At 39.8% G+C, this 130,224-nt stretch overlaps 1 protein-coding gene across 5 annotated transcripts; it reads right to left on the bottom strand.

Annotated features, from left to right (window-relative positions):
• Positions 1-25,394: 25,394 nt before the first annotated feature.
• Positions 25,395-46,739, bottom strand: sema6d (semaphorin 6D). Of its 5 annotated transcripts, XM_088413277.1 has the most exons (21): positions 46,517-46,739; positions 45,726-46,031; positions 40,005-40,176; positions 39,328-39,439; positions 38,232-38,292; positions 37,992-38,054; positions 37,793-37,894; positions 37,184-37,274; positions 36,828-36,947; positions 36,459-36,547; positions 34,702-34,919; positions 34,470-34,601; positions 33,732-33,887; positions 32,640-32,813; positions 32,198-32,338; positions 31,891-31,968; positions 31,751-31,809; positions 31,155-31,211; positions 30,526-30,708; positions 29,505-29,746; positions 25,395-28,894 (listed from the first exon to the last, which is right to left on the bottom strand). In XM_088413277.1, the coding sequence occupies exons 3-21, from the start codon at positions 40,129-40,131 to the stop codon at positions 27,770-27,772; spliced, it is 3,330 nt and encodes a 1,109-aa protein (XP_088269403.1). In that variant the 5' UTR covers positions 40,132-40,176; positions 45,726-46,031; positions 46,517-46,739; the 3' UTR covers positions 25,395-27,769. The 5 variants fall into 5 exon arrangements, with proteins under 5 accessions (XP_088269403.1, XP_088269402.1, XP_088269405.1 ...); XM_088413276.1 differs by lacking the exon at positions 45,726-46,031; XM_088413279.1 differs by lacking the exons at positions 30,526-30,708; positions 45,726-46,031.
• Between the last annotated feature and the right edge of the window lie 83,485 nt (positions 46,740-130,224).

Genomic DNA, 130,224 nt, shown 5'->3' with positions numbered 1-130,224 from the left:
ACAGGCCTTTTACTAACATTAAAATGCAAAACGGTGTCAATAAAGACACGGATGAGGTTGGTGTGTATTCTCTCTTGCACAGGCGGTAGGGGGAAGTGTAGGGAAGGTACCGATTGCGCCTGTCATCATAAACGCAATCCAAGCCGTTTTCACATGCTTGGGCGGAGCCAGCCGAGAGCACAGAATAGGCAAGGAATGATTAGAAATGCATCAATGAAGTGAAAAGAACACTTTGGGAGTGTTTAGAGTGCAAAATCAACAGTGGAACACGGTTAAACGCTCCAAAAAGTTCTATTAATGTTTTGGTCCCTTTTAAAGACAAAGTCACAAGATTCCAACGCTCGTTTCAGAGCCTTTGAACCTTGTTACTTTGACTCTTCTGCTGGGGGAATCAATATATACCACAGTATAGTCGTATACAGTATTAGATACTGGTTTGTTAGAAATCACTATTGTACCATTTGAAACCCTGTCAAACTACAATTTTATTAAGCATATTGTTCAATTGATATGACAGTTTCACTTTTACCTAGTCTTTATTATTTATTTATTTTTTTGTAAAGGCAGAATTCTTGACTCAAAATAAATTAGTGATCCGTTAGTCTGTGCGGGTGTACCAAATAAAGTGAATGAGTGTGCGGTTGGTGTCAAGGTGTACTGTATGTATCGTATCCCATTGAGAAAGCGGTCGAGTAAGGCTTGGGCTGCTTCAGGGTCCAGCATGCACTTGATTTCAGGCCAATGCTGTGATCTCAGCATTCACAGGTCAAATGTTATTGCGGCATCACAGTGAGACAGAGAATCAATACTGATCTAACTAGGCTGGCCGGGAACGGCTGGCAAGCCTGAGTTTAGAGGCACACTCTGCTCACTGGTGGCATACCTCTGATTTATTGCAGTTGTTACTGTGAAAATTGACTCAGAGGATTTTCATTTAACGGCATACTATACAGTCTGTGGCTGTACACTTGAAACTGCATTCGACCTTCAATCCCAGATAGAGATCAAAAAGCGGAATAAAGCAAGAGTCATTTGATTTGACTCCGGACAAACCCTGAAAATAGTAAAATTGGCATGTATTGAGGGCAAAAGTAGACGTTATTTAAGTGAGGAAACCCTGTACAGTGTTCTTCCTGAATGATTTGTCCTTTACCACCATCTGCTGGACAATAGCTTCTCTAGTCTAGGCCAGCCTTTAGCTGAGTGTGTAACGATTGTAAAATAAAGTTCTAATGAACTCGGTGCACAAATACTTAATCTTTTTTTTGTTTGTAAATAACAGAAAAACAAATGATGCGTCCGCATTGTGCTGAAGAGGAGCAGTACTTTGCTGTCATTATGTTGAGCACACAACTTGATTGAACCTCTTTTCGAGTTGCAGCTGTGTTTCCATCACCTCAGTGAACATTACATCCTCTGACATTTTCTCGGATCTGGAACCTCACTTATTACTTACTGTAAACTGCTGTTTTTCCCACCCCGACCAGCTCTCAACTACATCATCATTGTCACTCAAACACACCCTTCCATCTACTGCTGTGTGATGCCTCGGCTCGGTGAAAGAGGCCTTTAGAATGAAATTACTGCAGTTGGTCTTGTTAGAGGCTCTCTTGTACCAGACTGCCTGCGTAATTATCCTAATGAAGGAGGAAAATTGAATTACAAAAGTGCAGCAAGAAACAAATGAATCCATTTAGCGATTACGTGCAACATCAAACATTGTTTCCTCCCCCCTCAGATGATTACTTCAGAAAGCACAACATTCTCACTGTGTGAGTTACTGATTTCATTGATGAAACACAAACACAGAGTCCGTTGTGGCATAATTATTGCCTAGCTTATTGTCAGCGAGCGTGGATTCGTGAGGCTGATATATTGGGGGGGGGCTCTTGGGAGTAAAAAAAAAAAAAAACATATATAAATATATATACATATATATAATTTTAGTTGTTTGACATGTAAATCATTGCAATTTTTCTGTGGAGTATATGCTCCTCGCTGGGATGATTGACAGCAAATGGACATATTAGTGCGTACATTGGTGCTGAATAATCAGATGAAATACAAGAACAAAAACAATCATATATTCAAAGGTAATGATTATTATGTTGACGGTAAACTGAATCCAATGATCCACAATTAATACTGCTCTCTAGTGGACAGCTAGTGTCAATACACCTTTTAACATGCACCAAAAGTCAAGCGGTCTAAAATGTTATATGCTGTGATATGGAGCAGTAGGGTCAAGCGAATGTCTCATTAATGTTTCCCATAGGCCTTGAGCGGTAATAGCAATATTATTTCTAGCAGATTCAATAATAATGATGTTAACAACAATTATTGTAAAAAAACAAAACAAAAAAAACAACAACAATCTATACCAACAGTTCTAAAATCGGGGTACGTGAAGGCACTTCTTGGGATATATGAAATTTTCACAGGATTCCTGCAGGTGTTGTCAAACTAATTTAAAGCGTTTTAATGCCGTGACAGGAACAGTAACATTTCTTTTCTGATTAAGAGTCAATTTATTGGAACATGAAGCATCTTATTGCTGTTGGTTGAACATCATTGACAAAAAAGTTGAGTCACTCATTCATTGGAATAATAGACTTTGATATATTTAGTAACCATTCTTTGTAATACCAGCAAAACAATGCAATTGTGCTGTATAGTATGATTGTATATGAGAAGGGTATGTTCAGATCTCCTCTATTATGACTATTTAATTGATAATGTGTTTTTAAAGGAGAAAGGGACTCAGAAATTCTGTTGTCTCAGTATTGAGTAAGCACATCCCCCGGAGAAGCCTTATACCCATCAAACCAATTTCCCCAAGATAAATCTTGGTTATAGGACTCCTGTGCGGGTTTCCCCTTCAACAAACCTCTTTGTTTCTGTTTCATCAAAATGGTATGTCAGCACTCTTCTGTCTTCAAGATTGAGTTTTGTGCAGCCATATTCCAGAAAAACATTCCGGCGCCCCGCTATGAATGTTGATGACACAAGGCTTGGCTGTAACCAAAGTGTCCTCTAAGAAAAAAGTGCCTCTCAGCACACTTTGACGGCTACAATCAATGATCAAGCCCCTGCTGTTGTCTGTGATGTTATTCAAGTCATTGTCATAATGGCCCTCTCACTCTCTTTTTAAATGCCTCTCTTAAAACGGCCATATGTTTGGGGATATGCATTGCATCCAGGAAGTACACTAGTGCCTCATAAGTGACCCAACTTAATATAAGTGGGGCATTTTTTTTTCTTTTTGTCTTGAGTTCCAAGCACAAATTTCCACCCATCCGTTTTCTAGAGCCGCTTATTCTTACCAGGATTGCAGGCTTGCTGGTGCCTATCCCAGCTGACTTTGGGCAGTAAGCGGGGGACACCCTGAACTGGTTGGCTGCCAATTGCAGTGCACACAGAGACGAACAACCATTCACGCACCCAATCACACCTAAGGACGGTTTAGTATGTCCACAAACACAAATTTGAGTTATGTATTTAAAGCTATGTAACTTGGGTCTGCTCTCTTAATTCTCACACTTAATGCAAAAAAATATAGATGGGCTAACAAAAAGCATAATTGCTGCAGTAATTGGTGCAGCAGCACACGTAGACAGATGATAACACAATACTCATAGGCATACATTCTTTATCCTCTGTGAATAATAATAGCTATTACTGAAGCTCACCGGACTAGAAGAGATTGCCTCTGTGCATTCATTGTAGTTAGGATTCTAACTTGACATGCCCTGTGGCATGTGAACTTTTGAACACAAATATGTTTCATAATTCAAGACTAGTTGGCAGGAATGCATTTGTGGTCATAATGTTACATACCCCTGGCATATGTAAAGCAATGAGCACAACTGTACCCCTATGGCATTTAAACTCAAGAACACAATTGTATGTGTTATGCTGTACTGACCCATGATTGGCATGGCGCACGAGAAGCACCAGGAGCACAATATTAATGGGCATTGAAGCATGAAATGGTCATGCACAATCTTCTATAACATTTTAAACGTTGATTATTTATGGTTACTGCATGTTTCTTTAATGAAGAAAAATTTTCTACAATGAAACACAATACAGACGTTTTCTATTCAATACATTTGACATTTCAATGGTGAAAAATGCTTTCAAATTCAATCAAATGAATAAACATCAATTTCAAACCTGGAATATACCGGCTCTGAATGCTTTCCGGATGCTCTGTGTCTGTCTGTCATAAGTACTGTTTTTGAAGCAGGCCATCTCTTCAGCCTTATTAACTCCTGGTGTGTCCTGTTGCCTCCGGCCGTCATTAATAAATGACCCATTTGCTTAATTGCAAAGAGCTTGCAGGATAAAGGAGAGAAAGAAAAAAAAACGAAGAAAAATAACCCCCTTAGGTCTTTAGTACTGTTCCCTCCTGAGCCTGAGAGAACAGGTAAGATGGGTGGCCAAAATGAAATGAATATACATAGCAGTAAGAGGCCACAATGTTAGCAGCAAACAGTCTCGGGGCACCCGTGTCGCATTGAATTTCTCTATGACTCGTTTTTGCGGGCATGTGCATTGCTGGCTCGCATCTAATACGAGTGTGACACAACAGAAGCTTCGGGTTGTTGTCTCTGTCTCATTGTGCTGAACAAGGTCCCCAAAAGTCATTCAGTCGCAGTGACCATCTGTCATGGCCGCCGTTTGTCCACAAGCTGTGGCTGCCATTTGCTTCCTACTAAATGTCACATGGTGGTTTGTCCTAATTATTGTACACCAAGGAGGGTCGCCGCTAGGACATCTACAGTGATAGTTGACTCAAAGGACACGAAGATTGTATTTGCTGGTATTTCAATTCTTTGCATGATGTAATTATCTCCAAAGATATACAGTGTAGTCAGAGATTCGAATTGTGAAATTGAATGGCAAGTCAATTTTATCTTTTTGTCTATGCCGATATAGATAGAAGCGATTGTAACCTCATGTATGAAACACAACATTGGTTTTTGTTGTCCTATCTCAAATAATAATAATATAAAGAAGGAACTGAAAAACTATTGTTTTTTGTTTTGCTGTAGAGTTACATTCACTTTAATTGCGCTACTTAAAATTTCGTCACGTTTTACAACTGTATTTATGGTAGTTTGTTTGAGGGTTGTTTTGAATTCTTCTGTTTGGTTTTTGGTGTCTCGTGAAAGTTTGCAATAGAATATTTAATGGCAGTCTAAACTTCTAAACTCGATGGGGAAAAAAAATAGAAAAACAGGCATGGCAGAAGTAGGCACTGCAAAAGTATTAAGTCTAAAAGTATCGTTTTAGTTACGCGTTAGTCAATGAAGGTTGAAGTAATTTTTGTGCTACGAGTGATAAAGTGTGACATTAATACTTTTGTATAGCATACTTGCATAACTTGCTGTAAAAGGTGCCTCTGAACCGTTTAGGAGATAATTATGCAATAATTTAAAAACAAAAAAAAAAGGGCCTGACATATGTATTTTTTAAGCCCCCCAAAAATACATTTCCACTAACCAAATAATTGATCACTTAAAAAAAAAGTATAATAAATAAAATAATTTCCTTTTTGGTCTCTTAAAGCTTACAACCACAAAAATATGAATTGTAGGCAGAAGATTGAATGGTTTTACAACAGTTTGTTTTTTTAGTATTTATTAGATTGTAGACTCAACAACAGAGAGACGTTTTCATGTAGAAAAACATGCAAAAAAATGAACTGACTTACTTACTTACTGACTTACTGCCTTTACTTTAGATTTAGGGCCATATGTGTGTGCACTACAAAAGTGATATAATGAGTTACCTTATATGCTCTTTAAAATAAACTTTCAACTCCTCAAATAGTTTGTTTGCCAAAAAAAACAAAAAACGGTTTGATGCACATACTCTGTAGCATTTTAATTTTTAAAAAAAGATATGTTATTAGAATGTAACTCACAAGTACATTGAAATGAGTTTGACAGTCAAAAATGTACCCTCCACATGGGCAGCTCCACACTTCAGTGCAAGTAGGATTTTCATGCCTTATGTTTTTAATTTCAAGCAGAACTCTGAAGGTTTGGTGCTGACATCAACTGGTGTTTATAACTATTCATAAATCCTTACATTGCACGACGTCCGAGGCTCCAATTTGAGCTTTATAGTTGGAATGGTGTTTGTTTGGTGATGTGCAATAATTATGTGCCTGCCACTACCATTTTGAAATTACGGCCAAAAGGTTTAGTTTCATCATGCCGGAAGACATTTCCTTGCATATCTTTGTGACATTCAAGGTGAGTGCATGCATTAACTCAAGAAGGTGAAATGTTGAATAATAATGTTGTTCGGAATTTCAAAAAAAGATCGATGAGACTTCGATGTCCCAGAGCCGTCACAAATTGCTAGTAAATTACTGTATCCTATTTTATGGTAGAGGACAAAAAGGTGTTGTTATTAGTGTAGAATAGCAGGCTTTGTCTCCACTTTCTATACGTGCAGGCCTGAGTTACATCCCAATTGTTCCCCCTTTGTCTGGGTATGGAGAAGAGCTGGTGTGTGTGGCTGAGCAGAGGCCTATATGAGGGAGGGAGCGAAGGAGATGTGGTGCTAAGAAATAGATATGACTATGGCTTCAGGTGGTGTCACCGACAACCCCACGTGACACACACACAAAAAAAAAAAACAGAGGAACTTGGCCTTGGGGCAAGGGATTGCGACACCAAGACAGACAGAAAAACAGAACCACTTGGCAAGAGTTTTGTTTTGTACAACATACCTCATACCTGGTTCTTTGTGTGAGTTTTCCGAGAGCTCCAGAATGTATCGGGATTCGTGGTGGATGTAAGATTAGGATGCCACTCGGGAATAGCGCTAAACCTCTCCACAGGCCTTAAGCTCAATTATTGTAATTTACATCTAAAGTCATATTCATGAAAAAAATTACAACTGTTTTATTTTAAAGATAAGAAAAGTTAAGTACAGTGTGTAATGGGGGATATGTTCAAGACCCACTTACGTTAACAAAAAAATATTATAATCTTACCCTTCCCGGGTAGTTTTAACGCATTTAAAATGAACACAACTATTGTAAACTTCTGAAAACGCTGTTAGGTATTCCCTAGCACATGTTTCCACTTATCTGCTATCAAGAAATGGGCGACCACTTTCCCACTATCAAGAAATGGGCAACTACCATACAACTTCAATGAGGCGATTCTTGCTTCTGTAGTCCTGTTCATTTGTCACTCCAAATTAACCCGTGGGTGTCTATTTGATGCAATTTGGCCCTTTGAGCTTGATACATCAAAGACAAAGCATTCAAAGAAAAACAAAAAACAGGCAGACGTTCGAAACGGCACCATGCGTTCGTTTCTAAACGCTTGCAAATGGGAGCTGGAGATTTATACTGGGGCCCTGTACAATCATCGACACCAGCTGGTTAAAGTGACCCGCAAAACAAAAGAGAACATTGAATATCATAACTAAGGTTTGCTAGCCTGATACTACCGTACAATGAGGAATACAATAATCCGCCATCATTTTTGGGGGCTTATGTTCTGAAAACTGATGCGGCTGCAAAATGATAATAATGATAATAATAATAAAAACAATAAAAGAAACCTGCAAATTCCAAACCCCTTATCCATTGTTTACTTATTTGTTCATTGTTTTTTTTTTTTTCTCTGAGGTACATCACTCGGTTGAACAGATAAAAAAAAAAAAAAGTCCAAAATGTTATGCCTTCCTCTTTGTCTATTTCTGTTTTTTCCAAAGTCCAAGCGATTTTGACCACCAACATACTGCAGTCTGCATTTCTTGGAAAAGTTCCTTACAAATCTTCCCTCTGGTCACATGAAACAAAGACACATTTCTTAAGCGGGAATGTTTGGCATTTTTGCTTTTGAGAAACATCTTATTTGTCTCCAAATGCACAAAGTCTATGAGGCGTTTGCCAACAAATCAGTTGACCCCTCATGATTTCATCTCTCCTAAACCGATGTTTCCATGAGCTATTAGAGCAAAAGTAATCCCCACCAAGCGCTTAGAAGAAAGCGATAGCATCTTGGTTTGACCACACACACCAGTGATGAACCACCCACACAAACACATTTCCCTCCCTCTCTTGACCCTCCTGCGTGAATAAAAGTAATTTACTGCCCCTGAACACAATGGTGCCTCGCAGTTTCTGCACGGCAAGTTCAACTTAATCAGCGCCGAAAGCCCGCTTGTGACAGCAGCTTGATCACAGAGGAGCAGCGTGGAATACGAGATTGGAAAAATGTCACAGCACAGTGGGAGGAGAGGGACACGCTCCTTTTCGACGACGCTTGAATACACACGCGGGACGTTTCGTTCAAGTCACACATTCACACGCGCGTTGAAAAAGTGCTCATGGATCTGCATAGCATTTCATTGCTTAGCTCAGATCCCAGCAGGCCAGGGGTAATATTGTTCGGCGCCGAATGGCAAACAAAGCTTCCACTCACACTATTTGTCTACCTTCGATCATTTCTTGTTTTCATATGTTCTTATATGTCTGCATTAACATACGGCATGTGTGCTCATTTTACATTTGTGGTATGGAAAACCTTCCCCCGAGGGACTCATCTATAACGTGCGTGCGTGTCAGTGGCTCGCGATAAATGAGCCAGTGTGCATGAGCGCTCCTGTGATGTGATGTGTGAGACCGGTAACTGCGGGCTCTGATGGGATGTTTTCCTTGCGATTTGGCCGACACGTCATCCGCCTCTGGTTTATGTTGCCTTTCCCTTACAGTCGTATTTGTTGATGTGTATGTGTTGCGCGAGGGTTGAAATGAGCCTGTCACAAGTGAATGATCTGACTAATCAGGTGGAGCACTGCAGAGGCCAGAGAGAAAGCCCAAATATAGTCATGGTCAGCACTATTGCCCATTCTAGTGTGTTTGTGTGTGTGTGCTATACACACTAAAAATGTGCTTTTCCTTAACCGCTTCTGGGTTACTGCGGATTTTGAGCAGGTTTGCTTAATTATTTTTGAGTCAGCAGTTGGGATCAAAGATTCTGTTTGGGCTGAAGAGCCATGACCATTTTGGCAGTTTTGTTGTGTGCTGGGAAGTTATGTTGTGTACTGAAGTTCAAGTAAATCTTATGCAGCAGTCTTAAAAACCTGTTGGTGGCTGAGTAACATCACTGATGTTGGACATTGGGGTTAAATTCGGGTGACATACCCTCGGAAATTGGGCGGGTTGTGTCAGGAAGGGTGTGTGATGCTAAACATATCATGTGAGTGACTTGCTATAGGGACCCCTGACAGAGGAGAGTTTCTTCTATTCAGAATAAATCTTTCTAAGAACAACTACTGTATACTAATAACCTGTTCAGGTTTTTCTTGATAACTTTAACTCATCAGTGTGTCTAGTTTTACCCCAAGTTACATCATAATCAAGACCTGAAGTGCTTGGTGAAATCCTCTGCTGTTGCTGTCTCAATCAAACCTTTTTAAATGTGATTAATCCAATGGATAATCTCCAATTATAATCATTGTTTTTTTTTAAAGAAGAAACTAGGCTAAACTTCATCAGGAAATTCATTTATTTTTTTATAATCTACTAAAGTTTAAAATAAGTTGAATTGAGGCGTAAAAACTTATTATTTATTATCTTCTATCCATATGCATTTTAGACCCCAACAATATTTGCCAAGGCTGACTGGTTAGAATATGGCGATAAGCATTAGCGCACTACTCCTATTTAGTTCACAAACACGTAATGTTACATACGGAGCCCCTAAAGGGATGCAGAAATTGTATTCTAATGTGAGATCTCACAATAGTATTGGGAGTGCAATACCTATTGCGAGATCTCACAAAAATTATTGCGGGATCCCCCAATACTTATTTCCTACATTAGTGAACCGTAAGTTAAACAAACACAGCGAAGGAGAAGCCTGAGCCTACACATCATGCGTGGAAGAAGTTTATTCATTTTTATTTTAGTATTTTTCTAACCTTTAAAAACATAAAATCCGTTCTTGCACGTAGACATGGCTCTGACATAATTGAGAGACATTTGAAAAGAATATTTAGGGTGAGGGGGCTTTCTCATTGTAATGGCTACTTAAGTAAAGTTAGCAAGACAGTGGCAGATTGTCTGAACACCAATGATGGCTTTACCCCTCATGAATAACACAGACTACTTGCTACAATGTCCAAAAAAGACATTTGTAAAATATTGAAACCGTCACTTTCACTAAAAAGACACCTTTGATCCTTATGCGCGGCAGTGGCTGGGCAAGTGCGCAGGGACCGTCTGCAAATTGCTAGATGAAGGGTAAAAAATCCCAACAAAGCCACAATGTGTGAACTATTAAAGAGCTCTCCATGATTATATCACAACAGCGCTTTTAGATATGAAAGCTTTTATTTTGGGGCATGTTTTCTTTTTAACAATCATTAATAAACTCACTATTAATCAATAGCTCCAATATTGCTAAATATAAAGACTCCAAAATCTCTGCGCACATGGACCCAGCAGTTTTTCGAGTATGTTCTTGTGATGTCCCATGACAGGCCGTTTTTAGCCTTCTGTTGCCTCATGCTGCTTGGATAAGAAATAAAATCCATCACTTAAGTGCTATTGTGAGGCACACAAAAACAAGCACCTCTCTCAAGCAATGTTACCAGCTGTCCTTAATAGTATGTAGGAGTTGTCCCCGAATTGGCTCTGACAACTTGTTTTTATTCTATTCCAAATCCACCCTCCTGACATAATGAAGCCCAAACAGACAAAACTTGTGAAGGTTAGGCGACAGCCCACTTACAAATCCTCCATCCATCCGCTTTGTGATCCAATTACTGATAAATGCGCTTTGTCGCACTCATTCCCTTTGGTAAATATTGATGTTGCTTTGGTTCACAATAATGTTGGGTTGGAAACAGCCAAGGAAATTAGTAGTGCTCTTGTTCATTATCGTCCGCTAATGTTTGTTTACCTAATTTGATTGGACCATCACCTTCACAAAGGCACAACATGCCCCCATCCCCTCCTCCTCTTCTGCTATATTGATGTGAGTGCAAAGTGTTGAAAGAGTGCAAGGTAATTGACCTGAAAGGTGAATATGCACGGTGAAAGTTGTTCTCTTATTTCTTATTTGTCTGGATCGTCATCAAATATTCGATATGACATATGATTTCCTTCACAATGACGTGGTCACAAGTAATGAGACACTACTGTCATAATGAAATAGGGTTTGATTAGGAATCTTCCATTCATCCCTCAGTTTTCTTGTGCTTGGCCTGGCGTATTTTGGAGAGGTTAACTCTGTTAGTTAAAAGATTTTAGAAAATTCAACTATTTTGAGTTTTATTGCATTACCGTGGTTTCAACTTCTGGCGACAGTCAAGAGGTATTGCAGCCTAGGTCATTTGTATGTTCTGCAATTACTCTGTGTTTCTATATAGATTGTGCTAGCCATTCCTTTTGTCGGATACTGTTTTGTCTGGAATCATGATTTTGCTCACTTGCTGGTGCGTTTTGGGTCATTGTCTTGTTGAAACATACATTGACTGTCCACTTCAGGCTCTGATTGACCTTTGTTTTTCAATCCCCCAACATCCAAGGACAAGAAGTAAAATGCATAAAAACGGATATAATCAATGTCTAGAAAGCATAATGTTAGCTATTAAAAAATGCATTGTGCTAAAAGAAGATCATTTTAACTCTGACTGAAATTAATTACACTTAATCTGTTAATCTGACATGGCACCTAATAATATTTATTGATTAATTTGATAGATTTCTTGGCAATTACTTGTTGAACCTCTAAAAGTCAGTTAAGATTACACATTAAAAGAGCAAGGTTTTTTTTTTTTAAACAAGGCATAGATTCATTTGAAAGGATACTCAACTTTTCACCATCGTGCTTACCACGTTCTACAAAACATTTTTTTTTTAAATAACATTTTTTGTGGATGGCTCACTCACCTGACTGATGGGAGTATGAGTATAGCCTGTCTTTTGACTCCTACATGACAGTTAATACAATAGATAGATGTCTTTTCCCATGGACAGCCGAAGAGCTGTAGTCAAATCCCCATTTTTACTTTTCCCCAAGTTCATTTTTTTTTTCCTTTTCCTTCAATGACTATTATTTCCTCACTTGTCTCCTCCTCACGAGTCCTCCTGGTAGCTCGAGTCGAATCGGTCGCTCTCCTCCTCCTCTAGGGCCCGCTCTAATTGAACATGGGGTCGGTGGTCGTACAGAATCTTCCAGCTGAGAAGAGGAGAAAGACTTTAATTCCAGCTCTCAGGATGGGACGGTGACACACAATGGCCTCGCCATCCTCTATGCCCCCCATAGATTCCCTGCTGAAAGCCCTCTCCTCAGGCAGCTTTTTAATAGGCCTTCTCTAACCCCACGTGCACTTGCGCACACACGCGCACGTAAACACACATGTATCAACGCGCAAATACACGTGCACCTTTGCAACTAAACACATGTACTAACCGCATCACGCACGCGTACACATACACACACGCACGCACACACGCACATTCAAGCCTTTGACCCCCCTGTGTGTATCTGTCACTTGTACTGCAGCTCACACTGCGTTGGGTTGTTTGAAGTGCTCCTAAGGCCAGATGACAGCCTTTTAACTTTCCATATCATGCAGAGGTGGAGCCGCTAAGCAAAGGCTACTTCTCTCACAAGCCACAATCGTAAGAAAAGTACTTCAAAATAGACTTCATGCAAGGTTCTTGGCAATTTCCTCCCCAGTATTTTAAACTTTCTTGATGCACGCTGTTTCACAGGAAAAAAAGAATTAGGACAGAAGAGTGCTGTTCGGATTTGCTTTTTGATTTTCATTTCTTTATAAAAGTACATTTTAGTACAAATTGCACTGGTTAAATTCTTAACTTTTGCAAGGTTTTTACAGATCTAGTTTAAATCCCCCTAACCCACCCCCATGAATTTCAGGAGAATATCCAAGATTGATCATGACGCCTTCTGGGATGCTAGTAGAATCTCATATTTGGCCACTGAAAATAATGGCATATGTTGACTGTTGTCGACATATTGATGTTTTAACATCTTTACTATCTTTTTATAAAACCAAAAAGTCTGCTATGCTACGTCATGCTACGTATATAGCACATGGAAACGGATCACACGCAGTCATTCATGAGTGAACCATGCGGAAAAATGCACACGCGCACACACGCACACACGAACGCATGCACTCCATTACATCAGTTAACCACAGTGTCACACTGGGCAATGTGAGTCTTTCTGATGTACACACAACAACAACCGCAAAAATAATAATTTTCTTTTTCTTCCTTTTTTTTTTAACTTTTTGATGGTCTCAATCAAAAGTGAGCAATGTTATCATTGAAAATGTACAGTTAATTTCATGCTGGCTGTGCACATCCATTTATACAAAGTAAGCCTACGGTATGATTTTATGTGCAATCATAATTAAACAACCTTTTTTTTTCGCTTTGGCCATCCTGCAGGGTAATTGATAGTGTTTTCTACAATTATTTTCAGGCATATCCTAAATTTAGTTGTGGCTATAACCTCTTTGAATGTGTCAGTGAAAACTGAGCCATGCTGTAATTATACTCAGTCACAGGGCCTCTGGCCAAATTGGGGCTCCAAGCAAAAATTTATATGGAGGCACTGCACCCCACCTCTCCCATAACAAATGTGTCATTGATACAAAATGACCGAACCTAAAACATGCCAATTTGACAACTTTTATTAACTGTCAAAATAATAATAATAATAATAATCCAATCCACTTTATTTATATAGCATAATCTTAACAAACACAAGTGCTGAATCCAAAGTGCTGTGCAGGAAAAATAAAACAATGAATAGGTAACACAATAAAATCACAACAAAACAGTCAAATCAAGTAAAATAAATAAAATAAGATCAAATAAAATCAAAATCAACTCTCTGCCAGGTGTCGAAAGCCATGAAAAAAAGGTGGGTTTTAAGAAGAGTTTTAAAAAGTGGGAGGCCTGTCTAACATGCAGCGGCAATTCATTCCACAGTTTTGCAGCTGCGACAGTGAATGCTTGATCGCCTCTGAGCTTAAGTCTAGCTTTAGGCACTCCCAGGAGCAGCTGATCAGATGACCTGAGAGAATGGCTAGCTCAGATAGATAAGATGGGGCAAGGTCATTCAAGACTTTAAAAGCAAATAAGATCATTTTAAAACAAATTCTAAAATGGACAGGCAGCCAGTGAAGTGAAGCTAAAATCTGTGAAATGCTCATATTTACTTTCGCTAGTTAAAAGCCTGTTTGAGCAGCTGATCAGATGACCTGAGAGAATGGCTAGCTCAGATAGATAAGATGGGGCAAGGTCATTCAAGACTTTAAAAGCAAATAAGATCATTTTAAAACAAATTCTAAAATGGACAGGCAGCCTGTGAAGTGAAGCTAAAATCTGTGAAATGCTCATATTTACTTTCGCCAGTTAAAAGCCTGTTTGAGAAAAACAGGTGTAATAATTAAAACAACCTGAGACCACCAATCAATCATGTCAAAATGATCAACAGGAAAATGTGTATCCGCAACTGGGCCTTTTACAGAGGAACACACAGAACCATCTTTAATGCAGTCATCGACAAGATCACTATGACAAAACCTACTTTGTGTAAATGGATGTGCATTGCCAGCATTGAAATTAACTGCGCATTTTCAAGTCATTAATTTATTAGTGGTTCATTATTACTGCCATTATTGCTCTCTTATGGATTTTGTTGTTGCTGTTTTTTGTTTTATTGCCTACCTTATTATTTGCTCAATTATGGAATGTAGTGCTCTTGTGTTTGATGTGTTTAGATCTGGAGCCAGAAAATGTATATCATTACACACAAAAACAACAACACACACAAAAAAAAAACTCACAAGAGGGTTTTTTTTTTATTATTACATATTTTTAAATTTTTCATCTATGTTTGTTTGTTTTTGTTTTGTTTTTTAATGTGCTGAAATTTTTTAAGTTCAAATTGCTCACATGTAACCAGTAATGCAAATGGATGCACCCCATTTTGTGCTACAAAACAAACTAACTTGAAACAAACTTCTTCCCACTCCTTTTCAGACTTGGGGAGAGGACTTGTGGTTTCCTTTTTTTCCTTTTTACTCATTTTGATGGAGTCTGCTTTGCAACTGCATGTATTTTTGTTCTTTTATTTGTGTGTTCATGTGTACTTTTTCCCACTTGTTTGAAATAAATAAATAAACTAAACTAACATTCTTCCCAATCAGACAACATTGCCAAAAATAAGTCGTCTTCATATTTGTGCTTTAATTCATAACACTCTGTTGTGATTTCCACAGCAGGCTTGGCAGGCGGCTAAAGCTAGCATCGATTTACAGCTGACTGGCGAACAAACAAACAAGCTCTGTCTTTACTCAAATTGTGGCCAGGGCATGACTAATTTTGGACTCATATTGTTTTTTTTGTTTTTTTATAAGCTTGGCTTTTGCTGTGTGAAAAGTGCACATAAGTTGTCAAGTGGAACTGTGAATGAAACTATAACTAAAAATGAAGATAACCAGCTTCCGAAAAAGTATTTCTCTGCATGTTTTGAATCACTAAGGAGCTACAGGCAATGTCTCTCAAAATTGAGGACACCACTCACATCTGTGTAAATATTTGATTTGAACTTTACATGAGGAGACTGTAATTTGCATTTACGGCTCAGACCTTTTAACACTAACAGTTCATTTAACACTGGGGAGCAAACGACCGGTTGAGCGCAATTTTTACATTTTCATCTAATAGATGTACAGTACTCTGTTTTCTTGTCAGCAGGTTGTTTTGGTTGCTACCCCAGTAAACTACATGTACATCTGTTTTGATTTTGCATTGAATCAATGTTAGGAATCAGTATTGATTCAACCATATTCTAAATAGTAATATGCATGTACATTTTTCACCAATGAGTTTCTGCTCATAGGTTATGAATGTTATGAGGTAAATCTATCTTTACAAATTTCATCATTTAATATCAGTAGGCTATATTGAACACACAACGTTGTTAGCTGACCGAGTGAATTAGATTGTTAAAAATTTTACTTTACCATTAGTCAATACCATATAATAGTGAAGCTGCATTTCCAATCACTTTAAAAAATATTAACAAGGAACAGACATGTTTTATGAAAATAGATTTACTGTAAGTCAAGGTAACATGATTTTTTTTTTCCTCCCCACACAGTTGTTTCTGTCATGTTCTGTTGGGATTTGTTGTTTTATTTTTCGTCTTGTGTTGTGGAACAATAATGGGGTTTTCTGATCTTTTCTGTTTGTGGGTTTTTGTTCCAAGTTCATGTTTCTGTTCCCCTTGCCAGTGTCTCGTCAGCGTCATTATGTCCACCTGTCCTTGTTAACCTGCCCCCCTCCCCCACATGTGTAGTTTTGCTGTTTCGTGTTGTCTCGTTGGTTGTGAGTGTATTTAGTTTCCAGTCTCCTTTCAGTTTTTGTGAGGTTGTTGTCTTGGAAATGTGGTCTTAGAGTTGTTTGTCTCTATGATTTTCATTCCCGTTTTTTCCATTTGAGACAGTTCAGGTATTTCTTTGGTAGTACAGTCGTTGATTTCTGTGTTTTTGGTTGTTACTTTGTATGCCGTTTTGTCTGTGGTTGTTTCCCACCATCTTTTGGTTGGATATTAATCCATGCGTCTTGGGTCCACTTCCACACCCGGCAATGGCAGAACGTGACAGTTTCTATTTATCCATAGTTTTCTTGACCTGGAAATGCACTAAATCAAACTCTTATTTTTCCATACTTATGTATGAACCCTATTCATACATTACTAATATGCGACTTTGCGCTGCTGGCAGCAGTGTCGGTGTGCTCTATTCACTCAAGCTATTGGATCGTCGCTGATGTTTTTGCCCTGAATAATAATTCTGCCTGCTGGAAAGAGTGCAGGTTGTAGCGCAGCATCTTGGCATTCATCTCTTTCCTTCTTTTCGTGCCGTCGTCTCTCCTCCTTCACCCTGTGGCTTCGCCCTTCCATTTCCTTCCAGCCATCGTCCTCTAATCTCCGTGGACCAAACATGCGCCTCAGTGACATAAAGAGACAGTTTATAGTCAGGATGAGAAGCAAGAGAGACAGCTTATCCGCTCAGTGTGACACCTATTTGCCATTGATTTGGACAGTGTGAAGGCCAGCAAGGCCACCTTTTTGTTTGGGATATAGTGAGAAGAAAAACAGGGAAACAAGAGTTTGTTGCTTTTGCTATTGGCCTCAGCATGCTTATCTGATTGATAAACAAGGTCGTTTCGAGGATGCTACAGTGGCAGAAAACGAAGTGGCTGATGCAGCAGGCTGCTTGTAAAGCGCCACTATGTGCCAATGTGTATAGGGCATGAGACCATTGATCTGCAGGGAGAACTAATTTGCTATGGCACTAAAGCAGGGGGGAGCTAACTTTATGTTGTTAGCCGGTGTCACATCCAGGCAGCGTTCAATATTCTTGCTAACCGAGACAAAAAAAAGAGCAGAGCACTGACAACCGTGCAGTATAATGTGAGTGGTGTGCTTACCTGCAAACAGCTATGGGCAGTAATTCAGAACTTTTTCAACAGGAAAAACATTAACATTCTACATGGTGAGAGTTTAGAAAACTTTGGTTGCCGTCCACGTTTTAAGGATTTGACTATTCACTTGTTTTGTGCTCTTTCTATATCACCCTCAATTTCCCAAAATGGCACGAAACCCACAGCTAACTAGAAAGGTAGCAAATGACACACCAGGAACTGTTCATAATGCATTTACCGCTAGTCAATCTGGTGACTGATGGTTGTGTTATTATATGAACTAATGCAATCTTGGATGTTTGGGCGCATTTGTAATGTGCTAAACTGGTCAATGCACTCACCATTATCCAACTTTTTTTGCTTGGTCCCAGTGGTGTGACAGTGTAGTAACATTTATATTTCCTCCCACTGCAACTTGAGTTAACCTGCTGTTGTCTTTTTTATTTTGGTTTGTCAAATGAATAATAAAATGTTTCCATGTACCCCTGGCAATGTGCTCACAGACCAGTCATTGCCGATATATTGAATTTGTATTTTTATTGACATTTTATATGTGTGTGTATAAAAAAAAAAAAATATATATATATATATATATATATATATATATATATATATATATATATATATATATATATATATATGATATTGATGAATGCGAGCATATTAATTAATTACTTTATTTATTTATTTTGGGTGACAACTTGTACATAACACCAAAAATCAATTGGCACACCACACCTTGCTGTCCCACACTTGGAACTCGACGCCAGACAGCTGGACTCCCTGTGGTCTGACTTTGTTTCCCATGATTTGACGCCACAGCAGCAGGACATAGTTCTCGTTTGGGTGTGCCGTGAATGTGTTAGTCAGCAGATTAAATTCATTTTTGATTGGTTTATTGTCTGAAATGCTACAGTACCATTTTGTGTGCCTTATTTTGGTCAGTTTTACACAAATGTGCATTGTCATTAGTGAATATTCTCTGGCAGACAAGCCAGAAATAAACACGTGATGCTACTTGAGCTAGCTTCTGGAATTGCTGAGTCAAATACTACTAGAGATATCGCTACAAATGTAGTTCCAAACTTCAGACATGGATGGCGCAGCACTCAATTTTAAATCTTTGTTTTATTGTTTTCTCCCAAAAATGGTTTGTGTTGGTTTGGGGGCACTTGGCTGAAAAAAAGATTTCACATGGTGTACATTGTTGAAAAAAAAAGGTTGAGAGTCACTGTGCTATTTTGTACCCAGATGGTTTGGTGCTACCCAAGTTTCCCCTTGTCGTGTTTACAGTCCAGGAAAAAAAAAAGCGGTTTCACTGCAACATAATATGTATTACCTGCAGCTTTGACGCAGGGGGAGTTGTTCAAGTTGTGCATTCTCCCCAACACATTAAGACAGTCTACACATCACAGCAAGATATGTAAAAACAAGCCATGTTGTTGTTGTTGTTGTTTTCAACCACTTTGTGAATTTTCTATCAGCAGGCTTTCTTTTCATTTGACCCACTTTATTTACATAGAAAATCATGACATTCATTGTTAGAGATTCACACCAATGTAAGATGTCAACTTTTTTTTTTTGATTCACAATGACTAAAGTAGCTGCAGTCCTTGTGTAAATGTACATTGTATGTGTGTTTTTAAGAGATTTGAAAGATGAATATTTTTGCGCAGATGGTCCTGATGAAATAATGAATACACTCATGCATACAAGAACCACTTGAAACCAATAGAATAGATCAGCCAGTGAACTGAATGCTACTGTAAAACCAGCTATTTTTCTCAAATATCATTTACTTGGCTAAGAAACGGAAGATGAATATATGAATATAGCTGAAATATCCATCAAGTGAGCAGAACCAAAAGTCATAGACATTATGATGAATGGAGATGAATAGTTAAACAGGAATGAATAACCCGAATGGATTTGTCGTCATCTCAATATGATGTGGAGTTTTCAATGTTTCTGTGAAGCTTATAATACTCTGTTATGCATTTGGAATTGTTGCATAATTTAACAATTTACAGGTGTCTTAATTATGCCATCTGCAAAAAAAAAAAAAAAATCTAACTTGTTCATTATTGCAAGCTGGGCAGCCAAGAGAATGGCAATGAAATGAATATAATAGACTATTAAAATTAAATTGATACAATTTAATTTAAGTCATGTAGGTCAGTGCTTGTGAGAGTAGGCTCTGACTGCTCGCCACTGTAGAAGGGACAATGTGGATATTCCAGTGGCTAGTTCTATGTATTGAATTAAATGGGGCAAAACCCTCTTTGAAGGGGTGCATACATTGATGACTATAAACATGATCTAATCGGTAAATAATTACATTTCTTTGACAAGTATTAGTAGTATTTTTTTTATAGAGCATGTGGCCTCTTTTGTAGTTTCAGTGAATTGTATAATTCACCCTGAGGTGTAATTAACCAGGTCTTGTGAAGACTATTGCTCTTAGTGATGAAATCTTTCTATCATTATTACAGAGTTGCACTCATCCTGCCACAGTGTTTTCCCCGAAGTGACTGATGTGTGTATGTTTGTGTTTGACAAGAAGGGGCTCTCCCAAGCTCCACGCCCTGCAGGTAATGAGGACCCGTCTGCTGTGCGTATGCGTGTGTGTGCGTGTATAAGGGTGTGACCCAGCCTGCTTGTCTGCGTAGATGTGATTTCACAGTGACAAAGCACTATAATAGCAGGCTAGGCTTTAGCCATGAAGGACTAGGGATTATCCATCGGTTAACCAACAAAGCTCCCAGAACACCCACTTTTGAAAGGTTCTAAAGGCTTCACACTGGGTGAGAATGGAATGGATAGGAACAGATTTGAAGAGAATAACGTTGTTTTTTCCTCCATTCTAATTGGAGTACTTTCAGAATAACAGAATTCATAGTACTTTAGGGTGTTTCTTCTTGCACCAACTTCATGCTCATCCGCCCCGAAAGACCCTCTTTCTGGCAAATGAAATCTTGGTGATAAAGGTCTTTGCTTGCTGGCGTTGGAGCCGTGGCTCTGCATCTTAAAGAACCAGCTTGGCCAGATAGTCATCTCACTTTCTTCTGCTGATGCTTTATCAGGATCTCTCACACTGGTCCGTCTTTGGCGGGACTGATGCTGTGCATGGTAATGTTGGATGACAGCCAGTACATTTCCAAATATATTGACCCATCTCCCTCCTGCATGTTAATGTGCGATTTGGTCCCACTGATAGGAGCGCCAACAGCCTACATTTTTGCAAAATGCTGGCAATGGAATCTGAGTCAATCTTTTATGGTAGTAGATAAAATACAACCTGCGAATTGAGTCTCCTAAGTTTGATATGTAGCAGACATTTTGGCATGAAACATATTCATTGTTTTGCTAAGGCTTGATGGGTTTCAAACACACAGGCGCACACACTGTGCGTAGAGTTTACATGCTCCCCCCATGCCTGCGTGGCTTTAAACTGCCCCCCCCCCATTATAACCTGAATGTTTACTATTTGAGCAGTTAGCTATGACCATCTGGTCCTCTATGATAGAATAAAAAAGAACATGAACATTTATATATTTCAAATGGTTCACAATGTGTTTGCCGCGGAAACGAAACATTACACCACCTGGCCTTGAATCCTCCATATAATATTAATCTCTGGACCACACTGTAGAATATTATGAACTATATAATTTTCTCTATACCAGTTCAATAATAATAATAATAATGTCCTGTTAAAATGAAGGTGCAGGTAAAGGCATATATGCAGTGGTCTTGTTATTTTCTACAGGTTATCTGGGAGCATTGACTGTAGGGGGAGTTATAAACATTAGGTTTTATAATAAAGCAATGAATTTAAATTTACTACCTGGATTTCCCCACTGTGTTGCCTTTTTTTTTTTTTTTTTTTTTGCAAGAACCTGTCTGATTGCAGAGCCTGCTGAGGTTCAATAAATTGAACGGGTTGCAAAATGTCCCTGGATGTGTTGTGTTACTTTATTCCATGAAGCACTTTTGTTTATAGTTTATCCAATACACAAATGTACAGTACACCTGCTCACGAAGCCACACCTGTCCCTTCATTCCCTTGAATAGAAACAAATAGTCTCTTGGCACAAAAGTTAAATTCAGAAGCACTTTCATTCTAAAAGAAAAAATATTTACATACACACACGCATATATATATATATATATATATATATATTTTTTTTTTTTTTTTTTTTTTTTTTTTTTTTCCTCTGCAATGGCTTGTTCCATTTCCCAGCTGACACCCTGAGTTTGCTGAGCACATGAAGGCACTCTTGTGAACTTTTTTTTTTTTAATCATCCCAAGCTCCTGCTTGTCATTTAATTATTCTGTCAAATGAACCATCGTCTGGACACTGTCAAGCTTTAATGCATCAGAATGAGCACATGCATTTACTCTCTAAGCACCTCTCCAAGAGTGAGTGTGTGTAATTGCCAGTTTCACTCCCGGGTCTTTAGGGAAAAGAGGACAGGAAGAAGTACGGATAGATAGCTATTAGTTTAATAACCGTTCTTACATTTCTGAAGATAAACGGTGGTGAAAGTTAATAAACAGAAATGGACCAGATACCTCCCAGTGTGTTTGCATGTTATACGTTTGGTGTGCTTTTCGTGTGCTGCATTTGACTGGCAGCCAGTGTAAAACACACAGACACTCACAGCCGCTTTGCAGCTCACCAGTGACCCCAACATGGGCAGGTTCTGTACAGACAGAATGGGAAAGAATTGAAGTGTTTTTGTTTGGGATTATGAATTTCATTCTTGCACAAGTTGTGTGCACATGTTTTTTTGTTTTTTTTCAGCTTCAATTAATTTTTCCATTTTGATTATCCAGATGAATAACCACAATAGTAAGAGGAGTGTGGGAATTCCATATTGGTTCAGAAGATGTATATCCCTAATTTTTATTTCAATAATACTCTATGCGGCTTCTGTGGGCTCAGCACAGTATTATGATTAGTATTCCCTAACTGGAATAGTGGCAACATGTACCCGTTTTCTTCCATCACATGTGCAGCCATTTTCCCACTTGCTGTTGACTGAAAATGACATCACAGTTGCTCAAAAAATGACCAATCATGGCTGAACTTGCGAATGTCTCATGGCCAAACTTTGACATCACGTGAGCTGTGATTGGTCGTTGAATTATCTTCAACATATGCAATATTAATCACAATGCTATGTTTAGACAAGTGAAGGTGCGTAAAACATTGAAAAGAAAATTTGTGACTTGACTTCCCCTTCAAAACAGTCACTATGACTTAAAGTGAGAAAAAAATATAAAATATAAAAATATATTTTGGACCCCTTTGCGCTGAATATGGACCAAGCCTGACTCAGAATTGCAAAATTAATGAATTATGAATGAATTCTTAGTATTATTAGTATGAATTATAAATATTGTGTCATTGCATAGTCTTTTCTTTTTCTGTTTCATATAACCACGTTCCTTTCTCCCTGATCTTGGATTATAACTTTGTTTTGAGACAAAGAAAATTGTCTGTGGTTGTTTGCGCCATTTGCATGAGAGAGATAATTGTGTGTTTATTTTTAGAGATGGGACCTTGCCTAAAGAGAAATTGATAAATACTGTAATTCTTAGACCAGCCATCAGGTTGTATTCAAACTTTATCCTTGCAGGTTTTTATTTTACTGGAATTCCCTTTTTTTTTTTTTTTTCAAAATTACTTGTCCTGTCTCTTGTCTACTTTAGAGTTGGCATATTTCCTATGACAACATCCACTTCAATTACCCCATGAGATGTCGAAAAAACACATATGCACACTGACCCCGAGTTCACCTCCATGTCCGAATGACAACAAACGTATGCCTTTATTTGGGCAGGGCAGCCTGTGCCGGTAATGAGACCAAGTGTGGCCAGGCGGCTGAACAAATGAATGAAGCTGCTACAGAATCAGTGGCTGTGTTTGATTTGCCTTCACTAATTGAAAGGGACCATCTGATAAATTGAGAGGATGGGATGTACATCAGAATAGCAAGAGGCACCTCTTTGTTGTTCCCCATTGCCAAGCAAATCACACCCCAGCCTGTGTTGGAACACCCAGAGGGGAGTGTGTTTCCTATGTGTGTGTGTCAGAGAGAGAAGGGGGTGAGGGAGGGAGAGCTGGGTTGCTAGGATGTGTGCGCAAGCGGCCCCGCTGAAAGCAAATGAAGGAGCACTTGTGTCAGCATTCTAGCGGGAGCGATGAGCCAAAAGCTACAATGCCACCCTTTTCTTTCTGTGCAGATTAGTGAGAGCACACCCTTTCTCTTTCCACGTATTTGACTTAACACACACAGCTCCTGCGATAGCGGGTGTGATACCATAGGAGAGGTGTCAAGAAAGGGCCAAAAACAATTCAAACCACAAGTAAAGAGACTGAAATGGTTTGGGTGTACAATAAAGGGGTAGAAATGACTCGTCGAAGGACACAAGGCTTATCGGGATTCTAGCAAAGAAAGCTGCATTTTCATTAGACGTATTGGAGACTTTTTTTTTTCTTTAAAATTGTAAATAGCAGCAACCAAAATGAATTCACCTACATGCAAAACACCATGGAAATGGCTTAGAACAACAATAACGACAATGATATAATGACATTTTCTCTATAACTGAAACAAAATGACTAAATTTGAGTTGCTTTGTCTACAAGCCTGCCTGGTTTGAGTGATTAAATGAGTCGCCAATTATATAAAATGAGGCTTCTAAGTCATGAAAAACCAAGCCGTTTTCTCGGCTCTCAAAAGCCAAGGTCATGTCTGCTGAATGGACTGAAACCATGCCCAGGTCTCACCGTCACTCAAATATCCTTACCGTGACCTGGAAAAATTGGAGCTACTACAGCTAGCATGTTTCTTGACTCCTAGACACATTTTCTACTAATTTAAACCACAAGTTTATATCCACTTTGAACATGCCAATGGGTGACCGCAGAACTTTTGCATGGCACAACAAGGCACTCTGACGTGACCGTGTCAGTGGACAGTGGACAATTCCAAGGAATGATGCATTTTCCGCTAGCTAATTTCATTTCAAAGTTGTGTGTTAATGCAAATAATGGTTCTCAATTTCTATAGGAAGATTTTTTTTTTTTTAGTAAATTCAACCTCCACATTACTTTCTTTCACTTGTAGTGTATGTAACAGATGAAATTGCCACATTTATTGAACCCCACATCTTCACAGTTAATTGGCAAACGTGAATTTATCAATTTCACACATATATGTATAAGACAGTCGTTGTTTTTTTTGTGCTTCAGAATTACAGTTGCGTTAAAGTACTGTATATAGTCGATCTTATCTTTAGGAGCAGGGCATATGATGTTTATCACTTCCAATTTCCCACACTAACACACTTGAGATTTTGATTCCATTATCCCCCTTTTCTCATTTGTTGTTAACATCTTATCTTTCCATATCTGTAGTCTCACCTTAGTTTTCGGTTTTCTCGATGTTTATGCCGAACACATTTAAATGAATGCATCTGCTGGTGTGTATGCATTCCTCCACAGCTCATTAGTGGCTTAGATCTTTCGCTCTGAGCGGTAGTTAGTCCAGATGTTTAGTGTCTACAGGAACATTCTATTTTGGAAACTTTCCCACATGCTTTCTGGTGTGGTTAAGCCTGTGCTTGCCCCACACTTCAAAACAACCTTGCTCTAAAAATAGTCCCAAAGTGAGTCGTAATCATTCTAAGGACTCTTGATTGCCCTGATGGGGCAACGTGCATTTAGGACTTGCATTAAGCCGCTGTTACTCCCTGCATAGAGTCAGGCAAGGTCTTTCATACATTCAAAACCCCAACCTCAGAACTTTTAGGCAGTGCTGCTAACCAATCAAACCAAAAATGATCAAACCACTCCTTGCATTTCACTTCTGTGCAGTAATGTTTTATTTCAACTATACATGCCGTGTTAAAAAAAAAAAAATGAAACAAAGACCATTATTATTTACACTTTCACAGTACATCTTTAAAACATTATCTACACACTCAAATACTCTGGAGATCCAATATATACACCTGGCCTTGCATCGGTTGCACAGCATTTAAATCTAAATGACATGAACGTAACAGTTTTTTTCTGCACATAAAAAGAGCTTAGACTGAATTTTAAAGGCTTCAATTTAGATTGCAACTGAAGAAAGAATCCATATTGCAATGTACAAGGCAGTTAAGCAATGTATGTTGAACATATGTCTGTGTATGTCAGATTGCAAATGTCGAATGGGTTGGGTCAAATACTGGTTAGATGACAGGCAGAAAGAAGTCTTTACATACAATCATTACTTGTAAACAAAATGTGGCTTTGGGCTAAACAGGCAGCTGATACTTAAGTTAGGTTTCATCCATGTAGATCGTGAAGTGAAATCATTCCTTGTGTTATCCCGACAGGCCAATAAAAACTGAATTCTATTTGACATTTTGCATAACCTCAACCAACTCTAACGGTTCTGGTTTTCCATGCACACCGTGTTAATACAATGGTTGTGGGCAGGTTGTGCTGGATTGAGCTGACTGGTCCACAGTGCAAGGTCTAAACAGCCTACATCCCATTGTCAAAAATACATTCACTGCATGGCACATCTGTGTCAACATCAGCAATGCCTGTCCTTTTAAAACTGTTGTGTATGACCATAAGTGGAATGCGTGTCACTTATGATTAGATTTTTTTTTAACACTTTTTGGCCTATTTATTTGTATGGTAAATGACAATAACACATGAAGAACCATTGACATTGCCAATATTATACTGTACTGTGGTCAATAATTGTGAGAATAAGGCACACAATGCACAGATTCATGTTCACTTGCCTAAAAATATGCGTACTCATTATTTATAGTATTTAAGTATATACACAATCTTGTCATTCCCAGCATGACTTATCTGGACACATTGGTAAATGTTGTGTTGATTGTACACTGGCCACATACAGGGAAGCTGTACTGATAACAAGGGCTGGGACCAACATAGAGGTAAAATGAGCTCTAAAGTCACATTTTTTTTTCTAAGTCAGTCTAATAATGTAATCAGCATAAACGTCCGAAAGCATTTTCTAGGGTGGGGAAAGCTTGTCCAATTCATACTCAAAAGGGATCATCAGTGTTACAAATTCCTTTGAAAAATTATGCATTCCTGCTACATATTAAGAAACCTTTTCTGCAGTATGGTTCCAGCAAATAGAGGTTTGAAGTCAGGTTATTAATCAGTCTTAACAGTGTGTTTTGTTGTTGAAATGGTACCTGTTGGCTACTCTTTGCTTCAAAAAAAAAAAAAAAAAAAGATGTGCATACCCATATTAGGGTCATCCCACTCTGGTACACTACTATATGCATCAAACACACACACCTGTCTAAAACCAATAGCAGCAAAAAGTATTGAGGATATCCCAGTGAGTTAAGAGTCCCTGTCCCAGTATACAACCCAGTGTGACCATTTTAAAAGTAGCCCAAACCTCTCACCTTGAAACACTGTAAAAATGACACAAAAATGCTTTAGGCTTAGTTTAAGATAGGTCAAACAAGACCAAAGCAACTCATTTCAGCCTAAGACAGTGACTTAGGTCTTCGATGGATTTTTAAGGTGCGTCGTTTGCATGGCACCGCTCCTGAAGTGCGAAGGCCTTACGCTTGTTCTACCGCCACATGACCCTTCAATCCCCTCAGCCTACACAGATGCAAACATACACGGTCAAAACACAGATCGTCGTTTACACTCTTTTGAATTCTTGCTGCCTTTGTAATCGTTGAATTTTGAACCTGCATTAGGTTTATTCTCCTCTGCCTTGTGCCAGCTTCCAAGCAAAAGCATGGCCTACCTCTCTGTTCAGTTCACATTAGTGGGAAGACAGTGCTCAAAGGCAGTGAAAAATGAAAGTCATTCTTCAAGTATTCCACTGTTTCCAACCCGGTACCTCACACACAAACAGACGCTGCGTTAACTGGTGTCCCGATCCGTGTACCCACATGTGAAAACACCAAAGCACAGCTGTCTGCCGTATGACAAAAGCAGGATGGAAATCAAGGTCATGAAAAACATCGGAGGAATATCTTTGGCCACACATTTGATTTGTTTTTCCCTTTTAACTGAAGTGTGAGTCAATGTGCATATCACTTAAAGGGGCGCACACCTCAGGTTGGTACACAAATACACACTGGGGTCAACCCGATCCATGGCCGAGCCATCCGGGCTCAAAGCTGGAACTGTCAAGGCAAAGAGCTCATGTCCAAGTGTTGTTGCTCTTCTAATAACTGTACTTATTGACCACTCGCATCTGTGGAGTCTGTGGTGAAAAGCCGTTTGGTTTTGGGGGCACATCTGGCTTTAGGGATGGGGTCCTTTTGAGTCCCGTACGCGGGAGTGAGCCATGCCCGCTGTAGCTGCTTTGCCGGGATAAAGAGGGGGGGTTGGGCGAGTGCATTCCGGCCCCCATCATTCCAACATGGGAATCTAGTCTGGAGGGAGGCGTCGGGGGCATGTATCCCCCTCTGTTCATACTGTGTTGGCGGGACACAGATACCCCCATAGTCACCCCATTGGTTGAGGTGGACAAGGAGTGCCTATGAGAAGCACTCCGTTGAAGCTGATAGCCTCCTCTTGGCCTCTCCAAGGTTCCCCCCATGCTTAGGCTGCCCGTTGGTGTGGTGGGAGTGGTGGACAAGGGGACGTCAACCCTCTTGGTCGGGCTGTGCCTTGGCAGGGAGGAGGAAGGCGAGTACAAGGAGGCCTCGCGACTCGGGACCCGAGGAGGTAGTTCTGTCAGTTCCTCCATGGGCTCCAGTGTGAGGTGTTGTCGAGAGCGGGGCCCCGGTCCTTCATGAAGAATAGCCTTAGGGTTGGCCACCGAGTCATTGAGATGTTTTAAAAGGTCATTGAGTGTATTCCTCGCATCCACTGACCGCTTCTGATCTTTCCTACTTGCTTTTGTTTCCGGGTTTTTCAGTTTCTTCTCAGAGGGGTGTGGCAGAGTATCATCTCCATTGTCGAGATAGGGGTGGTCATGGGTGGCGTTGGGCAGGACGACGGCACTGGGGATGTGAGAATGTCCCAGGGCCAGGTGAGGGTGGTGGGAGTTGGATTTGGGAGGACCAGGCGAAGGAAGGAGAAACTGAGGACTCTTTGCCGTTGAGTTGCTTTCTTTGCGGGGGCCGCTGATCTTCCTGTGATCCCTCTCCCACTGGTTTTTGATGGGCTGCAAGCCTTTCTGCTGAAGAACAGGAGTGGACTCGGGTGTTGGCAGTGCGGCCAATTCGGGGGGCGGACAACCATCCCGCAGGATCATTGTCTTGGTGTCGCCGTTGGGTGTTTTCAGGTCCTTGCTCAACAGGTTGGTGTACAGCTTAGGAGAATCCACATTGGTCTGGTATTCCTGTGCACAAGAACAATCAAACGGTCAGGATATTTTTGAAGTGTTTTAATACCTCTATTAACAGTAATGCCTTGAGATAGGAGTTGAATTGATTCCATGACCATACGAGCTAGTTAACCAAAAACATTCAAATCTTCTTACCTTAATGAAATGAATGAAACTGCCTTTTATATGTTTCAGCCTTTCCTCCGAAAGATAGCAATAGTTTATGTAATGTGTATTTTAAGGGAACAGAGCACTAATTTAAAACATACAATAACGACAGAATTAAATTGTAAGTTGGTGAAATGTTTAGACAGACTGTCAGATTTCCTATACATGTCACTTCCTGCTCAAAGGGTAAAGAATATATAACTAGGTACTGTTACATTGTCTGTCTACATGCGTTGCTGCGCAACATAGGTGCTACGTAGCATTACAGATGATCTGACAGTAAACCCAACTGGAAGTGGCAATAAAAAGCTGTTTTTTGAAGATGTATTCATTGTTGGCCAATCTGCGGCTTGTCGTGATGATATGTTGAGTTTAAAAAAAAACAATAAAATAAAGTAAAAAAAAAAATTGCAGGTCTGTCATACCTCAAGGCAGCGCTTTATCTAAACAGTTGTACCTTTACGGGGCTGTCAAAAAGGCCGTTGAGCTTAACAAAGCTTCCGGCAGAATCCGAGCAGGAGGGAGCAGATTCTGCATCCTTGTGGACACGCCGTTGCTTTCGCATGAACGATTCCCGATTGCAGAAGACAATCAGGCCGGCGAGTAGGGCGCCCATGAGAAAAGCACCAAACACGCAGGTGATGAGGATGTTCATGTGGACCATTTGACTGGTTTCGCTCGCTTGGATATCCCACACACCTGCAAACAAACAATAAGGACGAGTTAACCTCCCGCGGAGATAAGTCAAGTAGCCAGTGAAGCGTTCGCCTCAACCCCCATCCCCTCCCAATTCACCAGCGGACATGTGCATGTTTGTGCTCAAACACAACTGTGCATGAGTTTCTTTTTTCAGATCTCCCCTCAGACAATGTACCCGGTCATTTGCAAAACACATCAGGAAAAAAAGACTTGATTTTTGGTAGAGATAGAAGGGCATCCATATACATTCCACCATCCCTATTGGAGTTTTGTTAATTCAAGAAAGGTGTCCTGGATCCATGCGCGCCAAAGGGTTAGATCATCTGAAAGCCAAAATTAACCGTTTTGACCAAGAAATCAAGTTGGTCAGAGGAACAATAGGAGCAATGTTTTTGTTCCACTGGCCGAATCAGTCGATGCTCTACAGGAGATTTGTTAGTACCCACAGACATTGAAAGAGTTAGTTCACCCACTGTGCGGCCAACATTGGGTTGTGGCGGTGCAGGCCCAGCCAATCATCTACCAGCCAGGGTAAACTATTACTAGAGCTAAGGTTAGCTGGACGTGAAAGGATCATTTTCAGAAAAGAAGAAAGGCTTGGAAAATAGTGAAATATAATCGAAAGAAGATGAAACATGAAGGTTGCGCTTGAATCTATTCTAGATAGCTGCCACAGTGCGGATGTGAGAGTTTGCACATGTGAGCCTCGGCGTGCGTTGTCAGCGGTGGGCAGCTATCAGATCAATGCGGCATGCTGGCTGGCTCCCTGCGGGCCTTACCCTCTTGCCCCCCAGGGAGAGAGTCTAAAGAATGAGAGGTGGCTGGGTCATCCTGCAGCACAAAACCCGAGCCGTAGAGCTCTGGAGCGGGCCCAGAACTGGGGCTCTGAGTGGGAATGAGTACTGGGGGAGGTATGGGCCCACTGGGCGGGACAGTGACCGGTGCTGATGAAAACTCCATGTCTGTGGTGACAAACAAATTGTTAACAAATGGTTTGTGAATCATTCTGTCATCATCCCTGTTAGCAGGCATGGGCGATGAGAATTTGAAAAGTAGTTAGAGTAAATCATGAAAAGGCTTCAACATTTTTGCGACAAAATTTTGGTAGGGACAAAAGAGAGGATACAGAGTTTCAAAGAGGAGTCGGTCGAGAACAGTACGGATGCATTGGTGGGTGAGCATGCCGGGGGAAGTGATCGCAACAAGAAGTGATGAGTGACAAGTGAGGCAGTCATGTGACCTGGCAAATGGGTTTGGTTTGTGGCTGTTAAAATGAAGCGGGTGACTTTCGCATTCACGGGAGGTGTTTTGTTGGTAAAACATGACAATGAATGAGTGGTGCCAAGACAGGGCTAAAGATGCTGAACTCAAGGGAAAATCAACCATTTGAGTAAAAGATCAAACTAACCAGAGGTAGGGTCGCCAAATGATTTGTAATCTGGCGCTGTTGTAGTGCCCAAAAATGCTAAAAGAATTCAAAAGCACAATACATTATTATTAGGGAATTCAGAAGTTTAAAATAAAATCCCTCTGAGTGCTACTGAAGAAAATACATGAAGCACTCACTGAGTGTCATTCATTAGCTTTCTGAAGAAGGTCCTCTGGTTCTGATCAATACTGAGGTTCAGCTTGGGTCATGGTCAGTTGGTACATTTGAGAAGGTAGGTATTTAAAAAACACGTAATGGTGGCCTTTTTGGCCATCACTTTTTATAACTAAGACCTCTACCATTTGGGCCAGCTGAGCATGACCCTTGAATGTATACGTCCATGTTTGCGGCATTAGTTACAAGTAGCCATGTACTCGCTTGTATGTAGATGTGTGTGTTAATACCAAACATAGACTTACAAGTATGTATGGACAAGTTACTGGAGTGAATACTGGTGTGGGTGTGCAGATGAGGTTGTATTGTTTGCTCGGGTGTGTGTGTGTGTGTGTGTGTGTCTGTCTGTACTGAATATATGTGTCAGAGGATAGATGAAGTGGTATGAAGATGACTCTTACCCTGACAGTCTCCCAAATGGCCTGTGTTTCCTAAATCAATATCCTGCTCATAGCCCGTCCTGAAAACGAGACAAATGAGAATATCTATCACCTCGCCTTTAATTAAGGCATCTTGTGATAAATTTGGTGCTTGAACTCACAAAAGACCAGGCTGTATCCTCTCGCACGTTCCTTGAGGCCTCCATCCACAATAGGGATCACGTAATGCAATGCAAGACCTGATCCAAAACACACACACACACACAAATCAGGGAAACGTTTAATCATTCTAGGAAGAACACAGCAATCGGGTGTGGTTTGCTAAACATTAATTCCCTTATAGAGGGCAAAGTTATTATCCTTGCATTTATGACATTCACTGGACAAAACACAACAGTAAAGATGCAAAACTGCAGAATGCACTGCTACAAAAAGCACATTTTCAGTGTGCGTTTGGGCATCACTTACTTGTGGCAGGAAGAATGCCTTTCACAGCGACTCAAGGGGATTCGGATGACGCAGCTTGAAAAGGCAACGTACAAGCTGTGCGCGTCTTTGTCCACATGCAGTGACAGGACACGCTTATCATCATCGTGGTTAGACAGGCACCTGTAAGAGGAAATCAAAAGTGCATCAGATTAGTGCCTGCTCTTTCAGTAAAGATTTAATCACAAGGTGGATACGCATTTCTCTCACGGCTTAACGGGCCTTTAACATGTGACATTTGCAAACGATGATGTGCAAATACAGAAATAAACGGAAAATAACTGAAGTCGGCCAGACACCGCCATCAGCAGAAGGAAGCTCCGCTTAATAGTTGCTGACTCCTCAGCCATGAGGCAGATGGAAAAAGTAAAGAGAGAACAAAACAAAAGAAGACAGAGTGGGTGAAAAGTGCACGAGGCCTTACTTGGCCTTGTTGAAGACGTCTATCTCCTCCAGAAGCAGACTGTCATTCAGGGACGTGGACGAGGTCTTTGCCAAAACCTTGAGGACTACTCCTGACTCGGAACCTATAAAAACCACTGTGTAGTTCTTGTGCGGTCCTGCTTCATTGTCCACAGCCAGTGCAGTCAGCCTGTACCTAAAACACATTCCATCCATGTATTTTTCACAAAACAAATAAATAATCTGTAAAATCTCTCGATAGCGAATGCGCCGACACGAGAGTATTTTTGGATTACAAACAATATGATGAAACAATAAGTGATCTATTCTGTTAGTGTTGTAATGGTAAGTATAAAATATTATGTTTGCTTTACTCAAAGTTTGTACAGTTTGTTGAGTAGTTTAAGTTGAGTATTTTCCTGTGAACACAGCATTACTTTGAGTTTTAACATGTATTTTCATTGTTATTACAGTAGATAAGAGGTAGTGATAGGCATTCTGTCCAGAAAATAAAACTTTTTAAAAGTCATTCTGAATAAAAAAACATTTTTAATTGAATAATCCCAACATACACTTCTTAAAAGTTTGATTTAAAAAAAAATAATAATTTTGTGGAAAACATTCAAAAACAACATATGCTGACTTCAAATCATCTCTAAATGTAACATTCATAGCTATTGCAAAAAATAGCTATTCACAACTTGTGTAAAAGGCCACAATGAAGTCGTTAGTAACTACTGCAAAGACTTCTCGCAAACCGCCCATCCAGCATGTGTAAAACCCCGATTCTTTCACTATTTAGCTAATTATAAAATGATCCATTTTAAAAATGATGAATTAATCAAATTAATTCCATATATTGCACGCTCTAATGTGAACATTGTCATTTGCTCTAAAAATGCTAAGGAGCTAAAATTACATAATTCTAGGACCACAGTGTTCGTATGATAAAATTGTTAAACATTAACTAAAACAGTCATCATAAATATAACTTAAACCGTCTAAATCAATGCACAGTTCTCTGTCTTATTTGGGTCGTGCTGATAACGATTATCAGTATGACCCAAGTAAGACCATGATTAAAGTGCACAAGTCTGATATTTAGGATCTTTACCTGACACGCGTCTTGGTGTACCAGGGCTCATCCCCGATGGAAGGCACAGCTGTGTCCATTAGAGGGTGGGACTTGATGAACTGCAGGGTTTCATCCGGGAACTCGATGGAGCTCTTAAAGGATGCAGCTGGACCGTAACCTGCACAGCCCCCGGGTCTAAAATGGAGGGTTCACATGCACAGAGGGCAAAAGGTCAAAAAGCAGCTCATGTGATCATTGCACACTAGGGGGATGATCATCATGTGCCGTGAAGTGGATGGAAAGTGAAATGAAAGGGTTGGGGAGCAGGTGCTTATTAGATCACAAAAAAAAAAAGGCCTCTGCTGGAAACATTAACTATGCATAATATGCATGGTTATACGCCATTAATGATTCACCAGGAAAATGAGGTGCTTTGTGGATTTTTTTTTTTTTTTTGTCCTGGACACAGGGCATGCCCAGAAATAGCGTACTGTACACTTGATAAACAGGTTTAAACTGCATTATGGTATAATCATGTCACGTTAATTATTTAATCATCAGCAGATGGTGAGTGTGTGTATGCTGGCTCGCGACTAATACCCCGGTCTTTCACTAGGATAACATATTTGATTTCACCAGACCAAAAGAAGAATGGGTTGAGAAAAAGAGCGGCTGATTAGCAGCTGCCGAGTCAAACGCCACAGAAAGGTTACAATCATTGTTTATTCCAGCCCGTTTTCAACGCTGATATTTTCGGAGGGTTGCCAAGATCCTTACCGAGGTTTGGGTAGCTTCTCCTCAGGAAACGGCGTCCAAATTGAGTCAGCTGTCTTCTGCTCTTTAAAACGACCATGGAAGACTTTCTCTATGTCGACCATGGAAAAAGCGCACACTGCCGACCCTGGAATACTGCAGAGAAGAAGCAAAGTGATTAAATGTCCATACTTCACCTTGATCCTGCCATCTTTGAAATGAGTTCATCCGTCAACCAAAAAGACTCATTGCCCACCTGTTCATCTGGGTAGTGAACACACCCACAACGGACGGGACGCCATTGACGTTGATGATGTCAGTGATGGATTGAAGCACGTCAAAGTAGAAGAAAGAGTCTCCTGGGACGGAGCAGTTCAGTCTGGCCTTAACGAAAGATGTCCAGTGTTTCTCCAGAACGCGCTGTGACCCGCCAATGTCGTTTTTGCAGATCCGGGCCACGCGAGAGTAGACCACCTAAAAGGAGCGAGAGTTTAAGCGAGGATAGAGGCAGGAGGAAGTGAAATTCGGCCGAGTGAATGTTGCTAAAAACACTTTGGGTGCACTAAATAATGCAGCTCTCCATTCTGTTGCAGCTCAATTTGGACAGCCAGAATATACACTTTTATTTAGGCCTTACAATTTTGTATGGAAACTGCTCACCCTGACTGAGGCCACGGATTAAAAAGCACATCAAATAGCTGGCCTAATGGAAGCAAGTGTTGTGTGCTCAATTGCGTGAATGCAGAGAGGAAGCTAGCGGATGGCATTCCAGCACTTTCTTCCATCAAGCTATTCTGCTGTGCTATAACAAAAAATGTTATAAAAAAAGCTGGCACAGCAGTGGCGATAAATAGTATCTCAAAACACATAAGGTTACTCAGATTTGTTCCCTTTACAGTGAAACCTCAGTTTTCCCTAGAATCAATGTGCTTTCATTACAAGTATTTTGGAAGTGTGTATGAAGAGTTCCAAAAAACAGCGAGGTGAATTCCAAATTGTGACTTTATATTAATAATTCATAACTCTCCAGTACTGCTCAGCAACACTTGGCCAACATCGGTGTCATAACATATCCAGTCAAATCAAACCTTCAAAATAAATCCATGCAGTATAAAAACAGTTTCGCCACATTTTCTTTAGTTTCCCCCTACATTTTGTTCTTGTGGTGGGTTATTTAGTAGCCACACACAATCAACAAGCAAAAAACAGTGCGATCACAGAGCCACAGAAATTGTAAGTTTGTAGTTATCATACTGGTGTGGTTTTATTTTGAAGGCCTGGTTTTTGACAGGAAGTGCGACACCAATGTTGCCCCAAAATGTCAGAGTGTTGTCAAGCGGACAAGGAGGATTGTTATTGCCTTGAATTTATAATAGCATGCAGTTTGAAATACATCCTGTCGTCTATTGAACCCTTTTGATGCAATATGACAGAAAGTTGTGAATTCCAGCTAATTAAAAAAAAAAGCCAAGAAACACAATAGAATTGATTAAAGAGTTAAATCCTTTCTCTCATCCTCACCATTTTTCATCGTGACACGATATTAGCAACTTATCAGGAAATTGTGATGATTTGATAACCCCCATCAAAGTTTAAGTGTTTTCCAGAACAAATACAATTGAAATCTTTTATCAAGCGTAAAATGATGTCGGCCTCCAGGCTAGCTCAGCCAGATCAGCTCGGGATGGGCCGGGGTGAAATCTAACGCTGGCATCGAACATGGAACATCCTAATGCCCGTGCATTAGCATGGAGAGAGAGGCAGATACGGACTGCGCATTCTCTGAGAGACAAATCCTCCGACTGTGTAATGGTTTTACATCAGGCAAACATTTCCAGCAAACCCAGACTGTTGAGAATTCAGCTGTATTCTAATGCAGTGGAGTGTAATCGCATGAACGGGCACTGCCACTCGGGCCATTTGTGTCAGAAATGAATGCAATTGAGGAGCTTTCAGCCTTTTTTGGATTCAGCATCTGCGCACAGTAAAACGAAGCCTTTAGACTGTTCTTACCTTGCCCAGATTGCTGTGCTCAACCGCAATCTCTCGGTAGAAAAAGTACACATAATTCCCATACTCGGCTGCGTGCAGGAAATGAGGCTCTAAGGAAGAAACAGAAGCTGAGAGTTGAGAGAGTATTTTTGCATCGTCACCACCAGTGTGCATGTTGAATATTTCAGGGATTTGTACAAGGCTGTATATGACTGAGGGTGACCTAGATTGCCTGAGCGGGAGCAGACCATATCCCCCCCCCCCAGGAGTTTGGCAAGACAAGGGAGTTCTCTATCGCAAACTCCCAACGACTCTGACGCACACCATGCCATGCCGTGGTATCGCCAGGAAGCAGTTGACTCAAGATGTAGTGTGAGGGCGCCCGCTTACCTTTAAGCCACTTGGAGTCGTATTTGATGGTCCTCAAGGCGGATCCATCACCCATACTGCGATAAATGACAGAATCGCTGGCCTGAAAGTCAGCCACCGTGGCGGAATACAGTTTCCCCTCTACAAAACAAGACAAACAAGAAACACCATCAACAAAACCTGGCCTACAAAACCTTTTTGCTGTCTTTTTTTCCCACTCATTTAAAAGCTTTAATTGGCCCAACTTCCTTCGCCTGCATGCATATTAGTACCGCAGCAAAAACACGGGGGTAATATTAAGAGTGTAAGTAGGAACATATTAGCACAGAAAGACGCTCATGTTCTTGCGAGTAGGCGGTTGTGCATTTGACCCTCACCTGCAAAAAGGGCAACGTTGGTTTGCTTGGAGTCAAATGGGCACCGCGCCAGCCCGTTGATCTCCTCACCATCCAGCTCGAGGTTATCCAGCTGAAGGAAGGTACAAGCGCACACGTTCAATAAAGACGGAGGAGCAGATATGGAAAAGAAAATGTACAAACAGTCCAGTCAAATGCAGCAATAACCCACATTACACCGGTACTGTCTCATGGTGATTTTAACATTCTGTTGCGAGCCAACTTTTAAAAAAAAAAAGTTACGGAAAAGACGAAATGTATCACTCTGCATAACATTTTATTCATAATATAATATTAAATAATCAGTAATTTGAAGAACACAATATGGTATAGTGATTTTTTCCAAAGACCGTCGATGTCTTAGCATTACTGTAGCTCAAGGCTAGTGGACTGAAAGGCTTAGCTATGAGGTTGTTTTAAGGTTGTTTTAAACACACAATGTGCACTTTTTTTTAAGGTGGGCATGGTAATAAACATCTTGAAACCTATTGCAATACAAACCAAAACATCGTCTGAAGGACAGCTCGTCACGAAAAACTCAAGCTACACGTATCACAAGGCATCACCAAAAATATTAACATGTGTACTGACCCTGTAGTATCTGCACATTGGGTTAAAGCCATTGGTGCCACAGATGAAGACCAGATCGTCATTTCTGGGAACCAGCACTTTGATGAAGTTATGGCACTCATCCTTTAAAAACACCAAGAGTGTGTTGTTGTTGTTGCTCTTTAAAGAATTGCCTAGCACAAAATGAACCGTTTTGGGGCAGAATTAGAGTTGCACTTACTCTGTGTTTTCCCTTGACCGCACACATTTCTCTATCTGCCTGACCTGATCGCCATGTCAGCTTCTATGGACCAAAAAGTGAAGCATTAACACACTAAATGCATGTGCCCTAACAGGAACGCATACACTCACACCTCTTTCCATTCAACTCTCATATTAATACCAGCCAAGTTAGTGATGAATGGCTGCATGTGTGTGCGCGTTTGTGGTATAAATGAGTAGCTTGTGGCAAGAATCTTACCCGGTAAGGGATGATCTCATTCCTGTAGGATTCTCTCAAACTTACGAGGTACACCTGATCTCTGTGGACAACAACATAACACACACAATTTCAGTGATACATGAGTACAAAGGATATTTATATAAGGTGACCAAAATTGAAATACAAATCTTGTAGTAAACCTGGGTTGATATTTAGTCTTAAATAACTTAGAAACTAATACCCTGCGCAAAATATACTAGTACAAGGAGTGCCAAAGTCTATTCTGCTTTTTCATTTAGCACAATTGCAGGGACACTGATGCAAGCTCACCTGCATTATTTTCCTGGTTGTGTTTTTTGTTTAGAGTTGAGCTCATCCTTGGAAAATCACATCTGTGATTGATTCGAATACAAATTGCTTACTTTGCCTCCCAAAACACAACTTTTGGTTTTGTGGTAACATGAGATTCTGTTAAGCAGCCCTCTTCAATGGGCGATGAGGAAAATTCTCTCGTTGCTTGTCTTTCAAGAAAACAAACTGAGAATTCACCCTTGGTGAAAACAATTTTTGTAGGGCTGTAAAACCGTAATGTCTTTGGTACTTTGCATGACATCACACCTTATTTTGAAGATGTGCCAGGTATGACACGTGTGGAACACCCAGCTGGGAACAAAAATAGCCTTCCCTTTCAGCCAACATATGTGAACACCAGCAACTGGCAGTTTGATTTACAGAACCTGACCCCAGTAATACATATGGTTGAGATTACAGTAGTGTGTGCGCGGGGGTGGAGAGAGGCGGGGGGGGTTCATCCTATATTTGTCAAGTTGATTTCTTGCTACAATACTAGTGGCCAGTAGTAAGATTAATCTCACTGCTCATAAATACTAAAATGACATGTAGAGATGCCAAGAAATCCCTGACAGAGCATCAGGCTAACTTGATAGATGCTTTTGCTGGATCAATAGCTACCGTATACATCAGATGGTGGCCTACAAGCCACAGATCCAATAACACTAAGAGGAGCCCCCACCCACCCCCCGGCCTTCCGTGCCACTGTTTACCTGCCAAGATGCGCGTTAGTGAATTGGTGCAGGGAGATGTGTGAAGGAGAATCTGCGCGTGTTCAGTATACCTGCCAGCGATGAAGAGCGTGTCTTGTATCTTGGTCATCAGCTGAAAGTCAAGGCGATGCTGCGACTCGTTACCAGAGGGCCTGCCTCTGAACACGGGATATCTCCGTGAAACTGCAAACGCAACCGCGCACATGTATTGTTTGTTACTGTATATTAAATGGAAAATCTGATATAGGCATGTTGTGCGTGCACAGTTTAATCTCATGTGACTCACTGATTTGGATGGTATTGGGCCATGGACCAAGGAAGATTTTTATCACTTTATCTCATTTTGAAGTAGAAACGCATGAACCTTAATGATAGCGACAATGAGATTGCTCAACCTTGATGGAGCGCTGCACTACGTTGAGTGCCACATATTGCACTTACTGTGAATTAAATTCAATTTGAGGAATGTTATTATTCAGAGTGCTAGAATCTTTAGTCATTAATTGTTTGAGCAGTAAGTCACTCTACATTATAACTTAATTGAAACGAACCGAAAATACTTAATGCTGCATATGTGTGTGTATATTCTTATCCTGAATAAAAGAAAGGCACCATGCAGCAATGTCAGGTACAAAACAATGAGGGGGTCATTCTGATGTCGCATTTTTAGTGACGACGCTGTCATTGTAATCGTGACCCATCTCTGCTGAGATTGAGCGTGTGTGCGTGCGTGTGCGCATGAACTCACAGTGTGCGTCAACGACATCCAGGGGTGCAATGTCCTCGGGGAAGCTGACTGCAAGGAGAGTGCGTGAGGCTGTTAGCAGCAGCAGCAGCAGCAGCTCACTGAGCAGAAGTACGGCTCTGTGGCCCATGGCTGCTCACATACACTTCCTGTTTCACACAAGTGGAGATGTTACCTGGAGACATGCACAAAAAAACATTCTTTTGTTACTCAAAGGAGACATACAGCATGTACACCATCTACGCTTAGTAAAAAAAGTAAAGCAGCACTAAATTGTCTTTTAGTGTAAAACATTTTTCTTCTATCAAAATATTACAAACCATCCTCTGATGACAGTGTAGCTTACTACCATAGCAATGACAGGCGGTGGGATATGAATTATACAGCAAAATCAGCAAATATTTATCCATCTCAATGGGCAGCCCTTTTGCCACTTGACATTGATTAAAAATGACATCACTGTTGCTCAGGGTTCCAATAGAAAACCACACTTAGCACTTACGTATACCCCCCATGGTACAGAAAGGCACTCCAGGGCATACAAGAGATTATTTATTTGAGTGTTTTTGAGCGGCTTTTTATCAATGCGACAGAACCAATACATTTTTCTTTTCAAATTAAGAGCAAAATAATTGGAAGATGAAGCAACTTATTGCCAAATTGTTTTATTGACTTCTTAGCAAAATGTATCCTTTTATTTTGGTACTTTTTATGTAGATGTGAATTGTATCATCACTAAAGTGCTCAATTGGCTTATATTAGGTACGCATTAGTCAAGCGTGTCAGCTGCCCTCCATAAAAAAACAAACATATGACAAAAAATTCATGATTTATTATGTTATTACCATTTCAAAAGATGGCACTGAAAGAGTTGAGTGATCTCTCAATGAACTAGGCCTTGAGAGACCACTACAAATGTAGTTCCAAAAGTTTAATAAATCAGACATGTATGGCACAGCACTCTGTCTTAAGCTAGCTGGAGCCTATTCCTAGCTGGCTGGTATTCAAACACAAGTTAAGCATGATTATATTTTAATAGTAAAGCATGATTATATTTTAATAGTGACGACAATCTCTGACTGATTTGAACATGTTAAAACTAGTACAGCACCTATATGATGTGGCCAGTGACTGACAATGCATGAAACGCACATTGCCCTCTCTTGAGCATTAGTAGGTGGCCGAGCGAGGACATTTCCCATTCTAGCTCTCCCTGCATCTGCTAACTAACAGAAGGTCAGCCAAAAGTCCGGCGTGGTGTCTCAGTGTGCATTTGGTGAAACGGAAGTCCGCTCGGTAGAAGCGCGGTTGGCCCTGCTGCCTCTGTACATCTATGCTCTGATTGGTCTTTCTGAGGCCAAGCTCAACGCCGATCAGATCATTGCAACTTCATCACCATCACCAGCGCGCCATCTCATGTGACCTTAGCTGACTTCTATTAGCGCTCTGTTAGCTCTTACTGCTGCAGTCTCTCCTTAGGGCCAAAGCGCTTTATTGCACTGCAGTGATTCACTCCATCTTTGTATTATGAGGACAAAGCCATGCTCGCTTGTTTTGACATTGGAGTAATTATGGTGGGTGCACTTTTTTCTCTCCCCACCACTACCATCCTAATGTAGATATAATACTTCCGATGATATTATCAATTGTAGGTAGAATTCGTGTGTACGAAGTGTGTGCAGGAGGCCTTTAGCGGCAGGCTGTGGCTCTAAATGATTGGTGTACATTTCAAATATTTATAAGGCAAACAAATTATTCATGTGGGCAAAGGCTGAACGGATATAAACAATTTACTGGAAGACGTCACACAGGCTAAGGCATAGATTAGCTGGGAGCATGCTGGGATCCGCCCACTGGGAGCACATACATCATCATGCTTACACATAATGTATCTCAAAGACCCGACGCATGTGCTCACACACAAACAGTAATGATTCATTTTTCTATTAGCCCCAAAGCACACCTGCTCCAGTCTGTCAGAGCCAGGCCATTAGTGCTTTGATTGATCCGCACAGGAAGCGGGGCAGACCATACCACTGTTTTGCTACAGTCATGCGGAAACCTCCCTAAATTTGCCCACTTTATGTTTGCAGTACATTCGGCGCCCAAGTGACAAATCAGAGTAACACTAGACCAACTCTAACAAAACATCAGCATGCCAGATTTTTCCTCTTCGCGTATGGCCCGTGTTTGAGTCATCTCATCTCACCCAACTGGCTCAAATACGCCATGGTGATATTAAGTGACCACATTTTTCCAAGCACTTATAATCCAATTTCAGTTCGTTAACTTAGTGTGTCACCCAGGAGAGATTCAAGTGAGGTTGAACTGGTCTACAAGTGTGTTTTAGTCATTCACAATGTGGCAATCGCGTGTTCAGTGGGACGCTATGGCATTCCAAACAGCAAAGTCATTATGAGAAATGTTAGACCTGCAACAGTGAAATGAGGAGTTTGATGTTTTTGTCAAGCTAGAAAGATTGTTTTGGGTCAAAGAGGTTAGTGTAGGTCCAACAGATGATTCTGGAGCATTTCCTTTAACTACAGACACCATCAAGTCTCCAAGTCTGGCAGAACAACAGAAATGAAGCAACCTAATCGAAATGTGAAGTGATGATTGACCTCCCTTAGAGCATTAGCATCAGTGCTCCTTAAAAGCATCTGGTGTACTTTTTATTACCTCATAGATATCGTTCATCAACAAATACACTCACGCCAATACAGAGACGGGATTAGATACCAAATGCACAACAACAGGAAGCGGAGATATTGTACTAAATGTAACTAAAGTGAGATATTGAGTACATCAATTCTGTGCTGCTATTATACAGGCAGTAGAATTTGTATCGGAGCCAAGCTTAGATGCGCTCAAAGGTAACAGAAGACATACTTTCTCCAGTCTTGCGAAAAACGCAATCAAACAGGAAAAGAACTATAAGACAGTGCCATTATAGCTTCGCTGTACTATGCAAAGGCTTTTCTTAATGTAAAACAGAAACCGAAGACACCCAGAGGTCAGCGATCTAAAATTACTTCTAAATCTCCAGCGAGCCCAGAATGTTTTCTATTGACTATTTCTTTGCACTCTCTGGTCCGTGCCCTCCAGTTAGTGTGTGTGGTGTGCATGTACGTATAGGCCTCAGACAAGCCCAGAGATGCTGGGCTTGTCACGCAACTCGCTGCCATTCGGCCTTGCTGCGCTCTACCTCTGTTATTACAGGCTTTTCAAATGTCCCACAACCACACACTTCCCCGCTGATATTGTTGGCTCAAACTCATAGTGTTTAACATGAGAGCAGAGGGGGTGGGGCTTGGGTGGATTTGGTCTAAGGGGTCTCCAGCCCAATTCTGGTAGTTAAAGCTGAGGATTTAGTGTTACGAGCCTAAAATGACAGATTAACACATATTCTCTCCGTGAGCCGCACTTTCGCTGGCATATGTCAGCCGCCACCTCCCTTCGACCGTGCCGCTGGATGCAGTTTTACCGGGAAGTCCAATTTGGTCCTCATCTAGAGAAGTGGCAAATAACAGCAGCGTGTGACATTTCGTGTCTCAATTTGAAATACAATGAATGGATATTAACACAGCATGAAGGGAAATAGTACGCTTTTGAGTCCAGTTTACATCAATGAAAACATCTAGAAAATGAAATCATCCAAGGTCTTCAAAATACAGCCCGGCATAAAAAAATCAAGTACAAACCGGGGACACCTGGTGTCTGCTTCTATTATACCAGAATTGACCACAAGCTCCGGCATTGGATATTTCCCTAACGATTTTCAAAACTTCAGAGTAAATTGCAGTTACCCATGTGGCGCAGTGACAGTATCCAAGCTAGAAATTAAAATATAAATCAGTCAACCAAATGTAACGCTGTACATCTGTAGCAGCATCCGAAGTTGGTTTCCTATTGGCTGAGTGCTTTGCCACAAGCACTTAAATCCCAAAGAGTCTTTACTTGCGGCAGCGTAAGAATGCGTCACTTTGTTGAGGTTTATTGTCTACTTCAAACATCACCAACTGACCGAGGGAAACATCTTGGCTGAAAGCTTGGATGTGCAGATACTGCAAGACGCTGGATTTATTGGGTGGGGGCAGGGGATGGGGATGTACAGCTACAAACAGCAGAAATAAGGGTGTCCAGATCTAACCTCATACAGAAATTAGCCGTATGATCACATTACTGCCCCAGGAGTGATTATTTTCACAGTATATATTCACTCCAGCCCAAACAACCCTAACCTGATTTGTACTACACCCTGGATTCACTCTTGATAGGTTTGGGTATGCAAGTTTGAAGGAGCACGCTAACATTAATAACCCCAACCCTTTTCTCGTGAACCTTGGCAAGAGGAAGAGTGAACCAGGCGAAATGTTGCACACAGCAGTAGTTTGCACAAAATGGCCTAGCTGCAGGTGTGACCAGAAAACAAAGGGGGGCTTTGCGCCACACCAATACAATGATGCCCCACCCCCGATCGCGGTCCCTATCTGTGCTCAGGAGAGCACGTTTGGGGGTGACCAAAAGGGTCTTTGAAGGAACAAAGCAAACCATATAAACATGTTGACTGGTGCAACTTTCATTCAGTCCTTTAACCAGTGAATGATTCTGATTTCAAGCTGCAGTTCAGCGCGTCTATGAGGACCCTCAGGTTTAATGGTGGTTGTTCCGGGTTACAGCTGGTTGTAGCGGAGGTTAAATGTGCACGTTCTGGTTGCTGAATTCTGACCCGGCGGCCAGCGAGCCGAGTTGAGGTATAGTAACAAGCTAAGCTGTCAGCCAACCCACAACTGGTTCTGATCTTCCACCCCAGTAAGGTTTTGGCCAAAATCAAGTTCGTAGTTGTCAAAACTGTGGTATTTTTTTCTCTCACATGGAAATACTGTAACAGGAAAAAATACGGTAGTCCTGTGAATGCTTGAATCTTTTCAGCATTTTGAATGCTCACATCGAATTAGAATAAGCAGTTTGCTCGCTCTTTTGGCTCATATCCCTAGACATAATTCTTGCAAATGGCAGATTTTCAGATATTTTAGCACACCACACCGATCCTTCACTCAGCTACAAATGAACGACTGTATAAACCTGTTAAACAAACACGGCCAACATTTTCTATTTCCTTTCTGAGTTAATTAATTTGATCATTTTATGAGTGGCAAAGCGCCTAGTTTTTTTCTATTACTTTTACACACAATCCATGCATCTCTGCAGCCACAAACGCTTGCATTGTCCAGGCTGGGGTGTAAAGGCATTCAAAGTTCCATCCGTGGTAAATCTTTTCACAAGCCCTTAGTGTCCACATGCGGGACTGGGTACAAAAGACAACAAAGAGGAGGGGACACAAGAGGAGAGGGAACAGTGATGGAGCTTTTCTATTATCTGGCAGAGAAATAGAAGTGTAATATGTTCAATTCAAGACACCATAAAGAGAAATAAACGAGGCAGAAATAAAAGCAACACGACCAGCCATAGGGTGCCAATATTTAATTAGGTCACCTTCATTATTTAATATGAAAATAAGAAACAAGTAAAGACGAATGAATATGATACTGTGAGATTGTTAAACAATCTTCCAATCTCTTTAAAGACATAATGACGTAGGCGTACTTTTTCAAAGAGAAGTAATAGATAAAAGGGAGCCAATTTTGAGGTTAATTTTCTATATAGAGACTATTATGAGAGGAAAAACGGCAAAGGTTTGGTTTAAATCGCAAAGTAACCTACCTTACACACGTGAACGGAGCAATCCGCACGAATGTCCAAATATTCCTCTGGTAATCCGTTTAAGGGGGAAAATAGACCCAGTGTGTATGATTCTTCTTATGTTACGCTCCATTCGGACTCACTTTATCGTGTTAAATCCAGTTCGCGTCATCTAAACAATTTCGGGACTCTTAGTCCTGGTTCCAGGGCCCCTTTGGATGCGCCGACTGATGCTCAAAGCAGATCCACGATCACCTCACTCTTCTGGGGAAGTAACTAGACTGTGGTCCCCTCCCTCAAACACCCACGCAGCAGCACCTCCAGTAACTTTGGACACATTTACACAATGATTATGATAGAACAACGACATCAAAGAGGTTTAACGCTCTAATACAACAACGACATCAAAGAGGTTTAACGCTCTAACTCACCGGTGTTCAGAAAAGCAACACCAGCGAAGCCACTTACAACTCCCGAGTGATCATTTAGTGTCATAAATACTCGTAATTGGCCCAGCCCTTTAAAAATGACAAAATCAGTGACATGCAAATACAAAGAGTCAAATAAGTTAATACTGTATTCCTTGCAAAGAAAGCGCGTCCAAACGAAACCGAGCGGTTGCAGTCCAAAGCCTGCCGTTCAAAAAAAAGCAATTTGAGACCCGCCACAATATATATCCGTACATAAACGCAATTGTTTGCGCACAGAGAAATGTTTTCACCTCCAGTCTCCCCTGTTCAGATTCGACTTTCACTTGGCGATAAAGTGAAGAAATATGCGCATGCATTTATGAAATTAAAAAAAAAACTCACCTCATCTGAAAGCCTTTTTATTGTTTATCCATATGCAGTAATCCCAGAAAAAAAAGAGGCGAAGATACCGCGCGTAGCTCCAACTTCTCCTGGTTGAGAGAAAAACAAACCAAGAATACACGGCAAATGGTGTAATTTGACCCGAGCTCGATCAATCCACATAGGGAGAGATCCACGGGCCGCCAATAAGGAGCGCTCTTGCTCCAGTCCCTCCCCCACCATCCAGCTCTCCTCCTCTCTCGCTTTTGGACCTCTCTGCCTCGCTCCTGGCTTCCTTCCTCTCTTTCCAAGAGCCACAGAGGCAGCGAGTGAGAGAGAGAGAGCGAGAGAGGAAAAAAAATACCCCTCCTCCCTCTTGTGTGACCCCTTATTGCACCCCTTGTGTTAAAGCCCCCCACCCCCCATCCCCCAAACTTCAAGTCAGCAACCGCTCCTAGTTAAAACTCATTTCAGCCTATTTGAGGCTCAAGCAAGCTGCTGCTGCTTAGTTAAAACATATTTTAGCAATGTTTGGATTTGGAGAGATAGGGGTAATCCCTTACTGTATTTAGCAAAGCACCATGAAAGTGGCGAAAGTATACTTTCAAAGTCTTGTGGAAAAGTTTGGTGCAAAATGAAGATGACAACCATTACGATAAAGATGTAATATGAATAATGCTTTAACTTTATTTGACCACATGCAAATAGCGATAGTCGTGGGAAGTAATTAAATATATATTTTTGTTCTTGCACATTTGAAAGTATTTGTACATTTCTCTTTTAATCCCATTAACTGAAAAAAACGGTTTCTATACTCTGTACTCCTTAGCTTGTTTGTTACTTTATCAACTTCTTCACAGAGCGCATAAAACAAACAAAAACAAACATATAAGTAGATAGGTTAAGTCAAATGCAGCTGAGGTATTGACAGATGGAGAACTTAGAAAAACAATAACAGGCAGATCAACAAACCCGGGCAACATCGGCAACGTATTCGGAGAAGCAAGTTATTTTTTATATTAGTAACAACAATAACAAACACGTATGTCTCATGCGAGCCTTATTAAAATATCACAAGTGTTGAACAATTTGTGATTTTTCTTCCATAAAAAAAGATGTGTTTTTTCTTTCAAATGTTTGCAAAATTGTCCTTTTTTTCCTAGACACTACGTTTGCGAAGCTACGGGAACATGTTATGTTGAAAAAACAAGACATGCAACGTGTATTTTTGTCATTTCAGTATGAATGATATCTTCACCTTTTTGTTTTACTTAATGACAGTTTAATTAGCACCTTGTTTTTCACAAGTATTGTTGTTGTAGTGCTGTAGATTCAATAAGTGCTCAATGCTGAGGTGTTTTTCTGTTTTAGCCTTCTTGTTGTCCCCAAAAAATTGAAGCAGTGGTATATTTATTTGAGCTGAGTATCTATTTGTTATTTCTAAAGTGCTTGCCATTGTAACGACTGTACTTGAGCATCTACAACATAAACTGTGTTCACCAGTTACCAAGCATAAATTTTATGACACTACAGTGAAATGACAATTTAGGTACGTGTACCACTAGTCAAAACGTTTGGTCATTTGCATGCAGGTACGGAACTATGTGGTGGCCAGGGGTGGCAGTGGCTCTCACTCTAGCCACTCCCGTACCTAGGGGAAAATTTTTACTTGGTGTGTTAATGGCACGTGCATACACGGCCACCCCTCACTGAAGTGTTGTTGTAATCCGCCCAAAACACTGAAAAATGTCTGGCCGTTCTCCTGTTTAAAGGCATATAAATAAGGAAGTAGCGGCTCTATGACAAATGTGTGAACAATGATCTTGAAAGTGTTTGAATGTCCTTTTATAAAGGACAATAGCACTGCAGAGCATGACAATCAACACATTGCTATAATGTCAACATTGTAATGTTGAATATTCTCTTGTCTGCTACATTTACATAGTCATCAGGCGACATGCATGCAAATGACAGTAAATTAGGTGCGCCTATGTGTGTGAGGTTATCACTGGAGGTGTTGGGTCACTCCAGCCGTCTGCCTGGTGGCACAATGGAGGCCTATTTGCACCCCACTAGAGATGCAGCTTTGCAAATGTGTTAGAATCTCTTTTGCGTACCCCATCGTCCTCACCCACTCGCAAGTAGTGCACACACACTCCCACACTCCGGACGGCCTCCATTGTAAGATGTAAAAGTTGCATCTGCATCTGAATGCTTGCAGAGGAAACACAACTTTGCAATGGTGATCCCCGCCCCCCGATCCTAGTTTGACACTTTTGCATGTCTTTGTCCCCCACACGTTCCACCCCCTTCCTCTTTTTATTCAATACGATTGTCGAGTTCTCAGTTCTGTCTCCCACTTGTATTGAATCATATCAGCCACTGGCACTGTGTGTTGTATTCCTGTGACTTTTACTCCCTTTTCTGTCGATGTTCCTCTCACTCTGAGGTTATTTCTGTGTCATCGCTGTACCCTTGCTGAGTACTGAATCAGCATGAAGCTCCATGAGTGGGAGAGGGTGGTGATGGTGGATCAATCAATGTGTCATGGTGGGCGAATAGATATATGGATTGATGGCTGTCCCGTGATTGATGGCTGTATTGAGTGGCCCCTTTTCCAATGAATTGGCACTTTTACTGGGGATGTAATGGCAACGTGACAGAATATCAGTGGGTTCCAATGAGTAACGCCAGTGTTTTTTTTTCTCCCTACTTTAACAGCTGAGTTCTAATATCAAAACAACCAGCCATTATATTTTCTTGTTAGATTACAATACAGTGTTTGATTTAACCCCTGCAGTTACTACTATGACAGACAGGTTAAAGTGTTTGACACCAGTTGGTTAATTTCTTCATGTTAGACTTGGTGGGAAGGTTGGTGGATAAACGGAGGCGGGAGAGTAAAGTGGTGTGATTGCAGCATAGTGGTGGAAGTGAGGGGGCTAGAGATAAAGAACAGAAGGCTCCTGCTAACACCAGTGCCTCATGTTTCCCTTGGGAACTAGCAGTGTGTCGGTGAACCCCAAGGGGTGTGCAAGGGTGCGCCTTTGGTTGTAGAGGAGAATGCAAAGGGCTTGGCCTTAGCTTAGGCCGGCCTGTGCAGCACTCCCTTATTTACTGCCAGAAATGCCAGTGCAGATGGCCATGTGTCAAGGATGGGGGTTAGACGCTTGAGGCCAGTGCACCTCAGGGCGAGAGGTTTTATTGCAACTATTTCCCAACAGATAATCATAGTACATGGCAGGTTAAGGGTGCTCTCATTTGTAATGAAATGCTTTGGGAATAAAATGACTGGTGACAGTAACTCATCTGTAAGAAATTGTTAGAAAGATGCTTGTCTGCCTTTACTGATGGGTTGCCCCGAACAAGGCACTGAATCACCCTCATTTAACACAATGCCTCTGGATGTAAAGAAATGTTCGCTACACCCTTCATTGTGCATATAATCAGACTTACTTTGTGGTGCGCACCGAAAATTATACCGTACAGTCAAACCTGGATTTAATGGACTGGAACCAACAGACTCCAGATTTAAGCGTTCAGTCCACTTAAAATGTCCCTTATGTACATTACCTGACCAAGTCTGTCAGTTCCAGAATTAGCTGCAAATGGCCTCAGTGCCAGGGAACAGCACTGCGCTGCAATCAACAAACATTAGTAGCACGTATTTGTGGTTTGTGCTGTTCTTGCCACAGATATTCAGTCGAGGCAGCTTACAACTGTGGCTCTGTGGCAGCCATGTTGGCAGGGGCAACTTTCCCTTAAAACACAATGCATGGGAATATTGTATGTGGTGGCCATGTTAGCAGGGGCGACAGTCCCATCAACGGTAATGGAATCAGTGGACATTAGCTTGTATCACTGGAGCATGTCATATCAGCCTTTTCATATCCATCGGTGTTTAGTGAAGCAAGTTATTATCATGTACTACTGTGTACATAGCTCTTGAACATTTTTTGATTAACCCTAATCATAATGGAATTAAGTGTAAGAACATTGCGACAAGTCGCATGCCAATATCAGTATTGTGTGACTAGAAGAGGTAAGCATTTTAGAAAGGTGCCAATCCAAACTGTAATTGTCAGTCCCTACTTTTATTCTACCCACACTGACATCATTGTTTCGTCACCACCACACTTAACCGTACCATTTGGTGGAAAAGTGACTAATGACAGTTGCAGAAGCAGTGGTAGACCAACTCAAAGAAAAGATTGTACACCATGCTTTGGCATTGAGTGTTCCATCAGATGGCTAGCTCCCAGGGTGGGAGCAGCCTGGGCTGAGCCCCCCGAGTGACCTCTGATTGATTAAGAGGCCATTTCTGGCTCTTGGCTGGCCTCAGGCGCCATTTGTCACCTGACTGCGCTATCCTGTTGAGCGGCTCCTTGTGCTCCAGTCTACATGCAGACCTTTCTTTAAATCCTTAACTTGGTCTGATCCGTAGGGGCCACCCATGTCAAAAATCTGGCCATTCACTCACTTTGCTCTCAGCCTTCTGGATTACTGTAAACCCATATGGTTTGTTTAAACAGCGCGTAATGCTACACAGTGAGACACTTTCTTAACTGTGATTTCTTCTCGTTCGTCAGTGAAGAAAGATAATGCTTTACATTTGTAATTAAATAAATTGTTTACATTACAATAATAGACAATAAAGCCTAACAGTGCTGAGACACAATCTTTATGATACTGATTGGGATATAGAAATTGAAAACACTACGACTTGCCTTGCAGAGACATGGCAGAGTGGAGCTCATAATAACATCTAATGGAACTGTGCCTTGTTTCTGTTTGAATAACTTCCTGTGCGTGTCACAGTAAACGACACATTGTAAATTGTCCACAATCTTCTTGCAAAAGGGCAGCTGCGCAGAATGACTGTCAAGCTGTCACAATAACATTTAGCTTGCATATTCTACAATTGGCTGAATATCCACTTTAAGAAAAATATGATTATCAGCAGAGGTCATAGAAAGGTGACACATTTCTTTGCTGCCACTGTGATAAACTCATTGGACATATTTACTATATTTAGTAGTAAAATGGCCTGTGCTCTGCCTGCTGTCATTGCAGTTCCCACCTCCTTTTTTTGATGAGACCATTTTGCTGATAAGGGGAGGGGAGAATCTACTCAGTCATACAGTAACATGTTTTCTGGCCCAAATTTAAGGAAATGACAAAATCTATATTACTTTGATGCAATCCTGCTGACTGTCACATTCACTCAAGGCCATGCATGGAAATGTACGAAATAAATTGTGCAGTAATGTAATTTTATTTATAGGGTATTTCTCTGTGAAAATGAGAAAGCTAATCTTATTCATGGCTAGTGCTGTGAGTAATTTGCGCCCAGCGATAAGCGGCCACATCAACATGAACTGCTGATGATGAAGTGACACACGTGACATTTCCAACTCATTATTTATTGATCCCTTTTCATCTGCCGTCTAAATGTTTTAATCTACTTGGCCATCGCAGTCCACACATCAAAGAATGAAAGAGCAATGCTCCAGGATCGAACTGACGGTGATACCGTTGCCATCTGTCTTAAAAATGGGAATGGATAACGATGTGCTCATAATGCAGTGCCATCTTGACCCCATTATAACAATGTTTATACCAATTTAGACTATCACTTCAGGCTGTGGTTTAAAACTGATGTTCACTTAAAGTAAAAATAAATGCCTCCCGAATTTGACACAAAATATAGAAGGGTGTTAAAAACCTTACCAAACTTGAATTTAAAAAAAAAAAAAAAAAAACTCACTCACGATATAAAAAACGAGGCTTGAGAAATGTCAGACTCTTGCGTCTTTGGTCTTAATGGCTTTGAATGTGTCAACGGATTTTGTGAAACCACACCCTGTCAAAATATGGAGGCTACCTTGTGGAGCTCTTTATGTACACACACTCCTGTAAACTTTGAGTCACAAAAAAATTCTGATTGGAGCTTTTAGTGCCTAGTGTTTGTCCCACCAAATTGTCAAGGGGCTTGTTGCATTGCAACAGAAGGTGCTGGTTAGAAGCTAGCTTGCAAGCTTGATAGGAATTAAATAACAACAATGTTAGAGATGTTCTGTAAATTGTGGCATACATTTAAAAATGCATTGCAATGCAACAAAAGGCATTTTCTGAACGTAGGCATAGATCACTGGATGATACAGTTGTAACAGTGGGTCTTGGGGAAATCATATGCCTACACGTGGTAGTGCTGAAAATATCATTATGTCCTGTGCTCAGTCTGATTTTTTTTTTTTTTCTTAAATCCTCTTCTCACTGCCTTTCTCTCCGTGATGTGCATGCACTCACGGCCAACAACAAGGCACTCTGAAGCAGTAAAGCCAGCGGGCCATCGAAAGGTAAGCTGTATTTTAGGGGTGTAGGTAAAAATGAATAAATGTATCCTTAGAAGTCATCTTTAGAAGTAATTTTAATATTATCGTGGGTGGCTCGGTGGCGCTGTGAATACCACGTCTGCCTCACAGTTACACGGACCCGGGTTAAAATCCACCTCACTCCAGCCTTCCTGTGTGGAGTTTGCATGTTCTCCCTGAGCCCGCATGGGTAATAAATAAATAAATTGCCCTGTGTGCAGAGAAGCTTCCTGAGAATAAAAAAACACAAACAAAACAAACAAACATAAAATAAAAACACACAAATCGGTATTTATCAATGTTCTCTTTTCAATAGATGAGCTGTGGTTCTCATTGACAATCAAATTACATTTTGGAGTGTTTTGTTTCTAGTTATTTGTTTATGATGGGATCTTTACATATGCCTACATTGGAATAAACATATTTTTTTTACTCATTGTGTTTCCCTCAATTTCTGTTAAAAACATTCCCTCGGTGATTGAATATTTCCGGTTACAAATGGCATCACATAATCAAACAAGTTCATAACTTGATGTTCCATTGTGCTCCACTGAAACAAATCTCTGAATTCAGTGTCTTTTTACAGCGCTTTTTACAGCTTGTTGTTCACAAGGCTAACTTGACAACAAATAATTCCCCATTTTCTCTGCCTTTCATTACAATATCAATCCCATAATATATCTGTTTAAACCATCGTTGCAGCTCCGTAAAAGAGCACTTGAGACTGGAGCAGATTATACACATCACACTGCCAGAGATGAAGCTAATGAACTGACAGAGTAGTTGGCGTTTTCGGGAAGGAAGGATATGACTTGGTGGAGGGTGGAGAAGGATATGCAGGGGGTTGAAGTGTCACCAGGAAAGGAAACGGCGCAAAGGTTGCTCCGTTCACACGCTCTCACGTTTGGTCTATTCCGGTGTATCATGGCGCTGGCACACACATGACATGCGTAGACACAAAAACACATGCAAACAGGTGTGGTGTGTGCCGGTGACAGTATGGTGAGCAGCTGTGTGGCTAGGAGCTTGTCGCACAGGGTGGCGGCGCTAGCATTCTCTGACCTTGCCACCGGATGCCACGTTTGACGCACACACAAATGCAAAAGTCTGATTGCAGCTGTGTGGTGCCAGTCACAGGGGCCCCCCAACAGGCAACTGCACAATAACTCACCAAATGTACTGTCTCTGACATGATATTTAATCTTTACAGCAAGCCTGGCCAGCACAGCTCATTCCAAAGCCGAGGGAATTTGTTACTGCTCGGCCCTCGTGCTGACTCCAAATGGTCTCATAGCCTGCCAAGGGGAGCACACTTATACCTCGACTGCTGACCCAAATATTTACTTACCCCTTTCGCCAACCTCAAGCTCAAAATAAAAGAAGATCCCACCTCCCATGCAGGCTCCCGGTTGCCAGTTAAGTCTTCCTTGGAGTTGGGAGGCTATCTGGGATTTAAGGGAAAAGCCCTTTATCCAGGGACTTTTGTACAAGCTGGGGCCAGCAAATGTCTCATGCCAGCAAAACACATTAAATGCTACAAATGGCATCTTTTCTACTCCACGGGGATGGCCAACAAACTTTTGAGGGGGAAAAAAAGGCCACAAATGTCTAACTACCCATTTGCAGGCCTTATTAGTTTGGGTCCTTTTGTTCTTTTGTTGATGAGCTTTAGTTATTCAGTGATTTTATCATATTTATGTGTATGGGTGTATGTGTAGGCATCATGCTTAAACTTTAGTTTGATTGCATAGTACAGTGTTTCTTCTTTTTTAGTAGTAACCACTTAAAACAATACTTTGCTCTCAATTATTAGAACAGTGTATTTGATAATATTTTATTCCGCCGTAGCATTATGCATGTTGTGAACATCAAATATGCAATCTAATACAGGAAAAGGTATGCGTAATGATTCAATTAAAGCTTATTAAAAAAGCTTAAAAAACAAAAAACAAACAGCTCTCAAAACTTAAATGTATACAATTGAATTGTACTTACACAGCAATGTGTAAAGACTGATCCAAGCACTAATATAGTCGTATCTGTGGAATTATAGACCCTGTAAAATTATTATTGACATACGTGTTTGAAGATAATTACTGTACTGAAAATGTGCAAATACAAAATAGGCTAAAAAAATGTATATATATATATATATATATATATATATATATATATATATATATATATATATGGCAGACGTGACTGGGCATAGCTGGTTAGAGTGCCCCATTGTGCCACCAGGGTAACCCTTGATATTTACCAAGTACTAGAGGTCTTCAGCGCATGTATTTTCATGCCTCAAACATGTACTGTTGGTAAATGTCTGCATGAGGGATATATTTTCATCATCCATTCTTGTGAAGTGTGGAGCTGATTTTTTTGGAGTGTCATTTTATATACTTGGCAATTTTTAAAACTCATTCGAATTCGGCAGGGTTTTGTTAACACAGTCCCTTCTGTGGTGTGTCAAATTTACAAGACATATTTATCTGCACTTTTACAAGGACTTCTAGCCTCCAACCATAAGAAACGTCACTGTCTTCTAGAGTTAGACCAGGTGTCCACACACATCTAAATGGGAGAAAGGATGTGTGAGAGAGAAAATAACAAGTTTGGCCATGTATGCATGTCAGTACCAAATGTTGGGTTGTAAAGGCAGACCAGCATGGTGGAATTCACTGGAGCATCTTTAGTAGTTATCACACCCACATCAGTCGCTCATCTGCATGCAGATGCTTTCAATTGTGGGGGAGTTTTTATGCACACACCCACACCTTGCCTGCTCACAGAAGACACACAAGCCCTAAACCATGGACCCACTGCTCTTGCATTTTACACACAGACCAATTCTATACATCAGCTTAATTTTATAAGCATCAAAATGTATATTTTCGTGGCTGTTGTAAATCCTGAATGGTGTATATCTGCACAGAGGAGAGTTGTTAATTTTGTCAACATGGTACTTTGGAATTGGCGGCATGGTGGCAGACCGCTTAGCATGTTCGCCTCATATGTGGAGGTTGTAGGGTTAGTTTCCGACTCGTCCCAGTCCAGCGCGGGTTTTCTCTGGGCGCTCCAGTTTCCTCCCATATTCCATAACAAGCATGGCAGGTAAATTGGAGACCCTAAATTGTTCATAGATGAGTTTTGTGAGAGTCAGTGTTTGTCTTTGTATGCCCAACGATTGGCTGGCAATCAGTTCTGCGTATACCCTGCTGGGACTGGCTCCATCACACCCGCAATCTCAGCAAGGATAAACAATCAAAATAATGGATGGATGGATGGCTAGATTTTGGTATCTATGACAGGTGACCACCATCTGGTGACCGCAGTGAAGACTTATGGACACCGTGGTTTCGAAAAGCTGTTTCGTCGGTCCATCCCTTTTCCTACCACTGCTGTAGGAGTGGTCACATTCAACTTCAATGCTGGCCCATCTAAGCTCCTCCTTTCATTTCTTTACTCTAGGCAAAAGTGACGTGGCAAAAGTGGACATGAAGACATGGACATGAAGTGGACACCCCCATTCGTGATTGTTGTGGTTCCCCCCACCTACCAAGACCATACCCCCACTCCCCCTCCTCCAACAGCTGTGCCCTCCAGTGAGATGATTTAAATGTTACAAAGCAATGATTTAAAGGCTTTTATGCCTGTTGTTCATGATATTGAATGAAATATGTTGATAGACCAGCTGTCTATCCTGCACCATCTACTTAGAAATAAGCAAGATAACAATTACATCAACTTTCTGCCTCCAAATTGCCAGTGCTTTTTCTTTCAAAAACCCTAATTCAGCTAGCAAATGAAAACCTATCGAGACAGAGGTTCCCTTTCAATTGTGATCTGGTCCAAAACGCGTAGTACAGGGGTGTCCAAAGTCGGTCCTCGAAGGCCGCTGTCCTACATGTTTTCCAGGTTTCTTTTTCTGTCACACCTGATTCAAATGATCAGCTCATCAGCAAGCCCAGCAGAAACCTGATAACGATCCTGATCATTTGAATCAGGTGTGTCAGGAAAAGAAACCTGGAAAACATGCAGGACAGCGGCCCTCGAGGACCGACTTTGGACACCCCTAGTGTAGTATATTAACAAACACATTACATTACACATCACACAAACTTTTTTTCCCAGCATGATACAGGTTTTCCATCAGATATCTTTGGACTGCCCAGGTAAATCTAATGTTAAGACTGGGGAGTGTGTGCCGGCGTGTAATAGGTTTAGTTTTCTTCCTGTGTTAGATTTATGTGACATCTGTTCTTTGTCCATCTGGTTGCGAAACACTATTATCGTCGCAGAAGCCCAGTAGCAGAAAAAGAGATCCACCCTGTGCCACCTGTCCATTAATAGGGATGCATCAGGAGAGGCAATATGGAGGAGAGCAGCTGGAGAAGGTAATCCTGTCTCTCCAGGTCAGCCGTCAGACAAGCTCTAGCAGGCCCTACTTACTCTGCCCTAATTAGCACTCGTCAACAGGGAAATCTCTCCCTCTCACACCCAGTGCACACCTAGTTTTGCAACCAGACATCACAGGGTTAATTCTTTCTTGACTTCAAGCTGAACATTTTGATGAGCTCAAAAATGCTTACACTGCAACTTTGGTGTCACTTAGAGAGGATAAGGGAGCTGATAAGAAGTAGTTGGGATTGAAAATTTCGTTTTGGACATAAACACAATGGGTTAAATTACTAGAAGGCAATAATAATGTGATCGGTGGAAACATTAGCAAGTTTTGATTTTGGAGAGGGGAATTTGGCATACCGTGCTGTGCCGTGTTGAGTGTTCCAGCAGACTGAGGATGCTTTCTTTTATACAACTTCAGCACCCCTGACAATTTAGTGACAGAAAGTAGAACAGCTAGGTGTAGTAGAATAAGGACATGCACCTTAAGATAGATAATTTTATTTTCACATTTGTGTGTTGTTGACATTTAATATTGACATTTCATTATGAGGAAGAAGAACATGTTTCCACAGTTAAGACGAAGAAATAAGAGATTTGATTTGTTTTAAGTCTTTTGATCCTTACAATTTAGACGATGCGAAGAGTGCAGGCGTATACTTGAACAGCAATGTGTGTTTCTTTGTCTTGCCACAACAATTCAGTTGTGACACTTGATATAATAATACCATTTTGTGCAATATGGTGCAGTTTTTGGAAGTGTTGAAATGGATTAATGGCATTGCAATTCATTTTCACGGTCAAGTCAAAGTACCACTGTGTGTTTTACTAATGCCTTTATCAGTGACCAGGCACACACACAGTGCGTCACTGGAGACAGTCCTGTGGTGGCGGGACAGATGTGCAATCCTGGTGTCTGACCCCTCGCATAGTCCTTCAAAACAGCTCCATTTACCAGCCCCCTCCCACACATGCAGCTCTTCTAGTGTGTCTCCAACTAAATGGTGGAAGGGGGGGCGTCAGTGTATCAAGTGTCTTGAAAAAAATAAAAAGCAGTTGTCAGGACTGACTGAAAATGGAGCATGACTTTATTCAGTCTAAATTGTATCCTGGTGAAAACAGTGTGGCCTCTCAATGCGCTCTCTACTTTGAAGTGGGTATTTGTGTTTGGCTGAGAGAGCTAATTCAATAGAACTTTATTAAGGGTTATGTTTTTAGTTGGATTGATTTTTTTTTTCCACCCCTGCTGTGACAGAAATTAATATTCCAATACACTTATGTCCTCCAGCTGTCATTGAGTAGTTAATAACATCATATGTGTCCCACAGAGGTTGGAGGTTTTCTTCGACATCATACAAGTCAGTCTCCTGATAGTACATATGTCCATTTTAGCTTCACATACACATTAGTGCATCAGACACACATGAACATACTCACACAGCTGGTAGGGATTAGAAGAGAGGAAGCTGAGTGAACACACAGTGTTTCAGAGACAAAACAGCGCCGTTGGACTTGACCTATGACCTTGAGGGATAACATCAGTATACACAGTATAAGGTGTTAGCCTGACAGACCAGAGACAAATTTTAGCTTTCATAAAGTTCTCTCATCTCCCCCCCCCCTTTTTTTTTTTTTTTTTAATACTTTAGTGATTCCAGCAAAGTATGAGGGTGTATAATAATTAATAGCTTCCATTGGAGGGAAAATCCCTCTCTCTGCAATTTTACCGCTGGATGAAGTGCTGAAGTGGCTCAGCTCTTTGGTTCCGTCCTACCTGAGGCTATAGACAAGTGCTATCTTGCATGTTAAATAAAGTTTCACCCCTACTGAGCCTCTCCTCTGTGACAATTTCTCAAGATTAATGAATTTCTCCCTTGCACTTCACGTTTATGCGCCATCCCCTCTCCCTGTCACTTTTTCACGTGTCATTTCCCCCTTATCTTTGTTTAGTAAGGTGATAAAATTGGAAAAAAATGTCTCAGACTAAGACAAATCACTTACAGCCATCAAGTATGTTCTACTGTATGCATGTGTGTGTGAGTGTGCGTGTGCGCGTGTGTGTGCATGCGTGCACACATTTGGAAGAGACACTTCTGAAGGCATGCCTGCTCAGGCTGTTCCTATCCTGCTGCTATCGTGGAATAAGTAGGGTCATTTAGCTGCAGCCTCAGATACCAGCAGGTGATAAGTCACACCAATGAGCCTTGCACTTGGAAATTATGCTTTTTTCCCTCTCGCTGCTTCACCCAGTTTCTCCTTCAATATCACTTTGTACTCTTCCAAACTTTTATAGTATTTTAATTTTCACTATTTAATTGAATAGTTGCTCAATAAAAGAGAACTGCCAAAGTCTTACCATTGGTGGATATGTAAAATAACAATTCATGGAATGCTGATTGACATTTAATGTTTTGAATTGCCGCATGAAGAAGTGAAATCAGACAAAATGTAAGTACAGTGTTTATCTTCAACCAGCAGAGGCGCTGTTGATTTAGTTTGTAGCAGTTATCAGACAAAAAGCGATGTGGATAACGGGCTAATAAAATTGGCTTAAAGCATTGTGACTTATGAATTTATTTTGTTCAGTGACCAATCTTGTGACTATATTTACAAGTATAGCAATTTTGTGCATATTTTAAAAGAGTAATCAATAAACTGCACGTTCTTTCTTATTTTCGTAATCCTTCCATGTAATGTGAAGACGTTCAGCTAGGCCTCAAGTGCATCTGTCTTTCCTTCTGCTGTTCTGGCTTGTTACAAAACATTTATTGCTCAAGGATTACAATGCACAAAGGAAAAAAAAACACAGTATTATTGCATTTTAATCGAGAAATAAATAAGCGCCCTAAAAAGAACACAATTAACAAAATGTCCCCTTAAAACTGCCGGGTAATCCAGATTGCACAAAATGGTGCTTGATCCAGCATCGTTTTACTGTTCTGGCTGCACTTAAGAAGCCTCGGTGATGACCGATGAGCGTCAGGTGTGCGGCCGGCGACTCCGCCCCCTCATCAAGGAGACTCCCGGCTTCTAGGCAAAACAGATGCAGCCATGAGTCATAGACATACCAGATGTCTTCACCCTGTCCAGGATTTAAAGGGCCAAAATCATGGTATTTTAAACTGTCCGTAGTTAAATGTATGCATGTAAGTAATGCAGTCTTACATTTTGCACATTGGCAAATTAATTTCTAATGAAATGAGGTTTTTTTTTTGTATTTGCAATTCTAACCAGGACGTAAAATGTCTCATTGACTGAAGCCATACCTCTTTCTGGCTACTGCGCACCCTCATCACAACCGCCACAGCGAAAAAACAATATCAAAAACCTTAATGAGAGTCAGAGGTGCAGTGAATGAACAAACCAAAAATGGGCATTTTATTGATATTGAAATGAACTGGAGTTGCCAACAAAGCAAAAGACATGTCAATAGAGAACACAATGTAACACCCATTCCTCCTATTAAATTGGTCCCCTCAGGAAAACACTTCTTATAACAACAGTTCCGCCTCCTGGGGAATTATGTTTTACAACCGATGTCAAGCTGCATGCTCCCAAACATACATTTTTGCCATTTTTTCCAGTAAAACTTTGTAATTAATAAATGAAAAGACGCTGTTTACTTGGCCGACTTGGTACAAAATTTCTTCTCCCCAACACCAGAATGAAAGCAAAGTAAAAAACGTGATAAGGATAAGGTGGACGTCAACTTACTCTTGCATGGGCAGTACGGCGGCGATGTAGAGGCGGTACAAGGACCTGTTATCTTTATTATCCCTCTTGCAAGCCATTTATATCTGCTGAGGGTGGGCCGGTGTTGAGAGCCCAAAATAAGCAAGGAATTCTTAGAAATGTATCTGCTTGGTCAAAATAATTCACCCTACATTTGGCAGGAGTAACCCAAAATTGTAAAAAATCAGAGCTTCCCAGCAAACGGTTTAGGATAATATCTCAGCATTTTTAGTCTGCATATCACCATTACAAGGGAAGGTCATTTTTTCAATTGCCGTTATTACTAGCCCCGTTGGTATTACATCATCAAATAACATCCATCACTATGGCGGCATGAAAACAGGGCAACAGTGATTCTCCAAATAATTACTTTTAATTTATCGGCCGGATGGGACAAGGCCGGCATCGAATGCCCTGAGCCGTCTCCTTTCTTAACGAATTAAAAGTTGCTGACATTCCACTTTCTAGCAGCAGCATTGACCTTACCAAGAAAACTGAATGGAAGCCAGTCCTTGACTTTACTGTACAACAAAGTAGCAACAGATAGTGCGTGACAAGAGAATTTATTGTGGGTTAAGAAGAAGCCCTACAGCTGAGAATAGCGTGAGGATGGCAGACAAGTAGGTGTTTACAGTTAACCATCCAAATTTGTCTCAACCCATAAATCTATAATTTGTTCATTTTTTGACAAAGGAATGCCAAGTATGCCTTCCAAGATATACGCAGTTGACAAAACTAGCAAATTATGCCTCTCGTAATAGATTTATCTCATGGAAATTGTTTTTGTCTTGCTCCGTTTTCTTCTTTCTTCAAATCTCCAGTCCAAAATAATAAGATAGATGATTTCGGAAAAGACAAAGAAATAACTATTGTGAGAAGCTATTTCTTTTTTGTTTCTGGGCATCCTGTACAGTAGCTGGTGTGTTGCACTTCCAAATTGGCAGAGCTTTCTACGATCCAAATTGAAGAACTTCATTTTATGTGAAAGCCTGCCAACTTTTATTTCAGGATATGTGATCTTGAGGTCAAAGTTTTGAAGAAATAAATACTGCGTTCTATAAAATACCCATATTTTATCTTAGTGAACATTACCAAAAAGAGGTAAGAGCCTGCCTCAGAGCCCTGGAGTATTCGTCAAAGGCTTGCGGGCCTCCCAACGCATCACACGGATACACGTTGCTGGCTCACGTGAGCGTGGAGTCATCAACAAATCTATGATTGCTGCCTTCTCTTGTGTGTCTGTTTTTTTTTTCTTCCCTCTGTTTCATCTGCCAGTGGGAGCCTGTATGTACATGCAAAGCTGTGACTGATGTGCAGCCAAGCCTTACGCTGACGAAGACACATGTACAGTAGGAGACAAATAAACACCCTAATGAGTACCTCGGGCATGTGTATGCGAAATATCCTGACCATATACTTGCGAATCTTGCCTGAGGGCGCCTGGGCTGCGGTTTGAGGCTTTTGAACACAAAGAGTGATTAGACACAAGACTGACTGCGCTGGGTGTCGCTGGCATGAGTAGTCTCAGACAACTGAAGACGGAATGAGTGCTCCAGGGTCGCTGGAGTTCCCCTTGATCGTGTGCGTACAGTATTTTAGATGAAACACCTGTCGGCTTACTGTATGGACATCAAGGTTTATCCATGGTTACAAGGCGCCTCTTAATATATAGGTTGTTTCATCAACAAGAATGGCTCTGTGTTGCTTATTTTGGGAGTTGATTCTTCATTCAAGACTCTCCTTTGTTTTAATAGGGGTAAAATATAAAAGAGGGGGTTGTTATAGTATATTTTAAGGATTTTATTATTGTTATTTTTCTCTTTTTTTATTTATTATTACCAGTCCCAAAACCTTGAGCCACGCTAGTGCACAGATCTGCTGAAATAATAATAATAATGATAATAATAATAATGATAATAATAATAATAATAATAATAATAGAGATGAAGTCGAGGGTGACATGAGTGACGCTTTTCATCATAAACATATGAGTATTAAAGCTATTCAAATCGTAAAGAATGTTAAATGTCGATTAAAGTTAGTGTCAAAATAGCTAACAGAAAGGGAATCGTCACTTCTTTGACTAATCAAAAACGAACCCTCATTCAATATTTTGATCACTTTTGGGTCATTTTCTTTCATATCATTCTCACAGTATTTTAGCCAAGGAATTGCACATTCGTAATGGTGCAATAACGAAAGTGGTTGTGCCATGTTGAACTTTGACATGTTGTCACCATCTGTGCCAAACACATGGCCACTTCGACAGTATGAACAAAAATTATAGTAAAAGATAGAGACATGGGTGTTTGGATAATGTGGGCGTGTTTTTAATCTGCACTGGCAATATGGGGGCGCTGTAGAGGCGGTATGAGGGCCTTAAAGTGCTGACTGCGGGTGAGGTGCCGGTAGTAAGAGCGCAGCAGCGGGCGGTAATTTTGAGAAATGGGTCAAGGAAGTAAAATAACACTTTTGGGGTGTTTAGTGTGGGTAATTACCATTGTAAAATGGTTAAATGCTCCCAAAAGTTGAATTTTCATGAAATGCCATTTAAAATAATAACAGTACTGTGAAATAGAATCATTTTATTTCCATGCAAGGTGACATCCCATTGATGAATCTCTGTTAATCTATGGCCTGTCACAAATGTTCCAGAACGGCACCTTTCTGGTAGGCACAGTTGTGATTTTCCTTTAAATAGTTTGGAAGTTGAGAGTTTAGGAATGAGATGCTGAATCAATTTCTGGGCCATGTTGACCACACGGACAGCTATTTAATCGGATTTAAAGTGTTTATCTTTAACCGTAAACAAGGGATCGTCATACAGCTGTATCACTAAACTCCCACATTGGAAAGATACCAAAACTGTGTAGCATGCTATGCGTGGTTATTTTTTAGTTCCCTTTAAAACTGTGACAATGAAAATAATCGCATCTTGTATTGAAGTGAACTGGCTTAGGAGGACAAAAGCCGGTATTGCTGCCTGAGCATGTCACAGCTTCAGGTTGCAACACACCTGTTTCTGCTGAACAGTCCACAAGTGAGGGAGACGTGTTTGGGTTGAACTCAAATTATTTTTCCCTGCTTTGTTTACTCTCCTTAAGCAGGCCTCCCCCTCTTGCTAAGTCATCAGTGCCGCACCTCGGGTTGTACGGTGTTTTCATGTCAAGTCTCTTTGAGCAGAGATCCGGTCTCCCCGTTCTCTGTTTATATCCCAGCAGAATGTCAAAAAACATTTTGGTGCACAAGACTATTTGTGTAGGTCAATAAGGGGGTGTGGCTTCTTTGAGTGGAAAGAAAAATAGCACTCTATAATGTTGTATAGTATTGAAAAAAAGAGTAAAAAAAAAAAGAATAAAATAAGTAAAAGACAGTAAAGAAACAGTTTGCTCATGATGATTTATTGCTGTAATTCATGTAATAGTGCTTTGCCGTCTGCTGGGCCGTGTGCTTGGCTACCAGGAGGTAGTGTAATTAGCATTAAGATAAGATGTTTTTGAGGTAACTTTTTTTTAAAACATTTTTTTTTGTACTTTTATTTTCCAGAGACAGGATCGACAACTCATTATGTATGGACAGGTATTATGACATGTTAGTAAAGCATTTTGAGTGTTTCAAATATCCCCAAAAACACACACACACACACACACACACACACACAGGTTAATGCATGCAAGATTTAATTTTCTTTATTGTGACAGTGAACGTAAACTAGGATTAGCATTTAAAGAATTTAAAGCATATGGTCCTAATTTCAAGTAATTGTCTAGTGTGAGTGGATTTGAAATCAAAACTTTCAAGTTGGATCACTCTTCTGAAGGCACAACAATGTGACACTGCAGTTTACACTGCCATGAAAGTTAGCCTTGTTTCCATCCTCAAACCTAAGATGCAGCACTTGCGTTATCCTTTTTGTTCCCTTGAGAGGCTAATCGTGTCGGAATTCCTTTTTTTGTCTGAACGTAACCATTTCACCTCACGAATCATTTGGAACTGTTTTGTTTCCTTTTTTTTTTATTATTTGCCACCTCTGTGTATAATGTAGGAAATGTAAGAGATGTTTGTCTTTTCACCCGGGTTCCGTTGTCTTTTGTGTGTCTCTCTTGTCTCAAACAGCATGTCAGCCAGGCAGGGTGGCTCTGGGAGGATGTGTGTGTGAGAAAAAGTGTGCGCGCTGAATGCAACATAAAAAAAAAAAAAAAAAATGGTACGCCTGCCTGCACGCACACACACAACAGCCTTTGGCCTAATGGGAGCTGACACTCTGACAGGCTCTCTGAGCTCTTTATCTGGGCCTCTTGCCTTCGATTTGGTGTGTGTAGGCCCGGGTAGTTGTGTGTTGCGGTTCACATGCGTGTGCGTGTGACCCCAGTGGGGGTAGTCGCCAGGCCCCTAGAGAGTTTTTTAACCCCCAGCCAGAGTCAGCCTCATTTACATTGAAATGGAAGAGTGGCAGGGCCTCTTTATGGACTGTTTGCTTTTGCTCTATAGAAAAGCCTCAACCCCACCCTTCTCACATGCGTGCACACATGCACGCTAGATACATGGGAATGCCCGGCTGCAGCCCACATTTTGCCAAACGGCTTGGCGGTTGTGCCCTCTTTAAGAACGTGTGTTTGCATGTGTGTGTGCGTGCATGTGGGAGTTGCATGAGTTATGGGGGCGTGGGTCAAAGAGGGCTGCTGGATCAGGTCTGTGTTACGGAGGCCACAAGGCTGCTAAGTGTTTTTCCAACTCCCGCGCTCTCACTCCTCATGTACCTTCCTAATGACTGCGGGCCGATCGCTGATGCGGAGTCTCCTGGGCACCCCCTCGGCTCGCAGGTTCCACGCACCGCCAGATAAACGCCACCCGAGGCACACATTGCTGGATCGGAACTTGCTCTTTCAAGAACTTCATCGTCCTCCAGAGGGGAAGTCTAAATCTGGCCCCAGATCAGTGTGCAGACAGAAAGGGCTCCCAAAGTCAGTGAAGGCTGCCAGAAACCACACGTCTAATTATAGCATGCAGGAAGCGAGTGGGAAGGAACCCTAGGCCCATACAATTATGTTTCTGTCAGGGAAACATTGGAGCAGAGTCAAGAGCACCAGTCTTCTTTCTTCTTTAATCTAGTTTGCGGCCGTAAAGAAAAAATAAATATGTCCTCTTGTCCAGGTTAATGTATTACAGTATTTCTCCAGTCTCCTCGCTTATCTTGCCGTTGAAGTTCTCGATAAAAAGTAGAGCGGGGTGTGGCACCTTGAAGTTAAGTGCACAAGGAGTACATAAAGTTAATATTGCCACACTCTTTTGGTCAGTATTTTTCCTGATAAAGTTGCAAGTAAAATATCTGCGAGTATTATGAAAGACAAGGTTTGGTAATTTAGAAGCAAAATGGATTGCACATCGACTGTAAATGTGAATAATTCAAATCCAAAAGCTGACATCTCTATTTTGGGTTTATTTAGTATTCATTTAATAATTTAATATGCTTATTTAATTTCATGATTTTGTATGCGTATGGTACATATTATTTTATGGTACTCTACATTAATATAAACCAAGCAACAACAATGGGTTTTTTTTGTATTGTTTTCAGGACTATGGTCTGTTTGTGTATTTGTGGTACAGAATTGTTTATTGAAAGCAAGATGGCAAAAACAAAAGCTTCATTGCCACTTAATAAATTGAGTTCTCTGTAGAGTACACAAAGCGAGTAAAATTCAAACGCCATCATTTTGGAGCAAGGAGGAATATGATTACTTTATTATTGTAGTGATTGACATGACTATAACATATTTTATTAACAGTAAGAAGCGTAAATTATGTCTATTTGTGTTATGATATACTGATGTATGCATACTATGTATAATTGAGGGTACTTTTATATCGACACCCTTGGATAAGTTTGAATTGAACTGCAGTTTATGTTCTCCCTTGGCATTTTTAATTTGATCAGGTGTTAACATAGGAATTTGTACTCAAGTGTGAACCTAGCAAGACCTGGGGCAGTTTTTGATGACTAATCAAACAAACCTCAAGTTATACCCCTCACAACATAACTACAAGTAGCATATAAATGCTTGAAACCACTGACATTGATGTTATTTAGCCTGCTTCACTTTTCCACACTTTGTACATCCGCATTCCAAACTGTATTATTCTCTTACCTCAAAATTTAAAACAAATGACAAAAAAGTATTGATGGTGACTTTAATAGTATCCAATCCAATCAACAATGATTAACTGACAACTTCATTTATTTATTTATTTATTTTTAGACACTGTATAGTGACCTACAGCTGTTTTTGCAACGGGATGATTTCCCATCCAGATTTGTTTTAATGGAATCGTTTGGAAAAAATGTAAAACTCACTAATGGGAGGGAGTTGTGTGCATGTTTTTTTTTTCCCACCACGACTCATCTTGTGTTCCAGAGCTGTTTCCATGCCCATTACATACACCAAATTCATCTTGTTTACATCCTGGTCACCATTACGACAAAGTGATCTTTTCACAAAGTAATGAAGAAACCAAATCAGTGTACCACAAGCTACTTAATTGAATGTTTACTGATCCATTTTATCTCAGGGAGCTTGGGTTTGTGGATGCTATTGTGGGAATGTGAAGCTCTGTGTCATGTATATGGTTGTTAGTCTGGATTATGTGTGTAAATATGCATATGTGAAGCCCCTTGAAACTCTTTTGTGATTAAGGGCTAAATTAAATTTGGCCTGACTTGACATTACAAAAGTGACCTTTTAAGCATAACCAAAAAACGAAGTGATCGACAAACAAAAAGAAATCTTCAAGTTTGCTTTTGTGGTCCCTGCCATTGAGGTCCAATTAATTTTCCAGTGAAGTGGTGAAAAAAAAAAGGGGAGGGGGTGTCTTGAAAACTTACTCTTTCACCAAAGTTTGAATGAAGTACTTGCCTGCCAGGAATTCATTGGAAGCCACATTGTACAACACTGCGGAGCCATGTCGTACACAGAAATGTGCATGTGGTTTGGTGAATTCATGTTTTCGGATTCGGCTTTCATATTCAAGTAAAGTTATACATGTTAGCTTCATACCACTTCCCTTTCCGGTTGAGGATGAATCATTTTGTGCGTGTGGGTCCAGTCACCACAATATGGATCACTTTTCTTTACATAATTAAATCCAGATGGGCATATTTTGTGGAATTGTTACATTCTTGTAGCATTTTCAGAATGCGTCATGTTTTCTTGTAACAGATTAGGTTGCGTTTGCTGCACTATAGAACATGGCAGTTGTATTTTTACTGGGAGGGATAAAACTAAGAGAAATTATGACAGGAAATACATAATATTACTGCTGGAATATGACGCAAAACCTTTATCTCCAAGTTTTAGAATTGGCTTTTCTTCACCTGAGAGCTTCCTGATGTCTCATTTCCACCTTTGTAAGTGAAACCATGCCATGATCTTTGCATGACTCAAGCCGTCTTCACACAGGGACACACACTGGTGTACTATTTCCAAACAGAGTGCTCTGAACTGTGACCAATAAACCCACTAGTGTCCAAGCAAGAGGCCTTTCATGTTTGGCCAAGTGGTCTACCGCTACGTCTCCCTTCAGGATACGGTACACACATCCAGGGTTGGCTTACCATCCATAAACACAGACCCATCTCCACAAAACAAAACCAACACAAGATGTTGTTGACTTATTTTGAGGTGACAGGTTTCCAACTCTTTATACAATTATTTTATACTTTATACTATTCCAAGTTTTTCAACTCCATTCGAGGAGTCCACGTGGCTGTACAATTGCAGCTTTTGAAGATGAAAAAGCTCCATAAAGTCTGTCACAAGTGAGACTACGGCAAGCACAAGTACATCAATTGAAAAAAAAAAATACATACATACATACCGTGAGTATGTTATGTTTCCATTGTTGGGAATGGTCATTTTACACATTACTTCACTATTTTTTTTCTTAATTAATACAGTTCATAATTCAAAATGTTGAATTAACTTCACATTCAAATAATGATTTTTTTTCTTCTCAATATGTTGCTGTAAGCTTCTACATTCAAATATGGATGTTTCTCTTTAGCAGGCAGCTGCATGAATTTTTGTTATGATTGATAACATTTTTCTAATAGTGCTGGTTCGTACCTCCTCAGTCAGGACCCCAAGCTCACATACTGAACATTTCATTTTTCTCTTCTCAAGTGCCATTGTACTGCCATGGTGTTCTTGGCGCAAAGCCAGAATTGATACTTTGCCATGTGTGGCTTATTGCGACCAAGGGAAAATCAGGGGCACCTTTGTGAATTGAATTTTAAAATGGAGCAACCTGCCAGTGCAAATGAACTGCCAATGAAGGTGCTATCAGTGGCCACAGTTCATTTATTACGATGGAAAAAAATGTCGGCATGCATGTAAGTTATTATCACTTTTGACTCGCTGTTTTACACTCCCCCTCCCCCCCAAAAAAACAAACAAAAAAAAACCAACTTCAACACGTGTAACTAATGATTTCCTTTCTGTTTCCTACTGTGGCCTTAAATGTGTGTCAACATGAATTATTACTATAACCATGACAACTGGGGTCGCATAACATTCAATAATAACAAAATCCAAGCCACCATGTTTTCCCAGCCCTCAAGCATGGTATTCTTTAGCCTTACCAGACCTCAACGCTCATGTTGATCCATCATAAAACATACTTCTTTCTATGAACATTTTTGTTTGTCACTTTGCAAAGAGGACGACATCCTGAGCTGAACGAAAGACGCTTATGCCCCAGCTTCATTTCTGAAAGTGGAAGACCTTTGTAGTTGGAAACTCGAACATATGAGAACAAATGCTACCCACTGCAATGGTCTGTTTCCCTCATAAAAAGAAGCACTCCAAAATTCTAGCAGAACTCAAGGATCATACGGCGGTTGCAAAGTCATTTCTTACCAGCGGCATCTCTGGCAGCCATCAACAAGTATGTTTAGCAACGTGACCCAAACACAAAAATGAGAAGACAATTGTTTTTATACCTTATTGCAGGAATACAACATTGCTTATCTGAAGTTTGGTTAAACCTCGGAATGCTTTTGACTAACTGCAAAAATAACCATGGCACACTTTGTTTAAACACTTAACGGTGATGACCTCAGATCTCTGCAGGGAGACAGACAGTGCGCTGCTGCTTTTAAAGTTGGACTCGGATTGACTAATTCACTGCAAGATCTATAGTATACACTCACTTACCACAACATTAGCTACTTCTGCACAAACTAATGAACGAATGCATGTTTTATTGAATTTGTGTTGTGGTGCAGCCTCATGGACATGCTCTATATCGTGCTATATAAGGCAGTCTCTTTTCATTGAAAATTGATCAAAACGGAGTTGATGTAGCTGTTTTTTACATTCCTAAAAAAACTTTTGTGGTAGACACCAAGATGATGATCGTCCAGTCAGGTTTGACTAGTTGTTGACATCATTGATGTTTTTTTTTTTTTAAGTGAAAGCGTGAGGCTGGTTGATTAAATCAGCTGACTACACCCTTTTAACGTCAATCAAAACAACACATTTTCTTTGATTGGTGTAACTTTTTACCTTTATGTACTGAAACGATTTACAGCAGTTGTACACAAGTAAAACTGATGTCAATAATCTCCCTATTTTAACATACTTATAACATTTCATCCATCCATCTCTTGCCACTTATCCTCACTGGGGTCGCCGGCTTGCTGGTGCCTATCCCAGCCGGCTTTGGGCAGTAGGCGCTGACACCCTGAACTGCTTGCCAGTCAATCGGAGGGCACACAGAGACAATACTCACAATCACACTTAAGGGAAATTTTAAGTTTTCAATTAACCTACCGTGCAAGTTTATGGAATGTGGGAGGTGACTAGAGTACCTGGAGAAGACTTACCTGGAGAAGACGTCTGAATTGTGAGGCAGGCGTGCTAACCAGCCTTCCACCGAGCCCCCCCTCATAACCATATTTGTATTTTGTTATATTTTTCTCAATTGTTTGAAGTTGTCCTTTTAATTCTTCAGATCGTTTGTTTTGTTTGAAATTTCAAAGCCTACAAAAGTAACTGTAGGTTCGACAAACATGATCTGCTTCTTTGATCATCATGGCTGTGTATCAGCCACACATCCTGTAACCGTGTGATTTGCATGATAATTTTTAATGATCTTCGCATCAACTTAAGCATGTCTTCTTTCAATGGTCCTCCACCATTTTTGCACTAGAAAAAACAGATCTCCAAACTTCGTAACATGCCGCTAGCTGAGCATGTTCATATAAGGTCAGGTGTCCCACGCCCTTTGTAGGATGTCAAATTTCAAACAATATAATCAATCTGAAGGGAAAACAAGATCATAGATGTTGTTTCCATACATCACAACACACACAAAAAAAGAGAAAAACATTACAACACATGAATGAATATTAATATCAGTATCTTTAAACTGAGTAACTTTTCAATCGTTGTACAGCACACAATTTGTTGATGAAGTCACTTTATGGACCTGTCAAACAAAACAGCACATGTTTACAAGCAATCCATAGGTGAGCAAAGTGAGATGTAAATGTGTTAAAAATGACACACAATTAACAACTGGTATCACTCACTGACCAGTGAATAGTTAAAATCCATGTATAACTGACACATATTCATTGAAGGGGTAGCAATGTTATTTTATTCATGAAGTATTTTTCAATTAACTGGATGATTAATCTCTAATTTCTTTATCCTGAAAATCGACATCAGCCTTGAAAGAATCCGGAAAGAAACGGTCGGTCGGGCCATAGCTTTTTTGCTTCAATAGTCAACTTGTGGTGTGCGCTTCAAAAAACCTCCCCAGCTTTCTTGGGTGCACCCTCAACCCCACCTAATTCATTCCTCCTGTCATCATATTCAGACAACTCACTAATTTGCAGAAAGTTAAAACTGACACTAAGTCATGTAACACAAATGTAGGGTCAGTAATCGCTACATAAAATAATAATGTCTAATTTTATTAGTTACATTATGAAAATATATTTTACAATAATGTTTCACAAATTAAAAAAAAAATACTGTAAACTTAGAACTGTTTCACTGTTTCATCATATTTGTGTGATGCACATACTGTACAAAGAAACTGGGATGCTACTCAAAATTTGTGTTTCAAGACCGAAAAATAGAATAGAAAAATAAATAATACAAAAACTATACAAAACAATACTAAATTATGCAGTGCTAATGGTAGTAAAGCGCACATGTTATGTGTACAGTAGCTGCAGACTCATAAATAATGAATGGTCAAACTTAGCAGCAGTATGGAATGAGTGTTTTTGCGAATTCAGTGCAGCAATGGCTTGTACAGGGAAGTCATCTCTGAGTCTGTTTATTATGGGCCTGATGGACTGGGACTCAGAGCACTTGCTGGTAGGCACCACCAAAATAGTCAAAAACTGCACTCAAGTAAAAGTGATTATTTTAGAAAAAAAAAAACCTATTGTAAATTATTTTTTTTTTATAACTGAAGTAGAACGTAGTGAGTATTTACAAGTAGTGTATGCTGTTGGCAGCTTGCATGCCTCCCAATAGTCTTGTCCAAATGATCACCTGGCAATTCTTAAATTGTATCAAGGAAAAAAAAAAAGCCCTTACAAAGACAATAATTTCCAGTTTGGCGATACCATGCTGGATCCCGTTATATTGTGAGATTTAGACGCATACGGTACCTAACACAGGATTAGGTACAGCTAGTATATAAAGTTGACATCAATCATTCTGTAGTTTTATTTGACTCCAATGTTTACAAGCCACTCTCTGTAATCACAATGCACAAGTATATATTTTGTTAGTCCACAGTAAATATTGACAGGGGTCAAATGTCAAGTCTTTCACCTTCGCTCAGGGCCCCTCCTCCTGATTATGTATTCACACTGAAATGATCATTAATGACATTGATGAGGGCTGACGAGTTTGAAATGTGCTTCAAAATTGTTCTATTAATGTATTGGGAAATCTACTCAATTCTCATTTTTACTGCCACTACAGTAGATTTGAAATTAAATTAAACGAACAAGATGACTGCAGAATTTCAGTCTCAATTTGAGGATATTTACAACTTGATCAGGTGAAATGGTGTAGGAATTAGAACAAGTTGAATAAGAGCCTCCTCCATTTTTTTAAGAGTCAAAAATAAACTGATGAATTAACAATATTAAATCAAACTTTCATGTCTTAATACTTGCTTGCAAATCCTTTAGAGCAAGTTCCAGTCTGGAAGGAAAGACCTACTTCATCAATTGCTGAATTTGTATCGCTGAAGATGCTCACTCACTACTGTGTTGTTTCCTGCTTGTTTTATGGATATTTCCCATTCAGTTTTTTCTTCAAAAAGTACCGGTAACCAGAGTCAGGGCAGATGGCTGACCATCTCACAACAATTCCATGTTGGTGTCTTAAAGAAATCTTTGGTTCCTTTAGCACAGTGCTTCTCAAATAGTGGGGCGGGTCCCCCAGGGGGGGGCACAGATAACTCCAGGGGAAAAGCTTTGTTTTTGTAATGTGAAGTATAACTGCAATAAAATAAGACCATTCATCTACTTTTTGTTTGTTTGTTTCCGGCACTTTGATGCGCTGGGTTATTTTTTTTTTTTTTATCTGTTTTAGACTAAGCTGTAAACTGTAAAACGATGTAAAAAAAAAAAAAATAACAGTTGACTTGATATTGTTTTTTTTTTCTTTTGTTAATGTTAATATGGATGCAGGTTTCGGTATACTTAAACCGTTTTTATAGATAATAATCTTTTTTTATATTCTGCGCATGGGGGGGGCGCAGAAAGTTTTCTCTTTTCGGGGGGGGCTTGGCAAAAATAATTGAGAAGCACTGCTTTAGCAGTAATTCTTCAGGTCATTGGCCATCTGCACGGTGAAGCGCTGTCCAGGGCTAGAGTCATTTATCAGAAAAATGAGCTGATAATATTGCCCAAAGCCTTTCAGAATTGAGGCCGCTGCTTTTCAATAACTACAGGGGAACCAATTCCAGTGGCCATGCCATGACACTACCATCGATATTCTTCTTCAGTGAGATGGTACAGTATTTAACAATCAACAATGAAACATCCCACCTCCGAGCTTGTGAATAAGAATAAGTCAGCAGGCACAGAAAAGCTGGAATGAAGTTATTAGTAAACACATTTATCTTCAGGACATGCCTCTGTGGAAAGGCACTCAAGCAGCCTCTTGCAAGAGATTGTTTCTTATCTGGAGCTAAATGGAAGTCGAGGCGACAACCACAATTAGGCAGGAGGGCGCAAGATGGGAGCGGGTCAAACACATTGTAATTACTCTGTCACCCCAGTGGAGCCATTGACACTCAAGCACTGGATACAGATCAACTAACTCACCACCGGAACAAATATACGCACCATTAAGAGCAAGATAAATGCACCGTTTCCAGCAAGTCCTCACTGTGACAAAGTCAGTAATAATTAGAGTCAGTAAGTCAAGTATGCGCTGACCGTGTATTAGAGGGCGCAGCAAATATGTAGTTCATTCAGAATTTCCCTTCATAAATGTATTCAGTATAGGTTGGTGCCTTGAGACATGAGTTTTTTTTTGTCGCACAGCCCTGCATGTAACTCAAAATGTCAGATGAAATGAATGGAAATGCTATTAATCCATTTAAGAATTTTTCCTTAACATTTTTCAACGTGCAAAGAAAGGGAGAAAGGTTGAAAACCACTTGTTTATGGCATTTCCAATTAGTTAGCATTGGAAACTGGTGGACGTGAAGGATAAGCTATGCAGTTAGTAAATGAAATCTCTCGGATCTTAAGGCGCCACTTTATTTCAATGATCTCTCGATGAAGACAAAGCTCACCTTAACGCAAATGAATGAATGATTAAGAAGAAAAAAAAACTTATTTGTTCTGCTCCTCCGCAGCAATGTGAAAATAGTCAAAGCTGGCTCAATATCCAGTTGTTATTGCAGCAGGAGTCCAGGCAGGTCCTCCGAGTCAAAACAACAAAGTTGGTTTGCGCATCCTTTGAAAACAAACCCGAACTCCCTGAGGTTCAAGACGTTTATTTATCCTACAGATATCGGCTCAATTGCTCGGGGGCCGCCCGAAACAATCTTCCTCCATATTTTATACATCCAGCCTGGATAAACTGACCCCGACAGCCCTGCTCCTCATAGTGAAAGTGTGTCACAATATGCTCGTGTGTGACTCTGTGCTTTTGCGATAAATGTTAAAGCACTGACAGAGCATCTCTGCCTGGAGCATCCTTTAGAAGCTATCACTATATGCAATGATTGATCTCCCCTCTTCCCGTTCATCCCCTCTTACTATCTACAGTATCTGTCCTCAAATGCTTTTTCTGTAGTTTCAATATCGTGTGGTATCAACCTCCTCGTTCTTTTTATGGCCTTGCACATTGTAAATAACAAGTACAGGCTACCTCCTCAGACATATTGATCACAAAAATATCACTTGACAGCAGCAAAGGACGGTGATTGATGGCGTCCGAAGGACTGGATGCATTACAGCTGCGAGTGTGTTTTCGCGATGTGTGCACATTTCCCGCTGGGCTCGATACATTTCCTGGGATATTTACACTCGGAGTTGACTGATAACATAATTAAAGCTGTGTAGTGATCTGTGGCAGCTGTGTTCCCACTGCACACACCAAACTGGTCAGTAAATAAGAGCCTGGTGCTCCGGTGACACAACCTACAGTATATTCACTGGAGCAGTACACACTGGACAAACAAACCAGCTTGTAGATACACTGTCATCACAACCATTAAAACTTTTACTTATGCGTGCACTGTGGAAGTATGTTTTGTGTCTGGCTCCTTGCCTAAATCAGAACTTTTCCTAAGCAATGTAATGACAGCTTTTGGGAGGGTTTTTTTTTTTTTTTTCTTAGCAGATGTGGCTCAGAAAGCTGTTCGCTCTCCTTGACTTGTCATTCAGTTTGTGCTGCAAAGTAAGTTCTGAAGTATCATTTTCAACTCTATTTGTTTGAAAAAGTTGTCAGAAGACATTTTATGGATGGATAATTAAAATCCAAGCTGTGAACTTTATATCTTAATATGCAATATATTGAATCGTTATTCTGAACTACTTTCCCTACATTTCATCATCTCTTTTTTTGGAAGGTTTCTTTGGAAATTAGTATTTCTAATTAAGTTTTGCTGTACCCTTTGATCATGGATTCTTTGTGAGATTTGAACTTTTCACATTGTTATTTCATATTTTTAACTTGAAAGCCCTTAATCCAAATGTTGACATATATTCTTAATTATTGGCCTCTTCTCCGACACATTCCTTGCATCACTCCAAGTGACCAGGTGTATGTGTCACTGACAAATAAATGTCTCAACACAAGTACAGAATAAGATACTTTTTCCCTTCAGGGAAAAAATGAGTGGTGGTGCCAGGTAGCTGTATCTACCTTCACTAGATCAACTTTTCCACCCACTGAAACTAACGCCTTCATTGTTCATAATAATTATTAAAAAAAAAAAAATCAGGGTCAGTGTCTTCACAATCATTTTGAAGTTATTTACTGCCAGCTCGGTAAAAACGAATAAAAAAAAAAAAGTCTATAGTAATCGATGTAGTAGGTATTATTTTGAAGCTTGTAACCGCCTTCTTTGTAATCTTTGGAATAAAACAAGGAGGAGAGCCCCAGAGCACCGGAAGACCCTGGTGCTCTCCCTCTTTTGCAAAAGATCGTGTTTGACTCAGAGTTTTGGCTTTTCTCCAGTCTCTCATTATTGATAACTCTGACAACAGTGATTGAGTTAATAATCACACATTGTGAAATTAAAGGTAATGTGATCAAATGTATTACTTCGGAAAAGTGCCCAGGAATTAGCTTTGAGTTAGAAAAGGTTGGTGACAGGATAGTTGCATAAGCTTCACTTGGGTGTGTGCATTATTTATGGCTAATTTAAGATGTTTAAGTGGGTTTCAGTTGTGGCATGAAGCTTGGTTTTGCTCTATTGTCTCTACTGCAAATTCTTCAACCTTTCCGATGAGTCATTTTATGTAATTTCAACAAAAAACAACATCCAAATAGAACACATGCCAATACCAAGGCACATCTCTATCTTCAAAGTAGGACAAAAAGCGTTTCCTTGATCCAGACTGACCAGCCAGCCACATTCAGTTGGAGGATTAAAGGCACTTTTAAATGAAAAACAAAAGCGTCACATCTTAGCTGACTCACAAGCAGGCACTGAAAAGTTCAAGAAGGAAGAGTTGGCGGGAAGGGCGAAAGAAAACAAGGCAAGTGAGGTCAGAGGGGTTGTGTGGTCCCATTTTCTTTTAGTTTTTGCTTATGTTGGCAAAGACAAGTCCAGAATGGGGTTGTGTGCCGCAGCACAGAGGTGACAATAAAAACACAACCTGCTTTGTGTTGTTTTCGCATTCGTACTAAGGGTTTGGCCCATAGAGGCTTTCAAAGCAGTTTGTGCAACAGAGCAAGGGTACCCACCCTACAGATTGTGTCAGTTGATGCATGTTGTTAAAAATAAATCCTGTCTTAATAGTCTACATGAGACGATTCATGAATGAAGCACATTTTGCATGGTACAACCCAGCAAACAACATCACAACAGGCAGAACAAGAGGCTCCTGCATTGATTTGTTTTGTTTTGTTTGTCGTGTTCAAAGAAACTCTGACTGCCCACTGAACTTGACTGTGAATTGGAATGGAACTTCGGTCCGCATCAACAGGACTCCAGTGGTACCTTGCCACGCAAGTTTGATCTGTCCTGGGACCATGCCCAAAACTTGAAACACTTGTATCTCAGCCGCAGGTTTGTGGATAGCTAGCTGTCCTAAGAGCCATTTTTACTGCGCTAGCAGTGAGTAAATTAACTCCTTCACTGCCATTGACAGGGTTGTAGAGAAAGAGTTCAATAAAATTATTCCTCTGATATGTAAGGAGAGGAATAATAAAAAGATGGCATCATAGCATAATTAAATAAAATTAGGAGTGAAATGAGTTCTTGAGTAATCCAAGAACCTTGGTTCAAAGAAATGCTTGAGGTGGTTCTTGCCACATACGTCCTTATTAGTGTGCACAACAAAAGATGTGTGTGGCCAATTGCAACAAAATTTGTTAATGCTCCGCATAACAGTAAACCACAACAAAAAAACTGTGAGACAGACAACTTCAAAATAAACATACTGTAAGTTCGCCAAATAATGTTTGTTATTAGTTAGTAACCAAGTTAGTTCGTGTAAGACCATAATTTAAAACAAACTGATAAATGTATAGTCTTATTCCAGAACCAAACCATTACAATGAAGCCCTTAATAGAGCCCCAACTATATCAACTATCCACTCTATTCAGTTCAATTAAAAAAGTCAAGCAGTAGCTTTCGTCGGAGAGACAACGGGACTGGCCCGTTGAAAGCATTCATTCTATGCTCTTAAAGGAGGTCCAGTCTGACCACGTCTAGTTTTGTGGGACCTGTCTGGCGCTGAATTCACAGAGCGCGAGGGTCTTTCATCTCCCAGGGCCTATCACTCGGAGCAGTGATTCAGGAGCTAAGGGACCATCAACTCCCAGTGTCCCAATCCAGCTTCCCCACACTCAAACCCCTCCTACTGCCTGCTGCACTGCTCTTCTCAAAGGAGTCTTTCAGTATTGTGTTGAGGCCCGGTTCCAGGTCAATAGGAGCCCAGAGATTTAGAGGTGCAGAATGAGTGGGAACAAATGGTTTGTTTGGTGAGGGCTCTGAAGTAGCTTTAGAACTTCCATCAAACTGAAGGTATTGCTGATTTAGAGCTCTTTAGTGTTCCTGCAGCAGAACTAATGTGACAGCGATGACAGAGGCTCTGAATCTTACCACTCGGGGTTAGCTAGGGGTGCGCAAACTAAAGTTCATATCATATTTTACTTTTTATTTATTTATTGGGAAACGTATTCCTCATGTCTCAACAAAATACCATGGAATGACCAGGCTAAATTAAATCCGGTGACACATGCTGTGGCATTTCTGGAAACACAATTAAAATGACCTGTGAGGAGCTGACATTTAAAAGTAACACATATGCACCTATCAGCAGAATTACTGCAGCAAATCCTTTTCCGGGGGAAGGGTGAATCTATCCGGCTTTGCGTTACCATCGAAGATTGAGTATGTATCCATCATTCCTCACTGATCCATAACATCGGGATGATGCTTCGGCACGCGGTAGGTTGCATCCTTGAGCAAAGGGTGTCTTTTGTTTTGTGTCCCATTTGTCCCGAGTGACATTCTAGCATCAATTGTGAGATATCGCCCCACTATTCCATCTCTAGCTAGCTGCTTTTGTGTGAGTCTCAGCTCCAGTCCAGGCGGTATAATGTGACTGATGTCCTCTGGGCAATCTGCTGCTGGGACAAGGACGTGCTCGGGTGATCCAGAGAGGCTGATTGGCGCCTGGCGAAAAGGAGAGGACACTGTGACCTCTGAGCTTCTGAGGCTGTCAGGTGCCAAACCAGCCCGTTAATTATGCATCCGCACAAGCATTGGTGGAACCACCCCTCCTTCTGTCTATGTGGCGTTGAGTCATGGAAAGTTAAAATTCACTGGCACCACGGGCTCACCGCCCTCTTTGTGTATGTTGCCACGTGAATGTGTGAATTTCTGAACCATCTGCTCTCAGGTTGTGCAATGTGTTTGCGCCTTGATGAGCATCAGGAGATCTTAGAGATGGAAATTTTTCCTCGCGTTAATGAACATTTTAAAAATGAAATCCGAGCTCTATTGATGGGTGTATCAACAAAATGGAGAGTCCCCCATATTGCCAAGCTGTTTTAGATTCATTGGGACTGTTGTTCAATATCCAAAGGATACTGTGTTCTCTAGCATAATTAGCTAGTTAGTTTGCATGGTTAACATAAACGGAGTCTTCTTTCTCCAGAATAATAATACAAAAAATTCTCATAAAGGTGCAATGATTAATTGTCAAAACAGTGTTTATCATATTGTTTGATAAAGATTTTTTCATAGTGAATATTTTAGAGACAAAGATAAAGCTCTGAATGTCATGACACATTCTCAGATTTCTTTACACCTTTATTCAAGCAGACTGATTAGAATTGTGTTGAGTCAGCGTAAGAAATGTGCAATCACCTATTTTTACTTGAACAAAAAAAATGTTGCATATTCGGCTGTTTGTGAAGAAATTGTGTGGTTTATTTTTATAAAGGGGCGCAAAATAAAATGTGTTTTTTAAAAAAAAGATTCAAAATAGTGAAACAATTAATTGATTCAAATAATCAATCATTGCAGCTCAAATGTATACCTTTGTCCAATTTCCTTCATTTCAGTGATCAAGTTGTGACGGTTGCTAATACAGTTTGCTTTTGTTACCACAAATTATAAAACAAATATCATGACTGAGAATAAGCTTTTAATAGCAATATTTCCTGGCATACAACAAATAAACCTGCCATGCATGAGTGATGCTGACTTTTCCGATGTCTTTAATTAAGGTCATGGGCTAGAAAACGTTTGTTAATATTTGTGTCGTAGGAGTTTTCAGACTCCTAACACATTGGTAGATGTTAGCTTGGTGATGTCCAAACTGATGTCCAATTCTTTATTTTTTCTTGGTCAGCAAAGGTACTTGAAAATCTGTTACTGTAAACACTATCACTACATACTTTTGTCCTAGCTGAGTTTTAATTTTGTTTGAGGCAACAACAAAAAAAAAAACCTTGTACCTGTCCTCAGCTCAGTGAACAGAATGGATGTTTTCGCTTCATATATAGCTTGGTGTCCATCAGACACTGTTTGTAGCCATCGTACATTAAAGAAGGAACAAAAAATACAATTACGTAAATAAAAGCAAAGCACAATTACCTTTGACTTGCCATATTTGAGAGTCAAGTTTTGTGTTTCTCTAGGTTGTGTCCTGAATTTGCAAAGTTCCATGAAAAACTTGTTTCTCCTTGAGAACCCTCTAACCCAATTCTTTGTGACACTCCCTTGAGATGTTTGCTGATTAAGCTTTTTGACATTGTGATGATTACCTAACACTACATGTCATTTACACACCTTATTAATTATGTTGATTGGAAAGTCTTGTTGTAAAGTATACGGAATTTAATTGAGTTGCACAGAGGTGAAAAGAGTCATAATTTATAATTCAGTTCCTTACTTATTCAGGTACCCTATAGTTATAGGCTGTAGGCTACGAAGACTTGGGTCAAATTTCAAATTATGGATTCTCTCACCTGTATCATCGCCAGCTGACCATAAACCTTTTACCCCATCTTTGCACTGAACTCTTTTCCATTATACTTTGCATACTGAATACATTACAAGCAACATCATTAGTGTGCGGGTGACCAAGCAAATATTGATGTTTTTACTTCCTAATCTCCTTTGCTCCTCCTCCTTTTCACAAGTTCTTGATCATCCCATCTCTGGTCCCTCTTTAAACGGCCTCCTGTATGCGGGTCCACGCTCCTTGTTTGTTTTGGCCTCAGATTTTCTGATAGGTAGGCTAATTTCACTGCTTTATCATTGTGTTCTGGCAAACCCAAATGAGTTGTGTGCTGCTGATTTAAATGGAGTGCACTCTCTTTCTCTCCTTGTGTGTGTCTGTGTGCGCGAGACCTATTGTTAGAGCCTGCCAACATCACTTTTTTTAATCACATAAAAAATGCCTCGTTTCGGATAAGCCATGTTTATTGTTCATGCTGACATTGCTTTTATGACAGAATGACTAACGAGCGTGTCACTGTGTGTGTGTGTGTGTGTGTGTGTGTGTGGGGGGGGGGGGGGGGGTGCTATAAAGTAAAAAACTTTTTGGCAGAATTTGTACCTCCTGACGGTGAAAATTATGATTTGCAATTAGCGTGATGCAGCAACGGACAAACCCCAAGGACATTAAGTTCTTTGTTTCCTAACGTAACGGAAATAAGGAAAATGAGGAAAGTTTCAACCATCTATCTATCATCTGTCAGCAGGAATGCAGTGGACTGGGGATATGTTGAAATGGTTTTGCATGTTTGAAGGTCATTCGCGCCTGACAAGATGATGTCAATAACTACATTTACCATGCAGTCAATATTTGGGTTAAGGTCAGGTTATGTCTAAATTCCGCTTTCTAAACTTTCAGAATGTTTCCGTTTACTTGCGTCACCGTATAGGTTTATGTTGATTGTGTGACCCCACATCAAGACCGCAACATGTCATGGTGAAAACTAATATAATTTCCCCATTCGACTTTCGACTGTCAAAACACATTATTTTTCAGACATTCATTGTTTTCTTCCTCCCTCCAAAAGTAAGGCTCTCTGCAGCATCAGAGCTTCGCCCTGTTTGTTTACTTCATCAGAAATTTGACCTTAAATATTTTAAGACCACAGTTAACTGCATCATACATGTATTTGCATAGTCACAAATTTTTATTACCAGCATTTCTTTCCAATATTTATTTTCGCAACAACATCTTCAATGAAAAGTATATATTAAAATATGGAATAATTTTCTTGTTTCAGAATAAGGAAAGAAGAAATTCTGGCTTTTGTTTTTCTTCCATTGCATTTGAATTACCTTCAACTCATCATGTATTTTCACGATGAGCGGGCCTGTTCCCAACCCCCTACAAATATCTCAGGTCCATTTTACCTTTTTCTATGGCTGGGGATTTGTTTGGGTTTTCAAGAAAAAAGCACTGGAAAAAAAAAGGAAAACCTGATGGTTTAAACTGACAGTATCCTAATATTATTTTAACTGGTAATATTATACTAAAAATTATTAACACACTCACTTGAGCTTTAAAAAAAAAATGCATTGTGAGTCACTTCACTCATTTCCACAAATTCTTTTCAGGTTCTTGTTTTCCAAACAATTTCATGGAGGCTGCTCCTTATCTTGGAAGACGTGCTCAAAATCATGCAAAAAAACTGAGGAATAAGGTAAGTACCGTCTATATGAACACTTTTTTTTTAAGGTAAAATGTGATCATGTGAGGGACTTTGAGATTTTCCATGGAATTATGTGTTGCCCAGAATACTAAACAAAGTTGTGAATTATTTTTAATACAGTGGCTTAAAGATAAATTTGCTTTTACAGTCAAATGAGCAATATCTGCTACTTCGGTGATACTGACTTTTATTACTTGACTTGTAACTTTAAAGATGAAGACTGAGGTAGGAGGCTTGCAACTCGTGCTTTATGTTTGTGTACTGTTGCTCTGTTGGTTCACATTATTGGTGCAAATTTTCTGTGGGCTGAGAATGCACGAGAGGGAAGAGGGTTCCTAAAAGATTAGAAGGTGGCTGCCACCCATTGAAGGCAGAAATAGCAACAAAGGCATGTTAAGCAATAAAAGCAATGATGAATACATTGAAAACATACAAAAGGTTCCGGGGATTCCCAAGGAGATTAATTTGACACATGGGTGCACGCATATTTACCTGTGATGGGTATATTTTTCATATATTGTGTGTGGTATCATTGCAAGGACACCTGGATTGGACACTTTTTTTTTCCGACAATTGGAGTATTTAGTGTTCTTCAATAACATTCAAACTGGCACTGGATTCCCAGTTCTCCAATTCACACGCATCTGCAATCTGACAGTGATCATATCTGATGTGAGGGCTCACTGGCTGGTCAAGATGTTTGCTGGCTTTAAAATGATTTAGATCTTCCCAGAAGAAGATTTCAAATGGAAAAAAGAGAGAATTGACAGTGGCTTGCATGCTTCTCTGTCTAGTGCAGAATGTCCTTTGGAAAAAGAAAGACGGCATCTACTTTTTGGTAATTTTGGTGCCTGGTTTTTGTTGAGCACTATTGAGCCTTTCGCAGTCTTGTCCTGCAGTCTGTTTTCCTGACACTACTTTCAGATGGAAATGAAATGTAGTGATGTTTGTGTTTTGGCACCTGTAAAGGAAAAAAGAAGAAGAAAAGGAAATAGGTTTAAAATTGAACGGTTTTTTTTAAGAGGACAGTTTTGGGTTTCTGTTAAAAAAAAAAGGAGATTGTCTGGGAAAATGCAGGACAATTTTTGAGGACCATGAACCTGCGATCCAACTCAATTTTAACAGTTTAAGTACAATTTTCTATAAAGTATACACAAGTGCACCTAGCACTTATAATCTACAACAGATTATTCATTAATTATTTCACAAATAAAATACTAAATTCACTCATGAAAGCTATGGCTGCGTCTATGGATTTCATTCATTTTCATCCGTCTGGTCTGTAATTGTATAGTTCAGGCATCCATGTAGAAAAAAAAATGTAAACATATAAGACTGTGGATCATTGCAGACAGGGATAATGATTATTACATTACCAGTGAATCTTGGTGTTCTTAATGGCTAATAAATTTTGGTAGGGGTTGGTTGCAAGGGAAGCGATCATTTTGTATAGTGATAGAACAAACCAGATATCTTTGCCAAACTTTGTAAGCAAAGTTGGTGTACTTCAAATCATTGTGTAAGCTCCATCAACAGTTTTCCTATTTGGGCCACTTGTCAGTGACAGTCATATCAGTATTTCAATCCTACACTGGTTCTTGTTTATGATTTACATGTTCAGTAAATGACAAAAGTTCATCTTTATTTACACACTTTCTTTTCCTCCTATTAAATGTGGAAACACATCTTAAAGATGACTTCACATAAAGTCCTCATGCAACTGTCCCTGATGTGTTTTATAAGTCTTCCACTAAGTGCTCTCCGTGCTGTCTCAATATTGACAAATTACTTGGGTTAATGTCCCAATGGTCTCGTTTACATTTCAAATGAGTTTGGATAACTAAAGAGCATCCAATTGATTAGATTGTCTCATCAGACAGTTTCAGGGACATTCGACTTATAAAAATGCAAAGTGCAAACTTATTGTATAAAACAAGAGTAATGATGAGAGTTAAAGTGTAAGTGTGTGTGTGTTGGGGGGGTGTTTGGCAATAGTGTCAATGTTTCATGACACAAAGTAGATCCAGCTACACAACGGGAGAGACGATTGTTTATCTGTTTCCTCAGCATTGTCAAGGTGCCCTTGAAATAGGCCCCTATGACACATAATTAAGAATTCCCAGTATGTCTTGATTTTATTAGATTGCCGACAATTCTGTGCAGCTTGTCAAAGGTCAGCCTATTATTGAAGCAATCACTAATCCATTGGGCCTCACGCTGTTCTTTTAATCTATTTTTTTTAATCATGTGCAAACACTGACAGTTTTATTGCGTCAACATAGTTTTCACTATATTAGAATTCCTGTGATTATCGCCTAAACTGAGCTCATTGACTCATTTGGGTGTCCGCCATGAGTCACCTCGCCGTATACAGTAAGTATTCCCAACAACGGACCTCTGTCAAACGGAAATTCCCAAGCCTGGAAAAACAAAACAAAAACATATTCATTACATTTTCTTTGACTGTACAGTATGTAAGAATGCTGTACAAATTAGTGTTTTGGCACCCTGAAAAGGAAAAAGAAGAAGAAATATAAGAAAATAGGTCTAAAGGTGAAAGATGTGAGTGACCTACTTATTACTGGGCCCACTTGTAGCAGTTAACAATAGGAGCTAGCTAAGCATACCTATACCGCCACAAAAATGCAGCTTGCCTGATTGCCACGATTTACAGAACAGCTCGGTGTTGGTACACATTGAACTTGCCAAGTGAGGAGGTGACAAGATGAGCCCTGGAAGCTTGTGAGCTAGCTGTTGGCTAGCGCCTATTGTCGCTGACTCTGGTAGGATATATTCCAGTCACTGCAGACTTGGAGTGGATATTTTCCCTGCTCAAACATGTACCAAATTTGTTGGCATGAGAAAAAATGATTGACTAAGTAGCATCCATTTTTCAGTGGGGCAAGTGTTTCTCATTCAGTTTTGAGAACATTTGGCTAATAATTTCAAACCTGGTGAACAATTAAAATCTGTGTTAATGTTCAAAACGAATTACGCTTACTATCGAGAAAGATAAGAGCAAATATAAATGTTTTATGGACCAACAGAGGGACAATGACACATTCAAGCAAACACACAACAAAAAAGAAACAAAGATGGAAGTTGTGGACTCCGTTCTACTGTAAGTACCTCTGAAAATTACCAAAGTGAGGTGATACGTTTGTAATCCATCAAAAGGAGGAAAAACTGCTTAGTCAAAATGAAACTGATAAATTTAATCCTTTACCTTTTTAAGTAATATTAATGTGCACTGTCTATGAACTTATCTTTAAAAGAATAGATCTTAACAAAACTAAAAAAGTATTTCTTCTAAAACCAAGTTGTACACATGTTACTTGTAAAAGGAAAACTAAATGGTTAAAATATCCACCGTTACTGTCATTTACCATTTCTATATGTGCTAGCGCTCATGAATTATATATGCATCACAAGTGCCTACCGTGGCGCATCACCACATTCACTTTAGAATGCGTTTTTGCTGGTTATAAAATAGTCAGATATTGTGTAGCCATGCATTGTAAAACGCATTAGTAGCTCTTCACTGTCTTCGATTTAACCATACGCCACTCTGCTCCAGTGTTTTACTGTGTTTCCACTAGAGCTGCCAGGCAACGTCACTGGTTGAGACAGAAATAACACGGATAATCAGATTCAAATATTTATCCTCGAGGGACATAGGAGGAAGTGCAGCGGGGCTTTCTGCCACCACAGGAGTCGTGACGTGAGCACCTTCATCCCGCTTTGCCATTTTTACAACAAGTGACTGAGCTAAATCCATCCAGTCTTTTTCATGTTTGTCTCATGCATTAAAAAAAAAAAAAAAAAACAGTACAGCTTTCCAGGTAGATACTTTTGCCTTCAAGTTATGTTCTAAATGAAAACATAATAGCTCCCAAACGCTTTATCTTGTAATGGAATGTGTACAAGGTTGTTCTCAAGGACAAGTGAACGTCACTGTTGCGCTTTTTTTTCCTTCCTCACCCTCCTCTCTTGCGCTCAAAAACATACGCACACACTTTTCCTCCAAAACCAGGCCACTCTCCTTGTGTGTGTGGATATTGAGCTACTCATCAGAGCCTGTTAATTACATCGTTCTCTAAAGGGATGACAAGTTAAGCTTCTCTCTTTCCTGCTTGGGTCTGAGGCATGGAAGCATTTCTAAAATAATCCCAGTGATGTATAAAGTGGACAGACACATCCCACAGTTTCATCAACGATTCGGGCTAACTAACTCAATCTCAGTCGACTGCCAGATTGTACACAAAAATAAATTAAATCTCTACGTGGCTTTTTACCTCACTTTTCCTTTGCTCTGCTCTATTACAGCAGGAACAATGACAAAATTACAATCTGCCAGTCACAGACACAAAAGAGATATTAGCATCTTGTAGGTGCATGATGATTTTTTTTCCCCCCACAATCATTCAGACATATCTCCTCTGCGATTGTAATAAAGCCTGCATGATATTGTCTATACATGACTGAACAAGGAACATTGTCGAAGCAAATGTGTGTGTTCTCGTCCCACAAGAATGCAAATTGAGTTTTACTGATTTGCACCTGGCTGAATCCTAGTCTGCACCAATGGGGCTTTGAAAGAATCTGTCGCATTTGCAGGCGACGTCGTGCATGCCAAGGTAAGTAACTGAGAAAAAGGGATTCACACCTGTGAACATAAAAGGGAAGTTTTTCGTGCAAAAAATACTTGATTCCAAAGTACGATTTAATGGGGAAAAATCACTCACATAAGAGCTCACACTGTTATATCATATCAAAATGACCACATTTTTCCTGTAAACCGCTAATACTCATGTTTTAGCTTTGAAAAGTCTCAACCTTGCATGGATTTTTCCAAAATGTCACAAAGTATGGGTTACTATGTTGTCAAGGTTTCATAACTAGTTAATTTCAAATTTTCAATTATTTTTGAGCTAATGACATTTCAATGCATATAATCTACGTTGAAATGAGCTGTAGATCTTCATTGAAATAAAAATAGTGCTTTGACATAATTTTATGGCATTTATAGGCAATTTCAACATTTGGGGAGGGGGGGAAGGCCAATTCTGCCGTCGATATCAATTGAAAATAATATTTAATAATATATTATATTTCTTGTATGTAAGGCAATGCAAAATGAAAATTTAGAGTGTAATGTTTTTCAGCAAATCTGATGACAAGTGGCCTGTAGAACAATTACCACTGTGGACACATGACTAAATGATTATTAAAACTTCAGACAAACATGATAGGTTTTCGTCTGTTTGTTTATCCAAGTTTTATAGTTGATCACAATCTGATTTAAGTCTGGTCTCAATTCATTTAATGCAACCATCTCTGTCTTCCATATCACCATTCCATCGTGGCAGTAAAGTCAACTCCAAGCCATTTTTAAAGGACAAATGAAGCATCTGCTTACTTTAACCTTTCACCGAAAGCTTTTAATGAGTGCCTTTATTTCTCAACATATGGTACGGATTGTGTAAAATCTTCTCTGTGTGTGTGTAATGTTTGTGGATGTATAGTTGGGTTGTAAATTAAAGGAAAAACACCACATGGGCCAAAAGTGCTGCCAGAAAAAACTTCATAGCATCAATACACACTGGAATAGATTCTACAAACCCTGGAGAATATATGAGAGGATTGAGGTTTGTATGCAATATCCACAATACATCAGATGCTTTTAATATTGATTAACATCAGACACACTTCCTCAAACTCACGGGCAAATTTAAATAATAGTCAAAAGAATGTCCAACGTGTCTCATATTTTATGTTTGGATTCATTCAATAATTGGGACCAGCTGCACCAAAAAACAAACAAACAAAGAAAACACAGTAAAGTTCGACTGTAAAGTTTATTTAATCATTTGATTAATCAGTTTTGGTTATTTATTTGACCTTATAAATAAAATGATATTTTTGTAACTTTAAACAGCTTGAGACTTATTGTTCTTCAATGTATTCAATGTAATTCAATGTAAAAAAGAATGAAGATGATGATTATTGCGAAGGTTGCAGTACAAAAATATGGGCTCCCATTTAATGAATAAAGACGATTTTAAGTTTGGATTCAAATGGAAAATTGTTAATAATACGTACCGGCCTACAACTATTAATGATTTTATTTTCTAAGTCCCTCCTGCCTCCCCGGACTGCATGTCACTGCGAGTAACCATACCAAGTATCGGTATCGAGAGATACAGTACCTGGGCTTCCTTCAAGGTATAGCTACTCACTTTGGCAGTGACTACTTAGTACTTTTCTCTTTGAAAAATAAAAAGTGATATGGAACATCCCTTACTACTACACTACCCATGCCTTTGTGGATTCAGCCTATGATTTGTAAATACAGTATCAGATGATCAACCAGTCATATCTTTTGAGACTGATAACTGCAGTGCTGTTTTGCCACTGGTTGGATGTTTACAAATTGGATAAGAACTGCTTACTCCCTGAGCAAAGAGTCTTCAGGAGGTCACGAATTTCTGCACACATAATCAGATAACTTCACAGTTTTCCGACGGTCACCCAGCTGCTCCGATTTAAACAATTACAGCTAAACCTCCTCCTTCCTCAAACATCAACTGACACACTAAAATCAGTCAACACCAGCAGTTTCTCTATAGTCCAGTAAATACCAATAGCTTGTGGTTGGTGTTAACTGGCGTGGGGAAGATGAATGCCCTCTAAATGCTTCAACCTCATTGCCTCTTAGCGTATTAGTCATGTAAACAACACGGGCTTATTAATGGTAAAAGCTTTCCCTAATGATCCACACCTCGCATGAGCCTGAATATCAAGTCAAGACGTAAAGAGCAGCCATAGATCATCATAATAAATGACGGGAAGCTGGCAAAATGCTTCGGGAGGGGACCTGTCTTGATTCGTATTCACTCTCTGTTTCCCTGTCTGATTCATATGCTGTTTGCCTCTAATACATCAAGGCTGTATGATTCCTCCATTAAACCGGCACTGCTCTGGAGCATATTCATCAGACACTTACACATTTTGAGATGACAGTTTTCCTAAAAGTCAACAGCAAGGCTACACGCAACATGAAGTTTGCACTATGATCCAATGATGAAATCACAGTGGGAGTTTCATGCAAAAATGTTTTTAATCCTGAAGGCAACTCAGGTAGGAATTCAAATAATTTTCAAATCTAATCAAAAACTCTGGATGCGTCTCGTTATGGGTTTTCTGATATCTGGCTGACATTATCGGTCCCCTGAGAGAACTCCCAGAAGCCCTGTTGTTTTTTTTTGTTTTTTTTCATGCAGTGTGGTTCAGGAGAAAATTGGCATAACTGTGAATTTGTTCATGTCAAATGTTGAGTGTTCAAAAGCCAGCCAGTTGTAAATAAACAAATTCATGTCAGCTTGCTCAGACACGTGGCATGCACCACCCCGTTGCTCCTAATGGGGTGTGATTATTTTTATGGTGGCGCTGAACGCTCCATGGCAACGATAATTTCGTAATGAATCAGAATTGTACCACTAATTTTGCTCTAATTGCCATCACTTGCGTGCCAGAGCCACAAACATGTTGTTTTTACTATCTGCAGTCGTTGTAAAACAACAACCTGTTCATATCACATCAAACGGTGACATAAAGTGTTTGGGGAGTGGGGGGTCGAGAAAAGGGAGGGGTGGACATAAACCGTAGACATTATCCTGGCTGCAGGTGGACTTGTCCTCTGCACCACCTCGCCCCAATTATTTGATTCACTCATTCGCTCAAAATGTTGGATGTAGAGAATAATGGATTCAATCACTGTCCTTGATCTTGAGACTCACTACTTGACAAGCGGTGTTGACAAACTCAAAGTGGACATTCACCAGGACATCACTGAGTAGTTCCACGTAATGCTTGTGTGACAAGAGACTTGATTGACCGCCACCCAGGGAGTGGCAGGCATGACGACAGGATGACATTCGGGGATTATCACTGGATGTGTTGTTTTTTTCTGCTTTCTGGTCCTTGCCTCTGACGTAAACACTGAAAGCAGCACAGGCTGAACTTTGGTTTGAAAGATTACAAAGGGACTTGTTACTAGACTGGATAGGAGGAGCGGCAGTGACATATTGTTTGCTGGCGTATTGTGTAAAAGGATTCAGCACCATTACCTGCTTTGCGAAATGTGTTGCTACGTACTTGTTTTTCTTATGAATAGCAAGTAAAAACGTGTTGTCTGCATTTTTATTCTGTTTGGACCAGACCCCAAAAGAAACGTGCCTCACACACGAAGACGCAAATCTTTGTTGACAGAAATGTTGGCAATTAGTATTCATCCTACTAATTTTCACACCATCAGAAACGTTAAGAATGTTTGTGGCTTGTCCATAAACCATATTTAAACAAAAAAATATATTCCCCCTCTATGCCATTTCCATACAATTTTGGAAAGTCTTGGGAGCTACTAAGGCGCCAGATTTAGCTCGAAAGCCACAGGTTGCCGACCCATTGGTTTAGACCACAACACAATGCTTATTCTAAAATAGAGCAAAGTAAGAACAAAGAAACTTTCTTTTTAAATTGTCTGAGAGGCTCTGTATTTCTATTAGAAACATTTTTTCTACCAATTTGCAGAGGATCTTTTTTTTAATATATATATTCAAGGTATTTTAAAGGGTAGAAATTCAACCTAACAAAAGGGTGTTAAGGCAATGCATGCAATTTATCAGTTTGCCATGTTAGGGTTACACTACGACTACGACTCTTGAGAAAAATACGTAGAAAATATGCTTCCATGGCACTTGATGGACAATTTTCCTTAACATTCAGGTATTGTTTTTTACTGGTTTTTGTAGATCTTTAAAAACTCTATCAGAGGTATTAATTTATATAATTACTTTTTGAGCAATATGGTAAAGCGAGGTGGGAAAATGGCTGGCACTGAATGAGTTAATCAATAGCTTTCCAGAAAATACTGCCACGCCCAATGTTTTGCACTGAACGTGTAACTCCCCTTGACACCCATCTAAGAGGGGCAATTCTCTTCAGGGCACTGATCAAATAACCCAATCTCACACATTGTGCATTACTCAAGACTAGACAGCCACTTGCCCAAGGAGTGGTCAAGATTATTGCGTTATTGGTGGCCAGGGGGTATCATCTGAGATGCAGCAAACACTTTAAAAGCATGGCGTCAGATTTCCAAAAGTAAAAGTAGAGTCTGAGCTGACACCAAGCCAAAGTGCCTTTGCTAACCTTAGCAGTTGCCAGTGAAAATATCTCCTTCCCAAATCCCCTTCCCCCACCGTCTGCTTCTTGTCCTAGCAAGAAATGTGTATGGAAACTTGAAAATACAGTTGAATATTTCATTGTTCACACCAGTGATTCATTGATGATTTTTCTGGTGATGTTAGGGTTAGGGTTTGCGCATGGGTGGAGTTTTCTTTTAGTAATTTCCTCGACTTGACGCATGGTAGAATTGGGTGCAATGGAGTATTAGTGCGGTAGTGCTACATGATGGAACAAAACCGGCCGAGTCATGGCCGATTGTAGAATCATCACCCATTTGCATCAAAAATCTGTTCGTAGGAAAGGCACGCCAAGTTCAACGTTGCGCAAGAAGTACACTCACTGGTCCAAGCACGACATTGGCGCACGTTCACACAGCTGTATCACTTTGAGTATAATGGCTGTGCATGTGACATGTGGAGACTGCCTTACAACCGTGACCGTGCTATTAAAATATTATCCACCCTTCTGCAGTGTTTTGATCATTTTTGGGTCATTTTCTTCTACATCAATCTTGCAGTATTTTAGCCAAGGGATAGCACATTCCTGATTGTGTGATAACTAAGCGGTCATGCCATGTTGACATGCTGTCACCATCTGGGAGAAATTTCAGCTCCATATTGCCTTCTTTCAATGCCTTCCCTTTGTGAAATACCTTTAATTCAAGATCAAGGGATTTGACAAAATAACTGTATAAGGGTTAAAATGACAAAATATTCATTTAATGACTTGATTTGTATATCATTCAGAGAGACTTTCTCATGCCATTGTCACATTGTTAAATGAAATGTGTTGCCATCTAAAAAACACACGTCGTGGAACAGTCCACCTGCCCTTATGTGTGATCCATATTGCATCTGCACTACTTGAGCCACAAAATAGACCACCATCTAGGTAATCTAAAATGTTGTCCAATTTGTAAATAAATTAGCAGTTGTGCCATGGCGTGGGTTTCTGTCAAAATTCTCAATGGAACGTAACAGCTCTACTAAATCCACAAACATGCTGAATTAGACTTGCACTGTCACAAAAATTAAGATGTGCCTGCATTTATGATCGCAGTCTAGTTTTCTGTTATCACATTTTCAATACGTCATGGACGTGCGACATAGCCGCTCTACCAAATTCACAAAAATGCTGAATTAGACTTGCACATGCACAAAAATTAAGATGTGTTTATATTTATGAGTTTCATTACACACATTATCAGTACATAATAGACGGCGCACCTATGCATGCACTGGTATGCCCAGACTGGCGCAACACTCCCCCAAACGTAGTAGACTAAGCCTGTGCTGGATTACAATGATAACGAATTACATTTTTTTTTACCCTTAGTGCACAGGCATTAGATGACGAAAATACTGTAGCTCCTTGAATGTGGCATTCAAGTCTCTGTTTTTCTTTGGTATTTATAGGCGTTTTAATCAGCAACTCCAGAAGATACATCATGGAACATCATCCATTTTGTTTTTCTTGCTCCTCTTTTGGAAAATTGCATCACGAGTATACATTCATGTATACTTTATAATATAAAGGATTATACCATTTTGCAATGCTGTCAATTTAACAATAAATTGATGATTTAAATAATCTGCTCTTAATCTGAAAAGAAATGTGAACTGCTTCTGTCACTGCACTGAAATCGTCGTTAGATTTGCCGATGTCACATACGCCCCTGAAGCGCCTTTCCAGACCTCCACGGGTACTTGTACCCTCATTTGAGACGTGCTGGTTTGCGCTATGTGGGCACAGTGTGTATTTGAATCTCAGTAATAGGTATGATGAAAAGTGAGGTCTCTCCCTCTCTTATTCAAAGCTTAAAATTCTCAAGCAGAAGGCCTATTTCCCAATGGGATTTGTATGGTTTTTAATGTCATTGAGTCATCAAAAGGGCTGTACAGTTGTCCGTAATACGACAGGCCTGAAAGTGATGACTCGGGATCATTGTGTTTTGCCCTGGAGCCTCAGCGTGACCCAGGGCTGTGTCGTAATAATAGCGCTGTGCGACAGCATGGCAACTCTACTCAGAGCAAATAGTAGCTGACAGTTGTTCCTGTGCAAGGACCTGTGGGCTTAGGCTGCTACTGGTGGCCTCTCCATTGTGCCACTGTTAACAATGCCACAGAAAGACACTGGTTCATGCTCTGAGCCGCACTGTTGTTGTTAAACTGCAGGCAGAGCAACATGCATTATCAACGAAACAGCCAGTGCATGCTGGGTAGAGGGAATGATTGATGGCGTTGTGGCTCATGACCAGCGCTACAATTTCAGGAAGAACATGCTCACAACGCCGAGGGCCGGCCAATCACATGATATGCTGGACCAGGTGTGCTAAAGCCCCTTTAATCTCATACCGGTACGTCCGCTGCAGGAGAAGGGGGGAATCCCAAAGCTTTAAAGGAGCAATGTGGTTGACTGCAACGTGGCCAGATCTGATGGTCATTGTTTGAAAGAGTCTTTCTGTGGCTACGGGGTCGAGTATCAGATGGCTTTGCCAAACAGTCACGCCACTGTTTTCGGCCGCACAACACACAGAGCAGTCTCAATTAGTTGCTCCAGTCATCTCCCTCCGCTGTCACATGATCTGGGGCTGTGTAATAACACACGGGGGGGCAGGGGCGGTCCGGTCAGGAAATGAGATGATCCATGGCTGACAGCTTAGGCACACAGCAGCCACTTATCTGTTATTACGCTGCTGAAAAAACAATCTCACTGAGATCTTCGAGTGTGAGTATGCACATCTGTGATTGCAAGAATGTAAAGAAAAGTGTGATATTAAAACACATATGATCGAAAGATACTTGATTCTAATCTTTTGTTTATGTGGGATTCTTCTTATATGAACAGCTAAGCCTCTTTCACACATGAACTGAAAGAGTGAACTCACCTGATTCACTTACAAACTTGTTTTTTTCCTAAAAGCTCTCAAGAAAAATCAACATCACGAGTTCTTAGAGGGAAGCTGAAGCCATTTTCTGCAAGAAAAAAAAAAGTTTTTTCCCAACAATTTGATTAGAAAAAAAAATTCCAAGGAATACTTTTGAAACACATTTTGCCACTTGCTGTTGAGTGAAAATAACATCACACATGTCCATGGCTTGGGTGACTACTATCACAGCTCCGCTTGTGATGGTAACATAATCAAACCCAAGAAAAAAGTGAGACGTGATTGGTAATTATCTGAAAAATAATTTAGTCATCAAATAAACTGTAGTCAAAAACTAAACTTAAACTTTTTACTGCCAGATAAGTTAAGTATCTCTTTCAGTTTCAGAAGGGTTTGTGTTGGTGCTCTGAAACTATAAGATTTCTTTCAAATTACATGTAAACACAAGACACTTTATTTATGACCATAAATAATGGCCTATTCTTTTGCTGTGGTTTTGGTTTTTTGAAATACCTTAGTGAACTACAAAGAATTGCTTGGATAGTTGTAAATGTGAACTTGCTATTATTGCTATAGTATTCTCGTGATGACCTCTGGTTGCACTGTTTGAGTATGTTGTCTGCCTGCTTACACAACAGTCTCATTGAGAGAAATGTTAACGAGGAAGTCAAACCTGTTTTTTACATTATCAATTCTATTCAGCTCCATTTGTCAAAAAAATGGCATTCCGATTAATATAGCATTTGTAAGATACTAATTAAACATCAAAATCTGTTTCTTTTTAATCAATCTCAGGGGGCAGCTATATACTTGCTATCAATGGAAAACATACCTGTCAACCTGTACGTTTTTGCCGTACAAAGTACGTTTATTATGCATTTTAAGACGTGTAGGACGTACAAGAAAATCTGTACGGAAAAACGCAAATTTGTCAATTACGGGTACCATCCGGTATACACCGACTATCACGAAACGGTAAATCAATCAGGTCAAACGAGTTCGCCGCGGTAGCCTCTATCTCGGTATCGTTTTTTTCGTTGCAAACGAAGCAAGCGGTTTGATGCTACTGCGTGCTTGCGTCTGCCGCCTGGGGATTTCCCTTTGCATCATTCCGATCACACGTGAACAAAGCGAAAGCAGAGCAGCAGGCCTAAATTACAACATAGTTTTGAATTTTCTTTGGATACAATCATCAAGTCGCAATGGCCGAACCTGAATTAAAACGCCGTAAGTTAAATGGAAGAGGCAAGCATCACAAAGAGTGGGAGCAAATGCCAGGACGATACGAGGGATTGATACAAGCTTCGAAGAAAGGTGTGGAATATTCGTATTGTGTTGCTTGCAAAAAAGACGTGAAAGTAGCCGCCTCCGGTTTCTATGATTTAAAGACACATTTTGATACAAAGAGCCACGCCAAAAACATAGAAGTCTGGAAAACATATCGATCAACGGATGTTCATTTTGCTCCTAAAAAAGAACCGGAAGACTCCTCAACAGCTGCAGAAGTGATATTTTGCCATTTCATCGCGGAGCACAACATACCTCCAACAGTTGCCGATCACTTCACAAGGCTTATGAAAAACTGTTTCCTGAGTTTGGTCATGTGATATTTGCAAGGTGAGCTACGATTCGTAGTTACCTGAACACCTGAGCTTTTCTGTTGTCAGCAAACTGATAAAATGGCTTCCCCCTGGAATGGATAAGGACAATTAGATTCTGTTGATTAACTCATTTTCCATGAATGAAGGATTAATAAGAATGCTGTGTTTGAACTAGTTTGGGTGCATAGAACAAATTACTTTATTGTAAAGCCATTTTTGGGGTTCACTTCTTGCTCAAAGTTGGATGCCAATCTGTGGCTATCTGATTGGGTCAAGTCTTTGTCTTTCTGCTGTTCCTGACTGCTACTCAAACTTGAGCAAAGAAGAGAAAATAAAGTCAATCCACTTTCTCCTGTAGTGAACCCACAGAGAAAATTGTCCTCAGTAAGTGCTCTGGTCTTAAAACGGTTGCTGACGCAAGTGCAATCATATTATTTTTAAACTCTTGCCCATCTTGTTTGACATGCTTTCAGTTAGCAATCTTTACACTGCCTTGTTCCATATCCTACAGCTATCTTTACACTATGTTCCCAAGAGCCACGGCTGCACTTCTTTGCCTGAAAAGTAGTCCCTGCTTGCACAGGTAGGCCTATGTGTTTATCTATCTCATGGTGTGTCTATGGGTCTTGGGCAAAAGGGGCTGTTTAGTTTGGAGGCTCAACGTCTGCGCTAAAGTTCTTAGTTTGTCCGAACATCAGTGATGCCGATGACAATGTTACGCGTTACTTCTACATTTTTGCATTTTCAAGTAATGATGAGAAATGAGATTAATATTAGCTCTCTGATAACACCATTAGTTACTTTGATGTATGTGCACACACATCAAAACATAGGTCATCTCACAATACAGGAAGAAGCACTCAATTAATTCATGTGGTAACATTTAGCCACCAATGAGAATTAACTGACTAGGTTAAAATGAAAAGCTTAAACTTATTATTCCTGCTGCAATGTAAAACTAGTAATGGATAATAAAATACAGAAAACCACCTGATTCCATACACTGTAGTACTCACTAAAGTCTCAAATGAGAAAAAAAAAAAAATAGAACACCTAATAAGGGCACATCTGCTGTTGAAAATGATGAAATGGAATAAGCTATGGGAGTATTTAAATTAACATTTATGTCTGAGTGATGTAATAGTTTTCACTTTGCGAGCAAATACTTTTTTAAATTAAAAATGTATAAAGACCGGAAAAATGTTTCCTTTATGTTCTCTTAAATGAAAAACTAGTAACACATTTGTTAGTGAAATCCTAAAAAGTCTAATTATTTTATTCATTAAAATAATGAATCATCAATTAAATAAATGGTTAATTACCATCCTTTTAAGCCAAATGAATGATGTTTTCATTCTAGTTAAAACCAAAAAAAAAAAGATGGTTCTTTAACGTCACACTTAAAATCATACTTATAATTTAGTGGCAAAAGCAGATGATGTTTATGGGAACCAGAATTGTTGGTATCGAAATGTAGCGATTACAATAACGTATTTGTTCTTTTTTCAAGAAAGAAACTATCTTTTCCAACAAGTAATATGTAACTAAGTTGGATATTAAACGTAACTGTAGAAACACCGCTTACCATCCCAATATTCACACACACTGCGGTGTGTTTACATTGTCAGAGATTTCTCAATTGTACTTTCTCTCATGCACACATCCGATGTGTTGCCATTGTAATGTGATGAAGTCTATGCTTACCTTCTCAGACCGTAACGCAAAGTGCAGTATCCTCACCAGGAATGCAAACCATCGCGCCCAGACAAGTTGTAATTGAAGTCAACCAAATAGCTACCATATACCCTAGCTTGCCATATGAACCGAGGCGAAATGTGCACCAAACACAGCAGAACGTGACGCTACTTGAAAAGAACCTTCGATTCCAGCGAGTATACAGTATATGCTTCTCGTCTCACCATGGGCCGCTATCATGTGTTGATATCACATAGTCGTGTTGAATTGCGTTGATATCCAGTTTCACTATGGCTGAATCGGTTTTTCATCAAAGCCACCTTGTTCTCGCCAACATTGTCTCATGGCCTTTCCATTTTGTGGACGGCGACCTGAATGGGGGCTGCCGTGGCCACCGAGGGTATTGCAATCTAACCATCTTGCTGAACATGTTAGTTTAATTGGCGCTAAAGAAGACTCAAACATTTAGAAAGGGCCACGTAGATCAACATAAAACGCGAGTGCGAGACCTCCACTTAAGAGCGCGGGTTCAAAGGCTGAGCTGTTGGCTCTCAGCAATGTGAGATCAAAGTTAAACGCTGAGCAACAAATGTGTGTTTCTGTCACTAGTGATTTGTCTGAGTGTTTGATCAGCAGTCCTCCTTATCTCCGTGCCTCACTCTGCTGCTAATATGCAGTAATGGACTGCCTTTCATGAGACAATGGATGAGGAACCTGATGCGAACGACGAGCCTGAGGTAACACCCTGACTCTTTATAGACGACTCGACTCTCGGAAGTTTGGCAAACTGTACACGGTCTTCACCTATATTCCAGTGGATTATGATCATGAATTCATACCCACACATCATTTTTTTTTCTCCATTTTAACTTCTTTCCAAATAGTCAGTGCTTATCTTTGCACAGAGATCCTAATCTTCAACACTGATCAGCTCCCTGATTCTGTCGTTTCCTCTCCTTGTATGCTTAAGGCTTATCATATGTTGGGACTGTCAGTAAATAAACTATTATTTTAGTTACTATGGTTAAGCACCGAGGCACATTTGCTTCTCAGGTCAAGAACAATATACATAGTGGTGGATAGTTTGCAGACAAACCATCCAGGGAAAAACCATCACCAAATATAACAAGAGTACCACTGTGCCGTGATTACTTCCGCAAACAGCCTCTCATGCAATTAAAAGCCCTTCTACAGGTCAGCTTGTTAAGACACTAAGTTTAACTACTGCTGGCTGCTGTGTCTGCAGCCTCTGGGCACAGATGCTTTCACACTTGAGTGTTTGCTGGACCGGCCTTGACAGGCATAATAGCTTCCAGCTCCGAAAGTGAGAAAGTGATGTTGTGAAGCTCCATTTTGTTAACACCAGGAAGGCAGGTCTCTCTTAGCTATGGGTGCACTGTATAATCTATTTGTGTGTGTGTGCGTGTGTGTGTACAATGCACTTATTTACAGTTCTGAGAACCCACGGATGAAATGACTCCAGTTAAGAGTTATGTTTAAGATACTAAACTTTTATCCCTGTTGCCAGCCCCAGCTGAGCAATCACCTTTGTGACCAAGGTCAGGAGGGATCCAATGACGCCAGCTAGTTGGCAGGGAATCAGCGCAGACTAACAGGACTCTAAGAGTCCACATCCTTCTTCATTGGCAAGCACTGCCACATGCTATGCACAGCTGGACAGGAAGTGGATTAAGGTTGTTTCCTGGACCAGCGTTAATTGAGAGTTAAATGATGCTATAAAGGAGGATAGGTTTGTTGTTGTTTAACCGGGAAGGCAATGAAAGGCCTCGTCTGGTATTGATTGACGATGATTGCCTTCAGGCGTCAGGGTCATTGCAGGTTTATTAAAACAGCTGAATGTGTACAGTTTTGTGATGTTCACTATTTTTTTTCACCTCTTCATTTCATCATACCCGTAATTGGCATGACGGAAATAGGTAATGCATACTGTATTGAATCTGTGCTGTTTTATGCGACTTATACACAGCTAGAACTTGGACTGTATATATTCTTGCATGTTATACATGTCATGCTCTGCAGATCTTATGCTCAATTCATTTTTTTTTTTTTTTTTTTGGAAAATCTGAATTTTTTGGGAGTTCACTCACATTTCCAAATACATGTAAATGTGACTTGTATGTGACCTGTGTTTGAATGCTAATGCAAAACTGTCCCGCATGTGCATTGAAGACATTGTGACATCACTGACAGCGGTCCCGCTTAATGTTAATGTTGATTTTCAATTGGCTTTCATGTCATTTTTTTAATTTAGAAAAACGTTTTTCCAGCATTTCATAGCAATTTTGACTTGCAGTAATTGAGATTCTTGATTGTTTTTTTTTGGGTGCACACCACTATAATCCAGTAAAAGTTGTTTTTTTTGCTCGTCATAATTACTCAAATTAAAGTAAAGTGTTGCACTGAAGATACTCTAACAACTACAATACATCCAAAAAATTAAGTAAATATAAATGGAGTAAATGTAATGTTCTACCATTCATATTTGCTTACAAATATTCAGATTTGTGTGCGTGTAGGATGCCCACTGCATCCATTAGTGGAGTAACACATTAAATTTAACTAAATTATTATAGAGGCCGCTCATGTGCGAGGCAGGATTCATGCAGCATTCAATAAAATATCCATTTGTAACATTTGACCGATGTCATAGTGCACAATAACTCATTAATTACGACATGATTTGTTTGCTCAGAGCAGCATCACGGTTGTTAGCAGGGCTACATTAGGTTGTCTTCAACTCACTGATTTGAGTCACTACTGCTTATTGTGTTGTTCCAAAACTGAATCCTCTTTTTATTACAGTATTCCAATGACTTGTTTTGAAGTAATCAATAAACCGAGAGGTTGTATATTGGAGAGAGGCTGTTAGATTAAAGGCACACACAAACATGAGATGTGAAATAAGTGCAGCTGAGTAATGTAAAAAAAAAAAAAAAAAGCAAAGCTTAATGGAAACGTTGGCAAGCAGACTGGCTATATTGAACTGAAACTACTGATAAAAGTTGGGCAATAGATTATTGAAGAGTGGAATGAGGCCACTGATCAACCAGCAAGAACACACCAGAACATGATAATCCCATCTCAACCTAGTGGAGATTTACAAGAATTACCAAGGAAATGATTGGTGGTATACTTTTACCAGCTATTGGATGCTCTGAAGCTTTTTTTTTTTTTTTTTTTTCTTGAGGTTTAATGTACAATATTTGCACCCCACTGCATGTTGTCTTAGATGCTTGGATCATTCTGCTGTATGCTGGGCCTTTATCAGATTTTGGAGTAAACTTCGTGTCTGGTTGCAGGAGGCAGGCGGACAGAGGCAGTGAGCGTCTCGGGGGAGGATAAGGTAACAGGTGGGCCGAGTGCCATTCGCAAAGGTCATACAGCACAATGCTTGCATCTCTGACTGGTGCTGATAGCATCTTTTGTGCGTCTGCTCAGCCCTGCTCCCTATTTCACCGCTCAGCGACTTTACATCCAGTTGCTTCTGATTGTGTCTGCAGAACAGCCCCCGGATCCAATATCTCTGCACCGCTGTAAGACAATTACCCGCTTTAATAACGGGCGTCATTACTCAACCAGTGGATATGAAATACGAATTCGGAATTTGAATAGTGTCTCTTTGCCTGCATGCGTGTGCGCTTGATGCGCGGCTTTGTAAATCCCATCTGCATTCGAGCTGATCATTAGTGGGAAGCCCTTATGAGTTTTCTTTCATAAGAACTTTTAAAGTTCTCCTTGATAGAATTTTCATAAAGTGACACATGATATTGCCTATTTTGCTTCCATTGTAGTTCAAGCCTGACTCAGCATAAAAGGCATTTATTGTGACCAATGTAAAGACAAAAAAAAAACCCAGAAAACAACAACAAGAAATACAAACTACAGTTTTATAGCACCATAGACATTATAGTCCATTTTCCCTGGCCGGAGAGACTCTTGTTGGTCATTCTTGGCGTGCCAGAAGCTATACCACAGATGAAGAATGAACCGGAGGGAAAAAGAGCTTATAAGTCATTTATGACACATACATTCTTAATAAGTATTATAACGGCAATAAACAGACGAAAACCACACAGCATTGTTGGAAATTTAAGGAAGGTTTCTCTTAAAATGAATGCCATCTTTATAAAAGAAATTAGGACCTAGTTTATTCAACCATTAGTTATACTGCTTGAGTTGAAAAGGAGAATTAAGATAAAATCACAGCAATGCTATCCTCAGCTAGTCGATATAAATGTGGCCATAACACTAGGTCATTTTATTGCACAGTAAAGATTTGTGAGTGTTAAGAGTTGTTTTATGACAACGATGAAAGAAAAAAAAATACATTCTCCATAATTGTCTTTTGGGTGGTCAAATGAGTAGCAAGCTACATTACATATTTAAACATTGATATTTGAAACACATATACAGTAATACCAAATAAATATCAATGGTTGTTTGATTTAAAAAAAAAAAAAAAAAAAAGCAATACCGTCATATCCACAGTCGAAGTCTGGATGACACTCAAAAATCAGTTCTCTTCCAGGACCCCTTGATTTGGCCATCTCAACACCTCGAGAGGAGATTAAAAAAAGAACCAGCGGCTTGTTCACTGGTGAAGCTCCTTAAAGCCGCTCACTCTCAATTGTTATTAGGTTCTTGTCACTCACAGTAAGAATGATGGAAGACCAAGGAGAAGGTTAAAAAAACACATACAAGAAGTTTCTGTTCTTTTTTTTTTTTTTTTTATAAACAGACCTGAAGACCTGAAATCAAAAGCTTGGTTAATACCCAAAATGTCATATGTAATATGAAAATCTTTACCTAGTGGATTAAAAGTTGCTATCCTGAAGGAATGATCATTCATCTTTGATTGTGAACTTCAGTTCACTCATTCATTTTGTATTAATTTAACTTTGTTCAGATTATTTCCAAAGGCATTTTGAAAACTACTATAAAAAAAGGCCAAATGAGGATCACTTAAACTATAAAAATGAGGACTAAAATCTGATAAAAGCCAAATGAGGATCACTTAAACTGTAAAAACTAGGACTATGTCGTTAGTGGCACCGCAAAAACAAATGTAACTCATTTGAATAGTTTTTATTTTTTTTTATATATTAATATATATTTTTATATCAATATTTTATATCAGTTGATGAACTTTAAAAAGTAGGTTGCCTACTCTTCCTTGATGTTGATAATGGATATGCTAAAATTCTGTCTAAATTTATAATAAACTTAAAGCAAGCAAAATAAAAAATACATTTGCAGTAGTAGATTCCCTAGCTCAAGAAGAATCACTATCAATCAATAAGGAATTGGTTCATTTAGCATTGTCAATAATGGAACTACTTACTTTAACTGTAAGATCGCTTGGATATCTGCTTGGAATACTAACATTTTGTCAATAGCAATATCAATCAAGGCTCAAGAAATGATGAAATCAATGTGTATTATAATTACTTTTATTTTTTTATGTAATTCCTTCTCATGATTTTACTTTCTCAAAAAAACGTTTCCTTGCTGATGTAATGAACACAAGTAAGACATTTCTATTCCACACAACTTTTCTGTTGTGGAGTTAAAGTTGATGCATGCGGTCTGCCAATCTGATGTGTGAACTCATTTTGTTTAATTTTTTTGCTCCTCTCCCCTTTGATTTGACTTCGTTGGGGAGATATCAGGTCAGGTAATACTCTGGTGCCAGGTAATGTCTGCAGGAATAAGATGACTTTAGTCTTTCCACAGTCTTCTAGATAAGGGATTATGTCATTTCTTGATGTGTGAGCAGCTGTTTTTCACTTCTGAAGATTTTACAAAAAGATAGAGATTCTGCCATTGCACCGGTTCAGAAGTATGCCTAACTGTAATCATCTAAAATGTTCTAATCATACCTTCGTCAAATGCCACTCCAGGCTCATGTTCCCTCCTCTCTTGTGACAGCAGTAGTGCTCACTGTCTCTTTGATATGAGCCAAAATGGCAATTTGACTTAACGGAGCCAAGTCTCAACTTCTGAGGAGTCTTTATCATTCCAAGAGTTTTTTTTTTTTTAATTTTTCGCAGTCTAATCTAAGAGTGCTTTCCCTATTTTAATCTGTGCCTGTGTATGAAGAGTGTCCCATCGGAGCTGCCATACACTAGGAAGATTAATGAACCCAATTTGCAAAAGTGACCTTTTGGCTGCTAAAGCACTGCTGCAGCTAAGCCTCTTAAGGCCTGCTTTAAAAAAAAAAAATGTTGTTTGAACTATTCTTCTGATAAAGCCAGGGAAATAACCATATCAAGCGATTAAGAGATGGATTCTGGATTAAAGTATACACTGGTCACTGTCCTGGGCCAGGAGGGACACATCAAATGTAGAAGGATGACACCTTCAAACTGATACATCTGCCTAATCCTTTGTGCATTCTCATGACACACACACACACACACACACACACACACACACACACACACACACACAGACACAAATAGTAGTGCTATTATCAACCGGATTGGTCAAATTGGGACAAATATACTGAGTAATGTAAGCAATATCTTGATCAACAAATAGGTAGATTAGTAGTTTTTTCATTCATTTTGAGTGTTTGCACAGTCAACTTATGATTCTTACATCAGTAGTTGCAAGAAACATTAAGAATTTGTTTTAATATTGTGTGCTATCAAAAAGATTTTCAAAATATATTCTGTGATGATGTCGTATTTACATAAAGTTCATTTATTTTCTTTTGACCTTGCTTTCTTATCCTGCCCCTAAAATTCCCTTTTGTTTGTGAGTTTATATGGAACCTCTCGTTTAGGGGTCGGCAATCCAAAATGTTGAAAGAGCCATATTAACATTAAAAAGCCTTATCTCAGTCTCACAACAAAGGTAACATACCGCAAATGTCTATATTAGCTATATTAGCCTACTATCAAAGTGACTAAGTGGGCTCCAATGATGATGCTTCATGATTATTTTTTTTCCGTTACAATGCATGCATTCTGGAAAAAAATATGAACCACGTGACTACTCTTCTGTACGATAGAGCTGTAAGTTTAACTTCCATTACAATATTAATGTATCATGCTTCATTGCATTGATGAAATTATAGAAATACAATAAAGAGCTCAGACTCCTCTTTTTGGACACACTGAACAGCTTCTCAACCTGTAAGATAGTTTTGCGTGCAGGTAATTCTTCCGCATTGGCCATAAAAGCAAATGATTTGGTCGAAATGTGTTCTCATGTTTTCCTCAGCAAAGTTTTTCTTTTTTCACGGCCCTTTGGCAAGTGGATGAGCTCTTACAATGCTCATCTGCATTTGTTTTGAGTTACGCCATACAAATATAGAGCACTTTTGGTGCTCGAGGACGCCACTCTAGACGCCTAGGAGAGGCCGACGTTTATTTTGAGAAAACAAACGTGGATGAGTGTTGTTTGAACTCATCCACTTGCCATACATGCTGATCTGAAAGAAACATGCCCACAGGCTATGACGCTAATTTTTGTTGACAGAAATGTTGAAATGTAATATCTATTCTCTTTTTTTTTTTTTTTTACATTGGAAAACATTGAGAGTGTTAATCCCCCCTTGTTTTTCTTTTTCATTTTCATACATATTTGCAAAAGTAGCCACTCAGGCAGCGCTAAAGAGCTACATGCAGCTCTGGAAACCCCAGGTTGCAGACCCTCACTCTAGATGCATGGCGAGTGGTCATGTGCAAATGTTTGGCTGAGCAGATTATTGATCAGATGAGGACACATGGCACAGACAAGCCGACAAGAGGTCTGGAATATAAGTGATAATTGAAGTTCACAACAACGAATCCTAATCAGATCTTCCAACCAGCTGTAGAGAGGTAATATCAAGACTGTAGTGAAAAAAAAAAAGGAAAAAAAAAACATCTACTTCATTTGGGGTATTTTTTGAGCATGTGCAGCAAAAATAGCAGAAGCACTTTAAAGGGTTTTTAGTGCAATCGTGTGGCACTTTTGGGCATTTTAAAGGTTTGTAATGAGCAATCTCAAGCTGTTCTCTCTAGCCCACAGTCCCACGAGAAATCACTGTCGCTGCAAGGACATGCACGAGGCTTTTAGAGCTGTTGTGAGAGAAATACTGTATGATTTAATTCAGGAGCATGCCGCAGATTCCTGGCTTATTCTGTTAGGATGAATTAAAAACATTTTAAGGTGAGTAATCCGTGCCATTAGGCACTGTGCCATGCCCCATATTGGGAAAATGGATGGTTGCCTCTTTGATGGTAAAGATGGTTAGAATTCAGTGGATGGCGCTATCATTGGCATTGACATTGAAAGAGAGATTTATTCGAGTGTCATTCATTTGACACAAATGTTTTGAAGCAAATGAGGCAAACATTACGTCTGTCAAGGATATGGATGTGGGAGCTTTTGCAGAGGCAGCCCAATAGCAGAAACTCTAACTCTGGTTGGGAGGCAGCTTTTATTCCTTTAACTGAGATTCGATTGTTTGGCGTCCTGGACTGGGTTTGACAGCTTGGATAAGATTTCTGAATGTGTGTGTCTCATCAAGTCACCACATTTTTTTCATTAAGAAATGCTTTCTGGCAGTATAGTCCCTTCCCCCCCCAAAAATTCATTGTTTTAGCCTTTGACTGGTGCGGCACTGTCAGAAGTATAGCTTTTTAAACAGTGGCACTTGACTTTTACAACTTCGTAGGTATTTTTTTAAGAACAATTTTTACTATTCTGGCAAGGTTTGGAGCGTGTATGCCGGAGGTTTATTTTATTATGATTATTTTTAATGCATCTTGAAGCAAACGTGTAGTATGAGAGGTCACTGACAAACCTAAGAGAGGGACCCTTCTGCTCTTTGTCATTGAAAAGGTGTTTAATGAGATCAATTACAATTCTTCTGAAGTTTCTCTTCACTAAACTCATCAATTTGCATCTTTCTGTAATTCTGAAAAAAAAAGGTCGTTTTTGCCAAAGTTGGAAGTAAAGAACTTTCCAAATGACCAGCTCACATCCATAATATGTTTTCCTATCTGACATGTAGTTCTAGATTGGAAACATGGTTGACGGTTTATGTCATGACCTCATCACTCCAAGCTCTGACTTTGTATCCACATGTGATCACAGGTACCAGACACTTGTCACATTTTTTTTTCTTCCGATAATTCTCTCTATCACTTGCTTAAAAATGTGTTGGCTATGCCACGATATGTACATACAATATAAAAATGATTGCATCAGGCCAACACAATTGGGCTTTGACTTGGTGGCTTTAATCGAGTTTGCAATCTTTATTTTTTTAATTGCTTTCTTTAAAATCATGCTTCCATTGGTTTCATGGCACAAATCACACTTGAAGTTACAGCAATGTGTTCTATTTATAGACTATCCATTTTTTACAGAATTAGTATTCTGTGCAGTGTGCATGCTACTAAAGCAAGCATAGAAATCAAATATTAGAACGTAACCGTGACACAGTGTTCGTTCAACTAATTTTGAGGTCAAAAAGTTTTAATTAAAGTCTTTTTCAGCTCATCATCTTCAAAGTTTTATTGCTTTATTTAAACTTAACATTTCCATTGGCTATGAATTATACATGTATAACCTCCAAACCGGCCGAGTTGTTGGTATGTGGGATCAACAGAAAGCAAATGTCAGCAAATATTTCTTTGGCAATCTTTGATGCATGGAAACATTTCATTGATTTGCCACTCTGATTGTTAGTGTGTGACCTTATCGTTTACAGAAAAACAGCATCAGCTTTTGACATTGTACCGTATACTAACACAGGGGAGGTCTATCTAGCGAGTGATAAAACTTTACATGTAATGCCTTCAGGTTGTTTAAAGGCCTCAATAGGATACTCATCAAGCTTAAGACAGTATGGACCAATCTGATGCCATATGTCAATTTTACAGCTCCAATGTCAGTTGGGGAGCCATGAGCAAGGCTTCCAAAAGCTTCGAGCCTTAAGCAGTCAAATACTGATGGCCTCATGCTTGTTTGAATTGAAATTAAAACAAAAGGGAAGTGTACTGTCTATTTTGACAACAGTTCATCTTGTATTGTTGTTGTAGTGTGCACAGTAGAATCCAAATGTTTGGACACACTTCATCCAATGCGTTTTAATTTCATGATCATTCTAGATTCATACAGAAAACATAAAACTATGAATGAACATGTGGATTTATGCACTTAATAGAAAAACACATGAGATGGCTAAAAAAAACATATTTCATATTTTAGTTTCTTCAAAATAGCCACCCTTGGCTCTGCAAAATGTTCAACGAACTTCGACAGTCACCTGAAATGGATTTCCTTTCAAAAGGTGTGCTTTATCAGGGTTAGTGGAATTTCTTGTGTTTTGACCATCAAATGTGTTATGTCAAAGTTAGGTTAATATCAATCAAATCAAATCAAATTTTATTTGTATAGCCCTAAATCACCGAAGCCTCAAAGGGCTTCACAGATGAAAAGAGGTCATATGGAGAACGGCTGACAGACCTATTTGCCAAATCTTAAAATTCATATCATTGCGGTAACCAATCGTTTATCTAAAGAAAAATGAGTGGCCCTCATTACTTCAATAAATGAAAAGTGAAAGTGCGTCCATTCTTTTGGCCCGTAATGTAGAGTGAGTATAACTTCAATTAATTTACACATAACGTTTTATGGCCGTTTAATTTGAACAAAGAAACCATTCATGAAAAATACATGCATTCATCATATAAGCACATTTTAAATTGAACGAAGGCATACTACTTGCATTCCATAATTGTAATATGTTTGGAGCAGTTGTTTGTGGTTTCACTTTAAACACATGTGACAGCACGTTGGATATTATGGCTTTTCACTGTGCACTGCATGCTGTGTTTGATTGTATTTAGGAAGTAGAATAATGTTGTTTTTTAGTGGACAAGAGCAGTCTGTTGAGTGTGGTCATTGGGTGAGGACATTAGTTACCCCCTCCTCATTCATTCTGCATGCTCACAAGAGCTCAGGTTGTCCCTTAGCAACTACTCAAATGTTTAGGGAAATTCCTGTGTGGTCATGCTCACTCAAAGCAGGGATGATTGTAATTGGGCCAAGCGACCCACATATTTTACGCCCATGTCAATTAAAAATGTAAAATCTATAGGTGACGTCTATTTTTAAGATGTTTTCTTCTTGACGTTTGTTTTAATTTTGGCGCATTGAAACGCGCCTTTAGTTTGCAGCGGAAACCCTGTATTTTGCATTAACTGTGTACAGAATGTATCTGTCAATCAGAAAAAAAGTGAACAAAACAAATGAATGCCATGTGCTGAAATGTCCTCACAGTGGGTCAATGTGTCCTCACAGTGTGGGACTTATTCACAGGGATGGGGGACAGGCAGAGAGAAAATTAATTTGAGACAGGGCTGGGCTGTGATAAATGGGGGAGTGTCCAAGACAGACTGAAGAAAAGCGGAACAGAGAAAGCATCCTGGGAAGCAGTTAAGTCTGGTCCAGGCAGGGTCCCCCCCTCTGTCCCCTGTTTACACACAGCAAAATTTCTGACAATTTCACAGCTTTCCTTTCAACAACCATTGAAAAGGGCCAGATTCCTTCCTGGTTACTCCCGATCTATCCCGTGAAAGTGGTTGCCATCATGGGAAAATCTAAACCTTTGGCATGCCCAGTGGGTTTACCTCTCTGCGTTGCGTTGCCTCAGTGCAAACAGTGGCCCTGCGTAATGCCTGTGAAATCCGTGTGTGCACGGGGTTCAGGGAGCATCGTCGGGATTAAATCAAACAGGACGCTTCATTCAAGGGGTCCGCTCCACAGTGCTGGGCTTGCTTACGTTGATGTGGCGTCTTTCAGTTTGGTCCGGTCCTAACGTCCCTCTCTGTTTGGTGCGTGCCAGAGAATGTGTACGCCTTTGTTTCTTGTCTGTGCCCCAACCATGCCAGATGTCATGGCCTCGAAAACCTCCTCTTTTTTTATTCAAACAAGAGGGCCCAGAGGGCAATATGGCTCATGGCCATCTAAGTCTAGCGCAATGCACATTTTGGAGGGCAGGAAAAGAGGAGGGTTAAACCACGCTATGCTTGAAAAGATAGTCGCCCCAAGGAAACTTACACGATGGCTTCGCCTCAACTGTATTTCAACAAGATGGAAGAGGCCCACTTCTTTTTATGGTGCCCTGATGTGACTAAACTAGTTCTGGTCTCTGTGTCCTCCATCTCTCAGGCAGGAGCAATGGGCCTGTTTATCCCTCATCTCAGGTGTGTCATTAAATAGCCACGTTAACACACTCGGCCTCGTATGGAATTATGGGACTCGGAGCTAAAGTCAGAGCTGCTAGAATAACATCTCAGCCAAGCACGATGGCAACCGCACAGGTTTTGTGGCAGTTAATGTGCCTTCCACTGAGTGTGTGTGTGTGTGTGACCAAACTGTCACTTTTAACCAAAAACACCAGGGATCCGAGTAAATCCCACAAATATAAATAAGAAACGACTTCAGGCGGCCGCAGTCGTGTGTGATGATTTATGTGCGGTATTTAAATAATGTCACCTGGAGTTTGACAGTACCATTGTCTTCCTACTGCTGAGGTTTTGTACAACTGAAAGGTTTGCAGATCATAAGGGAGAAGCTGAGGTGATGCTCTGACTTGAGTGTATCGATTGCTCTCAGCATCAAGCAGAGTCAACTGCTGGGAGACAGCAGGAGGCCTCAGTTCGTGTTCTTCCTGATATTCTGGCGAGTCTTGTGGACTTTGCTCCAACTTCTCTTGTGTTTCTCTCAGCCCTGATGAGCCGGCTGGTGAGATGGGCATCCGAGATGAGAAGAGTGGGAAAACAATCTAAAATGGAGAGCACTTGGGGTGTTAATAAGCATAGCTCTTCTCTAAGCAGTACCTCCTATATTCTCACACAAAATACATGCTCAAATAAAAGCGTACCTATTCACACGCACTCGAATACTCTCAGTGATTCTTGGCCAATGGCCAGGATCTCCTTGGGGTTGAAAAGAGGGGCCGTGTAGCACTAGCAGAAGTGCCTGTCTGAGGGAATGGCAGACAACGCACTGTGCCACTGTGTGACAGTCCATTATCCCAACCCCTCCGTCTTTCCATTTCAATGCGTTCTGCCAGAAAAAGAGCGAGCCAACGTCAAACAACAGACCAAGTCTCCTCTCCAGAGAGTCCTGTCTGCACATTCACACATCCAAGTTGGTTGCGTGATTCATATTCAGGCTGAGAGGGAGAACAATTGTTTTTTTTTTTCCTGTTTTAATGATCTCCACTGTCAATCATCTCATCCCTAGCCACATGTACATTTGGTACACGTCAGGAAGCTAATATTATTTGGGCAAGGCCATCCCACCCACCTGGATAGCAATATCCAGGTGGGTGGGATGTGCCACATGATATTTTACACCAATAACTTTGACTGGAGTTTTGGGGAAAAAAAAAACAGTCATAAAAAAAGTACCAGCATCTAGCAGGGATATTAAAAAAAAAAAAAGCATTTTTTTTAACTATTGCTAGTATTTACTCCATTTACAGTATTTAAATTCACATATTTTTCCTTTGTTTTTGAGCAGTTTACTTATAGCCTTATTTTTACTGTTAATATTATAGTATTATCATCCAGCCATCCATTTTGCCCACTTAATGTTTGAAAATACTTCATTAAATTAAAATTTTTGTGTTCATAGTATTTATTATTTTTTAAAAGACAGCATAAGGCATATTTGTTGAGTGCAAGATAAAAACAGAAAAGTCATTATGTATTGTCGAGTAAAAAACAAACAAACATATATTTATTTAATCCTGTTCGTTTAAAATCCGGCCTGCATGGTGATAGACTGCTTAGCACAATGCCTTAAGCTTGGTTTATGCTTGACGCGTGAATGCTCCGCTCGGAAATGAGACCTGCAGAATCTAGCCGGCAAGTTTTTTGCAGCATTTTGTACTCTGTGTGGCTTGCCCCAGAGGTCAGCCGATATTCTCCCGTACTACAGGGGGTAGTAAAAAGCGTCTACAGCAAATTATCAACACTACACTATAACAAAAGTATCCTACTATTCACAACATGTTGACAGTGACACTAGCGCATCACATTGTAGGGGAAGTTGCCAACTACCTCTACAAAGAAAAGTAAATAAATAAATAATGGGCGGCTGAATGTTACAGTCCTTAGCCCATCTGCCTCACAGTTCAGGGAATTGAGTTCAAATCCATCTTTATCCTACCTTCCTGTGTAGATTTTGCATGTGTATGCAGGTGTATAGGAAATTGTCCTTAGATGTGATTGGGTGCGTGAATGGTTGTTCGTTTCTGTGTCCCCTGCAACTGGCTGGCAACCAGCTCAGGGTGTCCTCTGGCGCCTGGCCGTAATCAGCTGGGATAGGCATCAAGCAAGCCTGCGACCCTTGTGAGGAGAAGCGGCTATAGAAAATGGATGGTATTTATTTTCAATTTGTCTGGTTTTATTATTCTGTCCCTTGAGCATTTTTTTCCTGTAATGCTATGGGTTATGTGTATGCGCAAGTCAATAACAGTAAGAATTATGGGTTGAAATGCTAGGTTTTTAGCAATCGGCTCACAGGTAGTATAGTAACATTACTTGCAGAGACATTGCATTTAAATACATTTGAACACAGTTGCAAATTTATTCAAACAAATTTGGCCATCAAAAATATTTACTCTACACTTTCATGCAAAACTAAATATGACTAAAACAAAGGATATATTTGCAAGAATTCTATTTTTAGTTCATAAAAAAGCATAGGCTACACATTGGATACAGTTTCAGTTTTTAAGCATTTGCTTTTGGTTTTAATTCTGTAATTTGTGATTACTTTTTATTTTAGTCTTTTGTTATTTTGTTTGCTTTCGCTCATTATGACAAGCATAGCCTCCTGTCTGTGTACAATGAGTTTCAGCATACAAACTCAACAACCTGTAACAGTCATGCTGCAACCCTATTATCGACCTAGAAATTGACTTGAAAATATTGCACCTGATAACCCCTGCATGGAGGTTCTTGCCTGTTCTCAATTTTTGTTTGAATGGATCAAATTTTTCCACTCTAGGCTATGTAAGCAATAGCAAAAGGAGAGTGTGCGTCTTGCCAACAAAGATAAACTTGGCACGGAACAGAGTAATTCAAACACGTAGCCTAACTATTTTTTGGGCAATCACGAATCAACATCCAATAGCATGTCTAGTATCGCTGCACATAAGCAAACCATACTACATAAAAGAGCAGGACTGAATTGAACTGCATTGCTGAATAGTGAGATGATAGTGAGACAGAAAATGTTCACACCTAAATTCCCATCCGCAAACAATTTTAATTTTCCAATCAAGTGGTGCCATTTTTGATAGTCTCTGATCTGGTTTATGTTCCCCCATAAGTGGAACTATATATAGGGAAGAAAAATGAAAACAAGAAAAAAAAAACACATCTGCCTTTTTCTATTTGATAAATAGGATGTATTGATGTCATCCACAGCCAGGCATTGTGATGCGAATGGACCAAGACAGTCTATTATTGATCTCCTGGTTCCATTGCATTTTTTTGTCCATTTAGGGCCATTACTGTCCTTCAAAGCGCCCTATGATTTAATGAGCTAATGTCATTGGAGTAACAAAAGTTAAGTCTGGCTATCTCAGAGGACTGTAAACATATTGATTACTTCATCATAGTTGTTGTTGTCTCCAATATGACATGTTAATGATTTTCTTTTGGAACAATGAATCTCATGTGTATATGGAACTGTCTGCTTTGAAGAAGAAAAAAAAAAAAGTGCTCAGAGCATTCTTGCTGCAATGCTTCCGATGAAAACACTCCCACCCTCCATAGATACTTGATTCTTCATAGTTATTTTGATGGTTGCTGACCTTAAAACCGCATTACTGCGATCCCAAGTAAATTAAATCATTTGATGAAATTATCAATAAAAACTCTCTTGTTGTATAGAAATAATCCACATATGGCATGGGTGTCATGGTTTGTTGGGTTGTGGGTTTATTTTGAGGGGTTCTGTTTCTGTTTACGTTTATAGTTCCGGTTTCTGCCCCTGTCGCGTCTGCCTGCGTTAGTTTTGATTTAGTCCACCTGTCTGTTACCTGCGCCTCGTGTCCTCCAATCTGCTCCCTTTGCCTGTTGTCCCTGCCCAGCTGCCATGTGTTAGTTTGATTAGTTTGTGAATGTATTTAAGCCTAGTGTCTGTTACAGCCCGTGTCGGATCATTGTCTCTGTCACGTCATGTCATATTGTCTCTATCGTATTGTTGTTTCGTAGTCCCGTCTTGCCCCGAGTCACTCAGCTCCGTGTTTTCCTGCCAGCCTGTCCATAGTGTTTTGCTTTCTGTTTTGCCAGCCTGCCTGCGCCCTTAGTTCGAGTTTTTTGCCGTCCTGTTTTTCTCGCTTTTGTTCCCGTTCGTTTATAAATAAATGGATTTAATCAACCCCCTGTCCCGACGCTCCCCTGCTTTTGGGTCCTCCTCCTCTGCAACCATACCGGCCTCCTCAACCGCCGTACTCTCCCGTGACAATGGGCTAATTTAGATGCCATAATATTTGTCAATGCAATAATTTCTTATACTGATACCCATTTTTAAAGCAGAAAGTAAATAATATAGTCACCCTTCAGTGGATGTAGTGAATTCCTAATTCAGAATCCAACACATAGCAAAAGCATATTATCCGTCTCATCACACCTGTGGGAAATGCCACTGTTGCTTTATTTGACTCAATGACGTTTGATTTCATTCTTGCCATTGTTGATGCAGCAACATAGACAAACACTTCAAGCGCTACACAAAAGGAACACTTTGCCTTTATCCTCTTAGCAGTCCAAACATTTGCCATTTCAATATGCAACTTGTTAAAATAAACCTAACATGCATTAAACATGCTTATTCATGAACGGCACCACATTTTTACCAGCTTGTTTTGATCTAGATGAAGGATTGCCCATTGTAATTATGCATAGTGTCTTCGAGTTGCATGTTTGTAAGGGTGTGCTTTGTATTGCGCACGCTCTGCTGCACTCTGCGCTCATCTGTAAGACACACGTTTGTTGAGACCAAGCCATCTGTCTGACCCTAGTCAACTACACCCATTTGTAACCTGGTGAGGCAATTGGTTTCCAAAGAATACAAAAATGTCAAACCGCAAAAGCATCTTTCGAAGTTTTAGACTTTTAAAATACGCTTGACCATTTAGTATCCTTTGAGATGGAGGTGGGCCCTATCATTGGGACGTAGTTGTGCCAAAAAAGGAAAGCAATGGACATGCCATAATGGCAGTTATTATTCGACATTCTATCAATAACATAATTGATGGCTTTAACGGTGTCCATTTCTCTACACCAGTGGTCCCCAACCACCGTGGATCCGTGGATCAACTGGTGCCGGGCTGCACCTGAAATAATGTTTTGGAACTGATTTAGTTGAACAGTTCATTCATTTTCTAGTGAGAAGGATGGCGTGGTTTTAAAAGCAGTCAGTCGGTGACGTACACGTTGTTTTGTCTCTGAAATCTGGTCCACGACTGTAAGTTGTACTTTCTTTGTAAGAATGTTGATGTATGATTATATGGCCAAAATTTGTTTGTTTAGTGATTATTCGTTCTTATCGTCTACTACTGTATTACAGTAATTTCGAGCAGATAATTAAGTTTTTGTTTTGTTAAGGAAGCAGAAGAGAAAGCAAACTTTTGAAATGATGGAATAGTAGATTTAATAGATTTGGCAAATGAAATGCCAGATAAAAGCCATGTTGCCCTTTAAAAAGAGTCCTCCTCCTGTCTGTGTGTGTTAAAACCAGTCAATGAAAGGAGCTGAAGAAGATGTGAGGAGTGGTTGGAACAGCAAGGATTCTCCCTCCGAATGAAGCCTTCACAGTCCCATGAGCTTTATAAAACATTTATGATGGACGTCATTCCTTTCTGTTTGCCTATGATTGTCTCAGTCTCGCCCCCTCTCTCAGTGTATGACAGACATTAATGTATTGTGCCATATTGACATAAAGCATTAGGACAGCACGCCATTACACTTACATGGAGTTTATCTGCCATTTACAGCTGTAACAGCGCTGTGGAGGAATAAAGCTCCTTGTCCAAATGACAAAATAATTAATACAATAATTAAGATGTGCCTTCTCAAACTTCATTCCACAACTTGTGAAGGAATATGTGCTGCATGACTCATTTTGTGTTCACCTGGATATTTTTATTTCCTATTTTAACAGCCAATAATAGTACTGTATTATAAAATCCACCCCATGTATGGAACTCAAAGCTCAAGCTCCTGCTCACCTAAAGGTATGAGCTCCTTGGATTGACTTACTAATTTATGATTTATTTACAACCCTCCAAAGCGGGTTTATAGTGTCAAGTTTTATGCACATGCACGCACATACACGCATCCTTGTGCCCAAACACGCGTTTAAGTGCACTGTCAACAAACAGGAGATCGTTCTCCCCCATCTGCTGAGTATGCCAGTTTGCCTCCGGCATTAAGACACCTTCAGACAGTACACACACATGCACATTAAAAAATACACATGCACATCCACACAAGGCACAAACAACAGTAGGAAGAAAGCCACAACGCTACAGTGTACGTTGTCGAAACTGGAGCAGAAGACTTCAAATCAAGAAGCATAAATTACACCATTTTCCCCAAGGAGACTATCCAGAAGAAAAACATTTAAATGAGATTCTGCAGAACGGAAAACATGTTTCAATAAATTTGTCTCAACCTTTTGCCAAAATAGTCAGGTAATCCTGGATTTTAAATCCCCCCCCATCACAATTAAGGTCAGGAATGGTTCAAATTTGTATAAACTATACCCAATTGTCACATCAAAAAATATTTCAGGCAGCTTCCCCCAGACAAATATCTGCTACGCTGTGTTAATGGAAAAGGATGCCAACGCCCTATGACGATATTGATCTATGCTCTTTTTGTTTGATCTAATTCCACTGCATATGGATGCCGTTTCCAATTTGGATCCTCTTTTTACAAATGGAATTGGACATACGGATTGGTCAATAGGTTTGACAGCATCAATGCTAATGTGTATCCATTAGTGTATTTGATCAATTTGCCTTGCTTTCACTCCCTGAAGAGGAAGAAATGAAAATGAAACAGAAATGCAACATGTTTCACTCATTTGAATGCGCCACCATTTCTGACAAAAATCCAAACAAATAAATGATCACATACAGTATATAGTATCAGGATATCTGCAGGTTTAATGAAGACAACTTAAAGACTTTACAGATAAATGCATAAACTAATTCACATACTGTATGTATTTATTAATCATTTATTTATAGTGACTTCAAACTTTACTCAAGACAAAGTGTATAACACCTATTGTGTGTTATTTTAAAACAGTGTATATAAGCATATTTTAATCGTACTTATATTTTCAATGTCATTCTTTTTTTTTTTTTTTAATTTGCATCAGCAATATGAACATAAGCATTTGTGCTATTTTTCCTCCTGCTGGGATGGTTGTGAAACACGCACAAGGCTCAGCAAGCTTATCAGCTGTTTAATGGGTCACAGATGTCTAGCTGGCTAAATCAGCTTTAGCATGTGGCAAATAGCACCTCTGATGTGATGTAATGTCTGATATCTTCACACTGAGCACTAGGAATACACCTGAAAATGCAAGCTAGCATTGTCTCGTGAATGAACATCCAAATGAGCATGGCCCTATATTACAATATTCTTGTATTGGAACTCTTTTTGTGCATTAGTACCTACTATTGTGGCAAATGGTGCACAGAGTTGTGTAGACGACAAATGATATAAATCTGGTTTACCGTACAAATTTGGTACGGTGGCCCTGAAGTGCAAAAAAAACAAGGTGCTCGCTTCTCTGTTTATATGCCAGTACCTCCCACCAAATGTCCACTTTTTGCTTTATGCTTCGAGTGGGATGACAGGAAAGTCATTTATCAACACTGCTTGACTTCATTGCTGGGTTGGTCAGTGCAATCAGGTTCCAGTACACCCCAAATATACCAAACACTCAGTTGAAACTGAAATCATGAGGAGATGGCACAATTATGGAGTGAACCTGTTTAATTTGAAGTCTATCTATTACTTTACATGCCTGCTTTCATATGAACAAGACTTCAGCAAAGGCTATGTCCAACCGCTCCTCGATTTAAGCTGGCCTGTAATAGCTCCTTGATCCTTGATCTTTGCACCCCAATGCGCATTTGAGGCGCACCCAAAAATGGTGGAGTGAAATCAGCTTCTGGGTCGCGTTTGAGGTGTAATGAGCTAGAAACGCTTTCTCTGTTCCGCCATGAGTTCTGGTCTTTTCCTGTCAATCAGCAATATGGTTCATACCCTTTCGGGTTTGTCTTAAGTGTAATTTGTTCCGGCTTTTGTAAATGCGTTTACTGACATGTAAAAGTGTTGAGGTTTTTGGTCATTTGTTTTCTGAAAATTAAATTTGTTTCAGCTTTTGGTCATTTGTTTTCTGAAATGTAAACTTGCTTGGTCTTTCATGGAAATAGTTTCTGGGATGGTAATTTGATTGGTCTTTTGTTTTTTGTTTATCTGAAATGTAAATTTGTTTCATGAAATGTAAAAGTGTTTCACCGTCTATTAATTGGTTTTGCACTTCAGGGCCACCGTAATTTGGACTACACAGATGTGATAAGGATTGTCGGTGAAATCATATCTCCCTGCCTTGGAGCATAAATGGCTTCAAACACATCTTACTACAAAGCAAGAGGAGCAGCCTGTCTTAATCATAATGTGTGTCATATTTATGCATACCTTAATTAATATGCCTCATAATAACATCAATATGGTACCAGGGCTTAAGAATTCACACTTATACATTACATAATATAGGCTAATCAAGTAACATTTAATGTCCAGTATGCATTTAAAATAAATTATTTTTAGCCTTTTTGGCATTTAATTATATGACCATTGATTTAATAACTAATAAACCCGACAAAAAACAATTACAAATACAATTAAAAAGTTTGCATTGCCATTCACCAACATGGATCCGCACAAGGCCTCGTTATTTAAAATATCCTTCTTTCCTGACTCAAAAAGACTTTAATGGCTCTGCTGAGCAATTTATGAATCTGTGCGTTTAAAGTCCATCAGTAAGTCTTTTTCTATGGCTGTCTGGTCATGTTTCTGCCATAAGATTTGAGCTTTAATGCCTAGAATGAGCATTAAACAGGCTGTTAGCCACGGGTGACGTTCATAGTTGACTTTATGAAAATGACGGATAACACATTTTCACTATGGGGACAGACTAGCTAGCATGGTAGTTGACAGACCTCGGATCACAATAAATAGTTTTTCATGGAAGGTCCGTTGGGAAAACGGTGTGTATCTCCTAATGCCATTTTGAGCTAAAGAAAAAAACTGTGTCAGTCGGAAACAAATCCCCTGGTTCAAATTATCTGGATTATATGGCAAAATGAGACTGTTGGACTCCTGGGAGAGCTTATCCAATCACATGATTTCTACGTAGGCCAAGCGAGCTGGCCCTGAGGTCGCAGTCTCATGAGATGATTGGTCTAAGCACTGTAAACTGGCTGTGTCCATTCACTTACATTTGTCACTCTGAACCCTATGGCAAATTTCAGGGAACCTGCCAACACTAGCTAGCTGAAATATGATGGGAGGAAAGTTTTTTTTTTTTTTTTTTTTTTCAAATTGGTTAAATTCTCGTACAGTATGTAGCGCTCGAAGCACAGCAAAAGGGGATATAATATTGCATACAGAGAACAACAGGGAGAAAAATTATATTTAAAAATATTTATGAAATATTATGTAGGTATAGGCCAGTATAGAGGCCTTTCTGGCCCTCAGAGTCTGCATAAAACCAATTTAGCTCCAATTGTGCCAAAAGTATCTGTGGAATGGCTTCCTTTGTATTCCGTTGTGTGTGTGTGTGTGTGTGTGTGTGTGTGTGTGTGTGTGTGTGTGTGTGTGTGTGTGTGTGTGTGTGGTGTGGGGGGAGGTATTGGATCACAGAAAAAGCAGTGACAAATACATGTGCAGCTGAATCACACGTTGGCACAGTCACAGACATAAAGTACTTGATATTTCTTGTCACACAAATATGTATATGTGTGCAGGTGGCGCTATGGAGTACCTGGTTGTGCATGTAATTGCTTGTGACAGAAAAGCAGCTGGCAACAGGGTAGAGATGAGCAGCAGCATGGCAGAGTAACTTGTGACTGTTGTGTATCCAATCCAAGCTGCAAAGCCCCGTGTTGTGTTCCTCTTTGGACCACCTTCTGTGTTCGTAACTAATCATGCTGGATGTTAGACAGCTTTATATAGAAATACTGCATGTCCTTAAATCTGAGTGAGATGTGTTATTCTTTTGGGTGTGTTTTTGTTGTCTACTCACAAGTTGTTCATGTGTTGAACTGGTCCTGTAGTCTTTTCTATTTTATGTCCATGCCAGTGCATGCATGCGCCACGTGTCTTTGTATGTGCATTAACACGCACATATACACACACGCACACGCGCACAAAACACCATCTGCTTGCGGTTGTGGAGATAAAATCCCTGATAGCCTCATGTCCCCGTTTTGGAAACAGCTGATCTGTCGTCCAACTCGCTGGCTGGCAAGCAACTTCAAAAGACAAAGTTGTCTCTGGAGAGCCGTGTGTTACACACTCAGACAGATCAAATGCAATAATAAAGCCACTTGTACGACACCATGGCTGTGGCTGGAGCTGAATAGCAGCAGGACAAGGAGTAGCTTTGAATGACCAGATTTGCCTTGATGTTTGATTATTAATAGCATACTGAAGTTGAAAAATTGTAATGATCATTGATTTTGTCGCTGAATATCTTTGACAAGCACAAGAGTGTTGCAGTGGTTTGCACATCCATTTCACAATTATGAGGCTTGTCCTTCAAATTCGTGTTTTATCCTTGCTCTGTGGAATTTACATGTTCTCTTCAGTGCTTGGTTTTGTCTAAATACTCTGGCTTGGGGTAGATCTAAGGTTTGGAACACCAACAGGTGCTGAATGCTTGGTTGTGAGTTCAGTATATACAGAAGACCCCTGTCATATCACATTAACCCATTCCAGGGTTGGGATTGTAAAGCGAAATTGTCGTATGGCGGGCAATACAAACCTATGGTAATTAGCTGATGCATGCAAAACCCCAGGTTAATACATCAACATTTTATATACGTATTAAAAATTAGTAACAAAATAGAAAAGTAAGTACTACTTGGATCTAATATACATGGATATAATTAAATAACATAATAAATAAAAAAAAAAATCTAAAAAGGAGAATTGAAATTGTATTTACTTTTAGAGTTATGTGACTTAAGCGAGTTACGGCCATATTCCCTAGCAAAGGTAACAATGCGCGTGCCTTCTTTGTATTTCTTGATCATCTCCGGCTTCGTTACCAAAGTAATCATCTTCTTACTTCAAGCTCTATCACTAACATATGCCAGCACAGTAGTGAAGTCATTTTTAAAATAAATACTTATGCATTCAGAACAATACAGATATGGAATTATTACACAGAAAGAAATGTAAAATAAGCAATCTAAAAATAAAATTGCTTACATTTAGTTCTGTGGTTGGTACAATGGATTCTTTTTGCACTTTACTGAACCACAAAATGCTGCTGGTCATCAACCAAAAATCCCATTTATCTTCCAAATTAAATCCCTGACTATTAAATCTGAACTGGAGTCGAGCCATTTTGTAAATGTCTAAATTTAATACAAATTAGAAAAAAAAAAAAAAAAAACACCATGGGGTCTACGTTTCTTTGAGTCTGTGCCATAATAACTCCAAAATAGATGAGCCCTTATGAGTGCATATCACACTCTAACCTAATTAAATATCGCTGAAAACTCTAGTGGAATAGATGTTTTTTTTTTTAATATTATTATTTATTTATTTATTTATTTGCAGGAGTCGTGATGGGAAAATTGTTGACAGAATGCCAACAAGTCTCCACAGGGAGCATTCTTGATTATCAAATTGAATCAACCTCCCTTGTGTTGGCACACGGACGCTACCATCTGTAGTCAATCATCATTAAACACAATTTTAGAACCCTGCATGTACACTCACCACGCCATAACATTAGGTACATTAAATCACCTATTCCTCATGTGTCATGTTTGTTTTTTGTTTTTTTGTTTTTTTTTTGAGAGAGAGAATTAATGAGACACAGACAGCACATTACAGTGTTGTATGTGTTTCAAAAGTTAACATACAACATTTTTCTGTTCACTTGCATTTGTCAGTTGAATAGAACTGCCCATCATGTTAAAATAATATTATTCATGATTTGTGCAGTCTTTGTTTGTTAACTTGCCTCCGTGGACATTAAATGAAATAAATTGAAATTATATCAGGAGTATTATTTCTATTTTGCGGGTTTTATTAATATGGGCATAGTCTGGAATGTAACCGCCACAATAGTGGCGGTATCTGTAATTTCATTATCAAGTTTTTGTTTTTCTTCTGTTTTTCCGCTAAGAACAATTCTGTGATATGTCTACAAGCATGGGAAGTCTGGGGACTGACTCATTTTCGTTGGCCTGAAAAAGGTCTAGTCACAGGCCACATTTCACCCCAGTTCCCATCCCCCTCAGCACTTAGCTAACATGGGCTGTGCTAATTAAATGTTCCAGACTCCCAGGCTTTTAATAAAGCCTGACATGGCAGCTTGACCTATGCATGTCAGAGTGACCCGGTAACCCGGAAGCAGCCTCGTGTGTCTGTATTGTGTACGTGTGTGTCACTTTGGTTTGGAGTCTGTAGCATGTGGGGAGGGCAGACACCTGTCTGTATCCCAAAGAGGTCAATTGGTGAGGGTGTGGGAAGCGATTTGACTCACCATCTTTGCAACAGAAGGCACTATATAAGCAATACGGATCCATATTATTGAGGAAGGAATATGCTACTCTTCAGTTTCCTTCATGGAGTGCTCTGAAGATGGATTTTCTTTTTCTTTTTTTTGCTAGACCTCACACACTTGAACAGTTGCTCCTGAGATTGATTGTATTTAATTTTCATCAGCAGCTCTTAAACACATTACGGCCACAGTTGACTTATTTTTTTCCCAGTGTGGAAAATACATCAAACATAATCTCTTTTTACTTTTGCACTGCTCTGGTACTGAGAATATGCATGTCTTCCCAGGACCAGGTTAAATGGATGGATAGAAGGACAGTTTTTCTCATATTATGTATTTGTGGATTCCCTTATACAGTCGCTGGAGGAGTGCATAATGGTGGATAATGATGAATAGGTGTGGGATTGATTGGATACAGTTAAAAGGATAACCAGATAGGGGCGGAAAAGTCCTTGTATGGATGAGTGGGTGGAGCCCCAGGTGAGTGAGATGGCGAGCCGAAAGAATTGGATGAATGGTTCAGTAGTAGCGGTTGAGTGGATAAATGGTAGGTAATTATCAGTTGGGATTGCGCTCATCAGGTAAGCTACAAGTTGTCCTACATTAAAACACGTGTCACTGCACTGAAATGTAGCAAGCTAAGTTACAACTCTAAATCCTCCCAACAGAAGAAGCTTCATTTGGATGGAGTCATTTGAATTAAGTCAATCCCAATAACGCATTTTAAGTCGTTTAAGAATCAAGTAATTCGATCCCACATTCACTGTATAAATCCAATGTAGAAAGTAATGTTTTGCATGAAATATTAAGAGTTTTTTCTTTTATTTTGTTTAGTCTTTGGTTCATTTGTTTTCTGAAATGTAAACGTGTTTTGTCATTTGTCGTTTGTTTTCTGAAATGTAAATGTGTTTGTAGTGCATGAAATGTTTTGATACGGGTTGGATGATGCATTGACAATCGAGTGACGGATGAATTGGTGAGTGGATGGATGTGTTGGTGATCAGATTGATAGAAGTGGTCAGGAATCAGTTAATGGATGAAGAAAAACAAGCAGATTAACAGAAACCTTACATTTGTTAAAAAGGCCACTAAACAGCTTTTGAGGATTAACAGCAAAAGATTAAATCTTGTTAGCGTATGGATAAACAACTTAAGCTTCTGCATTATCATGTTCGTGTCACAGTTAAAAAGACGGCACTGGCATTTAAGCACAATGAGAGATTTGAGATCTGAACGCGACCACAAAAAGTCAACTTCTAAAGCAAACAAACGGAAACTGGCGGTGTGAGTGCAAACTTGACTGGCCCTCTGATCGCTACCAGGCACGAGTAGACAGAGGACCACATTGTGTGTGAGCTGCAGCTGCTCTCACAACAGCTGTCTGCTGTTTGTACTTCCCCTTAAACCATTAAGAGAATTTGATACTTTGATACTCCCATACCTATATTTTTGTGATGTATACTTTTGTCCGCTAAATATTCTGTCTTCTTATAACCCTCATCCCCGCCCTGTGAAAATGCCCTTTTTCCTTTCCTCGTCCTCCCTGTGGTTATCTGCCCATGCTGAGGAGATGGAAGCATCTCTATATTTACTCCATCTCCACCCCGCTTCCACCTCGGCAGGCAGTGCTATGCATCTTTCATCTGTGGAACTGAATGACCTATATTCTCATTCTGATCCCTGCAGTCGCAGTTCTTTTCTGCCGGAGTCCTGGTCTTCTCTGGGCTCTTATAGGTTAAAGGCTAAAACAGACGGGGGGGGGACAACGAAATCATATTTTAGTGGGATGGGGTTGAGGGAATGGGACCATACCAATGGAATAATAAATATTTCAAAATGTAACAGTTTGGGACAAGCAACTCTATTAAATTCTCAATGCTACTGTAAATGGGTCAAGGCGATTCTTAGTGCACCTGACCCAGTTTATCTTCTTCAAAATGATTCTGATCACATGTTCAAATATGTTTCATCTAATAAAGAGATCATGAATTTCTTTCTATTCCCACATACACTACACCAGCATATATTTGTTTCTATGACAGCCAACCCATAAAATAAAATGGCGATCAGGAAAATGTGTTTGTTGATTGTTTTGACATTAAAAATGCAATGCTATTCACATCATTTTAGGTCATTGGGTTAAGAATGCTCTTTGGTATTCCAAAGTATCAAATCACAGTTATTAGTTCGATTTGTCTCTGAACAATTCTGAACACTCCATTTTACACAATAATAAAGTACACCGCCCACGCACAGAGAACGTGAGACGGGGAATTTGGTGAATAAACAAGCAAAACTTGAGGCATTTAAATGCTGAAAAATTAAACAATTCATTCCTTGCTCTTGTGTTTCCAGATCAAGTGCCTTTAAACAGTTACTGCCAGGTTTTGGGAAAGAATTGACATAACCCTTCTCGTAAACTTCTGACCCCAAACCCAAAAGCCAGCTTCTATCCATTGAACGAAAGGAATTTTCTTCTAGTTCACTGCTGTAAAAGTAATCTTCATCAATCAATTTGCTAATGCGCAGATTTTGGAGAGGAGAGTGGCGTAAGATAAACTACAAGTCAATCATATAGGTTGACAGAGGTTGATATAGGTTCTATGAATGTGTTTAATTTGCTGGATCATGTGCACAAGTTGTGCTCCCCCCTGCTCTTTTTTTTTTTTTTTTTTTAAATACTATGCCTCCGGTTTTGTGGAAACTGTTTCCCATTAATAACAATCTGTATGTAAGACACAATGGACTTCAGAATTTCATAAATTATCCATTTATGTAAAGATAGAACAGATCATGTATAGATGATATACCGTAAACTTCAGATTATAAAATACAACTTTTTCCTCATGATTTAAGCCCTGCAGTTTATAGTCCAGTGTAGCGTATTTGCAGTCTGTTTTTTTTATTAGCTACAAGTCCCCAATAAAGCAAATGTGTATATCTGTTCAAGATGTCAATTTATGGAATATGTGAATCAATGCCTGTGTTCAAAAAGGGTTTTAAAAATATAGTATTTAAATATAAATATCACATTAAAAAAAGATGTAAATTGGGGTGGCAGGGTGGAGGAGTGGTTAGCAGCTCCGCCTCACAGCTCGCCCAAGGACCTGTGTTTTATTTGCGTGCTCTTTCCGGGCCTGCGTGGGTTTCCTCCAGGCTTCCTCTCACACCATTCAAGGAAGATTGATCTGTTATCCACAAAGCCGAGTTTTGACGCACACATGTGCAATTTTATATTGGCCGTATTCTTACTTACAATAGTAACCATAACGGTACGAACTGGAGGGTGGATGTCAGTTGGCTGTTAGCTGCAAGTACCTGTTGCAGTTAACAGCGGCTCTTTTAGCTGAGGTTGGTCTGGCATTATTTTCCATTAAAGGGGACTGAACCACCGTCGAGTACATCCTTGTTCACACACAGGAATTTTACTAAAATGCTGAGGAAATAAATACACCTCAAGAAATGAATGGGAAGTGGACCTCCTAAAGTTATTTGACTAGAGTTGAAAAAGGTTTAATAACAGAAATCACAAAGTACAATTCTTTATCCCTCTCTGCATGTCAATTACTATGTGGATGCAGTGAAATGGCACGTTCAACTGACAAACACTTAATAGCAGATTTCATCCTGACACTATGGACATAATGAGTTTGCGAACAAGCTGCATAGAGTTTAATTACAGAAACACTTTATAAACCTGTGGAAGAGACAAAGGAGTGAAAACCCCTATCAACTGAGATGAATGTGTGACAGGCAATGAAGAGCAGAGCAGTGGACAGAGAGGCGACTTGCTATGGGTATGCATGTTTGTGGAGACTAGAAGGCCACGGGGGTAGGAGTCATGTTGAGGGGTTGAGGGGAAGAAAGGGCCTGTAGAAATGTGAGGGGTCATTCCTGAGAACTGGCCAGCGTCGTCTGCCACAGACAGACTGTCTGTCTCCCCTTCACTTAGGAGTTTAGGGAACACTCTCAGCCTCTGGAGGAGACAGAAGTCTGACATAGGAGGGAAGGGGGATTTGTGTCAAGGAGAAGTCTTTCCATGCCCACATCTCCTGATTAGCTTTTCCCAATGCACACATCAGCAGCATTTAAAATGCCTCTCACACCAAATGACTCTTGACTGAAAAGGCGTGCTTAGTAGTTTTGTATTTAGCAGCAACATTTGTGTAATGCTATGCAACATGGCCCATCTGGATGATATGTCTGCCTATTCATTTACTTTATCTGACTCTCTCATACATTAAATCTCTAGCACTTTTCTAAATCTATCTATCTATCTATCTATCTATCTATCTATCTATCTATCTATCTATCTATCTATCTATCTATCTATCTATCTATCTATCTATCTATCTATCTGTCTGTCTGTCTGTCTGTCTGTCTGTCTGTCTGTCTGTCTGTCTGTCTGTCTGTCTGTCTGTCTGTCTGTCTGTCTGTCTGTCTATCTATCTATCTATCTATCTATCTATCTATCTATCTATCTATCTATCTATCTATCTATCTATCTATCTATCTATCTATCTATCTATCTATCTATCTATCTATCTATCTATCTCTATCTATCTATCTATCTATCTATCTATCTATCTATCTATCTATCTATCTATCTATCTATCTATCTATCTATCCATCCATCCATCCATCCATCCATCCATCCATCCATCCATCCACCCACCCACCTAGCTAACTAATAAACTAAAGCAGGCAAAATAATCCAATGCACATTGCTATTTTTCTACCTAGATGCCTGTTTATTTTCTCTTCTTTGCCATTTTTATCCCACCAAACCTTGTTATCAGTGTCTTGGTTCATCTTCACCTTTAAGTGTTTTCCCCTCAGGTACGTAATAAAAATCACAGTTCCTTACTGTGAAATATCAGTGGGCAATGACCTTTATTGTCTCACAGACCCAATGAGGCATTTTAAGGGCTCTGGCAGGTTCAACTTAAAGTATTGCTCATATGTTTCTATAATCATATGCAGCTGCTATGGAGACTGTCTAAATGTGTATACAGCACTTCCAGGGCGAAACCAGGTGAAAGAACATTACTCTCAATTATTGCCAACTGCTTTCATTTTTACTTTAATGGTTCAATCGAAACTCCATGGCATAATGGTTGTATGAAACAATAAAAGCAACCATATCACCTTTTTCAGTGCTTATTATCTGACAGATGCTTCAAGTCAAAGATTTTAGATTGACAATTCAGGGATTATTTTTTTGTGGAGGACTATATACGCTGATGGAAAGGCACAAAAAGTGAGGTGGTGAGCACCCTGCTTGCCAGCTGTTAACCGCAGCGACCTGCATCCGCTTCACAGAGGAAAGGTCATTGTCAATCGAATCAGCATAATTTGTGTGCATCCCGTCACATGCATCTGAGAACCACTAAATGCATTATGGGCGGAAACCTGCTGCCTGTGTGGGAGTGTCCCTCCTGCCCTTCAGGTTCACATGCACTTTTTATGCTGTCAGTCATTGTGTCTTTCTGTTCGTCCTTGTGCGATCAGCCATGATGTCATGGTGTGAGCCAGCTAGAAGCACACGCCCGCAGCAAATGAGCCGCCGGTGATCATTGGCTGGCCCCTGTCGTGTACTGATAGGATGCTGCCTCTTTCTGTTCAAACAGAGCTCTAATCAGACACTTTAACAGGCTGCCTCGTGTAAACAGACAGTGCTCAACTCTTGGGATCGGGCAAACACAGACCTGCAATTGTGTGTGTGTCCGTGCGTGTGTGCGCTGAGGGTCAGCAAAGGTACTGATGAAATGGGATGGTGGAAATCTGCCTCGCTCCATTTCTGTGTGGCCTAAGCCTCATTCTGTCACACTAGCTCGTACAGAATGAATTTCAGCAGATGATAAAGTAGGCAAAAAATGCGCAGCGGGGACATGAACATTTTTTATGGCAATACAGCAGAAATATCTAGTAGCATCCAATAAGGACCAAGACCACTATCTTACGTCTGACAGCTGACAACTATCTTGCCAAAATGAAGCAACATTGTCCGTTTGAATTTTCCAGAGTGGCTTCCAACTCTTAACAAAACATTTAACAACAGTTTGTGCATGTGTGTGCAATTCGTCTCGTTCTGTGGGCCGTACCCTGTCATACAGTCTCTTATTGCTGATTGCGCCTTCCACCTGGGACAAAAAACAGATCCAGTCTAGTCAAACAATTTAATGAAAAGGTCACAACTTTGGTTGTGGTTCATAGTAAAGGTCAGGGTCAGTGCGCCAAAGTAGGATATGAGGGGAAGAGTGGGGCAGTTGTCAGGGGGCTAAAACATAAATGCAGTGTCATTCTAACAAAGAATGTGTTGGCTATGTTTGCATTTAACTTGTTCAAATATGGGCAGCCTTTCAAATGTTTTGGCTCTTTTGTCAAAAGTGCGTGTGTGTGTGTGTGTGTGAGGTCTCGCCAAAGGGGGCAAGGATGTAAGCTTAAGACACTTATTACTTGAACGAAGACTCTGCTACTCTGAAAATCATTGCTTTAAATTTTCCTTACATTAATGTTGTATTACATATAAATACATTTGCAATCTTTCCTTGGTCACTGGTTGACCATCGCTTTGTTTGGATTTTCAGGAATGTTTTCCATAGGAAAAGAAAGACGAGCCAAACATTTTAGTCGTCTTAAAAGTAATAAAAGTGCATGAAAACAGCTAACAATAGTGACATCCATCAATAAGTCAGTCTTTAAAGACTCGGGATTGATTTTACTTAAGGTTTGTAAAAGCAAAAATGGGCTTGATTGTTTTCACAAATAGGAATATTTAGACCCAGGAATATATCGAAACATACATGATTTCCACTCAATTTCTGTTTTCTGGGAGAGTTTGTAGTCCATATCACTTTGCATGAAATCACCCTGAAATGTGATTTATCATACTTAAAACAAATTGCATTAGCTGATTTTGCATCTGCCATTGACAAAACTGTGTATAAACATGACATGACCAAAACAACAAATATTTTTTGCAATGCCCAAAACAAAAATTGT

The sequence above is a fragment of the Hippichthys cyanospilos genome, chromosome 4, assembly GCF_059441005.1.
Source record: "Hippichthys cyanospilos isolate Australia breed blue-spotted pipefish chromosome 4, RoL_Hcya_1.0, whole genome shotgun sequence".
Lineage (NCBI taxonomy): Eukaryota > Metazoa > Chordata > Actinopteri > Syngnathiformes > Syngnathidae > Hippichthys > Hippichthys cyanospilos.
Note: the sequence above shows the minus strand (reverse complement) of the source record. Positions and strands in the feature narration are given on the sequence as shown.

What these genes read in the sequence shown, in the direction of transcription:
- sema6d (XM_088413277.1), bottom strand. Translation starts at nt 40,131, where the DNA reads ATGGGCCACAGAGCCGTACTTCTGCTCAGTGAGCTGCTGCTGCTGCTG. An exon ending in TTCACTACCCAGATGAACAG is followed by an intron (nt 34,602 to 34,701) that starts GTGGGCAATGAG and finishes TCTTCTCTGCAG; the next exon opens with TATTCCAGGGTCGGCAGTGT. An exon ending in TCTCCCTGGGGGGCAAGAGG is followed by an intron (nt 29,747 to 30,525) that starts GTAAGGCCCGCA and finishes GTTTGTTTGCAG; the next exon opens with GTGTGTGGGATATCCAAGCG.